Source organism: Aythya marila, assembly GCF_965140915.1.
Source record: "Aythya marila genome assembly, chromosome: 4".
In the NCBI taxonomy this organism is placed as follows: Eukaryota; Metazoa; Chordata; class Aves; order Anseriformes; family Anatidae; genus Aythya; species Aythya marila.
Window position 1 is genome coordinate 60,548,507 of NC_139045.1, and position 121,896 is coordinate 60,670,402.

The window sequence follows — 121,896 nt, forward strand, 5'->3', positions numbered from 1 at the left end:
TGTGCAAATATAATGAAAATACTGTCATAATTATAGACCTAGTAACATTTTACCTTCTTTCTTCACTCAATTGACACTAAATAGCAAAATAATATATCATATGAGTTAAAGTCTTGATCTTGCTTTCCTTATCTGAGATAATGGATGTGCCCTTTAAATACATGAGAATCAAAATGTATATTTAAATTTAGAAATTGATTTATCTTTTAAGAAAACTATTTTTATTATTAGTCTTCACTGACCCTTATTGTTGTGCAAGTTGTCTGTCCTGCCCTGGGAAGAAACTTGTTAGAGTTGCTTTTTTGCTCTTGTTGCTGAAGAGTCCTTTTGTGCAGACACTGACTGAAGCAGGTCAGTGCATAAAATTTGAATATAAGAGAAAATCTTAACTATGAGGGTGGTTGAACATCTTCTCGGGTTGCCCAGAGAGGTTGCAGAGTTTTCATCCTTGGAGGTATTCAAAACCTAACCAGCAACCTAATCTAAGTGTCTAGACATCTCTGGAGGAAGGTCTTTTCCAACTTTAACTGTTCTCTTACACTGGGATTATGTGATGGGCAGGAAACTGAGAGAATGAGAGAACCTGGGAAAAGTTTAATTTTATATAAGGCAGCACCGACACCTGTAAAATGCGATTTCACAAATGTAATACTTTTCTAAGTTAATTTACAACGTTTAGAGTTTTAACTGGAAGTGATTTTGAAAATCATATTTCTGTATCAAAAATAGGAAATAGTAACTATGGCATTGATATTAAATGGGCTTATTCTCCTAACAATAATTTTGGTAATTACAGTATTTTGAATTATAGAAATTTGGGGAAGCTAGAAGAATAATAGTTACAATTAGAAGAGTTTCATTTATATATTGCAAAAGGTACAGACAGCTCTTGTCACATAGAAATGGGGGAAAGATGGAAGACAAACATATAGATATGTTGAGAGTAATATGAGGAATTAAATGTTGTTAGACAGCAACATAAACTTTTCTGTTGTTTTGTTGTTGTTGTTGTTGTTTTGTTCACGTTTCCCATTTTTGTCCCTAAGCTGTAATTCCCCTGAACTGTTGATGGCTTGCTGTGTTTTTGAAAGAAGAAAAGCAAAGCTGTTGATAAAACCTTTTTAACTTTTGGATCCCGTGCCAATGATTTTTAACTCACAGTAACAAATTGCAATTTATTTATTTTTTTGGTCTTTGTCTAACTGTTTCTACAAAACAAAAATAAAAAACAATAGCACAGGTCAGCAATGACTGGTTTAGTTTCTTCCTGTGAGCCTCTCCTCAGAAGTGATTTGAAAAGCAATTAAAGTTTTCATACCTTGTACACAAATAGAGCATTAGCAGTGGCCCTATTTTATACACAACACATTACACATTAATTTTTAATCAGGTAAGCTGTAGGTGGCCCCTAATTAGGTATGTTCTGCATTTTAAAGGTGATTTATTGATTGGGTTTCCCTTAATTATCAGTAGGAATTCTGCCCTTCATTACATATACCTCCACTGACAACTTTACTGTCCTTAAACAATTCCCTGATCTTTGTCTGACTTTTCACTGCCTTGAATTCTGAAGAATATTTACTTCAGCACAAAGAGAAGAACCTGAACAGTAATGTTTTGCATCTGTTTTGCTGAGATGAAAGTAACTACCTATTGTCCACATCAAAAAATAGTCGGGTCTTTTTCTTTCCTATATATGCCACTAAAAACACATGGAATCACAAAAGCACCACTGAAAGTCTGACTCAAACCTTGGTGAAATCAGTGGGAATCTCTCTATTAAATTGAGTAAACTTCAGCTGGGATACTGAATAGCAATGCCTTGCATTATAGTCAAAGAAATTTCTTTCCTCTGAGAGATAGAAGAGACTCCCTAGTGACTTCTAATGCTGTTTTTAAGAGTAGCAAACTGTAAAGATGAGACTGAAGAATAACAAAGAAATAATTGAAAATACCATTACTGCAGTTTACTTAGCTGCTGGCCACAAAATTCAAGATTCAGCTCTACTGAAGAACAAAAAAAAAAATGAGAGAGAGGTAGAGAGAAAGAAAGACAGAGGGAAGGAAGGAAGGAAGGAAGGAAGGAAGGAAGGAAGGAAGGAAGGAAGGAAGGAAGGAAGGAAGGAAGGAAGGAAGGAAGGAAGGAAGGAAGGAAGGAAGGAAATATAAAGCAACAAAAATAAATCTTTTCTGCATGAGATGTAGTTTGTATGTGCACAGACTGGGGAAAATTTCCCCCTTCACATATAAACAGTTTGGTCTGTAGGGGCTATTTATAATTTGGGCATCATTCTTGGTTACAGGCTAAGTAGAATGCTTTTAAATTAAAATATTAGTATAGAACATTCATGTTATAACTAAGATTAATATTATTAGAAAGATATATATTATATATTGCTATTCAATAAGATGAAACAAACCAGTGCTACTATTTTCTTTCATCTTCTCATTCTTTTATTGCTGACTTTTAGGTTGCATTTGAGAAAATATTGAGCATTCTTTAACAGAAAAAAAAAATCACTGCAGTTCTATTCATTGATTAGCAACTAGCTCTCATAATAAAAATAATTTCTAACCCAGAAATATACGTGATAGTAAGGAATCATGAATTAGATATTATACTTGTTACACTACCATATATTGTACTCAAAGCCATTGAATCATATATCCAGTACAGTATGTTATTAGAACACCTTTCTCATGTAGATAATATTTCAAATGTTTTTTCTTAAAATTCCGTACAACCTGCAATAAAAGGTCTCATAGGATTAGTAAATCAGTGCTTCAACTTTCAATTTCAGGTACATGATTAAATTTTCAAAAGGCTGTGGTTATCAGAACTTGTTACCCTCTCTTGGTGTTTAATAGCTTATATAATACAAGTCACATTACACCTTCTTACAGCAAGGGATCATACCCCCACAACAAAAAGAGATACTAACTGCCACACTTGGTAACAACATCAGGTAAAGACCTTGAACAGTGGAGGCTTAAATGATCTCTCAACAATCAGAATGCTGCCCAAGTCAAGGCTTAAGCAAAACAAAATGGGGAAAAGTTCATTAACACTGTCCAGGAGTGAACCTTGATAACAAAGGTTCTCATTACATGGCCACGAGAAGGATCCCAGAGGATAGTCTTCTTTTGTACATGATGACAATGTTTAACAGTTCTTATTCCTGAGTGCTGCATACCAGTACAAGGAATCTCTGCAAATCTTCAGCTATGAAATCAATCCAGCATGTCTGTATGATTCTAATTTCAGCAGAAGCTGACTGGTAAAGCTATTGGAGAACCAGTCAGAAAGGTTTCTCATCTTGGTTAGACTAATTTTTTCTCATAACTTTGTGATTTGTTCTTGTTCAGAAACAAAGAAAGAAATTTGTGTTATTTTCACCACCAGTAACCACTGTCTTTGTGTACTTTTCTTTCAAATCAATTAGCACTGAATTTCAAAGGTAGTATTAAATAGATGCCTTGCCAGTAACACTAAGAAAAATCCCTGCACTTATACAGTTAATTAGTCTTGTTACTTTAATTGAAAACCATTTAGAACCCAGATCTGAATGGAGGGCAATCTGGGAAAGTGGCCAAGCATGGTATTAGGGAGCGATGCATGCTGCACCCAGCCACAGCCCACTGGAGGCAGCAGACCTCACCTTCCCCGGGCACTGGATCAGGCTGTGCTGCTATTCAAAATGTTGCTGAGGAACCATGTATTTATTGTAAGTAATCACATTGAGTAACAGTTATAATAATGAAAACAGTGGAAAGCCTTTTAAAGGGCTTACTGGCTTACTTCAATAAGGAAGGAAGGTATCCTCTTCCAGAGACTGGGTATATGGAGGGCAGACTGATAATAGCTAAATGTTCTTGAGGAAATAGGTGTGTCCTGTTGTATATGTTTCATTTCCAATAATCAGAATATATTTTTTGGTCCTGGTTTAGTTCTTGGAATTTCAGGATGTTCATACATATATATGTGTGTAATAAAAAAGTAGAGTTAATTTTTGAAGTAGAACCCACATAGGATCAAGAATTCAGATTACACACAGAAACTAATCTCTGTGTTGTGTCAAATAGGAAAAATAGGACTAGAATTAAAATACTTTTTAAGAACTGAATCATTGAACGTGAGGATGTTTGCTCAGTTCTTTCTGAGCTTCCACTCTAGAAGAAAAGATAAAATACTGTAAAGAAGTAATGGCTTTCTCTTACCAAAAGGTAAAACTATAGAAATATAGAAAATCTGGAATTAATTATGCATTTGGATTCCAGTTTATGGAAAGTGCTCTTCTCCTAAGGAAAGTAAATGTGTATGTAGGGTGTCAGCCTCAGCTGAGGAACAAACTCCCTCCCAACCACTTCCTTGCTTCCTCTCCTAAACCGAACAGGCAGAGAAAATTTGATGGAAAAGCTCATGGGTTGAGATAAAGTCACAGAGATTGCTCACCACCTATCATCACAGGCAAAAGAGACTGCACTTGCAGAAAATTTATTTAATTTGTGTCCAATTAAAATAAATTTAAGGTAGTGAGAAACAAAGATTCAAACACCTTCCCCCACCTTCTTCTCAGGCTCAACTTCATTCCTTCATTCCTTTTTATCATACAGTGGTTAAAGTAGTAAATGTCTCTTTCCATTGCCTTTTTAGACCACTGAGTTCATTTTGAAGTCCCAGTTACCATCAGGTTTGTAAGATGATTTAGTAATTAAGACTATCATTAAATGCTGTTGTTTGTCGCTATAATATATTTGCTCTGTTTTCTCTTCCTTTTCTCTCCAATATGTATGTCATAAATTACTCTAATTCTAGATATCTTATTATAGGCATGATTATTCCATCATTTTGACTGTTTGCTGCTCTCATGTTTTTTTTCTTTTTTTAATTCCAAATCATTTTGCAACCTGAGATCTTTTTGTAATAATGGAAAAAAATGGGTTTAGGGCATGCATTTTGCTAAAATTGATGTTTGAATTATTAAATACAACTCTATTCCCACATGCGATGAGAGACAAGTAGAAAGTGGAAGCTGTCTATAATTTAATTATAGTACATACAATAATAATCAGTTGTCATTAGGACCCTGATTTTCACTGTGTTGTGCAAATACAGAAACACCTAATTCACTGCAGGGAGGTATGGTATGGCTTACACAGCACAACATAGTCCTTCCTCTTTGTGAGAAACCAGACTTTTTATTTATTTCTAGTACTTATTTCTGGTGACAGTATGTCACTGTGAACTTTTAATTGCACAAAGTGAATATGTGGCACTAACAGGTATTTCAATTTAAAGAACCTCTAACTTACAAATAATTTATTTTGAATGCAAATCACAATAGATGGGCATATTCTGGAAAAGGAATCAGAAACAGCATGCTTATTTCTAAGTGATAGCTGCTTAAATCATAAGTTCATGCTGCTATTTTGAAATTAAATGCCATAGTCTCAGCTCTCTAATGATAGAAATTTGTTGATTATTACAGATCTTTAAACAGCTCTCAAGCAGATACTGAAACAGATTGATGATGCCAAGTTGACATAAACTAGAAGTGTTAAATTCTGCTGCCAGTTTCAGATGCTTTGAAATACTTCAAAAGCAGAGCTCCACTGGCTCCAGATTGAGGACTGTGCTAAGCACTGTATACCTATGTGATGAAAAGTCCCTATCTCAGCCAGCTTACATCTCAAGTGTAAAAAGCTTCCTGTTGACCAAATGAATGCTCAGGAGAAACTGGGCAAAGGTCATCAACGCTATCCTAGGAAGATGTGAAAATTACAAAGTCTAATTATTGTAGCTGTGCAAATGAAGTGGGGACTGGCAAGAAAGATGGCCATAGTCCACTGAGGGACTAATGAAAGTCTGCTTGCAGGAATGTGTGGAGAAAGACATGTAGCCTCAGGAAAAAAAGAAAAAAAAAATAGCTTTCAAACATATATAGCTTGTACTGAGCATGTGGTGCTAGTTCTTGTGTACATGCTTTGCATATGAATAAAGTAATTAACCAATTAAAAAGGCACATGATTAAAATTATAATCTATAGGATTTTTGTCTAAGGAACTGATTAGACATATATGAAGGAGAAGTGTAATTTAGATTCAAGATGCTGGACAATCAACACCAAAGTGCTGCTGATGAAGCAGCAAACTACTCTTCATGGTTTTTAGTTGCTGTGTAGCCTTAATGAAGAAATGGAAGAGGTGAACCAGGCCAGTCTTGAACCACTTCAGTTGGTCTTTGTGGCTGGACAGCTCCGGTCACTAAGAGAGAGGATTAGATGTAGACCCTGGGGCAGTGAGCAGTAGCTTCTGGCAGAGCCCACAAGCCCTGAAGTGCTGGCAGATGAGGGTAACCATCAGCAATGTGGTTTGTATTTTTTTTAGTGATAGGTGCAGACAATTGCAGCCTTTCTTTACCACCCACCACCAAACTCAGGGAATTTCTAAACCAAACATCTTCATGCCCTTGTTATTGTTGTAGTTGTTGTTGCAATTTTCACATGCAGTAGAGGGCCCAAACCTACGCAAAGAAAATGATTACCAGCTCACACTGAAATTAAGAGAGATCACTCTGCAGACCAGCTGAGTTGTCCCATTTAGTTGAAGAAACCTTTTCAAGGTTGCCTGAAAAAAAAAAAAAAAAAAAAAAAATCTAAACTCCAGATTCAAAACCATACCCCACTGTTAATGTACAATGGAAATCACAATACATTGCTTGCACCAGAGTTTGATTGCTGACAATTTCTTGGCCACTCTTTCCACAAGTCAAAGAACTTTCACTAAAAATAGAGGGTTTTAAGACTTTAGTTCTCACATAGAAGCCATGAAATAAAACTAGTAGCTTTCATGTAACTGAAATAATGGTTTCAGGCTGCCATAATTGAAGTCACACTTTTGAAAGAACTGACTCAAATGCACATTATAGGCTCTGAAACCAAAATGTAGACTGGCTATGTACAGATCTGTTCCACAGTTGTAGAGCACTTGGAACTGCACACCGTGCCCCAGTGTAACAATCCTGAATGCCTTGTTCTCTTCCTTGCTAGATAAAACTGCAGTCTGAATTCTTAACAGTGCTTTGATCCAGTGCTAAAATGAGGAATTATGTCCTGGCCAGAATACTTCCTCCGAGCCCAGTGTCAAGCAGGGACAAGTGCACTCCACTTGAGTGTGTTACCAAAAAGGCTTTTGTCCCAATAAAGCACAAAAATGATCCTATGTTCATTCCTTCCATTTTACATCATGGACTTCCCACAGTACTTGCCTGCAGAATTTACATTTAAGCCATGCTACCACAGATTATATATATATATATATATATATATATTCTAATTGCTTCTACTTTCTTCCATTACAATTATAAGGGTTATCTAATTAATTTGGAAACATGGATGTTTTGAACTACCTTCAGTAAAGCCACTGTTAAGCTCTGCAGGGAAAAATTGAGCTCTGTATCACCACCAGATTCTTGTAGAAGCTCTCTGTCAATAGACTTTTAATTATTTCTGCATTGTGCGTAAGAACACATACCGCAATGAAAATTAGAATTTCTCTGCTTATAAGAAAATATTCAGTAGCCAAAGGCAAATCTGCAAGAATTTCACTTCTGGAAAAATGCATGTTTCAGAATATGGCATCAGCAAAATGTGAATCCTCTTTAATCTAAACATTTGTTTTTACACCTGTCATACAGGACTAAATATAGCTTGTTTCTGTGCTCCACCACCATATGTTGCCAGTTTCTGAGTGCAGCAAAAGTGGTTATAAATTTAAAAGGTTCTATGCAAATTCCAGCTGCTAATAGCACTCATTTTTATGTTCAAAAGGGATTTACTGCTTTATGTAGATGTTTAATTTGTGCTTGTAGTTACTTAAGGTATATTCAAACATCTGATGGCACTTGTCAAAATTTTCTATGGTATATTCATCCTGTACACCTGTGAAAGGTTCTTGAGAAGAATGAAGTACCACCAGCTACACACGGAAATGTTAGCTCATATTAATCAACATATTGCTTAAACTCATATGCTTTTAGATTACACCTTCTGAAACAGAATTAAAATTATGGCCTTGTTATTACACTGTTCTACAAGCAAAATGGGGAAGCTGGTTAGTGCCTCCGAATGTCTGGGACCAGATCTTTTCTCCTAACCTGTGCAAACAACCGTCTTTAGGTTAGACACAGAGTAAATACATTAGCAGAAAGCAATCTGCACATAAAGCAATAAAACTTCATCAGAACAAGCTACCAATGAGTCCCAAAGAGTGACAGCACCATAAGAGAGTGTCTGTGGACAACTAAGCATGCCAAACCCCAATAACAGAGCACTAACACAATGTTTAAGGCCATCAATTCACCATTCCCTGCAGAAAAAGAATCTTTCAAGCCTTTGCTCTTACTCAGTAATGCTACAAACTCTCAAAATGGTTGAATCCCTAGTGCAGTCACCTGGATTGTCTTTCTTCATCCCAGCTCTTTCCTGGGTGAAGCATTTTCACTGAAGGTCTCACGTCAGTCCAGACACTGCCTAGTCACAGATTTTCAAATCTGGCCTGCATTACCTTGCAGGCAACCTTTTATGTGCAGCCCAAGTTCATGCTTATTTTAAAGAGTGTCCTTGCACCTTCCTGGAGCACAGGGTTTTCTCCAAAACTCTAGTCATAGTAGGGAAGAGGATTTGGAAAACCAGTATGACCATCTGATAGCATATTATCTATACTCTCTGTAAACCTATGAGCAACAGCTGAAATATATAACGATTCAAATTAAAAATGTAGCTTCATATTTCAAAATATCAGTTCAGCATTTTCTTCAGCAATGTGGAAGTTGCTAATATACCTGCTGAAAGCAACAATGCAGCTATGACACTTGTGGAACCCACACCTTTTTTGTCCCCCCTAAAAGGCAATGGGCAGAGAGAAATGGGAACAAAAAAAATGTTAGAAATCCATCCTTCATCTTCAAATGCAAAAGCTGAAATATTTCATGAGCTTTTGATTTGCAGGAAGCCCCAAACTCCTTTTCAGAAAAAAAGCTCCTGCAGGGGAAGATTCATTGGGCATTTGTTGTCCATTGAAAGTCCCTTCTAAAGTATGGGCTAAAGCTGGTTTACATTTTCTTAGCTCTTCAGCTAAACTGACAATTTGTCAGTTGCTCTTCTAAACAGACATATCTCTTTACAGGTTGATTTGAAATTGACTTTCTTTGAAACTCAAATCAGGCTCTAGCAATGAATTATATAAAACTGCTAATCCAAAGCTTGTATAACTAGCGTGTAACTATTAACTTGTGTAATTTGTGGAACAGTTAGATCACTCTATTTTGCATCCGCCTTTTTCTGTTTTATGTAACTAAAATGACACAAAAAGATCATCAAATAGGTACAGGACACATAATGATAAAAGATTTTATAGACATGATTCTGGGAAGACTATGTTCCTCACAAAGGAGTTACACAACTCATTCTTAGAAGTGCCAATAAAATCTTTATTCCTCTCCTTCCCCACCCTTTCCCATCCATACACATACTAACATGAATTTTTATGCAGTATTTTGGAAAAATGTGTTTTATTACATTTTTATAGTTCTATGCTTTGTTATTCACCTAGTTTATCTATTACTTGGTATTTGTGTGAGGTTTTCAACAACTTCTTACATGTATATAGATATATGTAAATTCCCTCTTTATCCTGTTCCTTCATTAGGTATCAGATTTTTAAATATTTTAGGTCAGGTCTGGGAATATTCACTGCTAGGTCATCCTGTTCTGAACATATGGTCTTGTAAAAGAGCATAGCTGGAAACTTGTAGATTACTGCAGCAGACTTCTGGGATTCCAGTCTCTCCCTAAACTTTTAAAGCATTTGCTGTAAACCTCCTATTTAGAGAGTCATCAGTCATAAAATCAAAATGTACATTTTAGTGATAATCTCTTTAATCCTTTTTGAAGTTTTGCATCTTACAGTAGGAAGCACAGGCTGATCTAGAAAGGCAGAACATAAACAGCCAAACCATACTGAAGATTTGCTAGGGATTTCTTGGGACAGGACAGGAAAGCAGATTTCTAATTGCCTTACACGCACCATTTTTTTCCTCTGAAATCAGGAATCATGGTTTCTCTCTCACAGATCTCTTCTGATTTACAGGTTAGGTGTTGTTGTGCTTGATTGTTTGTTTCTTTTTTCCTCAAAGAGGAAATACCAGTCACTAAGTAAAAAAGTGTTTCTTGAATAGAAGAATGACAAAATTAAAATTGTCAAAAGACCATCAGCGGAGATAACTAAAACAGGTAGTACAGTTTAAAATCTGAGAAAGGATTAGATATTTGGGGGTTAAGATTTCTAATACATAGTAATTAAAGCTATTTTAAAACTTCCAGCTGAAAGACCTAGGAAAAAAATTAACTCATGGTTTAAGCCAATTATTGCATAGTAGCAGTTAAGATTGCATTTAATCCCTGCTCAGATTTTTCTTCAGCTGCTTGTTAGAGATGTTTGGGTACCATCTTCTCCAACCTGTGCTACTGCTCCCTGAATACTGGAAAAAGTCTGGCTACAAGTGTGATCCACTGTGTCAACTCCAGTATATATGTTCAGTTGTTTTTTACATTGCTACAGTACCATAGCTTCACAGACTGAAAGACAAAAGGTCTACCTAAACAAACCAGCAAAGCTTAATATATATATGTATATGTTTAAACAGTTTTCTTAGTTACATAAGATTATGAGTGGTACAGGTGAATTCCTCTGAGCTGGGTCACAGGTTTGCCTCCCAAAGACTTTGCCTCCTATAAAGTCTGAAACTTGTAGGTGCCGCCTTTTGTAAATATTAATAATGGCACAGGAACAAGTGCCACAAGCAAAGGGCACTTGGCCACTCAGAGGCCTCCCAGCAAAAGCTCACTGCCATACAACCCCTATATCATTTGTTCTCCAAGCTTCTTATAAACTGGCAGATGTACATAATGCCTATGTATTCCACAACATGTGGAGTGAAGGCTGCAGTTATGCCTTCTTTCCTGCTTGCAATTTGGACATAACATTTAAATAATTTTTTGAAGCAATCAGGAAAGCTTCAGTGCACTTTCAAGCACTCACAGTGACTGACCTAATGCAGCCTGCATCCCCCCCAGCTGACCTTCTCTAACCACACTCCTAAATATACTCTTCAGTTGCAATCAACTTGAAAGCAGCCAACTTTAACCTCTCACACAGATTTTAAGATAATAATAACAATAATAAAATAAAATTTCAGAACTTTCAAGCGGTATTAAAGACACCACCCTAAATTCTGCCAACTACCTGGCAGCCTGAGCAGGTGCCCAGCAGAGATGCCTGGTGCCTCGGTTCCCCGGGTAACAAGCTTAGGGATAGAGCACAGACCTGCCAGGAATAAAGCATGAGCCATTCCACTTTTTTTGCTGTCATTTTAAAATATTTCACTATCTTAAAAGGTGGTTTAAAAGAGACAGAAATCACCTTGTGTGCATTCTCCTTTTGAATCAAGGGCAGACCAATGATTGTTTATTTATCCTGAGCAAAACTAATGATGGTCTTTGTCCAAATCCGAGCAGACAATGCTCACATCACTGGAGCTGGCACGACACGTGTCAGTAATTCACGGGACTGGAGCAGGTTAGAAACTGACTGCCTTGGTCACACACAGAGCACGATTACTTAATGATAGCAATTTCCCAGTTTTACAGTTTGCAGTGCCAAGGAAATATCGCTTGTGACAGTAGAAACAAATCAAGCCTGAAGTGGTTATTCAGCATGGAGAATCAGAGCTGGTTCTTCTAACACTGAAAAATGTGGAATTTATTTCAGTGCTTAATTGATGATTTCGATGCCTATTTCTAAGTAGATTTGTAGGAAAGTTTGGGACACCAATCCTTTCAAATAACCAGAAGTTATGGATTAAAGTGTTTTTGCTTCTTTCAGCTGTTATCCTGGCTCTGGATTTATTTATTTATTTATTTTTTATTTAATGATTGTTCACTGTATGCCATTAGTCTTCCAACTGTGAGAGTTATTTATTTGTGCTGTTTTCCTAAGTAGCCCTGCTAATTCTCTAGTGAAAGACCATGCATAAAAACAGAGCTACCAAAGCCAGCTGAAGCCTTTCAGATCAGAAGGAGAAGGCATTAGGGAAGAAAAGGGTTGTTGAAACCTCTCAAGGTTAAATTAAAAACTTCGCCTTCCCTCATTAAATGAGTGTTTTTCAAATTTATATCATCAGTTGTAATAGGAATTCACAGACAGAAAAAACATTATGGTTTTTATATTTAAAATCATTTCAAGAGAAAAGACTGAAAGGTATTTGGTTTAGCTGGTAATGAACTAACACAATCTCTCAAGAATAACATCATCAGTGCAAAGAAGGGGAAATTCTACCTATATATATTTTACCCATTGTAAACACCATATGTAAACAACCCTGTAACCACGTAAACACCCATATGTGATGATTTCATAAAGTTATAGGAAATGAAAGAGTCAAAAAAAAAAAAAAAAATTCAGCAATGGGGGTTGTTTTTTGACTAAAAAAAAATCATTAGCCCAAAAAATAACACACAAAGGTTTTTACAGCCGAATAGCTTTCAGACCGAAAAACACTATAAATCTATCACTGCTTTCTGACCTACTTTCCATGGTCATGGCTAATTCAATCTTCTTGCTTTTCATATCTCTCTGTCTCTGCCAACAGACAGATGAGCAGTGGAAGAACAGAAGAGAGGTTGGGTTAAGAGGCCAGATCAAGGTAAATCATAGCAAACAAGAGACTGGAAGATTTCAAAGATCTAGTCACTAAATAAGAAGAAAATTACTCTTTTAAGATAAAGTTAAAGGACATTATTAACACAAACATATGTTTCATAAATCACCAGAAGGTGTCCAAGTAAATGATCTTTCCAAGGATAATGTAATGTCTGAAACAATTATTATATCACCTACAGTATCAAAACTAAATTCTACAGGAAGATAATTAAGAAAAATGAATAAATAGCAGATACATTGAAAAATGAAACTTCAGAAGTAGGGGAAAAAATTGAATACATCAGAAAACTTTGACATTTTCTAAAATAATTATTTTTTTCTTTAAGAAATATGTATTTGTTTGGGAACAGGAGCAATTTATAAAATGAGGAAAAAACAAAACAAAACATAGGATTAATTTCAAGTCAATTGAGCTATTTTTCCTGACCTGCACAACACAAAATAATTTTTAAAAAGCTAATAATGTTTTGTGTTTTTTTTTCCCCTAAGAAACTTTTTGTTCCAACCTCTATTCTGTGCCCTCTCACCTCCATTTTATTATGATTTGATAAGTAAATGACATATATGTAACAGCACTGCACAGTTTTTATGTGACCCCTATGTCTTCTGATACATTTTCATCCCATTGACCACTTTCAAATAAAAGAAAATGCAAATTTGTGCAAATGTGTCTGAAAACTGACTTCTGTTTGGAAAAGATAGACCCCAGTTCAAGTCCCTCTTTAAGAGACAGTGCAACTCCATCAGTTTCCTGCTAACTGGACAGCATATCAGACTTCGTATAAGCTGCTGCATGACCAGCCAAACAGGTCGAAGGGAAGAGATGGATGGGATTCAGGAGTTAGAAAAAAATAAAGGGAGAGGAGAATATTATCACATCAAGAGTTTTACTGTTCACTTGACTTTTGGTGTGGTTGTTTTTTTGTGTGTGTGTTGTTTTTTTTTTACTGTTCACATGACTTTTTTCTTTACTCATTTTTTCCAATTTGGCCTCAATTTAGTTATTATTTGTACATTCCTAATTGAATATTAATAAACTCTCAGGTACGAGCTACATCAAAGACACTCAGGATCTAAAATTCAAATGATATGGGGGGGTTCAAAAGAGAGGTAAAAAAATATGTTATTTGCACTGCCTTGATTCAGAGGACCTGCACCCTCTGACTTTGGCCCAAGTGTGTAAGAAGCTACCAACTGCACTGATCTACATCTTGTGTGAAGGGTTCCTATAGCTCTGGCTGAACTATGCAGGAAGGAGGCAGGTGTGTCAGGTTTGCCTGATCATGCAGATGAAAGATGTGGCTGGACTACATCATGGCCCCATGCAGATACAGGGAAAAGATTTGGACAGGGAGTGGGGACACAGCCAGAATCTGTTTCTGTACCCAGGCACACATCCAGGTCTTATCTCTTACAAATAGCTTTTGAAACTCATTTTTATTAGCCAAACACAACAGCAGTTCACACTGATAGACCTAACTCTTAAATCTCTTCCATGCAGCCTACTCATTTGTCTGGTCATGTAGCAGCTCATTCAGAGGCTGATACACAGGCCATGTATATGCTGTCTGACTAGCAGGAAACTGCTGGAGTTGCACTGTCTTGGTTTAGGAAGGGACAAATTTGGGTCTACCTGCCCACTGAGCTTCTGCCATGCTCACTCTTTCTCCCAGTGCATCTTCTTGATCAAGATATACCAGGAATACACTTCCTAAAAGCAACTATCATGTCTTTCTACATCTTCTTCCAATAAAGACAAAGCACATTGCTTATAGGGATTAATTACTTTTCTGAGCTGACCACTTTATTCCTCATTGAAATCTATATCAACGCTGAGACAGATATAAAAACAGTAGGAGCATCAGTTCTGTCAAAAGGCAAGTGAACATCTTCACAGCCCCACAGTTTTCATACACTCATGTAAACCTCTTTTAAGGCATGTTTGGATTTATTATTTTTTTTCGGTCCTAAAAGAGCTAAGTGGATTTTGTGCATTTCAGTTATGACCACAAGAACCTACCGGACACATTTCGACCAATTTTCTCAAGCTATACCATCTTGTGCTGTGACTTCTAGGGGAGCTGTATGCACCACCAGGAAGTGTTAGCACCTCTACTAGTAGGTATTTGTAGTTTTACTATTTGTAGTTTTACAGAAAGTAATTTTTGTTTGTTTGTTCTTGCCTGCAAATTTACCTTTCAGAAAGCTGCCAATATTGGAAAAAAATAAGTATGCCAAAATTGCAATTCTCTCATTAGCTACAGCACTTTAACAATCCTGTAGAAAAGCTATGGGAAATAATAATAATAATAATTTCTATGACACATTTCTTTTTTATTATTATTTACTAGGAAATACTGTGATGATTAATTTTCTGAAATTTCCAGATGATAAAAGAGAAAGTAGAAATACAGAGGTATTTTTCAGCTCTATAGTTGATGTTACATGGAAGGTTCAAGCAGACCTTCAAGTAGATTAAACACACTTAGTTTCACAATTTAATATTCACATATTTAAAAAATAATACTTCTTCAGAAGATGATGGAACTGGATAAACAATTTTTAATTGTAAATCATAGGTGTTTTATTCTGCAGTCTTCTGACCACACAGAGGAAAGGAAAAGGGAAAGTTAATTTCACAGCAACTTGCAGTTCAAGATTGCTACTAAAATTTATTTATTTGAATTCAAGAACTGGAGACAGTGTTTGTTCAGAATTTCATTTTAGTAGACATTTTGGCAGAAAAGAAAGTAAAAAATAAATTGAAATATTTGCAGTAAATTACATTAAGAATAATTAACAGGAAGTTACCATTTTACTATAAAATTCTTTAGGATTCTTTTCATTTTTTAAAATATTATTGCTATATATTATGGAAGATAAATACCTCTAAGCAGCTAATAAAGTACCTATCATTTATGTACTGAAACTTCCTAAGGCATCTAGTAAATCTAATGGTTTGGGGTGTGTTTTTTTCACTCTTCAGCTACCTCAGCTAAGAGGTAAACGTGGGAGATTGATAAAACATTATTATAACCTTTATTATAGGTTATTATTATAACCTCGTGGCTATAAGATTGACTATATTGAGTAACCCAGTTGACAGTAAAGTTGATGTGAGTAAACTTGCTCAATTTGCAGAACTGTAGCATGATGATCTACTCCAAACATGTATTTAGAAAAGCAGGTTTGGCTACAGAAAAATAAAAAATATATATATTAAAAAAGAAAGAAAGAAAGTTCACCTTTGAAAAACAATCAGAATCACAGAATCACAGAATCGCAGAATTTCTAGGTTGCAAGAGACCTCAAGATCATCGAGTCCAACCTCTGACCTAACACTAGCAGTCCCCACTAAACCATATCCCTAAGTTCTACATCTAAATGTCTTTTGAAGACTTCCAGGGGTGGTGACTCCACCACTTCCCTGGGCAGCCTGTTCCAATGCCTCACAACCCTTTCAGTAAAGAAGTTCTTCCTAACATCTAACCTAAAACTCCCCTGGCGCAACTTAAGCCCATTCCCCCTCGTCCTGTCACCAGGCACGTGGGAGAACAGACCAACCCCCACCTCGCTACAGCCTCCCTTGAGGTACCTATAGAGAGCGATAAGGTCGCCCCTGAGCCTCCTCTTCTCCAGGCTGAACAAGCCCAGCTCCCTCAGCCGCTCCTCGTAGGACTTGTTCTCCAGGCCCCTCACCAGCTTTGTCGCCCTTCTCTGCACCCGCTCAAGCACCTCAATGTCCTTCTTGTAGCGAGGGGCCCAAAACTGAACACAATCTTTCACAGTGCTTCTTAAATCAAAGAGGCTATAATGTTTTCTGTTATTAAAAAAAATATATATATTTCATAGCTTTCTCCTTCCATACTCTTTATACTCTTTTTCTTTGAGGTTTGAAGACTTTTCTTCCCTCAATAAAACAGGAAAAAAATTTCTCTTGTAGAGAAAAAGTATGAAGTTCATGTTCAGAAATATACAATAGATATTTATTTATTTATAGTACTTTGCTTTGTACTCTATAAACCAAAAATATCCTCAAAGATCATGTCCACTTTTTAAACAATGGAAATTATTTTGATATTGCTTGAATGGTCTTCTAAATATCTTTTATAACTTCTATCAAAAATAGCATGTGTCATTTTTAACTATAAGGATATAATAAAACATTTAGTGTAAAATTCTATAGTTCTTCACTGAAAGGAATTATGATTCTTCAAAGGTCAGCTATAAATACCTTTTCTAATGCCTTTGTGACTGAAAAGAGCTTCATAATAATGAGTATAATCTTTGTCTGTCCAGATTTTCTTTCTCAGGGAAATCACAAATTGGTAATTTCTTCCTGTTAAATTGGCTTCTTTAACTCTTCTTTACAGGTGCTCTGCAAGGTTCACCCTTTCATAGCAAAGGATAAAAAAATAAACCTGTAAAAAATAAAATTAAAATAAAATAAAATAAAATAAAATAAAATAAAATAAAATAAAATAAAATAAAATAAAATAAAATAAAATAAAATAAAATAAAATAAAATAAAATAAAATAAAATGTAGCTGGTATCATTGCAAAGTAGTACTTTAGGAAGACAAACTTCAAGAAAAAAAAAAAAAAAAGGAAACAATTCTAGATTAATATAAGGAAACACAGGAAAACCAGATTAACAGGTAGGATTGCTGTTTTCATTGTTTCCTTAGATGGGCCTCACCCATTGCTCCCAACACCACAGCAAATATAAAACAAGTCCCAAAGGGCAAAAGGAGCTGTTGGTGTACCTTTTGAAATTACATTTTGCAGCTGTTTTTACAAGAAATCTGTAATAATGTGAGCAGGTAGTGAAGTTGAAGACATCGTAGAGCTCTTGTGTAAACACACCTTCTCTGCCATTTTAGGAGATATTTTTTCTGTTTACTTATCACTCTCCTTAATGAAGTAAATCAAATAAGCCACTGAAACCTGAAGTTGAGTAAATAAGAGTAAGGTCCACAGTAAGTACGAGAGTACAGTTGAATTTCCAACACTGCTTTGGTGGTTTTTATTTTTGTTTTTAATTTTAAAAGTTCCTCTCAAGTGGAATAGATCTAGCCAGTAGTCTTAGTGGCTATCTCACTGTACCCTGGCTTTTTCTATATATCCCATGTAGATATATAAATAATGTCTTTACTTAAGATAACTATATCCAGAAGACAAACTACTCTGAGACTTTTCTTGGTAACTCAAAAAGAACAGTCTTGAAGGTGTTTATAGTGAAAAAGGGGACCTCAGTTTTATCTGAGCTGACACACTGAAAACAGTTCATTTAGTCTGTATGTGAAGACATGGAAGAACATCATTTTTTATGGCTCAGCAACTTAGCCTTCAGACCCCCAGGGATAGATTCTGTCTCATTGAGGGCACCGGGTTGGTCTTCAATGAGAAGAGGAATCACCTTTTGGGTTGGTGTGGTATGCACACTTATCTAACATCAACTCAACAAGAAAAGACAGGATCTAAATCTCTTCCCCTGCTAGACAGAAGAGTAGTTTTTTTCCAGAAGTTGTAGCACAGGTCATCAGTTGGCCCCAAAATCTTCCTTTTGAAGACCCTCCAGCAACAAGTGGTGCTCAAAGGCTGTGCAATGAGGCAGGTGCCAGCCTTCAACAGCCTGCCCAAGGAATTATAGGTTGGAGCCAGAAGCAAAGTAGCACACATCAAAATAACACACAATTTTAGTGTTGTAAGGGCTGAGTGATCCCTGACCACCATATGATGCCTGATGCAAATAAGGAAACTCAGTTTACATATGGATCATCCGTAACCAGAGCTGAACATGTGGATGCAACCAAAGTGCAAAATAATGTTTAAATTCATATATGTGAGCAATGGGGCTATAATAAACAAATAAACCGGCAAACACAGATTAACTGTTACCTTTTTTCCCTAAAATGGTTTTGAGTCATTCAGTGCATGTGGCTCTGTTACATAAATCTGAGGATTTTTTCATGTCAAGGAACTGTAAAAGGGTACTAATTTTAAAAGACTACTAAATATTGAAGTTTCCAGTGCTCAAGTCAATGCAGCCATAATTTATTCTGTCTGTAACATTGCAGTCAAGAATCTCATATGATGCTTTATGTCATGATCCATCAATTAATTCAGCACAGAGCCACACCACTGCTGAAGGGGTCGAGCCTGTCATCTTCCTCCCTTCCTAAACCCTGGCCCCTCTCTTGTGCAAGCATCAGCACTCAGGAGGACTTGTGGTGAACTAGACAGAGGTCTCATCTCCATGATTATGTGAGTGATAATCCCTGCTCAAGGGAAAGGGCAAGACTAAGCACTTCGCTTGTGCCTTTCAGTGGCAATGATGGGTTATGCCTGTTAAACTGCTGTGGGATCCCCAGGTAAGGGCTGCCACAGAAAACCCTAAAATGGCACAGACTGTTATCTACTGCAGCTTTTCATGGGATCAGCTACAGTGATTCCTCAGCCACATCTGGCAGCTCCTTCTTCTGCCTGACACTTCATATATTTTTCTGTTATTTAAGCTATTCATCTGCAGTAATAATAGCTATTCCAGCCTCATTAACTAATGAGAATAATTGCCCATTGTCATTTTTATTAAATCCTTCCTTTTTTCTTTCTTCTTTCTTTTTTTTTTTTTTTTAATAGTCATGCTTCTTACTGCACTTCTTTCCTAGTTGACTAGGATGAGTTGATTCCCATTGTGGCTTCTAGAATAGGATGTGAGCTTAATAATAATGGATCAAATCCCCGTCCAAATTAAATCAAAAGCATAGCTCTCCGATTGCGTTGCCATTTTGATTAACCCATTGTTATTCAAATGCAGGAGTTCTGCTAAGAGAACTCCAAGTCTCCATTGTTTCCTATGAATCAGCTTTGTTACTCGTGGCTTAGCTTCCCCTTGTCAGTGTAGATTTTGCAGTGCCTTTGCCCCATCATGAAGTACACACATCTTCCCTAGCTGCCCTTAACACTAATTTCAAGACACATGGAGAATTTGGCAGAGACCATTACGGCGCAGTGAATGGAACCACTGTGGTTAGCAAGGGCGTCATGAGCAAGCCCATATTACAGTGTCATAATATAAACATATAACTAATTAACTAAATAATGAAGAGGAGACATAAAACAGTTTCTTATGCTTGGGGAATTATAGAGCCTAAGGCTCAAATGGCAGCTTTAAATAAGTATTTCTTTGCTTTCGTTAAGGCAGGTTGCTTTATTTTAATATACATTTCATATTAAAATTAATTATAATGTATATTGGATTCTGCAGTTATAATTTGTATTTTCTGCTTTATGTGTCACTCACTCATTAGTTTCCTAAATAACAGAGAACACATTTAGTCAGTTGGCATTTTCCAGTGTTTTAATTGCCTGCTGTGATATAATTATTGTGACATTTTGGGATGTTTTTAACATCCTGAATTAAATATTCTGACATCCCACAGAGCACTTCATGAAAACAGTCAAACTGTATTCAAGTCATTAGGAGTCTACAGTTATCCTTTAATATTAAAATTATTTTTGACACCAAAAAAAAAAAAGCAGATAAAATTAAAGTATTTAACAACTTAGATCTTATGTTAGTTTCCATCTTGAAAATTGCTAATTATTATTAGAATATAATGAGTAACTACAGATCTTAAAATATTGTATTAATTTGTTTTTAATTTTCATTTTATTTTTTAGGTAGCTATCAAACAATGCTACCTCTGATGTCCTATCTACAAAGTTCAATTTTTAGTGAACTCTCACTGTAAAATTATTCTACATTAATTTAAAAAAAAAAAAAAAAAAAAGAATAATAATAACATCTGATTCACAATGGTTATGAACTACTTTATATTCATAAAAATAATGTCATTTGCACAAAAAGAAATGTTTACAAGAGTTAACATGAAATGCCTTGGATTCCAGATTAGAATTAATTTCTGGAAACAATAGTTGTTTAATGGATTACATAAAGAGAATTAGATAAATCAAATAAAATTTTGTAAATTAGCTCCTAAAAGATGTAAGAATAACACATATTTAGATAATAAACAGACATTTCCCTGCCTTGGTCTTTTCAGCCCTATTTTGCAAAAAGGATTGCAAATTTCCTGGCACGTGAACGTGGAGGTTTTACGAACCACAGATGCAATGAGGGCAGCTCCATTCAACCTCCAGTCCAGCCTTTCTGCCTGTGCCTGCACCACTGCAGAAACACACAGACCTTGTCAGGGATGGAAAGAGAAGTCAGGAGAGCAATGGAGGGTGATATTTTACGCTGGCAGTCTCCAATTAATACCTGGTCCCTAAAGAGTCATACATTGGCTTGTGCACAGCACTATATTGAATTGTGCTGTGGTCAAGCTACAAAAACAGATAGACACAACTTGACACTTCCCTTCCTCGTGTGAGTCAAGCACAAAGTAGTGCAGTTGTGAGTATGGCTTTAAACCAGAAGTTGTGTCTGGTGATTAAATACAATCTTAAAAAGCAATGTCAATATACTCAGCATTTGGTTTATACTTAATGCTGACACCCTAAAAATCCTCCTCCATTAAAAAAAAAAAAAAAAAAATCAATTGGTTTTTTGACTTGTCAAGGCCTATATAATGATTTTTCTATCTCAGCTGCAAATTTAGTTATTCAACAGTATTAATCAAATTTCAAAAGATTGTCTGAATCTTCCTACAATGAAAATTGGAAATGAATGCAACACTGTAATAATGGAATAATATTCTATGAATCTTAAATGTAATCATGTTATGTTTATGCAAAAAATATATTGGCCTATTGAGCAACCAAGAAACAGACAATGCAAGATGAGTGACAGAGTCAAGACCTAGTTTGTGTGGAAAGGCAAGAGCTGGCAGTTGTCAGAACTGAAACTAGATGTGAGGGCTAAACAGACCGATATCCTATTGACATCAGTTAGACAGCAAGAATATGGAAAGCAAAGTTCTTGATTTCTTGATCACTATGCATTAAAATCTTTTAGATCAAATTAATTATCTTACACAAGTGAAGGGACAAGTGCAGCGTGTGCAAAATTAACGTCCATCATAACCTCAGTGAGAAGCCAGAGAGATAATGGAGTTAAAACTTGGGGAACAAATTTGCAGCAAAGATGTTACTTTTATGTATATAATTACCTGCCTTTTCTGTGAGTTATGACTTTACTTATATGAGTACTTATTTACTTTATATCTTTCTGATGGTACACTGATGATTCATATTGACTTGAGCATGCCCTAGTGTATTTACTGCAATAAAATGCACTGAAATAATTCCAATGATACGATCAAAATGTTCAATTACCCAGCTGACATTTAATGCTGACACTCCACTCCATCCTCATGTCAAACTTCCATGCAGACTTGAGGTATTTTTGTTGTTGAAACCATGCCTCCATTTTTATGTCATAACACTTTAAATGAGTTAATTACAATTCCAAACAGCAGGTGTGTGTTTTAACAGCCATAGGATTTGCACTAACAGGCTAATTGCTCAAATATTCTGTTAACTTAAGTGAAACTTGTGCTCTGGCAGAGCAGGAGGAATAAAGAACTAAGAAATAAGAGATTACAAATAATAATAAAATCAAACTCACATAAACACAGTATGCATTTATTGATAGTACCACACTGGCAATGATCTCATTTTACCCCAATTCTGCACCATTTCTGAATATGTTAAAAGATCAGCACAAGTGTCCTCAACCATATTGATCCTACTGAAGTCACAAGTCCTTTTGCCTCATTTTAGCTGCTACTTGGCCAGGCAACTAAACTAACCGTGCTGAGTGGATCCCTTCTCAATGGAGCATTGAAGTACACACTTCATGCAGCACAGCCCAATGAAGACTCAAGCAGCCACTTGTAATGAATGTGGTAATACACAGCCGTGAATTGGCTTTTCCTTCTACCTACAAGAATTGCCAGACATGAAGATGGTGATGGATCACTGCAAGTGGGAAAAGATGCAGCTTATTCAGGTGCTCATTTTCACGTGCAAAATCTGAGGGTAATGAGTTTTTTAAATTGAAATATGATCAGCTGACTCTGTACTCCATTGTGGGGTAGCATTAAAAACCAAAGAATAAACCAAAGAACTGTTAAGTGCCAGAAACAAGACTTTAAAAAGTCTTTCCAAAAGGTTTGTGAAATATATTTTGCAGGAATACCTATCAGAAAATAAATATTTTTGTGCCTGTGTGTTGGAAAATGCTAATAGACTCTTCACTTTGCTAGAAAATCCATCTAACAAAAAACCACCAATGCTTTACTATTTTCATTCATGGTTTGCTACAAGGTAGTATGAAGTTACTGTCATATTTTCACTTAGTTCTTTCACATATACTGAAGTGATAACTGAGGTCATGAGTAAAGTCTTGTTCATATTTCAATATTTTCAGACAAGGTACTTCACTATTAATAAATTGGAATTAGACCATTACCTTTACAGAAGGAACATTACACCGGGAGCACCCACATTAGCATTTCAGTTCAATAAAAAAATTAGTATTCTCAAGCATATCTTTCACTCATCCCCATGTACTATGCTCCATTTCACATTAAAAAGCTGTTTTAGAGTGCAAAACCTGGAGTTTTTTCAGGTGAATGTATGCTGGAAGGTATGCTCCAGAAGCACACCTAATGTTGTCTGGCCAGGAAAGCCTTGAAAAGCATGAATAATGGAGACATAAGATCTGATCACCAATGTTCAATTTTGCAGGTTCAAGGTGTGAAGCCACTTGCTGATGTGCGCATAACCATTCTGTCCAGAAAAGTGACACGGAAGGTTTGATATTTAAATGTACAAGTCACTAAAAACCAATATTTCCTTTTTGTCGGTATGTCCTCACCACCTAGATAACAAAACCAGGAAGATGACACAGATTTCACTTCTACCTCTATCTGCAGGTTAAAAAAAAAACTTAAACCTTTCCCTCTGAAGAAATATCTATAACCACAAACCTGTGGGTAATATATAGGAGACAGTGCTCTCAGTGGCATGACACTGGCATCACACAGGAAGAAATTTATGATAAATCAGATAAAAAAGAGAGAGTTCAGCTCTAACTTAATGGTTAAGACATTTTTATTAAAGATGGGAATGTTTGGTGACAGTCTGTGGGTAAATAGATGTAGTTGCCATTACAGAAAAAGCCACCCCTAGAACTGGTTTCAAAAAAATATTACAACTGCATTCTGCCAGGGCCCTAATCCTGTAGTAAGTATTAAGTATGCCCTAAGAATTCCTCCCAGATCAAGCTGCTTAGAGGATTTGATAGAGAAACTGTTCCCAGATCACTGCTGGTCTGAGGGAGAACACAAGCAAGCTCCATGAAGCCTTGGACATGCACAATAACAGCTCTGCAAGTGGACCTTTAAAGGTAAAGAAAGAAAGAAATTCAAGTGCATCTGGAATTAAAAAGTGACTGAGCAAGGTCTTCTTGGATCATATTTTAGAGTTCATGATCAGAAGCCCTTTATTCAAGCTATTTCTGATTCCTGTGATTTTGAAGTATATTAGCACTGTCCCTATAAAAGAAACAGCAGGACCTTTGGAAAATAAACAGAGGCAACTTCTCATCAGGAAGGAGAGCAGACTAACAGAAGGCAGCATAGACTGCAAGCTGCAGAACTTAACAGGCTTTAGCAAGGCATCGTGAGCACTGGAAGCCTGTCGGTGGAATAAGCCTGCGCGCCAGGCAGCTGTGGTTGTGGCTGCTGCCAGCCCCCGAGCAAGCTGCTCTCCAGCCAGCTCTCTGCTCTGCTGCAGTCAATAGGCATAACCTAAAACCCATCCAGGAAAAAAAACTTTTGGTATGTGCTTGTTGTGGTTTAAGTCGGCAGGCAGCTAAGCACCACACAGCCATTTATTCACTCCCTCACAGTGGGACAGGGGAGAGAATTGGGGAAAAAGGTAAAACTTGTGGGTTGAGATAAAGATAGTTTAATAGGACAGAAAAGGAAGGGAAAAGAAATATTAATAATAATAACAATAATAACATATAAACCAAGTGATGCACCATTCAATTGCTCAGCACCTGCTGACAAGTGCCCAGCCCGTCCCTGAACAGTGGCCATCCCCCAGCCAACTCCACCAGTTTTATTGTTCAGCACTATACCACATGTCATGGGACATCCCTTTGGGACAGTTTGGATCTGTTTCCCTGGTTCTGTTCCCTCCCAGCTCCTTGTGCACCACCAGCCTCCTTGCTGGCAGGGCAGTATCAGAAGCTGGAAAGTCCTTGGCTCTGTGTAAGCACTGCTCAGTAACAACAAAAATATTGGTGTGTTATCAGCATTATTTTTATCCTAAATCCAAAACACGGCATCATACCAGCTACTAGGAAGAATATTAACTCTATCCCAGCCAAACCAGGACAATATCTACCCCTTATTCTATACCATCTATGTCATGCTCAGGTTCTACACCTTCCAATACATCCCAGTTAATCAACACAAACCTTTCCTGTCTTTTGATATACACACACAGCTATCATTTCCCTAGTCTATGGACCATCCTTCTAAAATGTCCACTGAGTTCATTTAGTCTATGACTTTGGGCTCCATCTGTCATAACAGACTTTCAGGGCAGGAGAGATGGTGTGTGGTGTTGGATTGCTGCATGCTGAAGATAGTTCTGGTTCCATCACCACTGTAGTTTACTCAGTTCCATCAAAATTTATTCTTCATTAGTCTGAGTGATTCTCACTGTAGCACCTTAGGTATGGCACCCAGCCAATTCATCCACCATTTGTCCCCCTCCATCTTTCCAGGTCATTACTGCCAGTGAGCTGTCACACAAATAATGGTGTGCTCCATACAAACTTCTCCACATGGGCTGCATGCATTTGACTTCGTCTGGATCTTTGAATAACTGGTTGCTGTCCAGGTCACCATAAGCCACATCCAGCGTGACTAGTTCCCTCAGGTACTGGATACCCCTCTCCGTGGCTGTCCACCCACCTGGTGTACCAATATATCTTCCTTGAAGAAGATTCCTTCATGACTGAGAGGAGTTACCTCCAGAGGCTGAAGGCTTGTTTCTCTTTTTCAACCACTTTTTCAATGTCCCTTTCCCCAGAGAGGGATCTTAGTCATTTGGCTTCCCTGCCCTCCAATATCACGCTACTTGCCCTGTTATTCCAGCATCAGAGAAGCCAGGTGACAATGTGCTTCCCTGAGCAGTGACTGAAATCCTTTTGCACATCTTGCAGATCAACCAGTGATATGGATGGAATGGTTACTGCCCTGTTTGATCTGTCCCTTCCTCCACCTCTTCTCCTGATGGCCCTGCTTTGGAGTAGCCTGCCTCACCCACTTCTTCCTCCTTCCCCTTTATAGGAAAGGGGGAGCCTTCTTCCTGCCTTCTTCCACTTCTTCCCTTACTAAATGAGCCGACTTTCACATCCATTGTTTCTTTTCATGTATAGTGGTGACAGATGTCCACATGGGTTTTTTCTCTGGTTTGGCCACAGGGCCTGTCACAGGGGTTGGAGTGGCCACTGAGCCTGTTGTTTTGTTATCAGATCCAAGAGCCTTCTCTTCCTCTGAGGGTGCTGAATAGTGTTGAACAAGGCTCGGTAGGCTTGGGCCAGGCCCCAACACATTTCAGTGATTTCATAGAATCATAGAATCATTAGGGTTGGAAAAGACCTCCAAGATCATCTGGTCCAACCATCCCCCTACCACCAGTATCACCCACTAAACCATGTCCCTAAGCACTAAGTCTAACCTCTCCTTAAACACCGCCAGGAACAGTGACACCACCACCTCCCTGGGCAACCTGTTCCAATGCCTGACTGTTCTTTCTGAGAATTGCCAGGGTGACAGCATACTTTTCCCAAATATTTTACTAGTTATTCAGCATTCAGGGGCGAAGTTTCAAAGCACTGGAGGTGCCCACTGGCCTAGGTACCTGTCCATACTATCCCACACACTCTGTCACTCATAACTATCCTGCCTTGAAACAGATCTCTGGGTGTTATTCTTATAAAGCTTTTTAACCTTAAACAAAACCAGGAACATATTCAGGAGACACAGCAATAGGAACATGCTGGCTTGAACATCCCAAGGATATTCAAAATTCTCAAGAGCTATTATAGCTCGCCTGGAGGAGAAGGGGAAGGTGAAAGGGAAAGGGAAGGTGAAGAAATGGGAGAAAGAAAATTAACTCTATCCCAACCGAAACCAGGACAGCTTAAGTTCATTTCTAATTAGGAAAGTGGGTAAGTGGATTCTTGAAGTTAATCACCTACTTAAGTGCTTTCCTGAATTACAGCCATGCACTGCTATACACGATGACTATATCTTTATGTAGACTCCATCTTATAATTCTATACAGAAGCAGAGAAGGAATGTATTTAGAATAAAGGAAGGGGGAAGAAGCTGAGTAAATTCTATCCATGCTAGTATTGTATGCTTTCTTAATGCTGTCATAACAGCTTGACCTTTGTTTAGAAATCCATTTGATTTTCTTGTCATTTAAGATAGATATATTTCAAAACAATAAACTGTTTCTGGAGGGAAACACATTTCTTACTTTTCATGGTGCCTTTTGTTTTTCTTCACGTAAGAAATTTTCCCATTTCTTACTTCTATTGTTAAACAGATATGGTTATTTTAGGTTTGCAGTACTTCCAACTATAACTGTGCATTGTGTATGGCAGACAGCTGTCTCCTGTCTCTCACCCTGGCAAAGCACCTTTCCCAGTAAATATTTACAAAGACAACATTTAAGTACACTGTAATTAAAATGTTAATTTTTAAAGAATGAGAAATACATAATGATGATGTGATTAAACCAAAGAAAAAAAATAGCAAATAAGAAAACATGAGGTAGAGTCAGTGCAATCCTATTGATCATTGTAAATAAAACAGAATGTTTCTTCTTGAAAATGATCATTCAATAATGAATATTTGTTCTCTGAATTCGTGCAGAAACACTTCCACATCTTTGTGTCTCAAAAAATGGCTACAGCATAACAACAGAAAAAAAATACTTTGCACATGTAGATCTGAGTAATGAAACAAAGACATATTTATTTTTTAGCTATGCATATACCCTTTTATTTGTGCTTGGATAGGTGATGGGATTTTGGGGAGATCGCTACATGAGCAAATATTTGTCCATATAAATTCTCTTGTAGGTTCAAGGCCTAAAGTAATTCAAAAAGAACTCAAATTTAGCCAGAAACTTGAAGTTAGATGAGCTTCACCTTTTTTTGAGCTCACCCAAAGACATAATTTTTTCTCATTATCTAGCAAAATCAATACTGTAAGATCACTACTGCAGTGATCCTACTCTTTCACAGCAAAATCTTCTCCCAGGTGAACATGCCTAACTGCTCCCAGTGGATCTCCTCCCTGATGACCTGCAGCAGCCAGGCAGCTATTCTCTGTGCTCAGTCACAGGCTGATTAATGAAACATAGCATAGAATAAAATGTGAACAAAAGGTTTTATCGACTATCGTGATAGCATTGGTTATAACCTTAAGCTTGGATTATCAGGTTAGATAAAAATTCAACTTTTTTTCTCCTTTTATTGTTTGTCTTATCTTCCTTTCTGAAATGGATCTCCTTTATAAATAAGCTTTAAAAAAATTATTTATAACACTCATTTTGGGAGCTGATTTGGATGTGTTTCACATTATTGTACTGGGTGAGTATTTGAATATTTTTTTTCCTTTGATCTGATTATTCTCAAGATGATGCATTGAAGTTTTTCGATTCTGGACCTTTTTTTTTTTTTTTTTTTTTTTTCTTTTTTAATCTACTGAGACTGTCTACAAAGACCATAATATGTGCTGGAGTATTAGTTGCATTAGAGGCAAGTTAGCAGAGCCTCAACCTTTCCATAAACTCCTGGATACCTACTTACTCATTCTCAGAGAGAGAAGCAAGGTGACTACCAAGTCACTCAATATTTTAAGGAAAGATAATTTCTAATTATCATTTCTCAAGTTAGCTATATTGAAATGAAATGTCATAATGAAACTCCAAGAAGCTTGCATAACTTGTACCAAGACGATTTCCTTACAGCCTCTTCCTCTAACTACTCTTGTCTCTCACCTATTGAAAGAAGCAAAACTTGCCCTAAATATATAATCAGAAACAAACAAGCAAACAAAAAAAGCCTACACTCATCTGCCTGCCTTAATTTCCTTTGTTGTTATAAGAGGCAATGTGAAGGAGGCAAAGATACATAATAACTTGTTTCAATATTACTTTCTTTTAATTTTAATTTTCATACTGGGCTTTGCTTGCCTGACAAGGGTTTGCTACTCATTTATGTGTTTGTATGCAGGGCATGTATGTGTATACATATATGGCTTTGTTTTCAAGAGAAAAACCCATTGCTGGTCCCAGATTCTGTGTGATGTGGAACTGTTTCTCCACCTTTAAAAATTGTTTTAAATGTTATAAAGTGGCATTTTAAGGAAACATATGGGCTTGTTTTAAATCCATTTCTCTACTCCAAGGCATGTTATTGCTTGATTGAATGCCTCTGTAACCACAAGGAAACGTCCTTCCATACGAGCAAAAGGATGACTGTAATCCCATGTCCAGAATCACCACCATCACTTAAGCTTATCTCTTTAGGTAGGCCTACTAGATCATCTTTTCTGTTTCTAGTGGGAGCACAGCTGTCTTCCCAAGAGTAAATTCCAGCTCTAGAGGGTATACCAAATTCCCGTGTTGGCCAGAATAATTACAGACAAATGCAGGAACAATTTATAGCTTATGTCATTCTATCCTGTTGTAAGCTATTTGACTTTTACATTGTTTTATTAAAAATATAGCACAATATTTTTAATCTTTATCTGAAGATGGGAATTGTCTGACAGTTTAGTGGTTAAAAGGGAATGCTTTCAAAATGATCTTTTTAGTAGGACTCAGCGAAGGCTGACAGGTAGTGCCAAACTGGTCAATAAATAAATCCAAGGACAGACCAAATTAATTCCTCTAGAAAGATTAATGTGAATCGAACAGTTATGTTCTTGCCAGAAAGTAGTGAGTATCTTTTACCTGAAGTCCTTTTCCTGCCAGTATTTCACTTTAGTCATTCTAAAAATTCTAAGTGTTCTTATACTTCCTTTTTTAAGTGCATTGGAAAGCTAGAAAACAGGCCAGCAGTAAATAAAGAAATAAATGAAAATTGAGGAATATGGCTTAGTTTGTGACTGCAGTACATAAATACCTTTTTGCTCCCTCTCCCACTCATCAGAGGCTTTGAATTATGACCTAAATACTTCTGAGACACCATACCAAACCTGATTTTTTTCCTCTCATCCACTTAATAAATGTCAGTTCAAAAATAATAATTAAATCAAGAGAGTAAATTAATTTATTTCATGGTGAAGCATATTTCTTAAAATAAAGTTGTCATTGTTTTCTTGATAAAAAATACAATTTTGGGACTATCTGAAAACCCTCACAAATGTTGCTCATTTAGCAAAGGCAGGAGGGGAAAGAGAGGCTCTGCCTGTTTTCCTTCCCAAATAGTTTCTCTATGGTATTCACCTAGATGAGTAACCCAAAGCACATTATCCTGTTCCCTCAGAAATTAGAATACACTTGTCTGAGCACTGAGAAGAGCCTGATGGTTATCACACTACAGAGGGCTTAAGGCAATGCTTCCTTGTCTGTGGACTTACATGCCCTTTAGTTTTATAGCTGTCCACTTTGTATGGATTAGCTAAATATTTGCATTACTTATTTGGTGATGAGCTGTATATCTACATAGGACCCTATCCTGAGGGATGACCTTAGTTCAAGCTTCTGCTTCATTTGTTTCCCCAGTTTGTTTTTGTTCAAAACCCCCAGGGGTTTTGGCCCTCCCCTCAGCTTCTTTTTTTTTTTTTTCCCTACTATATATATGATTACCATCCTGGACTTGGTTCTTGTATCACACCTATTAAACCACTAAAAGTGGTGTTATTTTATTAGCAAATTCCAAGGTTCTATTTCTGTGAAACAAAATGCATTCCTAATCATGCACTCTGCACAAATCGGTAATACGAGTGATATAATAATAATTAACAGTTAATGTTCAACTCTTTTCATATCAAGATGTTCTTGGGCAACGTTGACTTATCACTGGATCACATGCCACATAAGATCTTGTTGATGATAATTTTGATCAGAAGTATACTCAGGTACTCAAATTTAACAAACAATCAGGCCACAGGTGGCAGTTAATCTAGTCTTTGACTAAATTAATTGCTTTCATAATTGGGTACACATGGAGCTGTTTAAACATTAAGCACAGTGTACTTAGGTATCTTTAACAAGAGAAAGTAGGGTTGTTTTAACCAAAAGATTTGTGCAGCTGGGAATAGCAGGAGAGTGGGTGTCATAGGAAAAAACAATGCAGTGATTTCTTTTCTTTGCAGAGCTAAATGAAACAGTAAGAGTAGAATGGGCATTCAATGGTTAAATTCAAGAAATGTTCTTAATTGTTTGGAGGTAGGAAACTTTGTACTGTTATCCCTTCACTGGGTACAGAATTGGCTTAAATATTTAGGAAGTTACATGTTTTATTATTTTCCCCTACTCTTAACCAACTGATTGCCCACATGTGAAAATAAAGGGAGAGGAGTATTAGTTACCAGCAAGCTAGCATTTCTATGCTACAAAGGAAGTGCAAGATGTTTTAATTTTATTTTTTTTTTTAATTTTTACTGATAGGAAATACGGATCCTCGGAGTGAAAAGATTTTATTTCCAATAATCTATTGCCGATAATAACGTAAAGCAGTTGTGCAAGGTCGGCATAGAAATGGAACTGAGATTTATTTTAGAAGGTGCCCTCCTTGTATAAAAAGGAGCACTCACAGGGGATGAAGACACTGCTGAGGAGCTTAGTGAGTTCTTTGCATTGATGTTGGATGTGGCAGAAGCTAGAGAGATACTTATGCTGAGCCTTTTCTCTGGTAGGAGGGAACTTGGCATCGGACTTTTCTGAAATCAAAGTGGCTGTGGAAGATCTATGGAACAAGTTGCTAAATAAACACTAAATAAGTCATCAAGGCTTGAGTCTTCACTTGAGTTCTAGATGAATTTCAGAATGAAATAGCTGAGTTACTACTGGAAGCATGTGACCTCTCATAACTTCTTCAAACCTGTGGACTGCAGATAGCGTCACTAGAAAATTGCCACCTTCAAAGCAAATAAATAAGTAAATTAGAATAAGATCAAGATCAAAATTGCTTTGGATTTTACAAGTAACTAATTCTATTCCAGTTTCATAGTACTATAGATAAAAAGATAAAATATTAGAGCCCACTTTAACCAGCAGCAACAAAAGCTACTGGTTAAAGGCATTCCCAGCACCTCCTTTCAGGTTCTCCAGCCTGAAGGATTATTTGAATAACACCAGAATCTATTTTATGGCACTAACACCAGGCTGACAAATGTTTAGAAAAGCTGATTGTGAGATTGCCTAAGAATAAGAGAATCAATCTAAATGGGGGAGGACTTGTCACAAGTCTATGCAAGTACTCAGTATTGTGAAACCCGCTCAAGTGGTGGTACACCGTTGGCATGTAACAACATTTACTTGTTTAACACGTAAGTCTATTGTTTTTTATTTTACTTATTATAAATAGTAAAACATTAGAGTTATGACAGCGTCTCTACCAAAACATTGTCGATTCTTACATTCATATCACAAAATCTTTTATTTTCTTAAGCCCAAGATTATGGAATCAAGTGAAGATAGGAGACTTTTGACTTCCACTTCAAAGAAATTCTACAGGCTGGATGGAGAAGAAATATGTCTGGATCACTGTGGCACAGGACCCAAACTGGAAGGAGCAGGATCCCAGCCTTACTCTGCCATGGCTGCAGGGCTTTCAGACCCACACTTCCTGGCCAGCCTTCTTCGCTGCCTGCTGTGGGCACACATTGCTGGGGAATGTAGATAACTAGCTGTGAAAGTGTTCTTCATGGCAAATGGTGAAAGCCTAAAGTCTTGAATTCTAAACAAGAGGAAAGGGAAGAAATAAATGTTTTGCTTTCAGGAAGTGGACTTGCATAAGATAGAGGAGGAAAAGATTCATTCTGTCGGCATCTGAACCCATGAATAACTGGAAGGAATAAGGCCATTTAGGGGTGACCAAATTATGGAAAATGACAATAGTAACATTGCACCATTTCTTGTGGTGATCCATAGTAGATCTACATGGCCATCCTACTTTCTCAGCAGGAGTCCAATGAGGAACTGTTTGGTCTGCAATATTTATCCTAGTGACTTCAGTTTTGGTTATCTGAGGAGATTACTTCATACAGTCCCCAAAAAAAGGAATACTTAATGTGAATCTCTATTTTTTCTATTAATTTGTGTGAATTAACATAATACAAAATAGTCTTTACAAATTAATGGGAAAAACTGTACAGCCAGGAAACATAAGAAAATCAGAAAATCAAGTTTCAGAAAAGCTACTGAAAAATAAAATGAACATAAAAATCATTCCTTATCTTTGATTTCAAAACCTACATTTGAAAAGAGGTACAATAACAAAATCACAGTTACATTAAATGTATTATCTGTTTTTTGTGAAATATAAATTTTATTTTTGTTTCCTTACAGCAGTACTGAAAATGATTAAAATCACATAAAAAGATAAATATTGAGAATTGCAGAAAAGCAAACAAGCATTTCAAGAACTGTTATGTGAAGGCCACAGCAAACTAAACCCAATAACACTGATCTAGCGAGGTCCTTATTTTCAAATAAATTTTGGTCTGAGAAATTGTATTGCTGTCTTTTTATTTCACTACAGAAGTGGGGCATTTCATCCACAATGTTCCTCCTTTCTTTTTCTTCTACTTTTTTTTTTTTTTTTTTCAGTTTGAGATGTTTAGCTTGAAAATGGAAGAGATGGAACTGGTGGGAAAGGAGGGAGGAGGGAGTTAAGTGGGGATTCAGAATGTAACATAACCTAAAACACAGACAATTCAGCTAAGAGAAAGGTTATACATAAAACTGATAAGATGAAGTTTACAGATGTAATAAAAATAGTTGTCTTAAATCAAACCATGAAAAGCTCAGTTTCAAGAGGTAATAACTGTGCAAGTGATGTTCCAGGAAATAAGCTGCTTTACTCAAGTGACCGATGAGCCTTCCAGTCTCATTTCCTGACACCTCCCACTGTGGGTGCTGGTTTGGTTGGCTACGAAATAGCAGACAATGCCAAAAACTATAGGAAAACCTACCTAGTGTGATGTCCCACACAAGGAAGAGTAGTATTGGAGAAACAATATCCTCCTTAGCTTAAATTGTAATTAATCTGTGGTCCACAGCAGAGCTGGCAGCCCTTGCGGTATTTAGTTTTAGGGAGTACTTAGCTAGCATAATTGTAGAAGTCATTCATGATGACAGTAAACAGTTCTTTGTCTTTTCACTAGTGTAAGTTTGGATTACCAGCACGTTGCCCTGATGACTGGCTCAGTATTTCATGTCTATCTCTAATATTAAGCTGCAATTAGCAATCTATTCTCTCTGGGTTTAATGGCAGTATATTTTCAGCTGCAGAGTTGCTCTGGTGATGGCATACTTAAATTACTTAGCCACTTGGGAAACTTTAGAGAGAGTGAGTGACATTACTCAGCTGTGTGGAACATAGGATAACAGTTTAAATGGAAGGAAAAAAACAGCCATATTTGACAGATAGTGCTATGGAGACATCACTTAGGCATATATATAGGATTTTACCTTCCCTCTAAATTTAATTTTAATAGTCATATAATGACGTGTTAAAACAGCAGCTTAATCTATAGAAGACTATATTTTCCTCTTTTTTTTATTTTTTTTTTCTTTTTTATTATTATTTCAAGCTGTCTCCTTTCACTTACACACCTTTTTCTGTCAGGTTCATGCTGAAACATAGGATATATCATCCTCAGAAAAACACTTAAAAATAATAAATGTTTTAAATCAGCACTGAACAAAAGTTGTTATATTTCTACTTGCAAAGTACTGTGATTGGCTTTTAAAAGATAAAAACACAGAATCTTTCACTTATTTTGCATATTAGCAAATAATATCACCTTGCAAGCATGTATTCTTTAAAACTCTTTCTTTTTTTCTACCGTAATGTCTACCAAAATGTAGCTCTGCTTTGAGAAGTGATGCTATGAAGTAACATTTTGGGTACTGTTATGATCAAATATGCTCAGCTTGCCATGAAAATTGTCGGTTTTTTGGTTGGTTGGTTGGTTTGGTTGTTTTTTTTGTTTGTTTGTTTTGTTTTGTTTTCTCCAGCTCTACAGCTTTGTCTAAATGGATTGCAGCCCTCATACACATGCACTCTTGCATAGTGAAGTGTGTGTGATGAGAAAATGACCCCTTGGCTACATAAGCAGGAAAAGTGTGGCACAGATTGGGCCACCAAAACCAACATCATACAGCTTGTGCCCGTCCACTCTGAAAGGATGGTGAAGGAGAAGGTAGGTTTAGGCCATGTGTTGTTTCATGTTCTGGTCTGCAGCTTGCAAGTACTTTGATGGGTTGTTATTTGAGCCATAAAAGATGGCATTACTGTCACAGGATGAGGATGATACTTCTGCTGCTCAGAAGCCCATAAATTAATTCTACTCAGATTAAAAAAAAAAAAAAACAAACTGTGGAAATCAGTATTAAAAATCTTTATCCTGAATCCTATAGCCCATAGTGATGTTTTGCAGTCAGTCTTGGTCCAACCTTTGTTGACTGCCTAAGGAGTTGTTTATTTTAAATGAGTTTGTTTAGCAGAGCAGAGTCGGGAAGCAGAGAATTTACCATGGTATGATCAGTCAGATTATGAACGAGGGAAGCAGAATATTAAAATGCCAACTTTAGCTTTGTCATGCAGAAATAATGAGAGATATTTCCTCTTCTTTTTCAAACATTTTTGCTTCTGAAGAATCATCTATTATGCTGGAAACCTGAGCACATTTGCATGTTAGAAAGCAAGATAAAGCACACTGTGAATTATATTGTTACAGAGAGAAAAAAAAAAAAAAAAAAAAAGAAAAAAAAAAAAAAAAGAGGTATAGAATTCAGAGGAGGAATGAAAACAGGGAAACTTGGAAAGGGAAATGACTTCTCTGGAACATGTTGAGAAGGATACCAAATAGCTCTGAGCACTTACAGTTCTTGTGAAAGTATGGGGAGGTGAATAATCAAGTATTAGGCAAAACAGAAATATTCCACAAGTCTCTGTCACCCCATTTCTGTCTCACTATTGACAGCAGTTCAGATGGTGAAATGGCTGGTTCATAGCTGGGCCTTTGAAAACCAAATAAAGGAGGACAAATGATGCTTTATCAGTTGGTGTGACAGTGCAGCACACTGGAAAGGAAAGCAAAGGGGGACTAACAACCATTGGAGGGATGCTTGCTGTGTGCAACTCTCTGGCTTCTGTTTCACTCTCAGGGTTGTGTTTCATTTGGTGTGTTATGTCTGCTGTTTTTTTAAATACATTTACCTCTTGATAATTAATAGGTCTGAGCTGATTCAAAATCTTGGCTTCAATGTATCACTAAGTTTATTAAAATTATGTGCAGGCTGAAACATGACTGTTGTCTGCTTAACTGTAAGAAAAAATGGAATTGTAGCTATACCTAGTGGATTTATTTAAGTATTTTAATAAGTTACTAAATGAATAAGGTAACAACCAATCTCCTGAGAGCAGCTAACACTTACAGTTTGAAGCAACCACTTTTGATTTAACCAATTGGCACCCGTTGAGGATCACCCATAAAATTCTTCACACAGAGTATATCTGCTACAGATGAATACTATTCCCCTTTCAAAAGTCACAGGGTAGTTATCTCTACAACTGTGGTAACCCATTCAACCTGACCCACGTCACTTCTTCGTTCAGCAAACATCCTAAATTATCACACATTTGATGAGTCTGAGGCAGTGTACATAATGTGGACATGTGTGAAGTACTAGATTTCCTTTCCTCTCCTCATTCTGGTCCACTGCTGCTTTGGGAAGGCTTTCCATCTTGGGAACTAACAAATAATTTATTTATGTACCATGTGCACTCAAGAGGAAGGTAACACTCACAGAGAGGGCCTTGCAGACCACAGCTATGCATGTGGTACCTGCATCGTTTGCATGAGTTGTTCTGGAGGCAATTCCTTTCTTCAACCCTGCAAGGGAACTTTCTGCCATCATGCTGTAATTAGAGTAGATGAATTTTCTCCATAGCTCCTTGTCAGAGGGGAGCATCACCAGACTCTGAGCCTCTAAAGAGTAGTGATAAACTCAGATCTGAAAGGAATACAGGAAAATTTCACTTTGTGTTCCAAAATGGTATAAAATGAAAGTTCTATAAATGTCTTAGTTAACCATGTAAAACTGAGTGTATCTATCATAAATATTTGCTGTATGGTTTTATTGCAAGCCTTGCTTGCTCCAAACAAGGCTAGTTTGATGCATGGCTGTTACATCTCTATTAAATCAGCTAGTATAGTTAAAGTAGATAGGACATGAAGAATATTCGTGTTCTTGAAAGCTTGGCTGCTTTTAGATAAGTTGGTTAGATGGTCTGGTAAGAAAACAGCAATTCACATGCAAACTTTTCTTTTTACCTATTTTGGTCCTCACCGCTTTAAGAGCACTAAGAACACACAAGAAGCATTTTTCCATTTTTTTACCTTGCTTTATGACAGATATGGATGTTTGTGAAAAACAGTCATCTGTCTGCAATAATCAGGTTTCATGTGCTTAGAATTAGGTCAACAACATGAGCTCAAGTATAGCACTGGCTTGATTGGCTTAGTGCTGCCTTTCTACTTAAGGTAAGCTTCACTTTATGAATTTCTTGGTCTTTTTTTATAGGCAGAGATTCAAGGAGAAGTTTTTGGCCAAAAATGTTATTGTTCATTTTGAAATTCACCTTGGCTGGCTTTCTATTAACCTGTGCAAATACACAATTGTGCACCTATATTGAAAGCAATATCAACTGATGCTGATGAAATTCCCAAAGGCAGACCCTGTAATTAAGAGAGAGCAGTATTTTTCATTTTATATACTCCTGAAACACGCAGTCACTGAACACCAAGTATTCTGCAAGGAAAATGTCTCAGATTTAAGATTTGTTGTAAGGCACATGGAGCCCCTAAACCCAGACGTCTGCAACTGTAAAGGATTTCAACCTTTATAAACGTAGTTATGTTTTTAAAGCTATTTTTGTGTGACTTCATACTGATTGAGGATGTTATGAAATTCTAATTCTGAACTATTAGATTAGTCATAATCTTTTCACATGGGCCAGGCTGCTTGCTGCCATGGGCAGGTTTCTCATAGCACTCCTGCTGCACTGCACTACAGCTGCAGGTCTGGTTTCTGCTGCTGGAGGCTACTTTCCTCCTTCACTGGAGGAAAAAGAGTAGGCTGTATATCAAACCTGGAATAGTGGAGGTATCTGCTGGCAGTAGCTGAAAGAGTAGGTGGATCAGTTATGCCCTAAACCATACATATCAAACCACAGTGGCAAAATATTTATCATTTGCTAGCTGTCTGTGCTTACCTCTCTTGGGTGGAAGCTGCCATCCCCATAGGGGAAGCAGCAGAATTAAACATTTGTTGGCTATTCAGCATTTCACAGTTCAGTGCATCAGCCTAAATCTGTGAAGTTCGCGGTATTTTAGCATATAAGATTGTCATCTTATGCATCTTTATAATGTACTAAATCACTGGAATATGTATATTGCATATAGATTTAAGCAGTTATGTTTTGGTAACCTAATATTCACAGTGATTATTAAATATCACTTCTTCCATTTAGCTAGATCCTTTACCCAAATGATCACGTCAGTGTTTATTGTGAAATCTCCCCTAGCATTTATTTTTTAAACCCTTGTTTTCTGTTGTCATTTATCTTTCAAATATTAATAGTTCTCTGCAATACTCATTCATAAAGCTATTGTACAATTCATTATTTAACACTTTTTGTTTTACCAGAAACACTGACAATTTCAAGATTTACAAATTGTGTTCATGTAAGGGGGGAGGTTCACCATTTCAGGACATACTCATTTCAAGATACCATCTGCAAAGGCTTTGTCTGTTCAAGTTAGACTGTTTTAATTACACTTCATCCTTACTCTCAGTTTCCACAGAGCAGTGCTTATGTGACAAAGAGCCACGCGAAGCTGTCTGTACAGGAGTGAATTTCATCTTTGGGGATTAATTATAAAGAGGTTTTGGTGATGAACAGTTTTGTAATGTATCAATAAGACAGTTCAATCTCCCCAATATGCATTTAAAAAAAAAAATCAACATTTCAGATTGTGATAGGGTTGTAGATAAGCTCCTGTGACAATTTTATTTTGTCTTTATCCACAAATTAATATATGAGAGATGAAACATGCCTAAAGACCATAATAGTAATTCTTATAGCTTTAAACAAAATTGTACTGGACTTTGCCTCCAGAGCCATTTCTAAGTTAACTGACTCTCTGATCCCAGAAAAATTAGCTAGGATAGGCAGCTAAAATGAACCAAGTTAAAATTAGCCCTCACTGCCCCTGGCTCTGCCTTCAGTCAGTCTTGGAGTTTCCTTGTTCACGACAGTGGAATCGCTTCTATAAAATGAAGTCCAAGTCCATGCAAGCAGTAATCTCTTGGCTGGGAAGTCATTTTGATACAGAAGGAAAACCAATACAATTAATTTAAAAACAACACCCCTGAGGGTTCAACTAAACAAGATCCTTGGGTTGCCTGCTTTAGTTTTAGATTTGGAAGAATAAAGCATCTCAAAGGGAGAGAGCTGTTCAATACCTAGTGTCTAGCATGTCTGACATCTAGGCAGTATTTTCAGAAGGCCTAAGAATACAAAGTCGAGGCAGTTTGAAATTCTTTTGCCTTCCCTCCCTCTCCCTGAAATTTGCCCTCCAGCTTGGTCAGCCATGTTTAGTTCTTTTTTCCTGCAGTGCCTGGAGAAGTCTCTCGAATGGGACTTGCAACTAGAGCAAAAATTGTATAAATGAACAAAAGGAGGTGGGGGTGGTGTCTTGTCAATTCTTTATTTAAACATAGGCATCAAAAAAAAAACAAAAAAAAAAAAAAAAAAAAAAACAACAAAAAAAAAACTCTTCAGATGAAGGACATTTGTGTCCATATGAAACTATGATAACCTCCGGGGTTCAATTAAATGAATAGTTTTTAAAATTGCTGTATGCTGAATTCATTAAGCTCTATTAGCTGCTTTACACAAATGACCAAGTTTATTTTTATAAAATCTCTTTGGGAAAAAAAAAAAAAAAAAAAAAAGGATAAAAGACGTGACCTGTCATCTGATACAAAAGCTCAGTTCATTCCAGTGGAAACAAGGGTGATCTTCATTTGCAGGCAATCCCTGAACACGTCCCTTGCCCAGAAAAGCATCTTCAACGAGTTCAGAAGGAAATATCTGCAAAGTTTTGCACGAGTAGCAAAAGCACAAACAGATTTCTTAAGCCCATTTGTGAAGAATAATATATATATATATACATTTTTAATAGTTTTTCCTTCAGAGTTTATTATTAGTTTGAAACCGATGCATTCTATCCTCACACGATTGTGTTTTACTCTGTGTGGGCTCTGACGATGCCTTGCAAGAGTTGCCTTGGGTTTCGCTGTTTCTGAGGCGAAGCTGGTGACTGTTGGAAGTTCAGGGCAAATAAAAGACACGAGGCGCTCGCAACAGATCTGAGGTGGAGAAGAAGGAAGCGAGGAAGCTGCCGAGCTGCTGCTGGCCACTTACTGCCACTTACGGCCCCCACTGGGGACGGCTCCGGGGTGGGCGTTCAGCTCCCCCCCTCCCGGCTCCCCTCAGCGGACTACAACTCCCGGCATGCTTTGCTGCACCACCTCCCCCCGCGGGGCTGCAGCAGGTGGCGCGCTGCCCTTCGGGATTTGTAGGCCGGAGGGGGGGGGGACATCGATGGGAAGCGGGGCGGGGGGGGCCGGTTGGCGGCCCGGTTACCGACTCGGAGCGGGGAGAGGGAGCGGAGGGGGGGGCGGTGAGGAGCCCGGAAGGCGGGAAGGGAGGAGGGGGTGGACACGTGTCAATCACCCCGCCAGGCGGCGCGCGCGCGCGCTCCCCGCCCCGGATGCTAAGGGAGGAGGTGGGGGGCGGACGGGCGCGGGCACGCGCTCGCTGAGGTTTGAAGGAGGGGGGGGAGCGCGCGCTCGTATGTAAATGAGCGGGCGTGAGGTCAGAGGCAGATGGAAAAGGGAACAGACAGAATGGCCGCCGCGGCTCCCGCTCCTCCTGCCGCCGCCGCCGCCTCCTCCTCGCAGTGCCGGAGCCCCCGCTGCACGGCGGAGCGCAGGGGAGTCCGTCGCGAACTCGACTCCTGGCGGCACCGGCTCATGCACTGTGTGGGTAAGCGCCGGGAGGGGGCTGCGGGCGGGGAGCGGGGCGCTGAAAGCTCGGGGGGCTCCGCGGCGGGGAGCGGGCACGGCAGCCCCAGCCCCAGACCGAGCCTCCCCCTCCGACTGGCAGCGGCGGTGAGGGGCGGTTGGGGGGCGAGCCGAGGTCTCCTGAGCCGCCAACGGCAGCGCGGGGTGGGCGCCGCGGCTCGGCTGCGGGCCGCCCGGGCCCTGCCTTCGCCCCCTTCCCCGGCTCCGGCTTCTTTTGTCTCGGCTCCCCGCCGCCCCCCCACCTCCGCCCCTTCTTCCATCGCGGGTGTCTGAGCGGGGAGGCGGGGGGGGGAGCGGCGGGGGTGGTGTGTGTGCGCCTTTAAGAGCCAGCCGCTCCTGCACTGACGGTTGGGATTTGAAGTTTTCCCTCCCCCCGGGAAGTTGTCATGGCGACGGCAGTTCTCCCTCACTCCCCCCCCCCCCCCCCCCCTCCCTCCCACCCAGGGGCTGCCCCGGCCGCGAGGTTCCCCCGTCGGGTCACGTGACGCCCCCTCCCACGGGGGCGCGCGGGGCCCTGGCGCCGTTCCCGGGCGGGGCGGGGCGGGGGCGCGCTCCCGGGTACCTGCGGGGCCGCGCCCGGCGCCTGCCCCGGTGCGCGCTGCGCCGCCCGCTCCTCGCTTCGGCTCCGGGCTTTTGTGCCTGTGCTCTCTTCCCTCCTACCCCCCCCGCTCCTTTTATTGTTTTTGTGTTTTTTTTTTTTCCTTCTGTTTTGGGGCGCCCACGTGCCCGGGGCCGCTCGCTTCTCTCGACGGAGCTCGCCCTGCTCCGGCCTCAAAAAGCCTCGGTCCCAGAGGGCCGGCGGGCAGAGCCCTGGAAGGGGGTGACCGAGGGGTGACCCTGTCCTGGTGCTGCTGCTGCGTGTTTTGGGGAGCCTGGTGGCTCCTTCGTGTGTGCTGTCAAACACCTGTGTGTGTACTACTGCACCTGTACATAGTGCACTTCATTAACCTTTCCCATTTAACATAATGCTCTTTAGAAAACAAAATGCGTTTCCACATACTCCTATACTCATCTCTCACTTCTGTGGAAAGGATGAAATTTAATTAGAATACATAAAAAGCGCTAGTTCGCAGGCACAGACATCACGGTGCACTGCTAAAGCTGACAGGCCGATACCTTGCACGAATTATATATGAAGCATCCGCTCCTCTGGTTACATCTTGCTTGATGACATTTCCTTTTTAAATCTAAACTGGGATCCTAAAAGCCTGCGTGATAGTTGATAACTGAAGGGACTTTGAGCTGTAGCAGGGTGCTATCAGATGCATTCAAGGAACACAGTGGCACATGACCAGCACGGACGAGGACTACGAAGAAATGCAATGAACTCTCTGTAAGATAAAATGTCACTGTAGACTGGGACCTCTGCTGGGCAGATCTGTTGTGTTTGAGAAACTTCTTCCAAGTTGCTTTGCGGTTGCTCTTTCACTGAGATTCGTTATGTGTAAAACCAGAAAATAATTACTTACACTTTACACAGACTCCACTGTGTTACCGCTTTGTGCTCTCATTCCACTTGAAATGTTTTTTTAGGATATAATTTCTTCATATACTCATATGCAAAAATTAATTAATAGAAAGGAGCCCCACATTATGATTAGCTCCTGCTGAGGAGGAGGGGCATGGGTTATGGTTTAATAGTTAGTCAAGAGCTATCTCTGTTGAGAACTGTTACTTGGCATGCCTGTTGAGTAGCCCTTATCTGAGAGAAAGTGTAAACACAGTGGTAAGGAAGTGGGTAGGTAGTCAGTGTAATGGAGGTAGAGTACACTTAACTGCTTTTATTTTGAATGCTTTGAAATTCTGCAGCATTAACTTCTGCAAAGTAACCCCCTGTATTGGTGCTAATTAACTTTTGAAGTAGAAATAGTTAATTATTCTCCCTCAGCAAAGTATTCCTGAAGATCAGAAGAGTCTTACCAAAGCTAGTGTTAACTGGAATGTCTAAACAATTGCTCAATTCATGGCTGAAACAGCAACAAGAGGGAGGGGGAAGTGGTGAATATGATTGATATTTGGTATAGCTCTTTGTTTTTTTCCTCCACCTTTTTCAAGAGTCATACCTGTGTAGCAAAGTGATGAAAATGATGTAGCAAAGTAGTAGTCCACCAGTGCTTGAGGTAGCTTAATGTCAATCCTAAAAACACCCACATCTCATGTCTTTCTACCCTTAGCATTTTTTATCACCAAAATTGTTGAAAGGTGATGTGACATTGTGGACTGTAGTTTGTCAAGCAGTATGTTAAGAGGGTGACGCAGGAAAGCAGAGATTCCTTCAACATGTCATCTGCCAGCTGTTTGGATGAACAACTTCTTGATTTCTTACATTGTTTGCTATATTGATGCTAAATCTGACACATTTCTGTGCTATGGTGTTGCTTAAGCACCTTGAAATCCTTTATATGTGAGGGATGCCTCACCCACATGCTTTATGGAAATGGTAAACTGAGCCAGAGGTAATCCTTCCAAGACACTGATTGCCCAGCTTGAGGCTAATAGTCAACAGATTGTTCGTATCCACAGCAGCACGATGAAAATAACTCGCTTGTCTGAAGTGTACTGTTTGCTTGAGGGTCAGTAACGGTTAGGGACCTCTGCTCGAAGGGTTTGATTGCTGAATGGGTTTTTGTTCATCTGTCAAAACCTCATTGCAGACTTGAATGTTTACGTGAGTTTAAGAATTAAAAGCTTGTTTCTTGCCAGGCTATTGTGTTAATTAGTGACTCGTGGAATATTACTTTAAGTCCCAGGTCAAAATGTTCAAGCACTTAAAGACTTGGAGAAAAACACTGATTAAATTTCACTGATACCTGTTAGTTGAGATCAAAATGTATTTGAAGGTGCCCAAAAAAATCCTTCATGTTATAGTTATGTGGAATATAGTCACATAAATCCCAAATAGGTATGCCGTATGAAATAGCTGTTCAGATGGTAGGCTTTGTGTATGTTACTTTGAGCACTAACATTCCTAAGATGCCTAGGCTTCTCCTTCTGGATGTGCCTTGCTCCAGAGCACCTAGCTCTTACATGACTCCAAGCTCAAACCTGGAGGCTCTCAGAAGCCATCTGCAGCTCGTGACTCTGTAGGTGTTTGTGCATCGTGCACAGGACATGCCAACAAGTTCTGTTCAGAGCCCTGCTTACAGCTGTTTTGTCCTAGGCATGATCTTTTTATATAGCTAATAAACAAGATACATAAACACAGAATTTGGAATTAAGGTAAAACTGTCTGAAAGTTTGGAGTTGAAGTACCTAACTTACCCAACAAGTGAATTCCACGATGGTGTAAATTGGAAAAAAAAAAAAATATATATATATATAGGTGTGTATCAGAAGGGCACCACACCTGAATTTTAAGTTATCTGATTAAAACTTTGCAGTGTGAAATGGTTATATGCATTCCACTGGATTAAGAGGCTTTGGTGATGTGAAGCTATATAAATTTAACGTGAGACTGCAATCAGCCTTAAGAAACAGGATTTATGCAGTTCTCTGAAACAGTCACCGACCCCACAGATCAACGTTACTTGGCAAAGTGTTTTGCCTTTACAGGCGAAGTGTTGGCAAGTATCTTGAACCCACATAACTTTAATGGCATGGGCACAGAGGAGAGGCCTAGGAATTGCATGAAGAATCTACAGCATGAGCTGGTGCTTTTCTTTATATTACAGTGGTATCGTCTGCGTTAAGCAGAGACTTATGGAAAATGCCAGGTAACTCCAGTCATGGAAGTCAAAGTTTTCTTTCCAGGGCCTTGCACTGTATTGTGAAAATATGAAAGAGTGGGAATGATCTTTCAGTATGGAAATCAAAGATTTTAATAATAACCAATTCTTAAAAAATAAATGCGTCATTATTTAGGAGAAGGATAGAAGTTCTCCTGATCCTTTGGTACAGCTTGGGGGCATACATTTGACAGGAAATAGCCTTGGAATTGCTTTCTTATGAAAGCTGAAAGTTGATCAAAATGAAAATGTACTTTTTGGTATGCCTGTGAAATCAAATCATGCCATCTCCTTTGCTTTCAGTGTCACTTCTTTCAGGCTTTTTGCTTTCTAAACTAGGGTACATCAGTAAATCTAATTCTGTTCGTTTTGATGACTAAAGGTTGGAAGTTGCTTTTTTAAATATTTCAATTTCTGCAGCAGCTTGTTCTTTTTGAACAAGTTAGTTCTCAAGTGGAATTCCCACCAAACCAAAGACTTGTAGATTCTGCACTTGGTATTATCCCCACTGTTGGAGCCCTCCTGCATTAACTGCTTCCTGTCCTTATCCCCGCAATAATACACAGGAGTGTCCCCACCTTCCCCATGGCTGTAGGTCCTCTGCACAATGTCACAGGGTTTTGCTGTTTGTTCTGTAATGCCACCGCAGTTGTAGGTGACTTCCTACAGCTGCCACAGTGGCAGAACCAGCTATTTCACTGTACATCTGTTAGGTTCTTGTCTGTCTGCTAGTGCTGCAGGCAGCCAGTATCTGCCAGCACTGATGCTCTGTTACACTGGCAAGGCTGTGTGCAGGAACGATCTCAAAATGATACCTGCTTCTGTGGCACTCTGGGCTCCTTAAACAGCAAGCAAGCTTACTGTGGCCATAAAGTCATTGTCAGGTGTGAGCTGTAGTACCAGCGTAGCGTCTTCCTGTGGTTCTGTCATGCTTTGAGCTGCGATGTGACAAGCAGGGTAAGGAAAAAAGAAAATGTTTAGACCCAGTGCATGGATATATATCATTGGAGGTTGCCGCAGCATATCACATGAGCTGTCTTTAGATTGAAATATGAGAAGACATGTGGGGCTTGCTTTGCTTGTTCTGGAAAATGTGCTTCAATAAGCAATGTTAAAACAGCTTCTTTTCCATGTTTTTTCATAAGCCTTGTCCAACTCAGCTCCTCTCAAGAAGTCATGGCCTATTGTCATTATGTGTTTTTGAAGGGATGTCTTATATGGGATTCCTGAGGGTAATGTTCATGTGGGAAAACAATATAGAAGGTAGGGTGATGACATCGAGGGACTTAGTTTAAAAAGTTGGGGGGAAGATGCAGCGGTGTTGTGTATATTTAGTGGCAGATGCCTGAGTAGTCTGCTGATAGGCTGTGAACCTGCAGCTGTAAGGTGGTACGGAGCGTGCCTTTGTGACAGGCAAAACAGTACCTGCTGCACAGACCACGTGGGATGCAAGCAATGCTCTGCTGGAATTATTTGCCCTCAGAACAGAAATGTGTTCTGGAGCATACAAGTAAATACACGTGTCTTCGGTAGTGCGCATAAAACCTGTGATTGTTTTTGTGCTCCTTGTGCCTAGATATTAGTATATGGAAGCAGTTCAAGTTTTAAGTGTTCCAGGAACTGCTGTGATCTTTGTCTATGGTTTTAGGCATAGCTTGACCTTTCTTATTGTATGTTCTTATATGGTAGCTGTTTATTTTTGTGTGATTGATAGTGAGATGAGAAATTTGAACTCTGCTGGTCTTTCTGCATTGTAGGCACTAACAGCTTAAGCTGTAACTTCTGTAAACCAAAAAAATTGAGAGATGTGTTGTCATTGCAATTCAATCTGTTTTTTTTCTTTGAACTGGCATTCAGTAACTGTACAGACCTCTGAAGTTGGTAACTTGTTTTTGTGTTGTTGCATACCACAATTTTATTATTTTTTTTTTTTGTTCTGCACTCATTGTATCTTTCGTCATGGTTTGTGTAGACCAGTATGAGGATTCATTCATTAAAACTACCCAACAAACTCGATGGTAAAATTTAGTCTTACAAAAAAAGCTAACCTAACAAACGAGGAGAAACGTGGCAGCAGAAAGAAAAGGGAAGGAAAGGTCAAATCTAGTTTAGCTTGGCTTGGTTTCCTAGTCAAGTTTACTACGTACCTGCTGTTTTTCCTTCTCAGTCAAGTGTAAGTGGCTTCGCTAGAGAGTGAATCAGAGTGGCTTCTGATTTTAAGTAACTTCTAGCAATGAGTTTTTTGATGGTGTTCCAAATGAGCTAGAGACAGAGTTGGCTGAACAGCATCCCAATCAAAACAATTGTTGACAAAAGCAAGGTTACAGTACTGCTAACAATGTGTTTCTTCTTGTTCTCCTCTGTGGTGGAACTGCTCTGATCTAGTAGCCAACTGCCCTTCTGTTTTAAGTGGTTCTGAGGGGGCTCTGTGGTGGTTGTTCCTCTCGGTAAATTTTCTGTTGAGTCTTCTGAACTGTCTTACTGTGGTAGTAAGCACTAGTAGTTCTGTAAAGGCAGGAAATAGGAGTTTGTCGTGCTGATCAATTCATCGGATTACTTTGTTCTGAGAAGCTAGCTGTGTTCCAGCTCCTGGCAAGTAGCCAGGGCTTGTACTGCCTACAGCCACAATGGGAAAAATGAGTACCTCTTCCCCTTATCCGCCCCTGCCTTTTTTATTTCTCAGCTCTATTATATGGGTGTTTTGAATAGATAGTTACAATGGATCCCTTCTTCTTGAATGTGACTCAAGTATTAGGGCTTCGAACAAGGTTGTTATTCTAACCTTTAGAGTTCAGTATGTTTATGTACAGTGTAGAGGTCAGCCAGAGCTTTATAGACTTCACTAACTTAAACTTCTTTGTCCTCGTTAGGACCTTGTCTTTCATGTTATTCTTGAACTTTTTCTTCTATGTACATGGGAAACTTTGATAGGTTGGAATATTGATAGAGATATGAATGTGAGATTCATATTTCTGGTATCAAACTCCTGAAAAGTAGGATGGCATTATAAATTTAACTACCATATATTCTGGAAGGTACTGAGAAGCTTGTTTGCGGGTGTAAAGCTATTACGTGATCTATCTCTTTGTCACTGCTAATCTACCACTTTATCCTTCCATCTGCTAAAGGCATAGAAAAGCCAGGAAGAAGAGAGGAGAGAGTAGGGAAGATGGATGTACTGGCTCATCTATTTGAGACTGTAAGGGAGTAGATGATGTATTACAAAGAGCAGGAGATTCTGAATCTGCAGAAACGCATCCAGATATAGAAGTTGAATCCCTTTTTATTGGATGTGGTCAGCTGCATGTGAATTCTCAGATCAAAGACCCATGTAGCACACCATCAGCATTTTTGTGTCCACTTCTGGCACAGACCTGGTTCCAGTGTAATATCTTGAAGCTGGATTAACCCCTTTTGAGATGAATCCTTCATTCTTTACAATTTATTTGAAGTCTCAACTGTTATTTTTGGTTGTCTTTGGTTCTCAACATCCATGTAGACTTGCATCTACATAGCACCATGTGTTATATTGTGGGGGTGAGAGGGGTAAATGTTACTAGATGTGAATTCTGAATTTTTTAAGGTCTGGTGGTAAATAGAAGATGACTGAATTTGTAACCTCTTTTAATTATGTTCCTCAGCTTTCAGGTTCTGTATAATTTTGTAATGTCCTGCTTTTTAAGTATGGAACATCCTAGCTGACTCGAGATCAATCACTAATGTTTAAAGAGCTTTTCAGTAGAAATATCAACTGTTCTGCTGTCTTATTCTGAAATACGACAGATTGCTCTTAAAAATATTTACAATCTGAAAATTAAATATAATCTTCCTCCCTTTGCAAGTCTTCACTTCAAACTGTCTTAGTTAAAGGCTAGTTAAAATCTTATATATGAAGACTAGTCACCACTGTCGTAATTCCACTGCTTTAAAAGCTAGCTTTCTAGTTTGCTTAGCCACTGATAGGTCAGAGGAGTGTTGAATATGCTGCTGCTTTTCATAACTGATACCAAAAATCTTTGTGTATCATATTAAAAAAAAAAATTAATTCTTAAAACTACACAATTTTATGCCAAGTTACTACTGGTGCAAAACTGCTAGGTATCTTTAATGATGAACAAATATTGCTGCCATATAGAATGTAGACTATAGAAAGAAGCTGTCCATTTGTGACCTGTAGATTGGACACAGGTCATCTGGTGGCGGAAAGAAAAACAAGATCTACTCGAGATCCACTGCTACCTTAAACTACCCTGTACATAGTGCCAGCTGGGCCACATTCAGTCTTAAAAGTTTGCTATGCTTCCAGCTGAGTGACACAGACTGTGGACATCCTTTTGGGTCTGGTTCATGTCCCTTCAATCTTCTTGTTCCTGGACCACCCTATCTGTTCATCCCTCAACTTCCTTGAGCAGTAGCTTCCCATCCTTGACTTAATAAAAATTACTAGATTGTTTACTTCTAAACCTTTATCTATTCTCTTTGACTTTAAAGCAATTTTGACAACCGTCTCCACAAAAATATTCTCTTAGCTTTTGATTTTTTCAGGTATGTTTTTTCATAGTTTATTTGCATTACATCAAAAACTTGCACACCAAATAAATAATACTTTCAGTCTTTCAGTCCAAGAGACATCAGTCTTCTCTAAATGTTTCGTCAACTTCCTTCAGAATTCTTCCCTCAGATATTGCTGTTATATAATGCATTGTATGGTACTTGAGGAAAAAGGAGTATATGCTTCTTCATATCACCTTATCCAGGAAATGTCAGGCTCTGGCATTCTTGACAGGTCAAGAAGTCTTATTATCAGAGGGTTCTGCATACTTATCAGTACCCATGTGAAGGAACTTCAGTGTTCTGGTTTTTTTTTGTTTGTTTTTGGAAATGGATTCCAAATCCATTCTGGCTAGAAGTGTCCTAATTTCTAGCCTAAACTTATTCGCAGTGTATATGCACTGTGGTAATGTTGTCAGGTTGATTTTTTTGTTTGTTTGTTTCCTCCTCCCATTTTGTATTCTTATTCAGATATTCTCACTTATCTAACATGGTAAAAACTGAGTATTAGTGGACAATGAGTACAAATGACCCAAGTCATTGTAGTGGATTTGATTTTTTTTTTTGTTGTTGTTGTTCAGACAAGTTGGGGGGGAATACAGCTACAAATATACATGCTAATGTAGACTGCTAATAGTTGATATTGTCCAGAGTTTACTGTGTGCAGTGTGGTGCAATCCCAGTTGCAGTGTAGGGGCTGTAATGAGCTCTCTGCTCTGGTGATCTCCTTGAGCAGTCTTTCCGTTCCTCCTGTTCCAGTTTGAAAAACTGCTTGGAAGGACTCCTTAGAACCCATTCAAACAAAGTATAGTCAGGGTTGTGCTCAGTGGGGGTGGTAGTAGTGTCTCTGCATCATTGGATAAGAACAGCTCCACTAAACCAGAGCAAACTTGTCTAGTGCAGCACCTGTTGTCTGCAGCCAGTGGTGGACCGCTAGGGGAAAAATATGAATACATAATTATATTTCAAAAATACCTCTCATCCTTCAACAACTCATCTCAATCCTTTAGAGAAAGTTTTCTTTGTTCTGATAACTGCCCTACAAGATGATCCTGCTTGTTGACTTTGGGTGGGTTTTTTTTTCTTTTTTTTTTTTTTTGAAGCAACATAAAACTTCAGTGGATCTCTGTCATCTGGTTATGGATTCTGTATTTCATGTGACTCATTTGCTTGTCCTAAAACAAGAAGTGGAAGCACCAGATGAAACCATTATTTTAAATATATATATATGTAAAAAGGCAAGTGATAACAGGTGTTTCCTATTTGAATAGTTCTGGGGTTCTTCCAGTTCTGTTTTTTCCTGAAGATCTGACGTATCTTCACTTGGCAATCTCTTCTGTCCTCCGAGTTGAAAAGTTGTGTGCCTTGTAGAGAAGCTGTGTATTAAATTTGATCATTTTTCCCTCCTTTCTTACACTTTCTGCTTGTATCTTACAATGTGGAACTAGAAGTACATGCAGTAGCCAAGATTGTGTCAGTTTATCGTGACAGACCAGGGAACAATGCAGAAGATACTCCTCTAAGAACTCCATAAATTCATGGTATATTACTTGCCATTTACCAAGCTTATTTGTTCACAGGACTGTGTGTTTGAACCCCAGGATTAAAACCTGAGTGACAAGTCAGTTCAGTGCCTGTTGATGTCTAATGTGAGGATTTACTTTCCTCACCATTCAGTTTAGTGCTTACATGCTTTTGGTTATCTTCTTCCATTTCACCACCTTGACACCTCAGTATTTTGAAGTTCCCCTGATGTTCACTGAGCTCTGCATCCCCCTGCTAATACTAGACTGTCATGTAGGGAACTGTAAGTCTATTAGATAATCTCTTTGGGTGGAAGAGCACTGGCAGCCCTGGGACTCTCTTGTGTCCTTCTGCTGGGAAAACTAACTGTTCATTTCTGTCTTTTAACCAGCTAGTTTTCTATGCAAGAATTTCTATATCTGTTCCTTGGGAAGCTTTTTTTAAAAGCTTTTGTTTTGTGTTCCTGTTCAAAAGAGTCTGTAACATTATTACACGAGGATGGAGAGAAAGAAGAGTTAGCTCCTTGGTCTGAGGGGTTAGAAATGAAAACTTCTGTAGATCAGGCAGTACAGGACTCGACTCGTTGGTAGTACTTGATTGATGGAAAACAAGCTTGGCAGTGATGCAGTACAATGGCTATTGGAAATACAGTTTATAAACTCACTTCTACCATCTCACCTTTTCACTTTGGAGTTCTACCATTTTTTAAAAGCTGTGTTTCGTTTTACGTAGTCATAATGGCTTTGGAGTTTAGAGGTCTGCTGGTTCAGAGAATTTTGCTGTAAGGAAGAGATTAGAGAAGCTTTGTTTCAAAGTTGTACTGATGAAGGTCTTGTGAGACCTTCTTCTATTGATGCCTGAACTTGGGGAACTGTCCACTTAACAGCTTACAGTTGTGTTGTAATCTGTTGGGAAAGCAGAGCCTTCAAATTTCTACTGTTCAGCCTTTAATGGGTTCTTCAGTCATCCTCAGGTGTGTATGTTCCTACACTTCATACCATCAGTATGTGATGAAGTGTCATGCTTGTGTTTGAGGCCACCATCATCTTCTGTTCTGGCACAGTCAGAGCTTCAGGTATGTTTCTTGTGGTCACTGATAAAGTGTATTTAGCAAGTCATCTGCTAAAACTTACCCTCGATGAAATCTAATACCCTATCTCCAGGCTTCTTCAGCACTACTTGTTGTTAAGTTTCTCCTTTCTTGTGTCTGTTTTGTGTGTTTCATGATTATTTCCTCAGCCTTGACAAAATTTTGCCTCAATGCTGATCCCTATCCACCCTAATACTAAATGATTTATATGCTGTACATCATGCCTGAATTGTGGCCATCATCTCCGGCAAGAGATCTTTGTCCCACAAACCTCTAGGGAGTGAACTAAAAATTCAAGCATCATGAGCTTCTCATTTAACTGGTCAATGCCTTCTGCACTGACACTGTGGGAGAAAAAGCTGTGAGATGCCCCCACCATTGTGTGGGGTCTTTTTGTTGACTGTCCTTTGTACTGTGTGACACAGCTTCTCCACCTGCCCTTTGCTGACCGACTGACCTAATAACATGGCATACAGAACAACTAGGAGCTAGGTACAGGACAGCTTTGTCAGCAGCTTCCTGCACTGACACCATGTGGGGGAAAAAGCTTCCACAGCATGATGATTTTGGTTACTGAAACTTGCGGTCTTGTTTGCTGACTGTGCCTCTTAACTGGTGACCTTAAAAATACTTACCCAGTAGTTTTAAAGAGGAATGACCCAAACCCAGTTTTACTTTCTTTCAGGTTTCTGCCTATCGTAGCGTTTTGGGGGCTGGTGCGTGAAGTGAGAGGTAGTTGTTTGTCCCATTCATATTGTCTAAGGAGATCTTGGCATCTTCTCAGAATCCCTCTTCAGAGGGATCAAATTACTTTTCTTTTTGGAGGAAACTGATATCAACTGTGTTCCTTAAAGGCAGTAGAACAGCTACTTTTTTCTTTTTTTTCAAGAACTTCTTATTGATTTCCTATGAAGGAACAACAGGTTGCACATCTTCTGTCACGTTGTCAGCTTCATTCGCCCACCACAGCATCGTAAACCCAAGAACCAGAGTAGCCTCTTCTACTGCTGTTGGCAAGAGTAACTAGTTGGTGGTGATTTGGATGGTGTATTTGAAGAGTTGACTGTCCTTTTGTTCTGTGACACTACTTCTCCACCTGCCCTTTGACAACCGACTTACTGGATTATGTAGAACTAAAGTAGAACAATTACAGACTAGTTACTAGGCAGCTTTGTCAGTAGCACATCTATAATGGTCCTCTGGCATTTTCTCCTTCATTCTTGACCTTACAGATAACTAAAAGACTTCTTTGCGTGGAATATAAGTGACTTAGACCTGTGAGACTAAGAAGTTTGGTACTGGAAAAGTAACTTCATGTGATGTCTTCCAGAATGCTGGAACTGAGATTTATCTGGTTCCTACAGTACTTCTCCCTCTTGCTAGAAATAGGCTTTCTTTAAAAATAAATAAATAAAAATCCTATTCCTGTTGACCTTGCAGTTCAAATTGGCCTTCATAAGTGGTTGCTGTTGTCTTCCAAAATTGTTTAATTAACAGGAAAAATCCTAAGTAAAGATCAGCTTGAAGTACTGAAGTTTCCCATTTTGTGTTACTAGAAACTTGTTGGAAGCAGTAAGATGACTGTCTTGGGTCAAAGAAACATACTACATTGTCAAAGTAGTAGTGAAACCTGGTGGTGAGTCAGCCTTTTCTGATTTTCTTCTCATTCCTGGTCTTCCAGAAGAAAAATTAGTATCTGTTTTGCTTTTGCTTAATGCTTCTGCAACAAATGCATTATCTGCTTAAAGAGCAAAATAGGTATGTAACTTCTCATTTTATACAATAAAAATGGGGAAAAAATATCACTTCAGATTTTAAAGTAAACTAATGAATTCACAACTGAAAATCAATGTCTGTCTAGAAATAGAGTGATTCTGCTAAGGAGGAGCCAATGCTGGAACACAGGAGGAGTGGAGTGTTTCTAAGGTGGGATAGTACTGTGCTTAAACCCATGCACTTTGTGTAAGAGCTTGTTTGTTCTCCCCATGATTAAAGTATTCAGAGTCCTGCCACTATGTACTTGAAATTAGTCTGTTTCCTTTCTCTCCTTGCCACCGCTTGGTCAGACATTAATAACATGAGTTTTATAGAATGTAGGAGGTAATTAAAAGATTGTTACAGACTTTGCTAATTCCCAATGAATTCTCAGAGCAGGTACATTTAGGCACTGTGTGATTTCTGTTCCACACCAGAGGTAAGTCTGAATCCAAAACTTAAAATCTTACCACTTGATGCTTTGTCTTGTGCCATGTAATCCTTGGGAGGAAGTTAATCAAATTTGTATAGACGTGTACTGGCTGCTTTTTAAATTTAAAAAGCAAGAATAAAGCACCCCGATTAGTCTCTGAGGTATCTCTAATTCTGAAAGCTAAGATGAGACCAATTCACTTTTTTTCTGTTCTCTGATCTGTCATCTTTTCACTGAGAGCGCCTAATGTGAAGCTAAAACTTGTATTTGTGGTCTTCAGTTCTGTATTTCTGCTTTTTCAGTCTCCAGTGGGAATTGAGGAAATTTAGCTCTTACTAAATGTTAGCTGATTAGAAACTTGTGTGCATGCATGTGTTCTTTTTAGTTGTATCGTACAGGTTCAGCAGAAGTGACTACATTCAAGATGTAGATTGCAGGTTGGTTGTCCCTGACATGTAAATAGGCAATGTATCTCAACTTACTTTCAGTAATGGTATCTCTTCTTGTTAGCTTTGGGCATGTTTAAGACAAGATCAGAAATCAGCTGAATTGAACTTAGATCTTCTAGCCTAACTGAAGCACGTGAGTAAAGCACTTTCAGTTTTAACTTTGAACTCTATAAAATTTTATAGAGAAAAGAGGCATGGTTAATACCTTTTTTTTTTTTTTTAACTTCAGGTGAAATTTTTACATAGATCAGTGCTCAATTCTGGTTGACCTAGTTGACACGTTGGCAATTTGAAATTGTCTAATTTGCCAAGCCAAATTTTCTTTGGATACGAAAATGGTGCCTGTGGTTTTTTCTTTTAACCAGATCTTTATAAGAGTAAAGGTGGAAACATGGCATCATTATCATAAAAATGTAGAAAAGCAAGCTTATGACAAACATATCAAATTAACTTGTATTTTAAAGGTATATCCAAGATTATAAAAATATTTTTAATAAATTGGCTTAGGGCTTTGTAAGTTAGTAACATGCTTGGAAATAAACTTTAAAGAATGTAGGATTGATATCTATAGAGTTGATAATGTGTTTGCTGTGTGATAGTTTGGTATCTAGATACAGAATGACTGTCATTCTGTAGCTTCAGCAGGTAAGAAATAAATGTCAATGTAATTTCAAAACAGTACACAGCAAATAGACAAGTTGTCTGCTTGAGGCAGAAATGGTAGACAAAAGGAAACCACCTGAAAATTCCCATGAATTAGAAACTCAGGATTTCTTAGGGATGACTTTCTGTGAAGTCTGCTAGTTAAACTTGCTGTTGGGCATGAGTTTCATGGAGCTTTCCTGATGGCTTGCGAGGTCTTAATGTGAAGTCTTTCTTGCAGCAGAGCCATGGTGTGGTTGCAGAACCCTCAGCTTCAATTTCTCAAACACTCATCAAGCTTGGGATGTTTTGAATTAAATACTTTTTTGGCTCAGTGAAATACCATTTTCTGATAAGTTTATTTTTCCAACAGCTTTCCCCAAGATCTCCCTTTCAAGCAGAAGGCTTCATATTTCTGATTCTGCTAATCCAGGAAGTGTGCCAGACGAACTCATTCATTAGTTGACTGCTAGACTTTCATCCAGATGCTGGTTAGGCATGTGGTGCTGCACAGTAGGAAAGCAGTGCTGGGACCTGTTTGTTGTTAGAGACCTGCTGTGGACTTTGCTTTTCTGTGATGATTCAGTGAGCATCTAAATAGACATGCATGTAGGAATGAAGCCTTTCTCTAACAGTTTCCTTCTCTAAGGAAGTTACGAACTTGTAACCAACAGAAGTTGGCTGTACAGTTTGTAATAGCAGTTGGTATTGAGACTACCATAGAGTTAGGACTAGAACAAAGAAAAGCAGAAGCTTTGTCGGCAGAATTTTTAACCAATGCTAATGTGAAATGTATTTAAGGTCTCTTTGACCACAGGCTGAAGATGTCTCAATTCCATGTCCTGCTGCAGGGCTGGCTAGCTCAATAAGGTCCAAAAAGTGGTGAAAGTGGGGAGAGAAGTGGTAATAGATGATTCAGACAGTTTCTGGTCCCTTTATTCTGGGAGGCAGTGGATGCATCTTGCACTGAGTTACCTGGGCTTGGTCACCCATGTCTCTTTCAAGGAATGAAGCCTCAGTTCATGGATGGATTTCTGCCTGTTATGTGACACAGAGTTCTACTGCTTCAGTGCTGGTCACTATAAGCAGTAACAGAGGGCCATGCTTCCTTCATTGACTTGCAAGTATGTAAGGTAGAGATGTCTTGATGTCTGGTGAGATTCAGACCAATTCTAGATCTAAATGTCCCTGCATGACAGCTAGGATTACACTGTTTTTCCAAGAAATTAGAGTTTTTTAGAGTAAGTAAAATTCTAGTAACTGTCATTTAAAAAGCAGTTTTCTTTCCCTCTACCCCAATACTAGCTCAGTTACTTTTGAAATGCTTAAGGAAAAGACTTCAGATTACAAATAAAACTCTCAAAGTATCTTGCTGCTACTTTAGAGATTAAATCTAGTTTTGACAGTCTCTAAAGCAGCAATGTCTAGAAGCTGCAGTAAAAGGTGTCATGGGCTCTCCTTTTTAGGGGTCTACAAGGGCACATTTTTATTTACATAAAGAGTGCAGAGATACTTCCTTATTTCCTGAACCTTATCTCATTTCTCTTACTGTGATTTGTAAGTACCTGAAAAGTAGATATCAAACCTAATGCTGGTCTTGGCTACAGATTTGTAACCTACAAATCTGATTTATTTTTGCTCTGTTGGCTGCCACCCTTTTCTTTAAAACTGTTGAACAACTGGGGAGGGGGTGGGGAACACTTCCTCTCTTTGTTTTGGTCCTGAGGTATAGCCAGTGTCAGCCTCTAGCACTGCACGTTACTCCCTCTCTGCCTTCTGCTGAGTTGCTCAGTGGGTTAACTAGCTCTTTTGATGTACACGTTCTTCTTGGAAACTGTGCCATCACTGTGCATCCCCTGGAGGAAGTACAACGTTAAGACTCAAAAGCATGATTTTTTTTTTATCCTAACTGCAAAGTAGCCTGTTAGAACTGAGGCTCTTCTGTAAGTTTCATTGCATGTCTCAATGACAAGTGTAGGCAATCTGTGGTCACCCAGTCTCATTCTCTGGCAGCAGCAGTGCCCTCAACCAGATTAATTTTTTGGGGTAAAGGTTTGCATTAGACAAATATCTTTCTTAGCTATGGTGCTGAATTTGTATTGGAGTCTAAATAGAGGATTTCCTCCCTTTCACACTGGAATCTCTGGTATGTTGGTTCCTGTTTGCTCAGGGATCTGAATCAATACAGTAAAGAAAATGAATGTATTAAGTTTAAATGTTTTAGAACTCTCTATCTTATATATATATATATATATATATATATATATATATATATATATATATATATATATTTTTTTTTTTTAGTGCTATAAGCAAAAACTGGGTTCAAACTGGGCATAATAGTGTAGAGCAGCCTCATCCCAATCCTACCACCCCCATGTGAAATCTGTCCTTAATTATGTTCCAAGAAGAATGTTCCAGGAAGAAAATGGGGCTATTTTTCACCTGAGGATCTGGCCAGCATTTTGTCAAGTCTTACTGAATAGATATCCTGTAGTGACATTGTAGATTGGGGTGGAGGAGGGAATAGGGAGTGGGATAGGAGGAGTAACACTCAAATGAAATTTTATTTTTGCTTCACTTGTCATGATCTAGACTTCGGGTATTTTACCAAACAATCTAGTTGTGTGTGATTTTTTTTTTTTTCTTACAATTTGTATAAATGGCAGAAAAACTTTATTTACTTTAAGTCAGTGCCTCAATGGTTTCATAACACAGTAGATCCTTTCCAAGTTCATGTTATAGTAGGTTGTTGGTTTTTTTTTTTTGTTTTTTTTTTTAAAAAAAAAAGTATTTGAGAATGATACCTGTATGTAAAGAGTAGATTTATGAATCCATCTATAGCTCGGGGGGGGGGGGGGGCAGCCCCTACCCGTGGAAAGAAGGGGGTGGCAGAAGAAACCGAGAGATGTGAAGGTCAAATTTAAGTTACTCTGCTGAACACCTTGCTCTTTATTCTTATAAAATACGAAAGTAACTCTTGTCTGCAGAATATTCTCCTTTTATCAAGTTATGAGGGGGTTGCTGCTTGTATCAGAATGGGCTAAAGATAACCAGGTGTAATAGAGCAGGAGACTGAGAGAACTATTTAATGCTTTTCAGAAATTTGAATTAGTGGTACAAAAGTATCATAAAATGCCTTCTAAATCAGTCGAGAGTGGTCTGACAAACCAAAGGAACTTGGTGATGATTAATGAACATATGTTCTTAAAGGGTTTCATTTTTGATGCAATTAATTGTTTTTCCTGCTACTTAGAAACAGGAGACTTTCTTTATTTGGAGACAAAAAGGCAAAACTTATATGTAGATAATAATCTTTCAGAGGAACCAGTGACCTAGTGCATTGTCAAATACAGTGGCACACGGAGTGCAAGTAGCACCTGTGAAATGGGGGCATACAGTTCGGAAAGCTTACTCATTTTACTCATCTTTTAATTTCTAATAATGTAAACATGAGCTCTGAGACCCATTCTTATCAAAGGGATAACCTGTCAAAGGAGTCATCTGCCTTTCTTTAAGTAAGCCAAAACAAATACTTTTTTTCCCCACTCTTGCACCTGTAACTTAAAGTAAGTATTGAAGAAATGACTTGAAAAGAAGAGAAGCAGAAGTTAGTCATTCCGAGACTGAGAGACTTAGTGTTCTGCATAGGTTACTTTTTTTTTTTTTTTTTAAAGCAATTGAAAATAAATCTAATGCCTGACAGGACTAAAGAAACTGGATTCTGTCTGTGGTATGACTTGGTTGAATCCAAGATAGCTGACTAATGCAAACTACAAAACTTCCTTCAGGTGCATTCCTGTACTGAGCCAAACTAAATCACGCAGTTGTGAAGCTGTATAGAATGGGGGCAAGTATATATAAGTGACAAGCCTCAGTTATTTTCATAAGCAGAACATCAGTATTGACTGGTGAAAGTTTTTGCTCACTGTGCATATTGCCTTGCCATGAAAGGCAATGAAATAAAATAAATACTGAAATAAAAGCATATGGGAGCAAAAGGAGGCTATCAGTTAAGGAGGTTAGTTATTGGTTATGACAGTCTGGGGTGTGCAGGGCCTGTCTTTTGATCCTTACTTGGCCATAATTTATTCCCAATGTGATTTTAGTTTCTGAAACGCCTCATATGGTTTGTGTAACAGTCTTCATAGATTAGGGAAACACCTCTTCAAAATACAGGTTGTGATCTATGACTTCAGGGTGGGAAGAGAACTTACATGAAGACCAGATAACGTTCACGGGCTCAAATTCAGAAGTAGGAATTAAACTTAGTTGTAATCGAGTCACTTAAGCCAGTAGGTGAAATAACACTACTATTACAGAAAACCAAAAAAGTTTCATTGTAATGCTGTCTGGTGGTATTGTGCTTGTGCATAAGCTCATTAAATATAATCCTATTGTTTGAATTTCCTAATTACATTTTGAAGACTCTTTTAATTTTTACAGTCCTTTAACAATTAAAATCAGCAGTCCTGAAACTATTTTAATGTTAGTTTTGGTTTTAAAAGCAGCATTAATTCTATGATTAATGTTGTTGATCTGTATGCTGCTTAGCATGTGCATTTTTCTTTTACTTTACATTTGATTTTATTATAATATCAAGTAAAAACTCAAAAAAAAAAACACACAAAAAAAAAAAAACACAACAAGGTGTATGCAAGTCTTCCTTGTTAGAAGCATGTTATTTAATGGAGGTGTTTCTTAAAACCAGAAGAGTGGTGAGTGGTAAGTAACAGAAGTGATATGGACTGTAGTAAACCAGCTTGAACCACTGTAATTCAGATGTGATTCCTAGTGTTGTAAGGCACAGGGTGGAGGAAGATGGAAATTAATGGGATACTAGAAGAGGGTAGGTTTGGATATAAGGAAGAAATTCTTTACTGTGAGGCACTGGCACATGTTGCCCAGAGGAGCTGTGGATGCCCTATTCCTGGCAGTGTTCAAGGCCAGGTTGGATGGGGCTTTGATCAACCTGGTCTGATGGGAGATGTCCCTGCCCATGCCTAGGGCGGGTGGGACTGAATGGTCTTTGAGGTCCCTCCCAACCCAAACCATTCAATGATACTAATAATTTTTAGATGCATGAAAATTGGGAGGATTACAACATCAATAATGAAGCGAACAGAGTTGTAGTTTAACAAAAGTGTGTTTTAGAGAAATGTGAGATCCTGTGGTGCCTTCAGAGGCTTCTGTACTAGGGCCCCCAGCATGAGAAAAGGATATGAATCTGTTAGAGTGGGCCCAGAAGAGGGCCGCAAAAATGATCATTGGGCTGGAGCACCTCTCCTGTGAAGAAAGGCTGAGGAAACTGGAGCTGTTCCTTCTGGAGAAGGCTTTATGGAAACCTCACTGTGTCCTCTCAGTACTTAAACGGGACTTATAATGAAGATGGAGAGTGACTTTCTGCATGGGCAGACAGTGACAGGGCAAGGCAGAATGGTTTAACACTAAAACAGGAGAAATTTAAACTGTATGCCAGGAGAAAGTTCTCCCTCAGAGGGTAATGAGGCCCTGGCACAGGTTGCCCAGAGAAGCTGTGGATGTCCCATCCCTGGAGGCATTCAAGGCCAGGCTGGATGGGGCTTTGAGCTCCCTGGTCTGGTGGGAGATGCCAATAGCAGGGGGTTGGAATTAGGTGGTCTGTGAGGTCCCTTCCAACCTAAGCTGTTCTATGATTCTGTGATCCATTCTAATAGACTATAATAGACGTTTTTCACTTTGGTGCTGAAAAGATAAAGCAGCAAATGTGAATTGGTGAAGCGAGACTGTTAAACATCTCTCTTCCATTTAATTTTTTCTAAGTAAGGACTGTTTGTGTACTGCTTCTGTTATGTATCCAGTGATATGGGTAAAACAGTGTTTGAGTGGGGAAAAGTATCAGAAGTGAATGTATTTAGAAATATTTACTTTGAATTCTTTTTATCAGTATGTGCTTATACTTCTCTAAACTGGAAAAAGCTGCAGTAGATCGGGTGTGGGGAGAGGGAATGGCAGAGAGTGGAATGCCTATAAGCAGATGTTTTTTCTAGGTGACATGTCGCTAGGTCATTTGTGTGGCCAGATTTTGGATTATAGGGGTTTTCTTCCCTGACATTCCTTCCATTCCTTCCCTTTCTCCTTTCCCCTTTCCTCTCTCCTCCTTGGTGGCTACAGTGGAGTAGCTAGCTATGTGGCTTCCTGGGTCCCTGTTACAAGTGGCTGTAGACCAACACCTCCATATACCTTGCCTCAATTGCGGATACTGGAGTTTTCCTAAGTTTTTGTGAGACCCTTCACTGAGATTTAGTATTAACGTGTTCTAGTGTAGAACAGAAGAGTAAGGAAAAAAGCATAGTTTGTTTTTACCAAAAGATGATTAAATTGTAGTGAAGTGTCTCAAATACAGTGACTTTGTATCATCACCACCACCCAAAAAAAAGTACACCTTTGTAGCTGAAGTGTAGGATTGGAATACTGCTGAAACAGGATTATGTAAAATGGGACAGGGGGGAGGGAATGGATGACAACCAAAAGAGATAAGAAGGAATGGAAGTCAAGGATGGATGTAAATACCTGCTTTTATAAAATAGGTATTCCTTTGGAAAAGAAAAGATGCAAATACTGAGTTAATATGACAATAAACTGAGGGGGTTGGACCCAATGATCTTTTTGAGGTCCCTTCCAACCCCTACAGTTCTGTGATTCTGTGATAAAACAAGACTAACGGAATATAGAAGTGAATTTGATGTAGAGTATATAAAACACTTCAATATAACCTGCACACATACTACTAGTCGCTTTCCCAACCGTGTAATGACTCTCTAGCTTCAGACCTGCCAAGTGGTATGTTTGAAAGTGGTACTCCAATGCCAACTTCTATTTGTTACATGACATGTATTCTTCTTGGATGTTCTCCTAAGGCTTGGTCATTTGAAGAAACTTGTTAGAAACATGCTTGCAGGCTCAGCTGTGGGATGCTACTGGAGATGTGTCCCTGCTTATGCCGCTTTTTTGGGGGTGGTAGAAGCCTTGCTTTTGTGTTGTCCTGTCTTTACCCTCTCTGTTGTTCTCCTACTTTCTGGGCTTCAGGCTGCATTTCCTTGGCAAATCCTTGGATTTTGAAACTGTCATTACCAGGCAAGCCTGTTGGCAATGAGGATTTTCATTACCAAATGGATCCTGTTTCTCTTGAGCACTTTCTCAGGGAGACTCTTATTGCCATAAAATCTGAAGTTCTGCCTGCAGCCAGATAACCAGATGCTTACTCCCAGCATGTGTTTGTTCTTGTCAAAGCCTTTTCCCTGGATCACCACCAGTGTCCTTCCTATTGTTCCAGGATATCTATAGTGAATATTGATTGCTGAAGATCTCCCTTGGCAGTATCGTAGTGACCAAGCACCGCATTATAACATTGAATATGGCCAGGCGAACTGTAAAAAAAAATATATATATATATATATACACATATATAAAAAAAAAAAAAAAAAAAATCTCTTAGCTATATCCTATATCAGGACCCCAGGCAAACAGACCTCTGCAGCCAACCAGACAGTATGTCCCATATGTAGAAGCCTTCACCCCACACATACAGAAGTCTGCAGCCACTGTTGGTCACTGCTTCTTTTTAGTGGCTTTGGTTGTGGACCCATGATTCAGGCTTAGATGCCAAACCTGGCAGAACTTCCTTCTGACCTGTTCTCTAGGCTGTGTGCCTGTTCAGTGCCTAAAGAACTACCGATGGAAAAAGAGAGCCCTCTTCCTGTAGCTGGAAGTCACAGCTTCCAGCAACCATGTCCTGGGAGTCCTTATTCTAGCCCTGAGCAAGGAAAGCAACAGATTTGGGAGAGGATGATCATAAGGGGGTTAAGGAAGAAATATGTGTTGTAGGGGAAGTTGACAGCTTTGTTCAGAAAACTGTGGAAACATTTTTCCTTAACTGTCAAAAGATTAACAGTATCATAAACTTATGCTTATGAAAATTGTTGGAGGAATGTGACTTGGATCATAATGGATGTCAAGTAATTGATAGAGCTGATACTACTTTTACGTTAAGATATAAGAAGACAAGTAACACAATAAATGTGCTAGAGGTAAAAGGAGTTAAGTTGATAGACCAGGGCATTGCAAGATGATAAAGCATGGTGTTTCTCTTCAGTTTGGAGCCAAAAAGTGTCCAGGATAAATTCACAGTAGTTGTGAAAGGCAGTTTAGAGTCAAGCCACCAAAAGACTGATATGAAGACATCTGTAAAATGAACTTAGAACAGATTTTTTGATTGTTTGCTGGAAAGGTGTATCAATAAAGGTGTATAAGTACTTATACAGGTGTATAAGTAAAGTGTATTTGACCAGTGTCTGTAGGCTCTTCAGGTTTTGAAGAGTTCCAAAACTACTACTTACGTTTCCAATGAAACATAGATTTGTTTAAATTCCTGGGCTCAGGTGGTTACATTTCATGAAATGTTGTTGGCATGTATTCATCAGCAGTAGTAAGTCAAACCTGTGGCCGCATGGGGAAGCTCTGGTAAGAGAAGGGTAGGATGGAACCCAGTTTGGTGAAACATCAGTGAAGTGGATTGGTGCCTGCTTTGTTCAGAAGCAAAAACCATAAAAGCCAACTGTGCTATTTACCATTTATAACACAAGATGCATGGAAAGCAGTTTTGGAAAGAAGAACAGTTTTGCAGAGCTAGAAAGTACTAAAAAATTGGAGTTAGTACTTGTTCTGGAATAAGCCCAGCTGTTTCCAAGCAATGCTCCAGTGAATTGTAACTTGCAAGAATCTAAGCACTGGCTAGCTGCTGAGCCTAAGTGGCTTGCTGTTTATAACATTACACTGCTTTTCTTATTATGATTTCACTTTTTTCAGGTGGTTATTTGGGGAATTGCATCTCAGTTTAACATTTCTTCTCTTGCCCTTGAAGTTAGAAGAGCTAGGAGTCTGTGCAGTATGATCTGAATTGATATAACGTTGAATCTCAGGGTCAGTGGATGATATTTTAATATAATTTTTAGTGTGTACTTGGACTTTGGATTTTTGTTTTTTCTAGCTTTTGTAGCTGTGTTTAAAAAAAAAAAAAAAAAAAAACACCTGAGAAGAGAGTGGTTCTGTCCATTACCTTGTGCTGTTGTATAAGACTATATTTATTGGAGGAAAAAAAAAATAGAAACCTAGAATAGAAGTATATTTATTTCTATCTCAAATTGTAAAATTATAGTAGGTACTAGTCAATTTAATAATATACATATAATTCATGTATAAAACCCATGGAATTATACAAAATTAAAAGGTAATTTTTAACACAATGTGACCTGTCAGGCTGAACAGCTCCTATAGTTAAAGTAACTTGTCTATGTTAGGATTTTAAATTATTAAATATCCACTATACCTCATATAGCATGTTAATTCCTCCTCATACTAGTGTACATAAGATCTAAACCAGAAAGTAAACGTTGTCTGTGATAGAGAGCATCATGGGTGATGAGCAGATTTATAATTAGAAGTGTTCTGTGCTGATGGTAGGCAGATGTTTCCTGAAGATACTGGTGGTATCTTTCATGTAGTAGGATGATAAAATAGTCTTGCAAAGTGCTGTCTTCATACTCAAGACCTGTTCATATTAAAGAATGAGAACCTTCAAATGCTGCTTTGAATTATCCTCTTAGTTGAAAATAGGCTTATTATATAGGAGTCTGTAGGAGAGAAGAGAGGGCACATGAAAATTATTTCTATATTGAACAAAACTTCCGTTTTACTGATGTTACAAATTCTGACTGTTTCATTAGTTTTCCAACATGTCCTCTTCCTTTTTTTGTTTGTTGCAGACAGCTAACGATTGATTAACTTATCTCCTGCTGCAGTGTGTGCTTTTACCAAATACCTAAAACAGACTAGCTAGTAAATCTGGAAAATAATTGGATTTATTTAATCCTCAATTTTAAAATGTTTTTTATACAGAACTGTCATCAGAAGCAAATAAGCTTTCTTTTCTTTTATTTGTAGAATACTAGCCTACTCATATAATGTAATTTTTTGTGAGCCTAAATGAGAAGCTTCTGATTCTGAAATCCTGTGTCCTCCTGCCCTCTTCTTCCCAACTTCTAATTCTCAGTGTAAGAAAGACTTACTCTACTAGTGTAGAGCTATGAGGTTAATCTTCCAACCCTTAAGATTCTATAGTAGTTATTTTAAGTCTAATGAGGTTGTTGGGGCATGGCTTAATAGGCTGACTGTGTGCAGATGGCAATTGCCTTGTCTTATGTTTATCTTCTAATTCTGCTGTATGGTACTATAGTGTCAGGAATAAACAGACTTGTGTGATAAATGTAACGATTTTTGAAATTGCTCTTGGAATTTGAGAGAATGTCTGTTGCCAGTGTTCTGAAACTTGCGTTCTTTTTATAAGAAACCTTTGATTAACTGTTCTAAATGTTTCTTTTGTTTCCAGGTTTTGAAAGTATTTTAGAAGGGCTTTATGGACCAAGGCTACGAAGAGACCTCAGTTTATTTGAAGGTAAATAAGCCAGCTTTTAGTGGGATGATCTTCATTTGCAAATTTTCTTTTAATTAGAGGCATTTTAAAGCATGTAAAGTTTATTTAAAAAATAACCTTTTGGTTTTGTTTCCAACTTATTTTTCATCATGCTCATGTCAGTACTGTGCATGAGCAAAATATTAGCTAAAATGGTACCTAAGCAATCTTATGTAAGGAAATTTGGGATTAGTTAAGCTCTCATGAAAAAAAAAATTCTGGAATATTGTAATTCTGGCTTTATTTTTTAGACAGCTTTTAGAAACTAAGCTGAGCAGCTTGTCTTCCCTATCAATAGTAATTGGAAAAAGGAAGATTATGAATGCTTGTTTGCTTTTTGTAGTAGTCAAGAAAGCTTAATCTTTTCTATTAAAAAAAAATATATGCACTAGACTTTTGTAAGACATATTCTTATTCAAAATGGGTTTGGTTTTCTTGGAATAAGTGTTAATAAATAGTTAACTAAAGATCCAGATGTTATCAGTCTTGAACAAAAGCAGGGAAAGAAAATCCAGCACGAAACTGCCTTGAAGTGTTGAAAGAGATGTACTGTCAAAATTATTTTCATGGCTTTAAAAAAAAAAAAAAAAGCATTATTTGTTACCAAACCTTCAAAATGTTCTGTTTAATTTCCTTACAGTTTTGATAGTTCATAAAGTTTTGTAATTAATATACTGCTAGTACATTAGCCAGTGTGTCATATACTGTGTATGTTTGCTTATAATAGATTTGGAATGATTGTTTTTAACTTGGCTGGGGTTTTGTCCTCTTTGTATTGTGTAAGTTCCTTGGCCTGTATCATATGCATAACACTATTTTCAAGGGAAGGGAGAGAACTTGAAATACTACTTTACTGCTATTTTAAGAGTAACTTTCTACCACTTACAAAGCTAAGCATAACACTAGTCAGACTCTTAAAAATGTTCAAGAAATTTGTAAATTTGGGCTAGAGCTTATTTTCTTGAGTGGTACTCCCATCTCCTGTGATAAAAACAAGCCCATTATGCTTTGGAAAGGAAACAGGGCAATGTTGATCTTGTAATAGTGTACAATATCGTTTTCTTGTTGTAATTCTAATAGGTTGCTATATGTTAGGCTTCACATTGATTAGTGATTGAAGCTTTATTATTCTCTTGCATCAAAGGGTTTACAGTTTGAAAGGAAACTCAGGACATTTTTGGGCTTTTGCATAAGGTGACAAAGCACCAAGCAAATGACCACAGTGTAAGCATTACAGCTAAAGGATCCCAATAGTCCACCATAAAGTGTTACACTACCACTTCAGAGTTGCTTCATGTTTTCTGCTTCCTTTCTTAAGGGAAAAGCTTCAGTTTATTTATCTCATGCTGTTGAAGATTCCTTGTGGCCTTCTGTTTAAGGTGATCTACTATTTCCATTGTTTGTCTGAATGCCCTAGTGGATCTTTGTCCCTGCAGGTTAATGTGTATCTAAAACATAGGATTTTATGTGATTTCTTTTTTCCTTATCTGAATGTCAGTAATGTACCTGAATTTTGAACAGTTAGAGCTTCTTTCTGTGTTTGACACCTATAAAATTGGTTTTATTGCTGGAGCAACTGCAGAAGAGATGAAGGATGATGGGATTCCCACCTCACCTTATTATTTTACATTCATTTTTTTGATATAGATACTACAACAGTTTGAAAGAGACTTGCTATGTTCTCTATAAATACAGTAGAAGCAGACATCTTAGGATTTAGGGCTGTTCCTAAACTGACATCTGAATTGCATTATAAAGATTAATACAATCTTGAGTAAGATTGACAATAAATCTTCCCCGTCATAATTCAAGTGCCATTTTTTCCATTTTTACAGGTAATGAAACTAAGACAAATTTGACTCACTTCAAAGTATGTCATTGGTATATAGAATAGAAGCCACATTTTTAGGCTGTTAGCAACATTCTGTAAGGTGTCCATTTTGCTCATCATGACCACTGGATCGCTGCTATCAGTATTGTCAACATGCACCATTATGCTTTGTTAGCAGGAGAGTATATTTCTTTGAATAAAGCTTAAGAAATTAAATGTCTTCCCTATCCAGAAATTTGTGAGAATCAACTGAAGTACATGCCTCTTACCTACAATACCATTTTTCTCTTATTGTTCATTCTTATGTTTTTGTGTAACAAAAAAATGCATAAAATTTAATATATATTAATGGTATATTTCTTCCTTAATTGTGTGTTGAAATAGTATTTGATCTATAGATTAAATTACTGTAATTAAAGCTGCTTGAGTTAAAAAAAAAAAAAAAAAAGACAAATTTAAATGGTAAAAGGTACATTTTTAGTTTTGCTAGTCCTCTTTTTCTTACCTTTCAAAGAAAATGTCTTGTAAGCCTTAAACTTTCTTACTAAGCAACAAACTAATTGAACGACCCCACCCATGGTAACAGATGATGATCTGATGGCAAGTTTTTTTCATAATCTTAAAATTCTTACATGTTGTTTTTGTAGGACTTGTTTGCTTAAATGATTATCGTTACCTCTATTATTCATCACCATTTTTTTCCTGACTGCTTTGATAGTGTATCTTCTGGTTGCAGAGGTGTCAAGTCTTATCTCGGCATCCAGCCTTGGTCCTGCTCAGAACTTCTCAAGTCTTCTTGTGTCACTGAATCTTTTAGGGCTTCCTTAATCCTTTGCTTAATAGCCATTTTCAGCTAAGTAGATTCACATGTAAATTGTTACTCTTTACATTCTACTTCTGCATATTCAGTTAAACTGTTAAAAAGCTTTTCTTCTGAGATGTGTATATTCTCTTGGGATTATGTGCTGGGATTTGGGGTGAGATTTGAGGAAGGGGTTCTGTTCTTCTATGGACAGAGGGAAAACACTGTATTGTGGGTAAAACAGAGCTCTTGCCATTCTTCCTCTGCCAGGGGAAAAAAACAACTTTATATAGGACAAAAGGGTTGTTTGAGGGTGTGCTGTGTTCTCTTTCACTGAGCTTTTCTTGAATATTTATTTATAGTGGAGGTAATGGGATGAAAATTTACATTTGAAACACAAATCTTTTAGTCATAGTCAAGTTTTTATGAAATTAAAAAGATGAAGGAACATGATAATCACCTCAGATACTTCAATTTTATTATTAAGAATCAGCAGTGCCATATGAAAAAGGGGATTTGTTTGAAATTGTGACAAATTGCCAGAACATTTGTAGGGACATTGTAATCATGCAGAAAATCCTGGGAAGTGTGAGTCGGACTTCTTTTTAGGTTTAGTAGATGATTTCACATTTTAAGAGAGAAATATGAAAGCCAGTTGGTACTACAGATGTCTGTTAACTTAATTCAGCATGACTTCGGAGGAAAAAAATGGGAGGAAACAAACATTTGAATGGCTTAAGAACTGAAAACAGGTGGTAACTTTTGTCAAAGGCCCTTATTAAACCTATTTCCCTTTTTTATTAAATAGCTTTGCACTACGTGACATTGGTTTGAAGTAGTAGTCTGAACTATGCCATAATATCAAAATACTCTTTGCACAGTCCAGCAACTTTTTCTCATGGGCTGGCTGCTGTTTTAAATTGTCACCAAATCTTTTATCAGCTGATCCCAAGCAAGATAAAATGGGGGAATGGATGATTGTGATCCTAAATTAAATGCCTCTAAGAGAGACAACCATACTCTCCGAAAGATCAGAGGCACAGATGGCCTATCTGTAGTTAAAAACTAATACTGACATCAGTATGTTTCCTCTGATGGTGACCTGAGACTGTTGTGTGCCTGACACTTGATGTATTTGACACATCAAGCAACAGCCCTGGCAGTTGCTTCTGGGAATTTGCTGTTTTATTGTGTTTGTTTTGTTTTTTGTTTTTTGTTTTTTTTTTGGATAAGCACCGGTCTGAGGTGAAGAATAAGATACTTGGTTGTGTGTTTTGTTGGTGGTGATTTTTGTTCTTTTTTGAGGGGGGGGGGGATACTCTTTCAAAAGATACCTGTGGGGCATGAAGTAAATTGCAATGAGTCTAGGTCTACAGCTGCTGTAACATTAACTAATGAAAGACTGGATGTAAAGGCAAGCATGTGTACTTAGTTCCTTTCATCATTAATGCACACAAGTTTATTTGACTTCTTGACTTTGCTGTGCTGATGCTGAAAGTCTGCAGCTCTGAAGAAAGGTGTCAGAGGATGGTTTGGAACTAATTTTATAGCAAAGAGCCTTCTCTTCTCTTTACTACTTATCTTTTTTCCTGAAGCATGACTTGAATTTTAGGGGACAGTCCCTGGGAGAGCATTTAGGCTTTCTCTTTGCATCAGTATTATGATTTTTAACCACTATTTGCCAGGTAACAACAATTTGTTCTTTTCCTTGTTAAGTTCCAAAGTACTTCTGTTAGAGAAGCCCAGAATTGATCAATTGCCTCTAGATTTTTGAGTCTTTATTCTGATAGCAGTGTTCTCCAGCTCACTGAATTCTTATGTTATACTCTTATTCTTAATACAATACCTTGTACATGGTTTACACTTCTTTGAATAAACTTAGTGTGATGCAGACCTTACACCTCTTAAGTGGTGTTTGCTTGGTCCACAGAGGGATTGTTCTCCAATTAGACTTTTACCAGTAGAACTTCAGGATTCCAAGGCAGAAGAATTACTCTGCTAAATTTACTAGCTATGTTGGAATTGCACACATAATCCCAAGTATAAGTAGTCACACTGGATTAGATTCCTATTGTGATTTGCAAGGAAAACTATGAAAACATGAAGTTCTTATGAATGTATATAATGTTTGAATCTTTTTATGTGCAGACATCCTGAAAGAATAGTTCTGACAATCAGGGTTGTCTAGATTAATTTAGCAAAAATGATGTGCTGTTTTTCTTACTGTGCAGTTGGAGAAATCCCATGTCTTTTTTTTTGATCATCAGCTGTCCAACCCGTCAAAACTGCTGGTTTGCATCCCTGGAAGTATATAACATGTTAATACAGAATTCTGCTCTAAATTAGCATTTGACAGCTGAGATAATAACCCAAGTAACTTGGTATTATTATTTAAATCTAGTTATGTTTGTATTTAACTTCAGAACATTTTTTTATTCATTTTATTTTCTGGCTCCTCTGTGCCTGTTTGGGAAAATAAACAAACAAAAAAAACAACCTGCAGAGCACTTGTAAGAGAGGAATGGGGATGGAGGGGGATGTCAGAAACGTTCCAGAAACACCACGGAGAGAGAAAGGGAGGAGGGAGAGGAGGTTCTCCAGGTGCTGGAGCAGAGATGTCACTGCATTAGCCTGTGGAGGGGACCACAGTGAAGTGGAAAGCTCCTGTAGCCCTTGGAGAACTGCACCAGAGCAGGTACCTTTGCTGCACCCCAGTGGAAGACCCTATGCCACAGCAGGTGGCCTGAAAAGGAAACTGGAGCCCTTGGAGAGGCCACACAGGTGCAGGTTTTCTGGAAGGAACTGTGGCCCTTGGGGTACCCCTGCTGGAGCAGTCTTTTCCGAAGGACTTCCCTGTGGGCAGAAGCTGCTCTTTGAGCTGCAGCCTGTAGAAAGGACCCATGCTGGAGCAGTTTAAGAAGCCTTGTAGTCTGTGGGAAGGTTCCTGTGCTGGAGCAGGGGAAAAATGTGAGAAACAAGAAGCAGCAGAGAACAACTCTTACAAACTGATGGCAACCCCTGTACCCCTATCTTCCTTGCCCTGTTTGGGATCAGGAAGGAGATTGAGTTTGGAAGGAAAGACTGATTGTGAAGAAGGCGGGGAAAGGTGTTTAGTTTCACCATGTTGTCATTATGGAAATTGTTTTAAATGGCAATAAATTCAATTTACTTTCTTTTTCAAAGTAAAAAACTTTGAAAAAGAAAGTAAACTTTTTCAAATTTACTTTACTTTTACAAGTTGAGTCTGTTGTGCCTGTGACAGTAATTGGTAAGTGATTTCCCTGCATTAATATTGACCCATGAGCTTTTCCATCTTATTTTTACCCCCTGCCCTTGGCTGCTAGCCAAGGTCAACGCACCACAGTATCTGGAAGCAAATAACCTCAGGAACCTCCCTAGCAGAACTGTACTTGTAATGCTGTGATTGAAGGGAAGATGAATTTGATATTAATAAGGAAAACAAATTTTTAAGCCATGAGTACATGAACTGGAAATGACTGGGATATAGGAAGATCTGTAGTTGATGTAGTTAATATTCTCCTGCCAAAATGACGCAGCCATGATCAAGACTCAAATGCAACTGGGGTGCTGCAGGAAAGGTACTGTTTATTATCTTGAGACCTTGGTCACCTGTGTTCAAGAAACGGGAGTTCAACTGGGAATAGTGCAGAGATGATGAGGGCTGAGTCTCATGAGAGACTTAGGTAGATTTGATTAGCATAGCAAAATGAGGTGTAAGGCAGGGGGAGGATAACATTCTCTATAAGTACATCAAAGTGCTGAATAGCCATGAGCAGTAACTGTTTAGATGTAAGAACAATGTTGCCACAGAAACAGATTGGAATAACTTGACATACGTAAATTTAAACAAGAAACTAGAATATTAATTTTAATTATTAAAGCAGTCTGCTTTGGAAAATTTGTAGTGATTGGTGGTTTGTTAAGAGTATGTGGTTGAAAACTAACTTTTTAAATGGAGCTTAATTACTTGATTAAACGAAGTAGATTGTATGTCTCCATCGAAACCTATTTAAGCCCTATGTTCCTTCAAGTCTAAAGTATGATGTCAGATGACTTTAAAATTCTCATTTTTATCAGAACAAATAAAGCATTACAAGTGAATGTAGGGTTTTGGTTCATTTGTAGTAATAGTATAAAATAGTCTAAATATGACACATTGCTCAAATAATGAGAGGACTGTATCTGAATTCCTAGCTTAGTTTGGTGTAGGCTTGCAGACTTTAAAAGGAATAATGACTGGGTTTCAGAGCATAATTTACTTCACTCAGATGCCTTCGGTAACTGATAAGTAATCAACTGAAATGTACGGGTTCGCTTTTCATTTTAAGGAAGATGCCCTCTGATTTGAAAGTTGAACCATAAGAGCCAGACTAGACTTAAGAAATAACTGAAGAATTGAATACTGTTGACTGCATTGTACCAATAAATGCATATTAGGTTACAATGGAACTTAGTTAAGAGAATTGTAGGATGTGTATTTTGTTCTCTGAATCCATTTTTACGTGTTTAAAACATCTAGCTTTTTTTCTTCTTTTAAGACTGTGAGCCAGAAGAGCTAACTGACTGGTCTATGGATGAGAAATGTTCCTTTTGTAATTTACACAAAGAAACAGTCAGTGTAAGTATGAACATGGTATCAAGCATGACTCTCCAACGCCTAATTTTTGGTATGAAAATAAGAATCTTTGCAAATAGGTTAGCTGAATTTTGCAAATAGGTTAATACTGCATTTTGACTTAAGATAGGTTAGTTATGATGGGAAGTAGTAAAAATCTCTTTAGTGGCTCAGTAACTTAATTGTATATTATACTATCAGTAGACTAACTTCTGAAAGATTTTTATAATCTTCCATGTATCTTCTAGGATCGTGCATCAATTATTGGTTCTTCACAGTCAACGCCTACAGAGGAACTATCATCTCAGGGCCAGTCCAACACTGATAAGATTGAATGCCAAGCAGAAAACTATCTAAATGCACTCTTTCGAAAGAAAGGTAATGAAAGCATGTCTTTTCTATTAATAGATGACATAAATCTAGCAGAATCAAATGATTTAGGGTTGACTTTGATTCTGAAGTAGTTTTTATTAATCTGCTGAGAATGCTGTCCTTCCTGTTTTATTCATTGGTTTTTTTCCCTAATCTTTTCCTTTAATTTTAGCAAATAAAGCACTAATTCTTTACTTGCTGTTGCTGTGAGTCTTGTTGCATTGTTTTTCTTTTAAATCTGTGTTCATTACCTTTTTCCTTTTCTAACTTTTTTCTATGCCAACTTGGGTTGCAGTTCTCTGGAATTTTTAAGTATTTAAGCACTTTCTGTCCCTAAACTGCTTTTACTCCTAGTTTTCAGGAGGCAAACTGTTGTAGGTGAGATAATGTGATTTACGGATTACAAAATAGGATTTGGGATTATTTTACATAGAAGTTGTGATTTCATATATATCCAAGCCAGTGTTTGAAGCTTCTTCTTAAAACAGTGTTAAGAAATTTTATTCTTCAACTACTGTCATTCTTTGGCACTTTTCAAGTTATAACAGCACACGAGTGACTGGCAGGTCAGCTTGGTTCATGTAGGTTATTTGCCATTAAGCTAGTCACTATTGATAGAGGCAAAATTACAAATTTTCTTCCTGAAGTTCCTGTGTAAAGAACATGAGTGCAGCTTTATTCATTGTGGGTTTCAGAAGTTTTTATTGGAGTCTAGTTGGTGTACTTGAATGTTGAAATAGGTGAGTGTGACAGGGTGACAGCCCTCTTGTACTCTGTCATAGTAGAACAAGTCACTCATATTCACTTCACACAGGAAGGGGGGGAAAAAAGGGAAGTTAACTTTCTCCTGCTTTACCTTGCTGTATCAGGAAGAGATTACAGTGCCTTTGAGCCTGGGATGGGTATAATCTCTTTCCATACAGGGCACATCTGTTCAGCCTACAGTTTACTTAAGGCTTTGAATGGAGTGCAGTACATATTTTGAGTCCATCTTCATTCCTTGTCTTTGCTTAAAACCACTTGTTTTCCATTTGAAATAAAACGTTGCCATCTCAGTGTTTATGAAACTTCTATTATATTTTGATTAAGGGGGTAGTTTCATGGCATCTCCCTAGGCAAGTATTATTAAATTCCTTCAATTTTCTACCTTCTCAGCTGTTTCCTTGGTCATGTGATGTACAGTGTTTTCCAACATTACCTGCTTTATGCTTTCTCTAGATAGAATCATAGAATATCCTGAGTTGGAGGGGACCCAAAAGGATCATTGAGTCCAATTTAAGGTTCCACACAGGACCACTCAAAAATCAGACTATTTCTGAGAGGGTTGTCCACGTGTCCTTTTAACTTTGGCAGGCTCGGTGCTATGACCACTGCCCTGGGGAGCCTGTCCCAGTGCCCGACCACCGTCTAGGTGCAGAACCTTTCCCTAACACCCAGCCTGACCCTCCCATGTCCCAGCTCCATGCCGTTCCCTCGGGTCCTGTCGCAGTTCCCAGAGAGCAGAGCTTAGCACCTGCCCCTGTGCTCCCCTTGTGAGGCTGCCATGAGGCCTCACCTCAGCTTGCTCTTCTCTGGGCTGGACAAACCAAGGGACCTCAGACACTCCTCATACATCTTTCCCTCTAGACCCTTCACTGTCTTTGCCCTCCCTTGTACGTTCTATAATAGCTTTGTATCCCCATAGAGATGCTGTCTTTTGATTCTCCTTGGGAGGAAATTTTATCATGAGAGAAGTGAAACTTGGTATGACTTCACCTTAGCAGAGTGAGTGACTTTTGTGAAGTTTCTCAGAAAAGCACTTGTTTTTTAGTATCTTTCTTATTTTTTTTGATTTGCCAGATCAGCTCAGTTTAAAAGGCTTTGTGTATTGAAAAACAAGTGGAAAAGCTTTCCTGGTTATCTTTGATTCTCTGATGGTCTTGTGCATTCTTTGGTAACTGATAGCGTGTTGAGGAATCTTCTAGGAATTTGCTGCAGTTCAGGTTCGGCAGAGTCTTGTAAATTGTTCAGATTATGGAAGAAAGAGAGGAACAAACTGTTCTTTGCAAAGGGCATGTAAAGCCAATTTCTGAGATACTAGTTTCTTTGTAAGAGCAAGCTGAAGAGTTTTTCTAGGAAAATCCCAAGTCTTAAAGAACTTTTGTAGGCTTTTGAGATCAGTTATCCCTGGGAGGGTGGGAAATCAAAACACTTGTAGTAACTGTTTAGCCTAAGGAACTTTTGTTACACTTGATAGTAAAGCAGATACTTTTTCATGGTCAAAGTACTGCGGAAGTCTTGGTTGGCTGCCTTTAAAACAGAAGTAATAGTTTCATTTTGTTTTGATTATAAACAATAGTAGTTTCATTTGTTTTGATTATAAACTTTTCAAGAGCATATAGTGTCTCTTACTGTCATGACCAGTGGAATTTCATTTGGGACATCTGTGAACAACTTCTAAGACAGAGCAAATTGAATTTTATTTATTGGTCTCATTATCCTTTTACTTTCAAAATATGCTAGTATGTGGTTGGATATCTTAATTTGCAAACTGTTGTTTTTTGGCACCAGTTCAGATGATCTCCAGACATGCAGGCATGTTATAAATGTTGTCCATAGCATGCAACCTGCAGGCATTCATTGATGAAGATGTCTGTAAAATCCCAAAGATGATAATTCTTCCCTTTTAAGAGTGATAAAATCACTGCCAAGATGAAAGAACAAAGTGTTAGCTTTTTATTAGGTAACTACTGTTGTGTCAGTGAAAGACAAATTTGGTAGACAGTTGTCTGTAAGGAAGTCCTATCCTTGGCAGGCACTTCAGTAAAGCCAAAATAGTTTTTGTTACCTGCTGTAGCCCCTGTTGAATTGATTGTTTAGTGTAAACAATTTATCTGAAATGCTTTCTTCCTAGGTATGACATCTCTCTTTGCCCAATGGGTGTTGTAAGTAGAGTAGACTCTTCACTTACGTAACATTAAAGTATCCGTTTTCTTTTGGCAAAGCAGCCATGAAGAAAAAATATAATGTGCTTTAAGAAACTCAGTTTTTTTCTTGATTTCAATATTACTTTTATTTTAATATTTCTTATATTTCACTACTTATTTCACTATTGCTTATGTTTCAATATATTTTCAATATTACTATGAATATTACAGAATGTGCTAATCTTTACATGGCAGAGATGTAGTTGCTCAAGAGCTTTATCAGACATTTTGATCATTGAATATTAATTATCTGGCTTTCTGATAATCCACATAATATGTTCCTGGAAGCTTGCTTTCTTTCACTATTACCTTAATATGAACTCTTAAACCAAAAGTCATGTACAATCGCAGCTGTGAATCAGGTTCTACCTTCAGGTCCTGATCCACCAGGACAGAAACCTGAAAATCTTTTTATAGAAATAAAGGAATTGAGGTAGAAAAATGGAGGGAGCGAAATAGTCAGGATGACTTGAATGACTTCAGTCTTCCTAGGTTCTATGGGTAGCTCTGTCAAGCTTCTTCAGTATCATATTTTTGACACCAAAGTAACTTCCTTTAAAGCTTAAAGTTTTCTCTTGTTTCTAGGTGTCTTGTGTTCTAAAATGTTTCCTTTCATAAGTATGTCTTTATACCATATAATTGCCTTTGCTTCTGAGTTCTCATTCTTTACTTAGTTGCATCTCAGGTGCAGAGATGTCAAGAGCTGGTTACACTTCTCAGACAGTATGTAGCATTTGGTAAACCCCATCTAGACTTGCACCTATAATCTCAGACTACCGAAAACCATCGAAATGTTCTTAAATATTCATTTAAAAAAAATTTTACTTTGAAGATGAGTTTTAATGTGTGTACTACTTAATCCAATACCTGCAGTTCCTTCTTAATAATTTTAAGAAATCTGATTTGTCTTTTCAAAATCTGGTATTATCTGATAAATTAGGTTAAGTACAAATGTAAGAATTGAGAACTGTCATAGCAAGAATGTCATACAAGTGTGCTGCGCAAGCTGCCTGTCCCTCAAGTTCATCAGGAAATAATGTTTAGCAGGATTTCAACTGCTTGCTGAAGGAAGTAAAATGTACAATGTGTTGATTGTCTGTCTGCCAGTGTTACTGTCTCCAGTAACTTGAATTTCCTGGTCATTTTCAACTTCATTTAAGTTTTTCAACTTCATTTATCCTCAGAGATATGAGGATACAAAGTAAATTGCCATTACAGTAGAGGAGGGAGTAACTTTGAATGTTTAAAAGAGCTGAAAACTAGAATAAACTTGGCCCTTATTCCTTCTGTTTGTTGATCAATTAAGCTGACTAAACTAATCATGAGGGGTAAATGGCTGTATTCTGTTTTTTTTAACCTGGTGATGATTGTACAATGAGCTGGACAAGTTTACATGTGGAACTAAGGATGCTGCTGGTACAGTTTGGCTATTAAGATGGGGTCATTCTAGAAAACATGCAGCCCCTTTGTTACAGGGAGAGGTGATACAGGAAATGCTGATAAGCAACCTCATATTCTTAGTTCCGCTGTTCACAGAACTGCGTTGTAAGGTACAAGGAGAGCTATGATTCCCTGATGATTTCAGCTGCCTTTTTGCACTGTATCAGAAGAGAAATTAAAGATTGTTGTCCCAATTCCCTTTTAAATGGAAAAATTACTATTTTTCAAGATGCAAAATGCTAATGTGGAACATAAGTTTGGGAGCTTTCAATTCCTCGTCCATTGTCCTGCCAAATACATGTGTAAGACTAAATTAGCTGTTAAATCATTTTTGCTTTTACAGTCTAATTCACAGAATAGTAAAACACATGGATTTGAATAGCTACAAGGTGGTATAGTACTTAAACTGAGGGAGTCTTAATCCTAAATGTGAGGTTTGAAAAAAAAAAAAAAATTGTTACAGTTAGTCATAATTGCATATCATCTTTACTGCTGCCTTTGCATACTGACTGGAATATTCCACAAGCAGAAAATACCAGGCTGTATCATAAGTGACACATTTGTATCTTAATATCAGGAGGATCTACAGTGATCTGAGAAGCACTAGAGGACCATCAGAGCTACCTATTACTCCAAATTCTTAGAAACTTTTGCTGGGTTTGAAGTGGTATGTATTTGCATACACAATCTATGGAGTAAATACAGCCGCCTTGTCATGTAAATTTTCTATCTGATAAATAGAAGCTTAAACAGATGCAGGCTTATAAATCTAGAACTTTAAACTAGCTGTAATCATTACTCCTAATAAAACATCTTAGAATAAAAACTTTTTTGTTCGTACGAAGTATATTTGGTGCCATCTGCTGATAATAATTAAGAAATTTTTGCTAGTGAGACTAAGCTCAGAGGTTTAACTTTCTTCCCACAAAATACATTAACAAGTCACACAAAGTTTGTAAAAGCCATTTAAAGATTTCCAATATGTAGTGAAACCTCACCACTGAACTTAAAATTACAGGTCTTAACATGTTTTCATTACATACAGTAATGCAGACACTGAATGTAAGCAATTACACTGTCATACACGTTAACCATGTACCCTGTTCTGATCACACAGTCTTATATTGATAAAACATACAAAGTTACATTTATATTTTATAGAAAAAAGTTAGACTATGGATATAGTGTACAAAAAGAAAATTATATATGAAAATATATCACTATCATTTGAATATCTATCATCTCTCATCTCTCCTCCGTTTTATTTGGATAGCTGTGGGAAATTACTTCTGACTTAAAATATTCTCAGTTAGTTCTTCCTAAAATTACAAGTTATGTATCCACATAAGCTTTGTTTCCATTAGAGAGGATGCAGTATTAATAAAAATGGATCAACAGCAGCTTTGTAATACCTCTGAGGAGGTTACTGAGAAGAGAGGATCAAACTCTTCTTAGTGGTGCATAGCAGGACAATGGAAGACAAATAGAAATGAGATGTTCTTGGTTGTATAAGGAGAGATGAGGATCAGCAAGCAGTTGAACAGGCTACCCAGAGAGATTGTATAGTCTCCATCCACAGAATTTTCAAGTCCCAGCTGGGTAGAGCTCAGAGCAGTCTGGTTTGATCCTAAAGGTGACCCTGCTTTGAGCATGCAGTCTTACTACAGACCTCCTAAGGTCCTTCCAATGTGAATTATGATTTAAGGGTGTGAGGATGTCATGCTATTTGCATTTTTAGCAGTTAAATTTAGACTAACTAGGGTCTAGCCTTGTAGACTGAATGAATATACATTAGCAGATAGAATACTGCAAATGTGCACCTGGAGCACATTTTTTAGATTGTGCTCCAAGGTGTTTTCTTCCATCTGATATTACCTTTTATAGTAAATTAACTTAAACAGTCAGTAGTTGTAGCAGTTATGAGAAATCTTACTGCATTTATTCTTCCATAGGGGGTATTTGGAAATAATTAAGAAAAAATAAGACTAATAAGATATATAAGAGCAAAAAATAAAATCTTTGTTATTCCAACTAGTTCAAAAGATGGTTTTGGTGCTAATGGAAAAGCAGACTTGTCAGGCAAATGTCTAAAAACAGTTCATGCTTGGATATTACCAGTGTGAAGACTCTGAAACAGAATAGGAAGAGAATAGAAACATGGTAGTTCTGGAAGAACTCTGTCTCAGTTACAATACTTAATGTTGATGATTAATAGGCAGATGCTTATTTCAGGCATTTGTGTTTTTTAGTTAATTATGGGTATACCCTGTGCTTCTGATCTCTTGGTTTTTAAAGGCACAGATTGTATCGGGATGTAAAGTAACTGTCTTTCCCATTTGGGCTCATAATCACCTCTTTTCCAATTTTCCAAAAGCCTTCAACAAAGGTTTTCTTGGCTGCATGCAGCAGACTAATTTCTCGTCTGTTATAGAGTGACCCTTCTTATATATCTGTTAAACTGGTGTTGTTGACATTACTTACACTTCATTGTATTTTAGTTTCTTGATTATTCACTGTAAGGTTTCTTTTTTTTTTTCTTTTAAGCTAAGTTTTTGATCAGTAACTTTCTTTGTTTGACGGTGGTGGAATCATAGCTTTAGGCAGATACTGTTCCTAGGTAACCCAATTTTCCAATTCTACATCCAAACTTCCCTTGTTCTTTTGTTACTGGTGTATATACACTAACGTTTTTACATCTGTTGCCTTGCTGCTTCAGTATCTTTTGTGAAGTTGTTTTCTCATGTGTCTCTAACTGTATGCCAGTTGGACACTTCATGGATTCATTATTCAGGAATCAGGAAATACCAATAAACAAATAATACCTGTGTCTGGATGTTACATGATGGGGAGAGATTTTTCTCTGCATGGATCATCCTGCATTTGAAATTTCACTTTGTGCCCCTCCTCCAGAAACTCCTATCAAGCTTTAGAAATTTTGGTAGCAATCTGGTTGAAGGAGTGTCAGAAGATAGGCCTTCAATCATAAGCAGACTTGTTTTTTATTCATGTCTTGCGTAAGGTCTCCTGAAGCCAAGACATCTAGCATATACTGAGTTTTTGAAAATGCTGGAGCTTTACCTTACCTAGTAACCAAAAGACATTATCAAGAAGCACCAGAACAGTGAGCTGCCTCAGCAGACCAGATATATGTATTTGTAATGTCTTGCAATACCTCCTTGTCGAAAATGAATTCTTCAAGGTGAATGTTTAAAAAATAAAAAAATAAAAAAAAAAATGAAACAAACAGAATCGTACATACATTCATCCTAAACTTGAGCAGTGTGCTTTGGTCCAATCTCAGTGATCATTCTTGCTGGTAGATGGATATAGCTTCATTGATATAAAATGCTCAAGCAAATACTGTGTGATCCACTCATCTATCTTCCAACAGTATATGCCTGAGTGAAATATTTGTGAGATCCAGTCCTTTCGGTTTCTCAGCTTCCAGGAGGACAAAACTCAGCTACTTGGCTTTTTTTATTTATTTATCTGTTCTGGACTGATATAAGTTCACTGGTAACTGCCACAATATCCTTTTGACATTGCTTTCAGGCAATCAGGAATGACCTAAAAGCTAATTCTTCACGTTCACAATTCCTTATTTTTAAGCTTTAAACCTCTGTCTGTTCTGATGAAATTTGTTTTGCTGATTACCTGTGAACTTGAGGATGGACAGTGGGTTAAGCAAAGCTTTGAAATGCGTATTTTTGTGTGTGTAGTGTCTAGGGAAAGAAAGAAGAGTGGAATAGGTACTACTACTGCCACATTAAGGAAGAACGTAAATATTGGAGTATGGACGATTGTGCTCATTTTTTTTGAACTGAAATATTGCAGTTTCTGGTATTGCATTGATCAGTAATACAGCTTACTCTGTAGTAGATTTCTTATGTAACTAAGCATAAAAATGTAATTTTTATTTGGTTTTGGCATTTGGAGGGATTTTATCATGGTAATTCACAAATGTAGTTTCAGCTTTGCTTGTCAGATAAACATTAATTTTTTTTGTCTAGCTGGCACATATTAAAGTTAAGTTATAGGGATCTCATGTTTGATCCTTGTACTCATTTTGTGCATTTAAAATAAAATGTTTTTTTCAATGGGATTGTTGTATGTATCCATGCACACGTGTCCTCACACACAGTGTGTATACAGTTTAGAACAGGAAATGTTCCTTCTGTCAAATGACTTCATTGTTAGCACTTTGACCTCTGAAGATTATTAATGCAAACAACTGAATTTTACAATACAAATTATATGGGAAATCTCAAGTTATATCACATCAGATTTGATGTTGAAACCTTGAATCTCAAATAGGCATGATGATTTAACATACATGTGAAACAACTCTTCTCTAAGGTTAACTTCTCAGAATTCCAACTGTTCTATATTATACAAAGGACTAATCTGTAGAACTGTAGTTTAAAAATAACTTGTTTTATTTGCTCTTTGAAAGTAACTCCTTGTATATTCATACTTCTATTTATCTTGCACTAAATATTCAGAAATATTTTCTAAACTGAAAGTTGTCTTAAAACAAAAATTCATCTGAATTACCAACAAACTCTGATTCTTGTACTTGCACTGTTTATCTTCCCATATAATCTGACTTATTCCATGATAGTGAAATTCCATGATAATTAAGTAAGGTAAAAATTGCTGATGGGCACTAAATGCACTCTTGCAAGTGACCAGTAAGGAATATTTATAAGAACAATTTAGGAGGGATCTTAATGTGTTCATTAAGTACAATGAATGGGTGCTGTGAGTTCATATGTGTATGTGGAATCTTTATTTAAAGAAAAGTATTTCAATTTGTTTTCTTAATACATCTGTTGCTTGTGTTGTTGTTTTTTATTCCTAGATCTTCCTCAGAACTGTGATCCTAACATTCCCCTAGTTGCTCAGGAATTAATGAAAAAAATGATCCGCCAGTTTGCGATTGAGTACATTTCAAAAAGTAGCAAAATTCAAGAGAACAGAAATGGTTCATCATTTGAACCAAGTATGATATGTAAAAGTATCCAAATGAACCAAACGGAAAACTCCCTTCAGGAAGAACAGGATAGCCCTCTAGACCTCACTGTGAATCGAACTCAAGAACAGAATACTCAGCAAGGTAAATATCCTCTATCTGCTTTTCTGTGTTTTGATGTCATTTACTACCTTATGTCTCTTCACTTATAAATAAATTGTTCTTGTCTGTGCCAAATAACTATATATTCTGTCTTTCCAAAGCAGTGCTCAGTACATGGAAAAAAAGAAAAAAGAAATTGTGTGCTTAAAAGAAGCCTTTCTAAAAGCATTTTTCTTATTGTGTGTTTGGTGATAAGTATCCTAATTTCTGGGTGCATGTTTTCAAGTAGCATGGGAATTTGTCAGTGTTGGAATACCAGCTCTTAAGTCAGTTCATCTGTGGTAACACAGATAACAGTGGCTCAAGATTTACTTATTTTCCTTTTTGAAGGAAAGGGCTGTTAAGCCTTCTGAGAAAAGAGAATTTACTGCAGTTTCAAAGAGCAAAGTTCATTCTGGCTGATTCTTTCAGTACTGATTAAAATGATGGAAGGATGAAGGATGAATTTTCTGAACTGATCTGTAATGATTAAGAGTTAAACACAACTTTATTCTTCAAGGCAAGGAAAGATATTTCATATTTGTAAATGATAATGAGAGATTTTTCATGCTTTATTCTTAAATACTGTTATCTGAAACTGATAATAAAAGCACAAGAGTGCTTTGGACTTCAAACCTAATTTGGAGTAGCAGCTATTTTCAGGGAGGATTGTGAATTTTTCGGGAAGGATTGTGAATGTTGTATAACTGTGAACACTGGCAAAATCAGCTCATCTTTGACAAATGCAAGGGTTCGTTTTAGTCCAACTATATTGCTCATCACAGAGAAGTGAACCTGTATCATACTAAAGTTAAAAGAAGATAGAACTGCAGAATTAAACTTTTAAAAGACTACATTTTTCATAATAGCTTTCATATGTTTGTACTTAATGATGCAGTCTTCAATTAGATGATGCATCATTTGGGGGAAAAAGATTTTGACCTTGCTAAATGTACCTGTTCTATGAAATTTAAGCAACTTTTTTTTTGACAATCACTAAGAAACTTTGAAGTTCTTGCTTTTATTCTGCGTGGTTAGCTAGTTCATGTCTAGATTTAGACATGAATTTATGCAGACTAAATACCTGGTGCAGATGAAATCCTGAGAAAATATCAATTGTGTGTTGACATGCCTCTGCTGTAGATGAATTACGGATTTCAGAGACTTACAATCTCTAGACTGAAGCTTTTTTTTTTCCCCCCCACTCCAAAGATGGTAAAAAGTATCGGCACTATAACCTGCTGCTTACTTCAACAGTTGGCTATAAAGAAGAACCAATTTTAACACTAACATATACATGAGGCTGTAAAGTCCCCAAAGACAGGTTCTGGGTCACTGAGCATAAATAAGTCTTAAAGGAATGAAAACGAAGGCTGAGGGTGAATGGGGCAATGGGGTAGGGTTAGGAAGAAAATTCTGCTGCTACAGTCACTCAGCTATTTTGAAGTACACTGATCTTTTCTCCAAAAAAGTTCATAGCATTTGAGGTATTTTTATCTTCCATGTCATCTGAATCTTATTGCTGTTTACCCTAATTATATAAGTATAAACAGGTATAATCTTGAACAAGCTTTTCAGCGGTACTTTAGGATGATTTAGTCTATACAACTAATATAATCCTGATCCTTAGGCACTGTTATGCAATTGATCATGGATTTCAGCTTTTAATTGCACTTTTTTTTTAATTGTCTAACACAGAACACTCAAGTCTCCAGACTGGAGGAAAAAAGCTGTATGTTCTTATTTGCTGCCTTTCTAGTAGTCTTTTAATTGTCTTGCACCTCTTAATCTATTACTTGCTTGTTGTAATTTCCAAGTGAAATGTCAGTAACAGTACAAAGTTCAAATCTGTATGTTTGATCTGTTGTTGGATCCTCGAAACTGATACCCTTTGAATTCAAATTCTCTCCTGTGAAGCAGGTAATGGCCTAAACATAAATACTTGAGGTTCATCTTTTTAATTAGGCAGGTGCTTTGTATTTACAATAGTCTCATTTAAAATGGCAGATCTAAATAATAAAAGCAGGTAGCCTCTTACCTGTACTATGGGAATGATTCTTGAACTACTTCAGAGGAAGTTTTAGGCTTTATTTTCCAGATCACAAGAAGCATTTTCTTGCACTGAGCTGATCCAAGCTAAGCACTAGTTCAATGCTGAGCAAAGGTTCTGCCACTGAAGACATCTGGATGATCTTATCTTCACCTCAGAAAGTTTTTTTTTTTTTTACCTTCCTTTGTTATCTCTAGGCTGTCTCTGAAGAACTCTCATAATAGTCAGGTTTGACACTAACAGTGCTGCATGTTGTCAAAACCCCTGCATGTTGGGTTTATGTGCCAGTTTTAGTAGTAGGAGGGCTTCAGGGGTGGCATCTGTAGGAAGAGGTTGGGGGTTGCTCTCTGCCAGGCACAGCCACTGCTGCACCAGACCCACCACAGGTTGAAGCAGCATGCAACAGCAAAGTTTGTGGCACCTCTCTGAGAACATGTAAGAGTGAAAATGCTGGAGGGGCAGAGTGAGAAACAGCCCTGCAAACACCTAGAGCGGAGGAGGAGGTGCTGCAGCAGGTGTTTCCCTGCAGCCTGTGGAGAGGACCACGAGGGAGCAAGTATTTCCCTGCAGTTCATGGAAGAGAGTGGCCTGGAGTAGATATCTGCACTGCAACCAGTGCACATCCCCACATCAGATCAGCTTGGCCTTTCCTGAAGGAAATGAGGCCTGTGAAGAGCCCGTACAAGCAGGGGAGAAATGAGAGGAGGAAAGCATCAGAGAGGAGACTGTAACCCATGTTTCAGGGGAAGAGGGGGAGTGGATTTGGGAGTGAAGGAGAGAAGTTGAGCCTGGGAACAGCTGGGGGGGTGTTCTATTGTTTTGTCTTCCTCATGTTACCCAAATCTATTAAAATCAGCAATAAATAAATTTTCTATAACTGAACTCCATTTTTACTGTGACAATACTTGGTGTCTGTCTTGACTCATGAGCTATTTCATCTTACTTCTTCCCTCCCCCCTCACTTCCTTCTGCCTGGCCTCCTGACAAAGGAGAAAAAGAGAGGCTGGATGTCTAGTTGCTGACCTAGGTCAACCCATCACAATCCTGGCACTGAATCATTCAGTAATGAGCATTTAAGCACAGACATGCAAGTACCTCTAGCTAACACCTGCCTCTGGTAGTGAAGTACCAGAATTACGCTGTGCTTTCTTCTGTAAGTGTGATAATTCCATTGCCACTTGCTAGTAAATAACTAGGCTCAGTTACTTACTTTTAACTGACAGTAAAGTGTCAGAAAAGACCTCCAAGATCAATAGTCTAACCATCACCCTACCACCACTATCACCCACTGAACTATGTCCCTAAGCACCACATCCAACCTTTGCTAAAACACCCCCAGGGATGGTGACTCCACTGCCTCCCTGGGCAACCCCTTCCACTGCCCGACTATGCTTTCTGAGAAGAAATTAGGAGAAATTTCCAACCTAAACTTCCCCTGTTTCAACTTGAGTATATTTGCTAGTATCCTACCATAAGAGGCTGATGCTTCCTAATGCTACCAAGGACTCAAAAAGAGTACACTGTAATTATATCACAAGAGAAAATTTGTTTTGCCTGCAATGTGCCTAACAAAAATAGGGTACGTGTATGTTTTTGGAAGCCAATAATAAAGCAGCATCTTCACAAAATAAAGTGTGGATTAAGAAACAGTCTTGGACTATCCTACAGCAATTTTAATTTTTTTGTGCAGCATTTTAGGGAGTGTATCCCAGCAGCAGCTGCTTCAATGTAGAGGTTTCTTCCTCTTAATAGATACAGAAGGATCCATCACCCTGAAGCTCATAAGGAGAGCGACGTGCAAAGAGGCAAAAGTACAAACTGTATAATTACATACTCTAAGGAGCTAGTTTAGCTGTACAATTTTTTGTTGACTGATAGGGTGTAAACATAGCACACACAAAAAAAAAAAAAAAGAATTTGCGTAATGCTTTTTCATGTCTCCTTGATTCATCATAGGTAGAAATTACTAGTAACTAATATCATAGATTGTCTTCTGTTTACTAGTAATTCCAGAGTTGGGTGACAATGAGTGTTGTTTTGCTGCACTGAAGTTCTTACAGCTATTCCATAGCTATATCGTTGTTGGTTATTCTTGAAGTAGGAAAAGTAAGGATAACCAGAGTAAAAATTTAGTTTGAATGATTTTAAACAGCGTTTTATTATGTAGTTTTCCTATATGCATGTGAAATCACCAAAATTTCCAACAAAACAATTCTTAGTTTTTGAGAAGTAACTAGTTTCATAACTTGAAAACCCTCCTTCAACTTAGTATGGCAACTGGACTCGCAACATGTATGGCTTCTTGGTTGCTACAATCAGGTGTATTGAAAAAAAAATTCAAATAAAATAATCCTTTACCATCTTTTTATTTTAATATACTATTCTCACTATACATAGTGGGGAAAATGCTATGTCCTTGAAGGTACACAAGCTATGTTTCAAAAAAATAAATCGTTTAATCTGCAAATATATTCAAGAAACGATTTGTTTAATAATTGTGTAAAAAGGTCATCCTTGGAACAGTGTCCAGGGTTTTCATAGAATCATTAAGGTTGGAAAAGACCTCCAAGATCATCTGGTCCAACTATCCCCTTACCGTCAGTATCACCCACTAAATCATGTCCCTAAAAACACCCCCAGGGATGGTGACTCCACCACCTTCCCTAGGCAACCTGTTCCAATGCCTGACTGCTCCTTCTGAAAAGAGTTTTGTTTCTTTGACTCCCAGTAGTGGAAAACAGACAAACTCCAAGCCATTTGCTCGCTCCTTCCTTCCTCAGTGGCAGAGAGAGGGAAATAAGACCAGAAACAAGAGCTTGTAAGTTCAGTTAAGGACAGGATGCTGACTTACTGCTTGCCATCATGGACAGTGACTCACTTTGGGAAAAGTTAATTTAAAATATTGCCTATTAAAATAAAAAGGCATTTTTCCCTCCCATGTTTTCTGAGAGGTGCCACCAGCTTGGCTGCTGGGCTCAGCTGTGTCTTGCAGTGGGTTCGTTGGAGCTGACTGGAATCAGCTGTGGTCAACCAGCATGGGGCAGCCCCTCTGCTGCCAGCACCTTGCCACATGCACCCACTGTATAGCCAATTTGGCAGTCCTTCATTTTACAAAATAACTGGTCAGCAAAAATTAGTCAAAATGGTAGTTAAAAAGTAATAAAAGACTTTGGAGTTACTGATAGTTTTCTAAAAACAGTGTCTCCATAAAAATAGACAGTGAAGGGCAAGGCATCATCAAGAAAGGTGTTAGAGACAAGGCAGTGTCATTTTGTTCCTATTTAAAGATATATTGAGGTTTGCCACAGTATGATGGATAAGGCAAAGGAATAATTGTTATTTACCAAATCTAAAAATATAAGAACTAGGCAGGGTTTGCTGAAACATTTTAAAAGGAAAGTAAAAAAAAAAAAAAAAAGGTAAGGGGTTTCTTTTACACAGTGAATTATGAACATCTGGAACTGTTAAGACAGGAGGTGGTAGAGCAGGACAGTGGCAGTGGGTTCAAAAAAGGCCTCTCATAACTTCCCAGTTAACAGAACCAAGGCCAGATAGTAAAGACAGCAGTCAGGGGGAGAGACCTCTGGGTTCTGTGATCCATTGGCATCTGCTGGGAGAGCAGGAGAGGAACGAGCTGCGGGTGGTGGCCAGGCTGATGTGCTCTCCCTTGCTAGGAGTGGAGTTTCTGCAGTGACTGGAGTCAGAGGACTGAGTAGAGTAGATACCTGACCTAGCCAGGCAGTGAAAGATTTACTGAAAACCAGAAAATGACGTTTGCTAGAATCAATATTGAAATACCAATTGTAGGAACTCAGGTATCTGATACAGACTAATTTTTTCTCTGTTCTCTAACCTTGCTCGTCTGGTGGAGGTTCACTTTATTGTGGTCCTATTTATTCTGAAGATGTTTTAGCTTAGTTGTACCTTGGTATTGTTGTACCTGGTGATGTGGTGCTGAGCAGTCAGGTCCAGAGGTCAAGCCATTTCTTTGAAATTCAGAATCATTAGATTGCAGCAGAAAGAATTCCATTAGAAGGTCACGAGGAGCAGACCTGAAAAACTTGTAATAACTTTTTTATATTAACCAGTATTTCAGAGTATCTGTTTATGAAGGCTATTTTTGTAAAAGTCATGGTTTCAGATGAAGAGTGCAACCAATTCCATGGCTCTAATTAGACCCACATTATATAGAGTTTTTTCTGCTCCTGATGTTATTCACTTCCTTTCCAGAATTTTTGCCTAAATCATCTGGTTTGAGTGATTTGATAGAAATAATAGGAGTGCTGGTTTGGTTTTAAAAGAACTGTTCCTACCTTGGAAGTAATGGAGGTTTGTTGTCCGCCTGTACAATCTGTTTTTTGTTCCCTAGTGCTATAAAACTGTATGATTTGGGTCCTATATTAGGGCAGGAGCTGAAGGATGAGTTGTAACTGCTCTATTCTGTGCCTTTACAATAAGGTGCCCAGGGGACAAGCATGATCGCAAGGGGTACTGCTGTTCAAACAGATTTCTGTTTGTCATGCAGGAGATATGTACATAAAATTACTAGACTGTGTGAACGTCCTATTACAACAGAAATTTTGTTAGGCTGAGAAATCAGTCTTACAAAAACCAATACCTGGATAAATTAATGCCCTCATTACATACAAAGGATACCAAAAGATCATACTTAACTGGGTAAGTGTATGCACAAGGTGTGTAAGTGTAGCAGAGGAAGCATTAGAATGCTTTGTAACTGTATGCAGGACAGAAATGTATTGCTGTACCCACAGAAGCAGGGCTTCTTTTGAAAATCCTGGCTTGGAGATGTGGTTAGACACATGTTTATTTGCATCTCGTTATAGGTAGTTGGCTCTGTAAACTTCTGGTCTTGTACCTAACCAAAATGAAGATCTCTACTGTTTATATATACATATGTTCGTTTCATCTCATTTAGTCTTAAAATTTATTGCCAGTGCTCTTGCATTCCTACCAATTGGAGGTGCTCCTTCATCATAATTTATTTTACTGTAAAGCAGAAAGATCCACCAACAGTAGGATCATTTTAATGAAACTTTCTGACCTATCAGCACCTCCTGCATCAGATTGTTTTTATTTGTTTGACTGAAATCACTGAAGAAAAGCCTGGTCTGTGGTGACTTTATCTGCTATTTTGTATGGATATCAAATCTCTCTCATGCTTCTCTTTCACTCTTGTTTCTGAGGATCACCTTCCCATAGAACATTGGTTTCACGGAAGAGTCATATGTATACTTAATAAATGCATTTGCTGTGTTGAACGTTCAGCTGTCTTGAATCTGAAATAGTTACTCCATTCTGCTTACCTTTTAGAGGCCCAAAATGTATTTAATTTCATGTCTCAGTAGTCTGTATTTTCAGTGCTGTCCTCTTTTTAGTCATTTTTTCAGTTTGTCAAACTGAAAAATATAAAAATATATGTCAAACTGGTTTATATTGTCAAAGCCAATTCTGAAAGACTGGAGATAAAAATTATTTGGTTTGTTTAGATTTCATTGTGGAATCTTATGAGAGATCTTGTTAGCTTCAATTCCTTTGTGGAGTGGTTAGAAAGAGCCATTCCTGTTGGTTCTCTTGATATTCTAATGTCTTTAGCAAAACTCTCTATTTCAAAGTTATAGATTAATTTGGTTTTCAACAGTGTTTCTCAAAATGGGTTTTCATTTACGTGTTTTTGTTTTGTTTTAATCTATTCTTGATGTTCTTTTGTTGTTAGAAGTCACATAATAGTGGTCTACCTAATGATTAGCTTTTACAACTTGATGTGTTTGAACTTTGAGGTAGTTTTCTGAGGTATTTTTTCCAGTGACTTCGTCCAGTTATCTCTTCTAAACATTTCTATGTCACGGTGCCTGTGAATATCAACCGAAGGTGGAGAAACTATTCTGAAAGAGAACACACAAACCCTTAAAGGGTAACATAGTTTATATCGCTAATGAAGTACGACAGATGAAATCTGTCTGTTGCACAGGAGTCAGGGTCATTACAAGTATTCAGGATTTTTAACAGCTGGGTATTCCGTCTGGATATTCCTTGCAGAATAATTCTGTAGCGATTTTATCTGGCTTTTCCTTCTGGAATATTACTGCTTCAGAAAGCTTGATTAGCATTAACTAGTCCTTCCTTTAACTTCCTTAGGGTTTAAGGAAGACTTTGAAAGGAACAAGTTTAGGAGAAAAGGAGCATCTTTGACAAGTGGTGTATCTATAAATACACTTAATATTATTACATTGGCCTACAATGTTAATTTTTCTCTCTTTACTCTTCTTCCAACATAAAATAGTTGGGCAACTAACACTAAAATACATTTCTTTGCAATATTGGAATAAAGCAGAGTTAACCTAACAATTATTCTGAATTTACATTTGAGTTTTGGCATTCGGAAAATCCAACCAATGCTTCATGTCTTCAATCAAAGGCTGTAGGAAAACATATAAAATTGATTGATGTTTTGCAGATAATACATGATAATGTGTTGCAAATAATACATGATAACATAAAAATGATACGACTGTATAAAGGCCTAACATAAGATTGCTTGTAGAGTTGAATGTTGAGCTACATGTTGAAACTCAAGGATTCTTATAACACAAGCATACAAAACAGCCCAAGTTTGAAACAGAAAACCAAGAAAAAAAGGTATGAAATTAAATATGTTCAGGCAATTTATCTATAAATTAAATGTGATTTTAAAAAATATAAACCAAAAAAATCTCAACACTAACTGGAAGGAAAGTGTCAGGCACTAAAGAGGTTTGCTAATTTTCAATGTTTGTAAATATTGATTTGAAACAAAATATGGCTATTTCAAAAATTCATAGATTTCAACATCCAGTTATAAATGTTGAATATAACATTTGCTGGTGACTGAACAGAGTGAACTCCCACCCTAGTTTAGGTCTTTTTCATTCTTTAGTTACGTCAATTACTTCTGTGTGGGGAAAGCAGGGGGAGTATGTATAAACAAACTGTTAGTAATGTTTATGCTGTTTAATGACATAGGTCACATACACTGAAAACACTATGGGCTTGAGCTCTCTTCCCATTATTGGGGTACTACTATTCCTTTCTCATCCAGTAACCTGATCTGATCTCATAGCTGACTCTGCTCAGAGCAGAAGGTTGGTCCAGAGACCTCTTGAGGACCATTCTAGTCTAAATTATCCTGTAAGTCTGTGATTTAGTTATGTCCATTTTAACTTCATTATCAGATTCGTTTGTTTACAGTATGTTTGTACAATAATACGAAGTACATTGCTCTGGTTGCCTTAAAAGTAAACTGTGCAGTATCCATGCATACATGATTTTTAGGAAAACAGACGTTGCTGTTTAAGACATTCTTCTTTTAAATTTCATGATTTTGTCAGGGGTTCTTGAGTTTTCTTAATTTTAGACAATTTTGTTATAAATCAGATAAAATCATTTGCAGACAGCTGATATTGTTAAAGGAATAAGATGCCAGAAATTTACAAGGTAAATTTAACTGCTTCAAAACTGTGCCATAGCTACAACACAATTGCTGACAAAATGTCTGAGGTCATCCTTAAACAACTGCTATCATCACTACTCATTCTTTGCAGGGGATGGAGTGCTAGATCTCTCTACAAAGAAAAGCGCAAGGTTGGAAGAACCCAAATATGATCCATTGTGTTCTGAAAACTCGGTGTCTGGGTAAGCAACGTTTAGGACTCTCTTCGGCTTATGTAAAAGAAAATCGGGGGTTTCTCTTACTTCTCTGAAGTCAGGTTTTATGTTCATAACATATTTGTATATACTGACACACACGTGTGGTTTATATTTTGCTTTCAAAAGAATTTGTGTCACTCATAAGTGTGTGTCTATGTATATATCATATGTTTCATTTGTCTTTTTCCTTTTTTTCTGTTTAAAGAAAAGTTATCAGAACAATCACCAAACTTTAGTTCATGTTACTAAAAATGAACTGAAAATTGATTTTGTAACACAATAAAAGCAGTAGGACAGTAGAAGAGAATGCAAATATATTCTTTCAGAGTTTACTTAGGAAACTTCAATTTTTGACAAAAATTACCATGTTAATATTTAGATTTAAAATATTCTTCAACTAACATGAACAATTAAATGACTGTTATCTATAATACTCCTTAATATGAGAGAGAGAAAGCGCGCGAGAGAGAGAGCTCTTAATCATCATACTTATACTTACATCATGGTTCTGGCTATGGTGTGTGGTGGCAAATAGTTAAATTTCTTTATTCAGCAAGAAAAATGTTGTTGCATCTGCTGAAAGCTACCACAAAGCTAGTGAAACGCATTGTTTTGTTGGATTTCGTTATGATTTTGGCATCCTCCCATCCACTAGCCATAGCAGGACCCTTTTTGTCACCTGTACGTCTTACAAAATAACTTCTTACCAATAGGAGTCCAATAGCAGTATTTGTTGGATGATGTAAAGTTGCATTTTATTAATTTGCTGATATGAAGAAGTTTAAAAATTAATATGACTTTGTAATTAGAAAGCTGTAAATAGTGGCTAGAAGTTTTTAAACGTGTGTTTTATTTTGCCAAAATGGACTTGATTGTTAACTACAGCTCTTTACCTTATGGTTGTAGAAAACCTAGTTTTGTGTAAGTCTGGGATGGTTGTGTGTAGTTATGTACTTATTGCTGCAAATTTTCTATGAGGGGGTTGACTCTTTTATTACTTGTTTAGCGGTAACGTCACGTTTCTACTAACAAAAACTCCTTCAGGATTTGGGTATTTAATGGAACGTTAATTGTATAATTAAAATTATAACAGTGTTGCTCTGCAAGCATGTGAACAAGGGAATATAGCAAGCACATGAGAATATTATCGAATACTGAGCTAGGATATAAAGTTCTTGGAAGGGCTGCTGTAGAAGCCACCGTATGATTTTTGACGCACTGTCCTACCAGAACTGTAACATTTTGCTAGGATAATCATTTAACTACCACATCTCAAAGGCTTAAAAGTATCAGAAGCAGTGATGTTACCGAAGCAAGGAGTATAATAAAGGAGTGGACCCTTCCCTTCCATAGCTGTGTGAGAGTCTCTCATACATCAGTTTACCATCGTTTCATTCCATCCATCCAGGAGACTACACAGACACAGAGAGGACTATGTGGAAAGAAGTGCTGAGTTTGCAGATGGTTTGCTCTCAAAAGCTTTGAAAGACATTCAGTCTGGAGCACTGGACATAAATAAAGCAGGCATACTTTATGGCATACCTCAAAAAACTTTACTTCTCCACTTAGAAGCCTTACCAGCAGGAAAGCCTGCACCTTTTAAAAACAAAACTCGAGATTTCAATGATAGTTATTCATTTAAAGACAGTAAAGAAACTTGTGCAGTCCTACAAAAAGTAGCCTTGTGGGCAAGAGCTCAAGCAGAGCGCACAGAAAAAAGTAAACTCAGTCTACTTGAAACCTCAGAATTAAAATTCCCAACAGCTTCCAGTTACCTCCACCAGTTAACTCTACAGAGAATGGTCACACAATTTAAAGAAAAAAGTGAAAATCTACAATATGAAACTACAAGTCCTACTGTACAATTAAAAATTCCTCAGCTAAGAATAAGTTCTGTGTCCAAACCACAGTCTGATACTGCTGGTCTTCTGGATGTTATGTACCACGTTTCTAAAACCTCCTCAGTCTTAGAAGGATCAGCTCTTCAAAAATTGAAAAATATACTCCCTAAACAGAACAAAATTGAATGTTCTGGACCTGTAACTCACTCAAGTGTTGATTCCTACTTTCTGCATGGGGACCTCTCTCCTTTGTGTCTTAATGCTAAGAATGGGACAGTAGATGGAACCTCAGAAAATACAGAAGATAGTTTGGATCGTAAAGATAATAAGCAGCCAAGAAAAAAACGTGGCCGCTATCGGCAGTACGATCATGAAATAATGGAAGAAGCAATTGCAATGGTAATGAGTGGGAAAATGAGTGTTTCCAAAGCACAAGGAATTTATGGGGTACCTCACAGCACTTTAGAATATAAAGTAAAAGAAAGATCTGGAACATTGAAGACTCCGCCGAAGAAGAAACTCCGATTACCAGATACTGGCTTATTTAATATGACAGATTCAGGGACTGGCAGCTGCAAAAATAGTAGCAAGCCTGTGTAGAATAATTGTTAGCAAATTGTTTTGTGTGTGTGTGTATGTATGTCTGTATACACACACTGTGTGAGAAATACATATGTTCACTCTGACAGAAGACGTGAAATTATACAGTTCAAAAACCACATACATGCCTTTTGAAAAATAGTTTTATTCAGGGTTTTCACTGTGGACAGAATTATAGAGTTGCTCACTTAATTCTGATAGTGTGTATTTAATATAATCCTTGTATAAATAGGTGAAAAGATTCAGGTTTTATTTAGTAGTCAATAGCATAAAGATGTTTTGGGAAAACAAGTATTTGTCATGTGAAACATAATTTTTAATTGGTGAAAAACCACTCTACCCATTCAACAAACCATCTTATTACGGAAATACACGAACAATGGTTAGCAAACTTCTAAACTTCACAGAATACTTGCAATAAATTGTAAGTAACTCAGATTATACAAATGCAAGGGATTTTTTAAAAAGCTAGTTCCTTAAAAGAAAGTGAATTTGTGAAGTATTAGTAGGATATAGTACATTCTGTGAAAGAAAAAAACTTCATCGTTACTTAAATATCCAATACAAGTAAAAAATAAACATTTCATTACTAAAAATGTGTGTTAGCAGGCATAAACTGCATTTTTTATCATTTTAAGACAATTTTGTTGGTGGTTTAGAAAGAAATTGGTGTTTACAAAGTGTACACTTATGAAACCTGAGAAATTACTGTAGTTATAGAATTATTAAATATGAAATAAGATGGAATACTAAGAGCATAAAATAATTTAAACTTAAACCTAATTTTCCTTTTTAGTTTGAAAAATAAGGTGACTTGTAAGGTTTAAAAAGAAGGTTGGAATGCAACTTAGAGCATGTTCATAATGTGCACAGAATGAGCTTGAGAATGGCGTTTTGTTTTGTTGTTCTTTTTTTTGTTTAAACGTGCTGGTTAGTTGACGTTATGACTACTTAAAATTTATTTAAGGATTGTGTCACACTCCTATTGAAAAACCTCACTGTAACTGTAATGTATTTGCTGCTGTGACATTTCAAAACATTTTCAGTTTATCAAAATGAATACCAAGTTACATTATCATTTTGCTAATAACCAAATTTGCAGTTCAGGGTCTTGATAGAAATACAAATATTGAACAGTGAAGCTGTTTTGAACGTTCAATAGTATAAATTCTTTATAAATTTGGTAGTTAGAAGCTAGACAGTTCACTTTAAATAGGTAACTTTTAATAGAATTTAAGGGAGACCAATTACCTTCATATTGCAGTTTTTAAATGAATTTCAAAGTATTCACATTGAACTTTATATCATACTTAATTTTTTCATGGAATATCACAAAGAACGTGTCTACATACGAAGAATGGGGGCTTGCTTCATGCGTTTGATACAGAACATCAATGCCCTTTTCCTCTCAAAATATAATCACTTCTGTATGCATCTAATTTGGGATAGAAAAAGACTTCTCTCCAACTTTTATACATTTGTTGCACGTGCATACATTGTCAATTTTTTTCCCACTTAAATTTGCCTGTGTATAGGTTAATTATAAAAACTGAAAGGGGACATTAGATACATATGGGCCACATCAGGTAACTTGATTTCTAGATAAACTTGCCATTAAAGTCAGCAGAGAGCATACTTGCAATATTGATGGCAAAATCTAGCCCATATTTATTAACCTTATTAAAAAATAACAACTTACATTTTAAAATACAATAATGTTCCTTAAGTGAAGCTGCACAAACAGTGTATCACTTCTTTGGTCTCTCAGATCTATACTGAATCTTCTTCAGTGACTAAGGTTTACTTGCATATTACAAAATGAATCCTTTTTTACACAGAACTGTACCCGATAACAAGGAGGTTACAAAACAGCAAGTGTCAGGGTCATCTTTCCTTTTAAAAGAATTAAGCCATATTTTGTGAGGGCCAGAAGGATTAAATTCTTAATGCATCCCCACTGGAAAGTGAAGTTGAAAAAACCCTTAAACGTTTCAAGATCTGTCTTTATACAGTTTTACTTGCAAAAATTTGGGGCTTCAATACTTTGCCTAATATTTGTACCATACTGGTGTTTTCTACTCCTCAGACAATATTATAAATTTGAATCTGAAGTTTATATTGAAGGCAAGTTACAGTACTCTTTTTATATCATTTAAAAGATGACCTGACCAAAAAAATAACAGGATTCATAATATCAGGGATCATTTTACTATTGACTTAACAGTACTCAGTAGTTTTGTATGTAATATTATAATTAATTTTCAACATTTTAGTACTTGTATTTATTTTTTGGTCAGAAATAGTATATTAAAATATTTTTTGATAGTTTATAGATGATACTCAACCTGTAAGTGTTTAAAGGAACAGAATTATTTGTTTCTAATTATTAGGCTAACCTTTGATTACACAACTAAGGAAAGGCAGGGAAATGTGTAGATTCTCCTTCCCCAACCCCTATGTACTCCATTAAATGTCATTTAAATTACACACTTTGAACTGTTTTATAAATTCAGTTACCAGTCACTACTTAGTAATTGACATTTTCTGAAAATCCATGTTTCAGCAGAATTTTAAATGAAGGCGAAAGCAAGCCCTACATGCTTTCTACTTATTTGAATGTTTCTCAAGTATTTTATATTAAAAAACAGTGCCTCTGTTTTTAGAACTACTGCTCAGTAAAGCTGTTTAAACCATTTCTGGTAGCTAATGACAATTTTATATTAAATTGTATATTAACTTTAGTGAGACTGATTTTTTAGTTGTTTACAGTACAAATACTTGTATTTGTTTTTTAATTGCAGTATTTCCATTGTCGCAGTAATTTAGTAAAACTCTGTGGCTGCCTTGATTTTTGACAGATTTTTGTTAACAACTGATTTTTAGGCAATTAGTTATATTTATGCATAAATCAATTGCACTATAATTCATGAATTATTTATTACAATATTTTCTAATGAATTCCATGTATTTGTCTTGTGTTGTAAATGTACTGTAATTCTGTTTCTTCTTTGTGTTGTTATATTCCTAAATCTGATTGTATGAATTTAATTGTTTAGTTAACGTGTTTCTACGTTGTAATTTGTAGTAAAGCACTTCAATGCTTTTGCACATAAATTTACAACACTGATGTGTGATTGATTTGCTCATTCAGTAAAAAAAAAAAAAGAAAAAGAAAAAGAAAAGAAACACAAAACCTGTACACTGACTCATTTGACTTACTCCTGAGGCACATATTTAACAGGGGCATTAGATCAAGACCTGTACAAATTAAGCATTTAATGACTAATTTACTATGAGAATTTTATATAGCAGAGATCATAGCTTTAAGGAAGGGTGGTTGCTTAGAATTGAAATATTACTCATAAATGAGAGGAAATTCGGAATACAACACTATGTAGATATAGAATTAGTTTGCAATTAAAATTATCAAAAGCTATATGGGTGCTTAAATGGAACCAAATATTCATTTTACTAATACTATTGTGGATAAAATACAGCTTTTGGGGAGAGATTTATTTACTTAGGAAGTTCTGTGAGTACAAATTGATAGTTCCATCAGAGTTCTATGCAGTCCATACAAGTACCTGCAGATGTGTTCTGTTCCCAGTTCTGCTTCTCTGCTCAGTCTTCAGCGACACTGCTAGGTCGGTCCAACAGGGACAGAACTTTAGGGAAGGAGATCTTTTGGGAGTCCCCTCATAAGAACACTTTCCTGAGAATTTTCCGGATTTGAGAATAAATATTTGCCTATATCTAAAATAATATGCTGAAGGGCTAGTTTTTAACCTTACCAAATCTCTGCCTTTGTGCCAGTTCTGGACTCCAGTCGATCATCACTCTGTGGTATTAAATGCCCCTTCCATTACAACTAATGTAATTCCATGCTTGACCTTTGTCTTCAGGGGTTTTGTACACGAAAGGTATTGGGGGAGCAGCGTGTATTGCTCCCTTCCCCTCTCAACTCCTCCATTTCCTATCCACTCTCACTGGCCACCTATTTTTGTGTCTGTTGTAGGAAGTGTAAGGCAGCTCTGTGAAGGAAGGATGCAGCTGTGAAATAGCTCATCCTTCTGTGCCATTAATGCTAAAGTCCTTTGTCCCAAAGAGAGTCTTAACTGCTGTGTGACAACACAAATTTAAAGGGCTACAGGGAGCCCTTTCAATTTTATTGAAAAGCTATTAAAGGAGTTTGTCTAAATATATGGACATCTCTACACAGAGAGACTCTCTCTTGAAAGAAAAAGTGTTGCTTTAAAGCTTCAGTGTGTTTGCAGAGTAAACTCTACTCCCAGATGGTGACCATGTCAAGGCTGCTGCATTTTCACAAGCTTCAGAGACCTTTTGGAGTATGGTAGCATTGCCCTAGGTGAAGTTGTCTGTCAGCTTTAGAAACTAACACACACGAAGGGAAAGCAAGTTTTAGTTGTGTTACAGAAGGGTAGGTAGCTAGGAAATAAATCATGTTACGAGAGTGTCCAGTATGTCCGCAGTAACCAGCATATTATTTTTTAATAGATTAATCTCAACATATCAAATTCAGAGCAGTTTTAACTTTGAGAAGGTTTTAGCACTTGGGAAGGTTCTTCTGCCAGTGAGCATATATGAAGTAGCAATTGCTTACATTCTGGATACAAGCAGTCTCCATTAAAATATCTCCAGTGAAACATCATTAGACAGAGCTTGCAAGCCTGGAAAGACACAGACATCTGTTTAGAGATTTGTCCATAAAATCTGTACAGTAGCCATCAGGTAGCAAATTGTTACATAGCAAAAGGACTGTGATTTACAAACAAAATACTGAAGACCTGGTGCTTGGGGTGTTTTTTGGTTTGGTTTGTTTTGTTGTTTTTTTTCTCTTTAGCCTTTTGATACATTATTTCATTAAAGTCATGGTGGGGAGGGCAATTATTTTTTATCCATAATTGTATTACTAGAATAAGCTTTGTTTTTCCCAAGTATAGTGATGCAGTTCAACACCTCGTGACTCCAGAGAAATAACATTCTGACTCTTCCCAGTGCAGGGGTGTTTCAAAAATAGTTAAAACCTGACATAACATGCCCTTGAATCATGTTTTTATTTTGAATTGCAAGTGCAAAGAGGGTTTTAGTCTTTTTATGTCTCCAATTTAAATATAATCACAATTTCAATTGGTAGCATCACAATTATCTTAGGCTTTTGAGTTAGCAGTAGAACCTAATGATTGATTTTCAATATATTCCATTTCATACTAAATATTGCAGAGGAAGGAAAGAACACAGGGGATTATTAAGCATAGTTGGCTGTTTTCAAACTCTAAACATTAAAATCCACATGGGGCATTAAAAATACGAATTTGTGTGTATAACTTCCAGAAAGAAACCTGAAGCTAAAAGTTACTATTGATGTTAATTACATTGGGTATGAGCTAACAAAAAAATAGGTAACTTTTTAATAAATATATTCCATTTTAAATATGTATGTTCCTTGTTCAGCACAATTGTAAACTAACCAAAATGAAGGTTTTCTGAAGTACAGGCTTAAATGCAAAAAGTTACATAAGATAATATTAGGACAAAAAGTTAGTGTCATGTTCAGAGTTTGGTGATATGTTTAAACAATACATACTTTTCTAAAACAGAATTCTTCTAATACTTTCTGCTCATGCAATTGGTTTCAGTAAAACATTTGAATTAGATGGTAACTATCTGGTGATAGTTGCTATCCAGTGTAAGGAATTTGTATTTAATTGAAGAACTATCTGTATTAATTTCTACCATGGAAATTTTTCAGCTTTTCAATATAAATGATTGATTAGGTAAGTAGTTACATTAGTTTTAATAATTTATGAGAAATGAATTAAATAGTTAAGGTAGTATTTCATCAGTGATTTTATTTTGAGTTAATATCTTTGAGAAAACTGCTCGGAAGTCTTTCTTAGATATAGACCTACCCTATATTTGAGATTTAATGGATATTAATCTTTGACACAGCAGTTTCATATTCCAGTGGTGATTATCTCTGTTTCTGTATAAGGAAACTGTGTGTGCGTGTGTATATGTTTGTGTAATATATTGCAATGAAGAGCCTGTGATGCACCACTGTAATTTATTTAAAAAACAGAAGGGAAGCTTGTATCTGAAAAGAACCGTAACAGTAGCAAATGTCTATTTTAAAAATTCTTTGTGAGCCTATTAAGTGTTCCTGAAGGAAAAAAAGTGTCTTTGAGAGGATCTTAAATGAGTATCCTAAGAGCAGTCAATACACTTTGGTGTACATCTTAGGAGGTATCTCAGGAGAGATGGATCCATTCTTGCCTTCACAAGCTTGAATTGTGACCTTATGCAAGTCATTTACCCTCCCTCTCAGTTTGTGCAATGGCAGTAAAAAATAAGCCCCCCAGGTTCATGGTGAGGTTTTACTTCATTAATGACCAAGACAATTTGAAATATGAGGAAGCTAACATTACTGTAATTACATTTAGATATGAGAAGCTGTTTTTAGAACTATTCTTTTTGTCCCTTAGTTTCTTTCTGATTATTCTTCTTCTTATGGTAGGATTACCACTGCTATATACAAAATGCACATCATTTCTAGTAAAACTTGCAAATTTGAGTGAACTGTGCAAATAGAACAGAACTGTTTGGCAGACTTCAGGTTTTTAGTCTTGAGCTTAGCCATTGTAACAAACATTAGATATGGTGTTTTACTGTAATTTATGTTTTGTTTTGATTTGTTTTCATTTTCAGTTCAAGCTCAACAGCTGATGCAAATTCAGAGGAAACAACTAGTTTGGAAAAAGGAAAATCAGCATTAAACAAAGTTTTGGAAACTTTTTGTTCATATCACTGGCAACAGACTTTGGCTATGTTAAAATTTCTAATACAAGATGAAAATGTTCCTATAGCTTGCAGTTGCACGCAAACACATTTGGTCCACTCTGAAACTCCCAGTTCCCTTACTGAAGAGGATGTTCACGTTTCATTTTGCAATTGCAATGGACATGTGCTGACAAAAAGGTGCTGTTTACGAAATCAAAGACCAAACACTTGTTTACCACCTCTATCTGTTTGTGTTAAAGATTTCCATTCTTTGTCATGCCAAGCTGTAGCAATTGGATGTATTAAGACAATGGTGAACAAAGCATGTAGTTCTCATAAGTATTGTGCTGAACAATTGCAAAATTCTAACAGGCATTCTGCAAAAGCAGCAGCATGTACGTCTTCAACTAAGGACTGTGACCTGTTAAACAGCATTAAAAATTCAAATAGATCTCGCAGCCCATCACCACCTCCCCTGTCACCTGTACAGAGTAAAGAATTTGAACTATCAGAAGGATCAGGCATAGATTTTCCAAGTTTAGATAACAACAAGCTTGAAATATCCATCAACCAGCCTCCATCCCTCTTGCCAGCTGAAAGTAGCAATGAAGAATTTGAATATGAAGGTAAAACATGCAGAGGAAAACTGGCTGAATACTCAGATGGAACACTGCAATCAACAGATCAAGAAGGCAAAAATTATATAAATTCTGAGAAGGTTGAGAACAGTGAACATTATGCCATTTTTCAAGATTTAATGGACCGTATTAATGAAAAGTTAAAATCAATAGACACTACAGACATAGCAACAAATCTTGTAAAGTTTTCTAATAGTGACAGGGCACCAGAAAATGATGTAAAATTAGGAGACTTCATAACCTCCCTTTTGCATAACGCTAAGGCAAGTGATTATAGTTTTATGGAATTACTTCGCCAACATGATAAACAAATGGAAAATAAAATTATCCAAACAAGATTCCGCAAGCGTCAGGAAACGTTATTTGCAATGTATAATTCTCCTGATTCACCATTCATTCGGCGACAGTCTTTGCAAATCAAGAGGCAGCTTGCAAGCCTTGATGAAACACTTGTAAGAAAAAAGTCGATTTCTGATAGAAATGCAAGAAAATCTACAAAGACTTTTGATAAGATATACCCAAACAAAAGACACGGTTTTACAGTGATAGAAGATAAAGCTTTACAATGTCTTGAAAGTAATCCACGTATGAATTGCCAAACCAAACCAATGTGCTTTCCAATACACCAAACAGAGTCTTTCAAACTACCTCTTAATAATTTTCAAACCAGCCCTGACTTTCTACTTCTTTCAGAAGACAGAGCTATTGCCGCCAACCAGGCTAAATTTGCAAAAACACAAGGAGATAGTGAAAGCCTAAAAGAGTCTGATCAGATTCCTCAGGAGGAGGAAAGCAATGAAATCCCAGGCAGAACTAAACGCAACATTGTGCCTCCTGGATGGTATTCTGTGTATGTAACAAACAATATTGTATTTAGGAAATCATCTGATGCAAAAAAGTCTTTAGAAGGTTTGGAAAATATGGAAATAAATAAAGATGTTCATGCTGACAGGTGCAGTGACATAAATATAAGCAAAATTGTGAGAGACACAAATCTGCAAGTTGTTGTAGAGCGTTTAGAAGATACAATAAACTTAGCTAAAAAGACTAACAGCTCATGGTTGGATGCTTACAAAATAAGCCAAAAATTAAAAGATAATGCCTATGAACAGATTATCAACCCACTTGCTAGAAGAGGTTTACCTTTCAGTCTGAGTGAAACTGGATACACAGGACAAAGCTTCCTTCCACATTCACATGTGCCAAGCAGCAGTAAAACTAAAACTGTGTGTGTGACGACAAACAAACAAGAGATGGCTATAGATCAAGAAATTAATGACTGCCTTTTGAAGTCTCTGACCTTTGATTCATCCAGTTCTAATTCCAATAATGAGAACTCACGTACAATTTCTGAAGCTGGGGAGATCTCATCTCCCTTAAGCTACTCAAGTCCTATTAAGCTTATGTTCGTCTCAGAGGTTAATAGTAGTGAAGGAGTCAAATACACTTTGACGTCTGCAACTGCATCTTCTAAAGGAAACACAGATATTTGTTTATTTCAGGGGCATGCGAACACTGTGTTAGACAAACAGACCACAAAGGATATTTCTCATGCAGTCTGTGACAAGGATTTTGATTGCAAAGAGAATGATACCAAGGAGGAATCAAACTGTGCTTATGCAGAAGAAATTACAAACTTATGTGCAGTTGTTCAAACTAACTTAAATGACTCAAAGCAAAATGAAATTGTGGAGAAATCAAACAGTAGCAGTGAATCAGTTTTAAAAAGAAAGCCTGGTAGACCAAAGAAAATAGGTCCTCAAGTTGTTAAGCAGGTTAAGAGACCTATTGGGCGGCCTCCAAAACCAAAAATAGACGTAACTGAAAATACAGAACATAGACCTGCACTTAACAGTGATGGTAAAAGTACCAAATCAGATGCAGCAGTCACGGAAGACGTTAACAGCAACAAAAATATTACTGTGACGGTTGTTTTTGGAAGGTCGAGAAGAACTAAAAGATACGTTTCTGAAGGTAATCCAAATGTCATCAGCACTCTGTCCACAAAACACGTTGATTTCAATGTTGCCAATGACCACAGCAAAGTGCGGCATAGCACAGAAAATGAAAATGCTTTGAGTGAAATAGTAAAAGCCTTACAGAAGCCTTCTACTGAAAATGAGGTCTCTGGTTATGACTATGTTAGACCTATCAAGAGTAACCTAGCATCACCACACCCTTGCAGCAATATTATACGGCCAATTAAGAAACCCTTAACCACCGTTCGAAAGCCCGGTAGGCCAGCAAAAGTAAAAATCTCTGGTATATCCGTGACCATTAATAGATTTTCACCTCAGGAAAGAAAAGTGAGTATTAGCAACTGTTTGCCTCCTTTACAACAGCAGAATGTGTTAGAAAAAAACATACCACAGGAGAGAAACAATCAACTGTGCAATAATATGGGTCAAGTAAAGAGCATGCAGAAAGATTCTAGAGAAGATGGATCAAACAACATTATTACGACAGTGTCAAGGAAACGTGAAATTCCATTAAGACATTCTGTTAGAGACAGAAAACCTTCACTGCATTTTTTACATTCATTAGCATCCTCTAGTGCGTTTACTTGTAGAAGTGCCTTGTTACATAAGTCTTATAAGCTCCATTTGAGAAAAGCTAAAGATCAAAAGGAAAGACGTAGGCAATCAAATCAGAGCACCACATCCAAAGATACCTCAGAAATGCGAAATTCAGGAAGTGCAAAAAAGGATCTTAAGGATGGCGAATTTGGGCCCATTAATGAAGTATCATCGGATCCCATCTTTTCATCGAAGCCTTCTCTCAGGTGGTGGGCTACTTCCACTTCAAGTGACACGTTGATGGAAGAACTAAATAATAGATTTGAACAGATAACTAATACCTGGTTGCGAGTGGGGGGAAATGAGTTTGATAAATGTGTGTGTGAAAACAGGGATCCCGTTGAACAGGACTGTAACACTGAAATGTCAAACCCTTTAGACTCCTGCCTTGTAGAACTTGAAACATCACCTATAAAAATGCTTTTTCAGAAAAAGTGTAATATGAATGAGCTCTGCACCTGGTTTATGCAAACTACAGAAACGCAGTCTCTCTCTCTAGTGAGAAAGGCAAATGCTCGCAATCCTTTAGAAGTAGTTAGTACTAGAGAGATAAAGGTGGAAACTAAGCAATCTGACCTTAGTACTTGCCCTTTCAGAAAGCACTTTAAAAAGTTTGCACTATCCTCTCCTTCAAAACCAGCAGGGAAACTACAGATATTACATAACATGGTGAGGTCTCCAGTCTTAAGCATGAAAAGTAATTTTACATTAGCCAGATTAAAAAGAAATGACTTTAAGAAGTTACAGCATGATAGGTGGGGACAAACAAAAAAAAAGCTGTATAACCAGGCTCCTGGAGGCTGGAAATCAAAAAGGAAAAATTTACAGTTCTTTTGCCAAAGCCAGTTGTTTAAAAGTACAAGTGGGGAAAGCAATGATGGAATGCCCAAGCTCCAGGAAAAAAACACGGTAGAAATGCAGCCCACTCAGACTTTGGTAGAATCTCAGAGTAGCCTCTTGCCAACTGAAAATGAAGCCAGAGATGCATTTGTTCAACAGATGATGGGATCTTCTGACTTTAACCCACATCCCGGTTTAGCAAATATACTATATAAGTCACATGCAGAGACAAATGGAACAATTTGTTGCCAGCAAAATGGTAGAAAAGAACAAAGCCAAGATAAACTGTTTCAGAATACATGGAAAGCCAAAACCTTTAAAGATTGTAGAATATTTCTGAGAAAAATCAACCATATTGAGCAGCACAATTCATTTAAGTTAAATAATGTCATTTATTCTCCTGAAGCTGTTGAAAGTAAAAGCCATCTGGCCTATTTGGAAGAAAAAAGACATCCTCTTTTAAGGTCCCATTCTACTAAGCAAAATGCATTAAAGAAACAAGAAAATGAAATGGAAACATCTAAAGGATCTAATTCATCTAAAGTGACTGAAAGGCTGGATGACCAGTTTCACAGCAGAAAATTAAGTAGTGGTGTAAGCCATGATGATATTCCTGCTGGTAGTTCTGAAGTTGTTATCAGAATAAACAAAAGAAAAAGTCCACAATGGGAGACCACTGATACAAATGTAAGAAAAAGGCATAAGAGACAATCATGCAATAGTGGACAAATGGCAACTTATTACCCAAAGTGCCAAGTAGGTAAGTTCCTGTTCCCCCCTTCACCTTAAAATGCAATCTTAAAGAATTAGAGAGGTCAAGCAACTAAGCACTTTGGATTTATTTTTTATTTTTTATTGCATGATAATCATTTTAATTTCAGAGAAGTAATTAAACATAGCATCAGAATAACGCAGAAAGTGCAAATTTAACACATACAGAATATTTTACACTAATTTTTCAGCTACAATAGGTGAGTTACATTGTGTTATGGCTATAGCATGCCAAGATGAAAGAAAAATGCTAACTGAGACGGTCCAGAGAGGCAACAGATCAAGTTCTGACATTTCTGAAGTCAGTGGCAGCTGGTTATTGATTTTAAAATGAGCAGAATTTCAAAATGAACAGAATTTCATTCCATGGTGTAGTTACTCATACTGTGAGGAAGGGTAAACTATAAAATTAAGTAGAAATTTAGTTTATTAACCAACAGAGTTGTTTAAAAACAAAGCAGAACATTTTTGTCATGTCATGATTTCTAATGTAAATCTGTAATGGTTTTGTAATGAAATAGTAGAAAATAGTACTATGTACTTCTGAGAAGTATTCATTCAGAGATCCGTTTTAGTATCCATTCGATGCCAAATGAAATCTGCTGACTCTAAAGGGTTTGTGCATTGAATCCTTACAGAACAATTTCAAATACAAAATTACTCTAGTCAATCTCAATATACAGTTACCATGCTAAATGCATTTGTTTGACATGGTTTTAGGCTAGTGTGAAATTAAATCCATTTTTAAAGCTAGATATTTATAATACATTGTTATGCAACTGTGATCTCAGAAAGGCCATAATTTTACTTACAAAGAGGGTACACTTGTGAAATTATTTCTTCTCTTGGGTGAAGAGATCTCCTTAAACAGAAGTCTCAACTCATTTCAATAAAATAAGTAAGGTGTTAAGTACTCACCAAAGTAGAGGAGTTCTGCATAAGGAATTAAATTACTGCAGGAATACTCATTTTTAGAAACAAAACTGTATTAGCTACTCAGATTATATTGCCCAAAGGATAAAAAAACTATTCAAAACAGAGCAAAATCTTATGTACCCCTTTGTATTTTATATTGTAGAAAACTATCCCTGATAATAAACTGAAGTATTAATTTAAGTTGTAATATAAACAATATTATGGCTCTTGTATACTTCATTTCTTTTGTGCTTTATGTAATATATACAATTCTTCATATTAAGCTCATTCAGTGTAACCATTCAGCGCTTTTCCAAGGTACAGAGATTTTTTTACATTTAAGCTATTGTTTTGTATTTTAATTCACTGACTTGGGGTCAAACTCAACATTAAAAAAAAAAATGTTTTTAAGAAGTTCAAACCTTGACACAAGATTGCTATAAAAAAGCCAGAACTAGAGAAGGAAGGGTAACATCTATGTTTGTTTGTTTGTTTTTGCAAATGAAGAAAGAGCTCTCTCATACTTCTTTTTCTTTCATAATTTTGACTGTAGCCAAGAAAATTTTGCATTCAATTTATATTTATCTTTATACTGTTTCTTGCTATAGCAATGTAAGACCTATTACTGTGATATGGTCTCATATTAGTTTTAATTGGGACTCAATTTTATTTACCTGATAACTTTCCTCCCTTAGTTTTGGATCATTAGGAAATCTGATAACTATTTTACATTATTTCATTTACAATTTTTTTTTTTATTATTTTCCTTCTTACTCATAGTTTCTCATAATAATTGTTGTCTTTAGAAAGGATATAACAGAAAGGTCATTGATTAAGGAAATGTTAAAAGATAAATGATGATTCTGGAGCTTTCTCCATGCTTGTAACCCCAAATCTTTTTTCAGCGTACTCTTGCAGCATAGAAAAGGATGTCTTGTTTAAGCATGTTGATTCAACATTGTGTACTGTCTGCACTAGCCAAGGAAATCATATAAATATTTTTAGTCTACCATGTAAGTTACTGGCTAAAAAAGAAAGAACAGCTGTGCATGCATGTGTTTTCAAACATCGTTCTTGCATCTAGAAGTTTAATGCACATGAAAACATCATTATTCATTCATATGTTCTCTGGATTGTATTTTTGTTGATGTGGTACCATAATTTATATCGTTGTTCTGTTGCCATGCTTGAAATGTTCTTATGGTGACACAGTCAATATTTAAAGTTTTTCTTCACATTTTACTGATCTTGGTGTCTTATGAAATATTCCTGAAAGAGGGAGGTATTGTGATGCTGTTTTATTATGAAGCATTGTGGCAAGTAGGCAGAATGTTGTCAAATTTTTGTGTATACCTGATATTTGTTAGAATATGCAAGTGGAATAAAGTCAGTCAAGTTCTTACAGCTCAAGGTGGTACCAAGCAACTAGGACTAGTCACACAGTCAATACAGCAACAGAAAACAAATAATCCCTTTTTCACATTATCTGTTTTATTCAAGGTAAGGTGGATGGGTAGACACATTGGTCTGTATGTTGTATGTTACTACTCAACTTCTGAACTGTTGCTTCAACAGTGCATTTGATGTGTTGAGGGAAGTTCCCTTTTACCGTAGATATGGGTTATGATTATTTAAATTACTTTCTTTAAGAATGTTGAAACATTATTACTGTCCATGGTGGCAAAGAAAATTATATAAAAAAAACTTTTAGGAAAGCATTTGTTTCTTCCCATGAGGGTGGTTCAGACCACACTCACATACCCTGGAGACAGTCAAGCTAAAATAAGAAAAACTATTATCCAACAATAAAATGGAACACAATAAAAGACTTACCATGTAGTGAAAATATTTTTAAAATTACTTCAGAGGGTGTGGATTTATCAGAGTATCGGAGACATAAAGAAGACTGTGGACCTGCCACAGGAGCAGGCAGTACTGCGTTTGGATGACACAATATCCATGTCTGCATACCTTTTGTGTAAAGTTGGAACTCACATAGAAAAGCTTTTAAAATGACTTCTGATCAGCTGGAGCTAGGATATTGTCTTCATTTATTTTTCAGTTTCTTCACATTTTTTAGCAAGTCTTCCCAGCTTTCCCTTTCATGAAGGAGCACATTCTACACTCCTAACATGGAACCAATTTTAAATATTAGATGAGGTAAAATGCAAAAGAGACACATTGAAAAGGTCATTAAGTCTGCTGATCTCAAGCAATCCTCTTAACAGCCATATCTTAGCTCTTCCTTGAAGGCTTTTCATCAGAAGTACTTGGCTTCAGGATGTTTCACCTGTGATGCAGATGGACATTTTCCTAACTGTAACTGCCGGACAGGAAGTTACTTTTTCACACAGCCATAAAACAAAGTAAGCAAATTGATTGAAAACAGAATAAAATAGTGAAAAGAACAACTGTTCTCAGTAAGTGGACTATTTTTAATGCAGAAGTATAAAAGCAGAAATGTAGACTTGATATATAGCTGACTACACGTGTATAATAAATCCTGACTCGTTTAATGAACCTCATGGTCTCTGCCTCATTCCCCTGGTCCAGCACCAGCAGGTCTCCTACCACCACCCGATGCTCTGGTGGGCTTCACACGGTGGGATTGCACCTGTCACATGCAATGACATAGCCTGTCCTGCCCCTCTGTGAAAAAGAAATAAGATTTTGGCCATATTTTAAGAACAGCATTTTTCATATCATAAGGCATCGGCTTCTTATTTCCGAGCTGTATGTCTTTTCCAAAGCAGGTGTATCGGTAGAGTTATCTTCCTAGCTCCATGCTTTTCGGCCAGCAGCTTTGGACACTTCAGAGTTCTAGAAAAGTTACTGTTTCTGCTCTTGTGGAACAGGTCTAGAAACAATTTATGTTCCTCTTTCCATTTTTAATTAACTGAAGGAAGGAAGGGGACCCTTTTCTGATGATTTCTCACGTGTTCTGGACATCTGTCATGAGGTTGTTCCTCAGTATTCTTTGCAGTACAAATAATGGTATCTATCACTTTATTAAGAAGATGTAAATCTATCTAGAGAGAAACTTCATGCTTTATGGGATCTAGACTTGTTTTCTGTATTCTTTTGATAGTTCTTTTGGTCAGTCTGACAGGTTTCATTGTCTTGCTCTTTCAGCAGTCAAAACTCACCTGACTTCTGTCTGCATTCAGCTTCATCCCTCACCACAAATGAAATCTAGACAGTTATTTAACATTTATTCAGCTCACCCACTCTCCATCCTCTTACGTAATGCTACGTGCTCCTTTTGGTCTCCCCTTTCCAGCAGATGTGTAAGGGATCTGTGCTTCTGTCCTACGACACGGTGTATGTCTGTAAGCAGGGCAAGCACCTTAACTTTGCTCTAGATCTTTCTTTAGTGATGACCATCGTTAGATTTACCTACCAGTAGAAATTGCTCTAACACTAGCTTAGGGTTTAGAATCCCTTCAAGAGCATAAGCCTATGCATTTCTACTTGGTTTTGAATGTTTTATATCAGTTGCACATTGTCAAGCCATGAGTGAGTAATAGGGCAACATTCTTTTTTTTTTTTTTTTTTCCTTTCCCAAACAGCTCTTACATAAGTAAGTGCTCTTATTTTTTGTTCTCACTTTGCAGCTCAGGGTAGAATATTTCTAAATAGTGGCCCTCATAAGCAAATGAGACTTCCACATTTCATATTAAAATACATGCACATGGAGAGGATAAGATGCTTAGGGAAGTCAGTCTCTTCAGAAGGATGTTGTCACAAGTTCCTCTTATCCTCTTATAAACAAGAGAGTATATTTGGCATTTTACTGATAACGGCTTGCCATCCATGTTGTGTATTTCAAACCATTAAAATCTTGATTAGTTGCTTCAAATAAAGGATTATTTTCCTGTATATGAAATGGAAGCCTAACAGAAAAAAAAAATCCTGAAGCTGTAAGAATACCATATGACATTTTTTTAATCCAAAAAAATAGTCTCTTGCTCACTTAGATGGTGCTTTTTTATCTTGGTGACATGTTTGTGACATTTGAAATGGAGGCTAAATTTGGGGAAAAAGTCAGTACTTAAAGATAGATTTCCGTGTTCTTATTGGGGAATTCAGCATAAATTTCAAAGCACTCAGTAACAATTGTTTGTTTCTTAAATTTAAGAAATTTATTTACAATGCAAGTAAAGATTTAAGAGCTATGCTTAAGGTATCAATTCTTAAAATTTTGGTCATGTTGATTACTTGTATTTCTAGTTTAAAATTGAGAGGTGTGTTTCAAAAATACTCTTCTTTTGTATATTTTGCTCCTGAAACATATATCAGTTCACTATTCACATCTGTTTTAAAATTTATGTAGTAGCAATCTCAGGAAAGGAAATTACTTCTTATTTGCAAATTATTGTTTGACCTTCCTGAATTCAGAAATCTGGTGGCTATAAGACACATGGGGACTGTCTCATCATATTTCTGAGATGATCTTCCTCCATATCTGCATTTGTAAAGAAAAAAAAAAAAAAAAAGAAATTGAGATTTATCCAGCTCATATGACAAGATTTACATAGCTGCATTCATTGCATTCATCGTGATACTGAGGTTGTGGTGCGCTCTGTTTTCTGAGAAGAGCCTGAATCAGCATCTTTAGTTCTGTACCTCCAACATTAACCTTTTCTTAAACTTGTTCAAATGCATTTTGTAATTAAGAATAAGTGGAATAAAAATAGCAAAGCCATTTTTTTTTTCTGTTATAGCATGTTTCTAAGGAGAACTCAGCACTATTCATTGCACATTTTTTTGTTGCTTATTTAATTGATTTGTATGCTGCTAGCTTTTAGTAATGCATAGAAATTTAGTTTTCTTTCATGCAAGAGACAGACTTGTTTCACAGCAGTGCCTCCATATTAAGAATGAATTATGTTCCTCATGAAATTAATGATGCTTCTTTTCAACTGTTAGATTACTGAACTGTTAGCTGTTTTTTTGTTTCCAAGATTTTTGAAAGCAGTATGCTTGAAAGATTAAAGATCACAGAACTCTTTTTTTAAAAAAGTTTTAATACTATCACTAATAAAATATTGTTGACAATTTATCAAACTTTTAGTTATATTTCTTGTATATTTCCTATGTATTTCATTCCCATTTCCTTCCTTTTTATGTAACCTTCCTTTCTTCTGGACACATTTTTTTCTCTCAGACCAAGAAAACATTTTCTGAGTTAGTGTGAAAAGCAGAAGAAACTTTTCCACCATAATTTCAGTTTGTTACTATGACTGATTCTGACTTCTCGCCCTATTTTTTTTGACTCTGTTCACCCCCTGTGTTCCTTATGGTCTTGTTTACTGTTCTATTTTTCATAGTACCCCAGCTGTGTTCAATACAATATCTAATATCTCATATCTAATTTTTGAAAGAGTCCCTGAATATTGGTTATCCCCTCCCGAATACCTTTGATCTAGTTGGGTATGCCATCTCTTTCCAGGGCACTTCTTTCTCACATACTAGCAAGTATGATTCCATCCATTCACCTCAAAAATATTATTTCTTATTCCAACAAGAACCCGTTTGATAAATAGAAATGAGGCATAAAAAGCTTACTTTGTAGCTTTCTTTGCTACTGCATTTTGGCATTGTGTAAAGATGAGTATAAGTTTCATAGACAATAAATCTGACTGTGCATGCTTGATTTGCCTTTATTTCAATGTATGTTGCATTAGCAAACCAATCCCTGCTTTCAAGCATGCCAAGGCTACTGTCATCAGTGTAGCATTTAACCTGTATGAGTTCTAATATTTTCCTTTTCTGGGAGATCTTCAAGTGGTTTATACGTAGAAAATCATTTACGCTGCTCAAGTTTTACTACTTCCACTCAGTCTTTTTGAAACCTCTCTGTAAAAGCCTCAAATCAGTGCTGTGTGTCAAGAATGCACATTTGCTTTCCAAGTTACAAATTTTCACATCATTAATGATGTTTTGATTAACAAGTTCAGTTTGCAGAATTTGTGTCAGACAGGAGGGAAAAAAACAAACAGTTTGAGGTAGCTCAGCTAGTTGGGAAGGAGACATTTTTTAGCAGTGAAATGAATGTTGCAAAAGATTTAGAGAAACATAACCCTGCGATGACACTTTCGTAGTCATTTTACAGAATACAAATGCACAACATCTGATGGTAATTTCGTCAGCTGTAAAGGCTGAGGAGGCACCATAACAGTTATCCCCATGCCTGCTTTTTCTGTGTGGCCTTGGTACCTAGAAAACAGGGTAACGCAACAAAAGTATGCGCTTCAGCTAAACGGATTTTCTCAACTTTGTCATTTTCATACAAAGGTGTGACAGTCCTGTTTTTCTTGAGGAACGCAGTTACAAACTGCATAAAAATAAAAAGCTCAAAGAATATTATTTTCTTTTCATGCTTGGCAGCCTATCAACTTATACAGAATTGCTCTCTAAACCTACTATTAAAAGTCAGTTTTTCTATTATTGTAACTGGATGATTTGGGTAAAGCTAAAGTAACAAAAGCAAAACTTCAGAAAGAAATATTTGTATTCAAGTAGTTTTAAATGGAAGCGTGGAGAAGAATCAAAAAGATCTTTAGATCTTCAAGCATAGGAAGGCCCCTTGTTTCCTTTAGTAGAAGATTGAATTCAAGGACTTTCCTATTTAATTTATTTTACTTTAATGATAGGAAGGAAATTTAGTGGGGAAAAAGAATCCTTTTTAGGTCCCAGCAGGCCTGGACACTTGACCACATACAGGCTTGCCTGCTTAGCTACGGCAGACAAGATAGGACTTTGGAGTCTATCAGCATTAATCTCATTTGGTTGCTATGAGTTGTTAGAATAACATCGCCAATTGCTCTTCTCCAACACTGTTGAGAGACAGCAAATTCAGAGGTGATTAGTGGTGGTGACTTGGAAACACAGCCTTAGTGATCCCTCATCCTCAGCGCTGTCAGCAGCATCCAGCTGTGCAGAGTCAAAAAAAAGTCATACAAATGAACATTCTGAACTGAGCAATGGTACAGCACTCCCTGAGCAGTTAGAGTGCAAGGGCAGATACAGAGTAGTGTAATAAAAGTGAAAAAAAAGAGGCTGAATTTTCAAGAACTGTCGCTATTCTTTAAATACTCTTTATGTGAGATACCAAAGAGTGTTTTCTTCTTTTTCATTGGGTTTTTAGCACTGTGGACTATGACAAATCCACTAGGGAAAGCAGAACTATCAAATGTGCCATCACTGGGATTTGTTTTCCATACTACAGAAGCACCTGTATCCGACTTCCAAAAATTGCGTGCATGGTATCTGCTTGACTGAGCCAGTGACAAATGAACAAATCAAAAACAGATAATTGCTATAATAGAAAACAGATGTCTTCAGAATTTTAACCTTTTTAGAGACTGCCATTTAAGATCAGTAAAATGCCTGTTTTTGTCAAGGCATTTCATTTCAAGAAGTTAAAGAGAGCTCCATCCTCTTCCCAGGGCAAGCCTTGGGAGTGGAGAGCACTAGAAGGCTGTAGAGGAGCCAGCCTCCAAGCTCTACCAAAATAGGCCTCATGGCTTCTGGTAGCACCAGGCTGTAATCTGCAGTTCCTCCTAGCGGAAGGGTGGCTGTACAAAGCACCTGTTTGCACTAGGAACGCTTAATGCACACCACACCTTTCACAAGTAGAATGGGATAAAAATCTAGAGTAGAACATACTGATCAATCTGGCTGGGGAAATTCAGCTGCTTATATTTAATTTTAGTCCATAATTACATTCTTTTATTTTAAAAGTACAATTGAAATACACTATTGGCATAGTTTTTATTACATCAACAACTAGAAAATAAATCACAACAGATAAAAGAAAACCAAAAGCACAATGAAAGACTAGGCTCATGGTGGTTAAAAAATATATTAATGCAGATCTCTAACCTTGCTTTTTTCCACTTTGCCTTTATTAATGTTAAAATTTCCTAAAATACTGAAGCTTTTTATGTTGATGTTACCTATAGTGGGGAAATGAAAAAGATGTTGATTTAACATCTTTCTACTCCTGTTTTTAAGCATTCCCCTGAAATTCCCAACACTTGAGTTTCCTGTTATTCCATAAAAAGCAAATTACCAGCATGTCCTTCAGGTCTAGTTTTGCAAAGTTACATGTATTTGTGCCTCATGTACAGAAACCTGTGAAAAACTAGATTAAAAATACATATTGGAACATGTCAGTCTGATCAGTTTTCAAATCATTTCTTTCAGTTGTTCCTCAAGAGCAGATAGTCTGCCACAATAGCTTTCTTCCAGGGTTTGATATTTTTTTTCAGTCAGCCATGAATCCATAGTCATAAACAATTCCTATCCTCTAGAGAAATAAAAACAATTAGCTCCTAGCAATAGAGTTAATTTTGTTATCTTTCAGTCAATGGAGTATCAAAATACTTTCCCTAATACTTGAAGTAGGAGCTTAAATGAATGTTTGTTAAGATTTAAAATGAATGTATGTTAAGATTTAAACAGGCAACATACGTGTTCAGAATGAAACGCATAGGTTTTCTTTGAGGAAGGGAATGGAAACTCCATTAAATGGACTAGAGATTTAAGACCAGGGTCTTTTGTGCTTATGTAATGTAGGCAGGGCAGGACATTGATCATAGCTGTAGGCGTTGTGAACATTACTTGGTAAACAGCAGGACAGCCCCTCTAAGAATGCCCCTCTAGCTCTTCACATTGTGATTTGTGGTTCAATCTAATGGCAAAGAATTATGTTCATAATTACACCAAATCCTAGTGTAGTTGTATTGTCTGGTTGGAAAACAGAGCATCCTTACTCAGTACAATTCCTACCTTCTGGAGGAAAGTAACATGCTAAATCACAGAAAAAGCCCAAACCTTTGTCATTTTCTATCTGGCATTTGCCCAGCATTAAACAAGGTTTACATATCTACTGCTTTAAAGACAGTGCAAACTTTGCTCTTTAAAGCATTTTGCATTTATATCCTACTTCACAGAATCATAGATCATCCCAAGTTGGAAGGGACCCACAAGGATAATCAAGTCCGGCTCCTGGCTCCACACAGGGCCACCCAAAAAACAGACCATGTGTCTGAGAGCGTTGTCCAAATGCTTCTTGAACTGCAGCAGGCTCAGTGCCACGACCACAGCCCTGGGAAGCCTGTCCCAGTGCCCAACCACCCTCTGGGTGCAGAACCTTCTCCTAACACCCAGCCTGACCCTCCCCTGTCCCAGCTCCATGCCATTCCCTCGGGTCCTGTCACTGTCCCCAGAGAGCAGAGCTCAGCGCCTGCCCCTCCGCTCCCCTTGTGAGGGAGCTGCAGGCCGCCATGAGGCCTCCCCTCAGCCTGCTCTGCTCTGGGCTGAACAAACTAAGGGACCTTCATATGTCTTCCCCACCAGACCCTTCCCCATCATCGTACCCCTCTTTGGACACTCTCTAATAGCTTCATGTCCTTCTTATGCTGTGTTGCCCAAAACCACACACACAGTACTTCAGATGAGGCCGCACCAGCGCAGAGGAGAGCAGGACAACCCCTTCCCTCAACTGGCTGGCAGTGCCATGCCTGAGGTACCTCAGGGTAGTGTTGGCCCTTCTGGCTGCCAGGGCACGCTGCTGGCTCATGTTCAACTTGCCATCAATCAGAACCCCCAGATCCCTTTCTGTGGGGCTGCTCTCCAGCCTCTCATCCCCCAGTCTGTATGCACAGCCAGGATTGCCCCGTCCCAGGTGCAGAATCCAGCACTTGCTCCTGTAGAACTTCATTCAACTGGTGATTGCCCAACACTCTAGCTTGCAATTTCTAGACTCCCAAGGCATTTGTGTGCCTTCCAGCTAACCAAAACAACAACAAAAAATAATAGCTCCAGCACTATGACTTCATCGAGCAGTTGACTATTTCTGTTCACTGCTAAGAGCAAGTGAAAAGCACACAAGGAGCAGGGGGGACAAAAGCAGCAAGTCAGAAGTCAGCCCTAGCACCATCTCGTATATGCTTCATCCCATGGTCCTGAGAAGAGGCTTGAGCTTTCCTGAAAGTAAGCAAGGACAATGGTTCAAACTTTTAGAAGCTGTAAATTCAAGAAGTTAACCTTACAGACTAGTCATCTGTCACCCCCACCTGCATGCCGTTTCCTATTGGAAAGAAAAGATCAGAGCAACAAAAGCATGTACAAACCAGAAAAATTGAATAAATAGAGTGCAAAGGCAAAAACACGACTAAAGATATCACAGAAGAATAAGGACACAATGAAATACTTGTTGGAGAAGCACTTGTTGGAGAAGCAGTACCCCCTGTTACGGAGGACTAGAAACAGGGGTTGGTAAATCAGTGGTGCCATGCCTGTTCCACGCCATGTCACAGAGGCACATAACATTCCAGAGAGCTTGCATAAGAACTTAGAAGCATGAAAGTTGTGTTTCAGTGATCTGTGAAAAGTAATGAATTGTCACTTCAGCGGTTACACTCACTGTTGTTCCCTCTCGCCCTGAAGTAAGAAAAAGTTTAAATCAGTCGGTAGTGTAACACAAACCAATACATTTTAGGTTATACTCTTGTATACTGTATTCATTCACCCATGTTATAAGCAATTTTGCATGTCTTCAAATGTACAACAAAACTAATTGTATATTTATATAATCAGTCGGTGTAACCACAGTGAACACTAGACTTCAGCAGATTCGGTCCTTGATAATCTGCGCTTAAGTCCTGTGGGAGACCTGGCTTCCTGAAATACAAGAAGTTAGGGGAGATTCTTGCTGCTAAGACCACTGTAATAGGAGAAACTGGGTGCAGATAGCATGATCACCACCTCCTAACCTTTTCCTACCTTCTATCACTTACTCTCCTAGAACTGAAGAAAAGTTACCTCTATATTAGTCTTCTTATGGCTGTACTAACTCTATGCCATAAAGAAAAAAAAAAATTACTTCTTGGATGGTTCCTATTTTGTGGTTTTACTTTGTGGAACCTGAATTAAGTAAGGTCAGACTGCAGACCACTCTTCCTGTGCAGAGGAATGGCGGTAGCAGGAGACTGACCCAATACAGTCTGTGCACACCAGCAAGGCCAGCTGCTTCTATGTAAACATCCCTTCAGCCTTTGCCACATGGAGAGCCGAGCACAGGTCAGGTTCAGTTGGTGTTTCTGGAACACACTGCAATAAAACAAAACCAAAAACCAGTATACACAACCTGCCACCACCTCACCTTGTCTCTTATCAGTTTGCTTGTTTGCATAGAGAGGAAAGTGTACTAAACTTTTTCTCATTTTTTCCCCTCTCCCACCCCCACTTCTTTTCTGACAGCACGCTACAAGTGAAAGTCTCTGAGCCGCAGAATTCAATAGATGCGAACACAGAAAATGAACATTTGAAGTCCATAAAGATGTGCCTTAATCAGCCCACTGAGTGGAATCTGAGTTTTTCAGCAGCATCTCTCGCCAGCTGTAAAGTTTTTAACCAAAATCTCAAAACTGATGAGAACAAATAGATTGCAGCTGTTCTTGCACTATTATTTTGTACATTGTTCTTTTTTTTTTTCTGCTGAATAATAAGCATTTATTACATTGATCTTGAAATGATCTTGTGTGATTTGGCTTTATATTACTATTAGCATTATTCATTTTGATGTACTTTTTTTTTTTAAATATGAAGTTTCACATCATGGGATTCTTGCAGTACAAATTTACATCAGAATCAGATGTTCCCCTTTAATAGTATTGTGATTTTTCTATGTTCTTTAAGTTTAATTATTTCCCAATTTTATTTTTGTGCACGAAAGTTAATATATTATGTAATTTGTGGCATAGGTCACCATGTAAAGATTTATGGTAATAATTCAAACAAATCTGTAACAGGTGGAGACCGACTACCTCGAAGCAAAGCAGTAAAGAGAAGGTAAATTACCCGAGATCTCCCTTCATCATAAATGGATTGAAATGTATCAAACAACTAGTTTGTTTCTGCAGTATGCTTTCATCATCATTTATCTTGAGAACTTTTGTGTGACAGTGTTTAATGACCGTAATGTCTAAAAGAAAGGCCAACCTTGCAGGAGAATCTCGAATGATTGTCATTCAACTAATCTGTATCTGCACTTTTTGAGGTTTCTGCTAAATGGTCTTTCTTCCCCTTTTGTTTTTATGAATTTATGCCTGACACCAATTAAAATGGATGTAAATGCTCTTCCTATTTCATTTTTTCCTTGTACTTTGGAAATTCAATGTAAACAACAAAATTTTAAACTCAGAGAAATAGTAAATGGTTGTAGCTGTAGCTGTAGCATTGTAGACATTCCATGCCTAAATCAGCTTTAGCAAGGTTCATGTACTTCATTCATCAAAACTTTCTTAATAATAGAGCTATAACAAGAGTGTTAGAATAAAACCATACAATCTATTTCGCTTTTCTGGAGTCATACATTCAATAGCTAGAGTAGAGGGTTTTTAATTCATTAAGTTGTCTGTCCTTGCAAAGAACAAATTTTCCAGAAGGGCAATTCCTTGGAAGACACTATTTATAAATCAAACATTACAAGGACTCATTTAAAATTATCATCTTAATAAAATGAAGATGCAAAATGAAGATGCACACTTCACAGAAGTGTGTTAGCTTGCAGATGCAATCCAGACTTACTGGAATTCAAATGCAGACTTACTGGAATTCAAAACGATCTTAAGTTCTCACAAGGATGCTGAGGCACCCAGAAGTCAGACAATGCAGAGTGAACATTCATCGTCACACCACACTAAGAGGGTCTCCATGTACCTTAACTATTTAATGTATTTGAATGCTATTAGGCAAGAGAGCCAAAAGAGAATTCAGCTTCCTGAGAAAGAGGCACTGAAGCTGACTTCAGTGGAGCACCACCAAAGCACAGTGAACAAAAAGGAAGGTAAAAGCCATCTTATAAGCAGTGCAACTAATGCAGCCTTGTCCTTGCTCATGTGCCTGATGGAAGAGGTGCCATATAGGTTTTCTCATATCAAAGACCAAGTACATACCAAAACTTCTCCCTCACCTTGGAGGTGTCTCACCTCCAAGTAGTTGCCTATTTCCATAAACTTGTAAAAAATACGGATCCCTTCCTCTGTGTCAAACTGAGTTTCAATTGACTGCTGAGTTCACAAGTTTTCAGGTAGGAATCGGATAGAGACATAACACAAGCTCACTTACAACTTCCTACAGCAAGGCAAGAAGCAGCAAAGCTATAGAGAAGTGTTCTTGGTACAGCACTCGCGCTTCATCCTGAGATGTGAATGGCCAAAGGAAATTCTCACCAGGAGAAAAACGTTTTAGGTTTTAGAGACTTTGTAGAGGCAAGCAAACAAAAGCTAGCATAGGATAATCTACATTAGTAGCTTATTTCAAGTTTGACAATGAAAAACCACTGCTAATGTATCATCATTTAGAGTGGAACCAAGTCCTCTGGACTGGATCTAGTTTGGGTTATGCATGCTGAACATCCTGTTGTGTTTAGCCAGCAAAAGGATGCACAGTACATGGTTTAAAGCAACAGAGAGGCTGGAGTTGGGTTTGTTAAGTCAGAATATCTTAGGAATTAAAATTTTATTCCTTGGTCGAGCAGCCAGAAAGTAAGGTACTTTCACCTCATAGAATTAAAGAAAAGGCAGCAACAGTGTATTATTCTTCCTAGCTAAAAATACTAAGACATTTCACCGCAGGTAATAAGATACTTCCAGACTTGCCTCTTTATCACCTGCTACATACACCCCATTTCATTTAAATAGTTTTCTCAGAAATACAGCTGCATACATTTAAACCTTGGTTATTGCTAATAAATAGCTTTGAAAAATGCAACACATCTAATCACGCGATCCTGCAATTAAGCAGCCATCCCTCCTCAGAAGACGATAATTTGTGAGCGTACCATACTTCCTATTGCACTGCAAACCCTTGGCAGGGTGCAGGGCAGGGGAAGAGCCCAGAGAGGGCAGGAAATTAGCTGCCAGTTGCTGTGGAGCTCCCAGCCCTTGGGAGAACCATGGGGTAATTCAGGCAGGTCCATACTGCAAGCACCTAACCAAAGCCATGTCAGCTGTGGGGTCAGACTAGGCTGTTCAGGGTATTGAGCCTGGTCTTGAAAACCTCCTAGGACAGAGTCTGAACAAACTCTATGCAACCGGGTGCACTGCCTGTTCCTCCTTAGACCTGG

General features: G+C 37.4%; 1 protein-coding gene across 9 annotated transcripts; it reads left to right on the forward strand.

The window, feature by feature from the left end:
• The first annotated feature begins 40,943 nt into the window (after positions 1–40,943).
• LCORL (ligand dependent nuclear receptor corepressor like) lies at positions 40,944–120,051 on the forward strand. 9 transcript variants are annotated; one of them, XM_082759264.1, is made up of 8 exons: positions 40,944–41,146; positions 65,780–65,845; positions 73,056–73,135; positions 73,381–73,510; positions 82,772–83,026; positions 92,672–92,762; positions 101,945–106,830; positions 119,028–119,180. In XM_082759264.1, the coding sequence occupies exons 1-8, from the start codon at positions 40,987–40,989 to the stop codon at positions 119,039–119,041; spliced, it is 5,682 nt and encodes a 1,893-aa protein (XP_082615390.1). In that variant the 5' UTR covers positions 40,944–40,986; the 3' UTR covers positions 119,042–119,180. The 9 variants fall into 9 exon arrangements, with proteins under 9 accessions (XP_082615390.1, XP_082615392.1, XP_082615389.1 ...); XM_082759266.1 differs by having other exon boundaries at positions 101,945–104,628; XM_082759263.1 differs by lacking the exon at positions 119,028–119,180 and adding an exon at positions 112,155–112,256.
• The last annotated feature ends 1,845 nt before the right edge of the window (positions 120,052–121,896 follow it).

Bases quoted from the DNA above. Each gene is read 5' to 3' on its own strand.
- LCORL (XM_082759262.1), top strand. From the start codon at position 40,987: ATGGAAAAGGGAACAGACAGAATGGCCGCCGCGGCTCCCGCTCCTCCT. The intron at 73,511-82,771 runs GTAATGAAAGCA...TTTTATTCCTAG, and splicing joins TGCACTCTTTCGAAAGAAAG to ATCTTCCTCAGAACTGTGAT. The intron at 83,027-92,671 runs GTAAATATCCTC...CATTCTTTGCAG, and splicing joins AGAACAGAATACTCAGCAAG to GGGATGGAGTGCTAGATCTC.